The sequence below is a fragment of the Ictalurus furcatus genome, chromosome 10, assembly GCF_023375685.1.
Source record: "Ictalurus furcatus strain D&B chromosome 10, Billie_1.0, whole genome shotgun sequence".
NCBI classification, from domain to species: domain Eukaryota; kingdom Metazoa; phylum Chordata; class Actinopteri; order Siluriformes; family Ictaluridae; genus Ictalurus; species Ictalurus furcatus.
In genome coordinates, this window is record NC_071264.1 from 1,297,937 (window position 1) to 1,442,115 (window position 144,179).

A 144,179-nucleotide genomic window follows, 5' to 3' on the forward strand; every position below is an offset into this window, starting at 1 on the left:
CAGCTTTTGATACTATAGATCACACTATTCTCCTTGATAGATTAGAAAATGTTGTTGGTATTAAGGGAACAGTCCTCTCCTGGCTCAGGTCTTATCTGACCGATCGTTATCAGTTCGTAGATGTAAATGGTGATTTCTCCATGCGTACTGAAGTTACTTTTGGAGTTCCACAGGGTTCTGTTTTAGGCCCACTGCTCTTTACTTTATATATGCTACCCCTAGGTCAAATTATTCGTAAACATGGAATTAGCTTCCACTGTTATGCTGATGATACACAGTTGTATGTTTCAGCGAAGCCAGAGGACAGACAGAAGCTTAGTAAAGTTGAGGATTGTGTAAAGGACATTAGACATTGGATGTTAACTAATTTCCTTCTACTTAATTCTGATAAAACAGAAATACTTTTATTAGGCCCACGTGTAGCTAGAAGTAATCTTTCTGATCACATGGTTACTCTGGATGGTCTTTCTGTTTCATCATGTACAGCAGTTAAAGACCTTGGAGTGATTATTGACTCCAGCCTATCATTTGATGCTCATGTAGATAATATTATTAGGATAGCTTTCTTTCATCTCAGAAATATTTCTAAAATAAGAAACATATTGTCACTACATGATGCAGAAATACTAGTTCATGCATTCGTCACCTCTAGATTAGATTACTGTAATGCCTTACTGTCTGGATGTTCCAGTAGGAATATAAATAAGCTCCAGTTAGTCCAGAATGCAGCTGCTAGAGTCCTAACTAGAACTAGAAGATATGACCATATCACACCGATATTATCAATACTGCATTGGCTCCCAGTAAAATCTCGCATTAACTATAAAATACGTTTATTAACCTATAAAGCACTAAACGGTCTTGCGCCACAATATCTAAGCGACCTTTTGGTTTTATATGATCTGCCACGCCTACTTAGATCAAAAGATGCAGGCTATTTGACGGTACCTCGAATAGTGAAGGCTACAGCAGGGGGGAGAGCTTTCGCTTATAGAGCCCCACAGTTATGGAACAGTCTTCCTATTAGTGTTCGGGACTCAGACACACTCTCAGTGTTTAAGTCTAGGCTTAAAACGTATTTGTTTACTCAAGCCTACCCTGACTAGATTCTGTTCTACTACTTCGCAGTCATAATAATCTTTTTTCTCCCTCTCTCCTTTCGCCGAGCCCCACACGAATTTATGGAGATACTAGAGATCCAGATCCTTTCTGCCTCTGGATGGAGCTCAAATCTTCTCTAATTCCAGACTGCTGGGACTACGCCTGCTCCTAAGGCCATACAGACTTCATATAAATCCATAATGAACTTTTTCACATTTTCTGTTGTTACCCAGATGAGGATGGGTTCCCTTCTGAGTCGGGTTCCTCTCAAGGTTTCTTCCTCTTAAAACATCTTAGGGAGTTTTTCCTTGTCACCGTCGCCACTCAGTGGCTTGCTCAGTTGGGATAAATTCACACCTTTAATATCTGTATACCATGTTGATATTTCTGTAAAGCTGCTTTGAGACAATGTCTATTGTAAAAAGCGCTATACAAATAAAATTGAATTGAATTGAATTGAAATTCACAGCAGGTGGGGTGGGTTCAGACAGACAATCGTATCGATCGTTTAATCCTTCGAAGCCAAATTTTGGGTTATCTGAATCCGCTATTGAGTCTGTTGTAAGAGAGGGCGGGGATGTTGGTGGTTATACGGTGGTACCGAGACTCAGATTGAATGGTTTGGAGATACGGCGTAGTATTAATATGAGTGTGATAACCGCTCCAGACCTGACTGCGTACACTATATTTCTGCATGATATCATGTCTGAAATAGTGTCGTTTTCCAGATTATTGACCGGTGATGGGGATTTAATCAACATTACCTTGAGAGGCCCTAGTCTACCCTCTGATGTTAACGCTGTCTTGTCACCTGATAACGATTACGATTTGTACATATTCGCAAATCAGGTTGAGAACATTATGCAGAGCAATGCTGATGACTGTCTGGATCTGAATGTGTCTATAGCTCATGGAAAACATGGTGGTGCTTATCGAAAGATACGTGATTTAGCTCATAACGAAGTAATTGACAGAAACAGAATGAATCTGTTTTGCGTCAACAACATATCTAACAATCTGTGTTTTGCGATCTGTCTGGCCCATTTTCTACATCCACAAACATCGTTTACTGATCTAGAGCCGATTGCCGAGTCTCTACAGAAAAATGCTGGGTATTCGGTACAGCAAAAGATAGGGTTTAATGACATCACATGGTTTGAACGATTGTTACACATTAAAATAGTTGTGTTCCACAGAACATGCTCTGGTCTGTTGGAACACTTTACGACCAATGACGAGCCTCATAATAAGACTGTGTTCTTGTATCTACACAATGAGCATTATTTCTTGATTAAGAATAAAAGCATTCATTGGTACACCATACGTGTGCGACTACTGTCACCATGTTTTTACTAGACATAGAGACCATAGGTGTAAATACGTTTGCGATGTTTGTAATGCGCCTGATTGTCATAAATACGTTGTCAAAACGAGGCAATGTCACAATTGTTTGCAGTACTGCAGATCAGCCTATTGTTATAATGCGCATAAACAAATGCAAATAGGACAACAGTATGCTCAGTGTGATGTCACTAAATACTGTCAGAATGTAATAGGCGATATCACGTCAATGGATCCACTCCAAAACAGCACGCGTGCCCTGCAGAACGATCCATTGTAATGCTGAATTGGTTAATGACGGCGTACACCAATGTTTTATACAACCAATAAAAATGGAACCACCTAGCGACAAATACATTTATTATGATTTTGAGACACAACACACAGACGGTGAACATGTTGCAAATTTCGTATGCTCAATTACGTTTAAGGGGAAGAGTTCACAGCCGCTGGTACAGACTGTATAGATCGACTTGTTAAAAAGTTTAGACAACCTCATTATCAGAATTTCACATGGGTTGCACACAATGCTTCTGGGTTTGACAACTTTATACTTTTGGAATATTTTGCAAAAGCAGGGCTAACACTCCAAATTACTATGCAAGGCTGTCGGATCATTTTAATGTATGACAAGACATTCAAGCAATGTTTCACCGATAGCTACTCATTCATCCCTATGCGTCTGTCCATGACATCCGCTGCGTTAAATCTAACCTGTGCTGAGAAAGGTCATTTTTCACACCTGTTCAGTAGAATAGAAAACGAAGACTACGTAGGACCATACCCGGACAAGCATTTCTACGGTTATGAGACAATGTCTGATAAAGAGAGGGCTCTGTTTGATGAGTGGTATGTTACGGTATCGGGTAAGGTGTTTGATTTTAGAAAAGAGCTCACCATGTATGGCAAGAATGATGTCGTTTTGCTCCGTGAGGCATGCATGAAGTACCGTCAAGAATTCATACAGTGTACCAAACTCGACCCATTCAGATACACCACTTTAGCCACGTGCTGCATGGCCGTGTATAAAACCCACTACCTACCAAAAGACACCCTAGCTTTGACCTATAACAACGCATACACAAATCAGAACAAGACATACTCAACCATTTCCATTGAATGGCTTGAATATGTCAAAACACCACGCGGCATAAACATTCAGCACGCATTAAACCACGGTGAGATGGTGATTGGAAAATACCATCTCGATGGTTATTATGAAAAGGATGGTGTCAAATACGCTTTTGAATTCAACGGATGCATGTTTCACGGACATGAATGTCGTTATAACCCAAACCATTTACATCCGTTATCAAAAGTGCCCTATGGTTTGCTCAGAAGACAATTTGATGACAAAATCGAAATATTGGAAAAAGCGTATGGTCTCGATGTTGAGGTGATGTGGGAGTGTGATTGGAATAATGCTAAACAGACCGGTGTTGCTGTAATGGCATTTATGTCCACTTACACACATCCTGAAAGATTGAAACCACGCAACGCACTATTTGGTGGTCGTACAAATGCGTACAAATTGTATCACAAAGCCGACAATAGTGAAAAAATACGATATATCGACTTTACAAGTTTGTACCCCTTTTGCCAGGCCAAAAAATGTTACCCCATAGGACATCCACAAATAATTTTCAAGGATTTTGAACCTTTTGAAAATTATTATGGGTTTGTCAAGGCAACAGTACTGCCACCACGAAAAATGCTTCACCCCGTCCTTCCCTATAGGACTGGTGGCAAGCTTATGTTTCCATTCTGTCATACATGTGCCAAACAGTAGAATCAGACAGACCCGTGTGGTCATACTGATGAGAAAAGAGCTATTTCAGGTTGTTGGGTCAGAATTGAGCTGTTGAAAGGTGTGGAAAAGGGTTATGTTGTAACGAAATTGGACGAGGTGTGGCATTTTCCACAACGGTCAGAAACTTTGTTTTGTGGCTATGTTAAAACATTTTTACAATACAAACAAGAGGCCAGCGGGTTCCTCGCACACGTTCTGACAGACACAGACAAGGAATCCTACATCTCAGATTACTTTGAGAAAGAGGGGGTTAAGATGGACGTTGATAAAGATAAGTCACAACTCAGCACGGCGTTCTATTAACAAACTTCTGTTGAACTCACTTTGGGGTCGTGAAAACTTGCCGTGTACAGAACTAATTTCGGACCCGGAACAGTTTACACAATACATATTTGGCGACGGTTACGACTTAAACACTTTTCCTTCATGTCAGACAGCGTAGCGCTAATTCAGTGGTGTTATGCAGATGGGAAAGGGGGTCAGACTCACGACATCAACATCTTTCTTGGGGCTTTTACAACAGCTCATGCATGTCTAGAGCTGTATGAGCTGATGGACAAATTGGGTGACAGGTTATTGTACAGTGACACAGACAGTGTGATCTTTACCTCTAGAGAGGGTGACTGGGAACCTCTGTTGTGACCCTATCTCGGTAATTTAACTGATGAGGTTGGAGAAGGTGATCACATTATCGAATTTTCTTCAGGTGGGCCAAAAACATACGGTTATCGCACTGCAAAGGGTAAGGTTTGCATGAAAGCCAAAGGTATCACACTCAACGTTGTAAATTCAAAAGCCATTAGATTAGACACACTGATTGGACTTGTTGACCACTACGTCATGGTGGTGGATAATAGTCATCATATACTAGCACACACAGACACCACTGTACGTAATAAAAAACATTTCACACTACACAATAGGTCAGTCGTTAAAAAGTTTAAGGTGTTGTACAACAAACGCGTGCTGCTCCCTGATTTTACAACACTCCCATATGGCTTCTGACAGTCTTTTTGGACATAGGGGTGTGCGAGACACAGATGGTTTTGATTTCAGATTACAACACCCGTTTTCATGTTGCAAAATGCTGTACAGTTGATTTCTAAAAAAATTTAAAATATTGTGTATATTTATGATTGTTGGCAACCGTTGTATGATGAATTGTTGAAAATGTACAAAATAAAATTTGTTGAAGGATTACCAGACTCTGAATTATTATGCTCTGTTTCCGGCTATTACGATTCCTTGGCGGAGACAAACGCGGACTGGCAAACTGGAGAATGTGGGGCAGATGACAGACGGACCACAGAACGAAATCAAGGTCAGAATAATCAGGCAATCGAGTTATACGGGGCATAGGCAGAAGCGTAATCAAATGACAAGCGAATATGGAAACCAGGTAAACGGATACGAAATTAAGGCTTGGTGCATGAACAGAGATGAGGCTGCTGAGCGTTTACTTCGCAAGAAGCTGACGTCAACGAAGCCCTTTTATAACCTTTGATGTAGTGCAGGTGTTCGTAATCAGAACTCCGGCGAACTCGAGCGTGGGCATGGCTGGGAGGTGTAGTCCTCATCCGCCCTGTCCACAGGTGGCACTACACACTGAGAACTGCAGCCGCGAGTTCACCATGGCGTAAGACCGGCCAACACAACTAATTTGTTGATCCTTGATGATCTGATGAAAGAGGCCAGTGGGAGCAACGAGGTGGAAAAAGTGTTCACCCAGTATGTACATCATAGGAATCTTAGTGCTATTTAAATTGTGCAGAATTTATTGTGCCAAGGGAAAGCCAGTAGGACCATCAGCTTAAACACAAATTATCTGATGTTGAAAAACCCCCGAGATGCTAATCAAGTCAGTGTTCTAGGAAGACAAATGTATCCCGACAACACAAACTTTTTTATGGAATGTTATCAAGACGCAACCAGCAAACCTTTCAGGTATCTGCTGATTGATTATAAAACAAAAACACCCGAACACTATTGGCTCAGAACAGATTTACTTGCACCACATCCTGTGGTATATCTCCAGAAAAGAAGATAGCGAAATGTCTGCCAGACTTTGTAGAAACCTGCCGCCTTTAAAAATATTATTAAAAGCAACACCCAAACAAAGAGTGATTATTTTACAAACTGCCACAGACGAACTCATTGCGACATTGTGTGAAGTAGCCCTAAATGTTCTCTATGGTAATATACCGCTCACATCACAACAATACCAGAAACTGAGAAAAAGGAAAAGCGTAATCAAATTTGTAGTGGATAAGACAGTTTGAGTTAAAAGAAAGAGACGTGTAATAAACCAGCAAGGGGGCTTTCTTCTACCGCTCTTAAGCATGGCTATTCCTTTCATCTCCAGCCTGATTGCTTCCATCGCTAGACAAGGGGACCGTGAAAACAGTACATTAACATTAACACCCATGCAGACTGAGCGCCATGAAAAAGAAAAGCCGTCTGCGCTGCCCGACGTAAACCCCCAGAACGATTTAGATAATGTAGTGGCAGATATTTTGAAGAATGTTCCGCAGAGGAGTGTAAAAAATGCTCGCTACATTTTAGATAAAATGTCTAAAATGAAAGATGTCACATCTTGGGACGATTCGGGGGAGTCTGTGTTTAACGGTAGAACAATTCCTGGTTCACACATGCTCGATTTAGTTAAAGGCATCACAGCTCCGCAAAAGATTTCTGATGCCCGCAGACTTGTCAGACATGCAATTAACTCTTCAAAACCAAATCGACTTCGCCTATAATCAACTTATCTAAGAAGTGTAAAAAACAGAAAATACTGCCGTGCAGGCCATTAGCACAATCAAATTATTCAGATGGCCCTGTATTCAAATCACCCACTCTTGACGCGAGTCAATGGCTAAGTTTTTAATCCACGAGTTTTCTATTGTTTACGATCTTGTTATTATCTGTATTGCTGGATGCGGTGTATGTATAATAATAATAATAATAATAATAATAATAATAATAAAGAGTCAAAAGAAGAAGAAATCTCTGTTTTTTGTTTTTATTGAAAAAATCTAGTATCGGACATAAACATTTCACCTGTCTGAACACAATGAATAGATTTTTAAACATTTTCATTACAATGACGTTTTTTTAGTTTTAGTTTTTTCCATAAATGCTGACACCATCTTGTCATTTTTAATAAAATCGCCGGTATACGTCTTCAACACATGGTCATAATCATACCCCTTTACCATGTGATAGAGAAAAAACACACAATGCTGCCCGCAGGTCTCTGCTGTAAAATCTTGGAATTGTACTGCTGAATGCTGAGTCACTCTAGAATTGCGGTTTAGAAAGTTTTTGATATTCTGCGGAAAATGATTGTCACGCCAACCTCGTTTATGTAGATGGCTACCCAGTGTTCACCCGGGAGTCCTGAAGTTGATTATCACCACTGACGGTAATTTTCTTAAGGGAGCTTTTGGTAGGTGGTCACACGGGAGTATGCCGAGAAAATGGGTGTTACACAAGATCTTATCCATTATAGTCGTAAACTGGATGGTGTCATTTGGCTGCGATTTGACACTTCGATGATGCTGTCAAATATGGCATAAACAATTAAGTTGATCATTCGGGGTAGAGGCTGTCTAAAGCGTGCTTCTAGTCTAATATTTCCAGACTTGATAAGCGATACGTGTTGACTGCAGTCTTCGTCTGGCGTGAGATTAAACGCATAAAGGGTATAACCGTGCAGAAAATCCTCCCTATCAATAGCTAGAGGTTGATTTTTAAGATGCTTTCCAGAAGCCAGTGTTAACTGGTAAAATTCACACACTGCAGATCCACTTCCATAGTCAGGCTGCAGAGGTCTAGTGGGGTGCTGCTGGCCGTTCAGATAAACAGCCAAAAATTCTAGGTCACAGTTTTTAAATGCGAACAGATTTTTATTATACGAGCCTGTAAATGCGTCATTATCAACCATAGCCAGAGCCACAGATTTTGGTAGTGTTCCTAAGAACAAGTTTTTCACACATACTCTGTCCATGGGGTATTTGGCTGGCGTTGAGAGCAATGCTTGTGCATGTCCCAATCTCACATCTGGTGATACCGACACTTTTTTCAGAAACAGTGACGCTGACACGATGTTTAGTTTATAGACTACAGCGTCGCGCCGCATCAAACAGAATTCATCTTTTGCTCACGTCATGTGAATTTTAATGTCCACACCGTTAAGCATTAGTTTTTCTTGAAAGAAAATATCACTGTGAGTGGGGGCCAGTAGTTCAACAACATTGCTGGCGTTGGTAAATGCAGCTCGTTTGGTCAATCCTCTATTACCACCAGCAGGGTCCGTTACGTCCATGTGACCGGCAGTGTCTTTGTAAAAGAGCCCCGCTGAGATTAGTGTTTCAAGACCGTCTTTACCATAATTGGTTAGACACTCTATTATGCATCGATAAGGATATGTGTTGGAACTTTGTGATATGAGACGGTCTCCAAGTGACACGTCCACTTGTGAAAATATTGTAGACCTGGCATAGTTAATAAGCCCCACGGCGGCTCCATCTGCTATGTCTGTACTGTCTGCATTAGTGATTTTAAGACGTAAAAAAACAAGGGTGTTGTTTAGGTCCACATAATCCTCTCCAGTCCCCGCTATAAAAAAAACTCCAGAGGCGATGTTTCTGATATTGCTGACAACGGGGGTACTTCTATATATGTATTTTTTTCAATAACAATTCATGTCAATGGTACTGTGAATAGGTCCAGTTCGGTTTTTAAGCATTCTTCTGACATATTGTGTAGTAAAGACATGGTCGAAAATATTGTTTTAACGCAGGTCTTTGGTCTTTTTGCTGTACGGCTGGTTGGTGTCTTCTTGTGCTTGCGTTTTACAACTGACGATTTCTTGGTGTTATGTTTTCTTTTCTTTATCGTTTGGCCACTCCTCCGAACCCCTGGCGGTCTAGATGCTCTCCTGCGAGCCATCACCATTAGTCCGGATCCATCTTGAGTGTTATTATTGTTGTTATTATTAAGCGTATGCGATAATGTATTGCTAACAACATCGCTTAGTATGTTTTTTGCAGCTGATTTAAGATGCGGCTTGGCTATGCTAAAACCATATTTTAGCAACGGAATCGCCATTCTAAAGAGACCTTTAAATATACCCCCTAACCCGGCTCCATACATAACCCCGCCACCTGCATAGCCGGGGAGCCCGTTCGCCACTTGATTCTGGTAATACGCAACATAACGCAGAGGCTCTGTGTGGTGATTGTTGAAATATGACATTATTATTTTTTTTAAACAAATTGTTTCACAGGCCTAAAATGCAGCTTGGCACACACCTTCCCGTAACTGAAGCGCACGTCTCAATTTTGATCGTCTTTCACTTGTATGGTTATCTCACTGACGGATGATTTATTAACCGATACGTGGTGTGGGGTGTCGTATCTAACACTAACATTCTTGTGGTTCTCTCCCTCTATATGTACACATCTTAGCAGTGGTATGTAGAAATCACCCACGGTCTGGTATTCTATGATATCGGTATAAATATACATACTGTAAAACCCCACATTAATGTCAGCCTGAAAAGGCGCATAAGTCATACCAGACCTTTCAAGAGTATGGTCCGTAGTTTCAATAGCAACCCCCGGTTTTAATACTAAAATATTGGCCAGCTTTCCATAAAATGTCAGCGATGTCTTCGGAGGGCCTTTCAGAAACACCTTATTTTTAACATGATCATAGCCAAGACTTGTACGTTGTGTCAGGGACGTGTTGATCTCCCTGATCAAAAAAACGATGTCGTCATAATATCCAGTCTTTAACCTGTAAGATGCGTTTGATATACTGCCTTCAATATTATATTAGGTGACCCGAATCTCTGTCTTCGTTGTTTCACTATAGTTGAAAATGAACGTAGCATCTTCCTCATTAAATGTGTACCACGACAGTGGATATTCAAATTCGATTAACCCAACTTGCCATTCTCCTTTTAGATTGATAGTTTTCGATAATTGAGTTGTATGACACGAGATACGATTTTCCGGATAAACAGTCGTTGAGGCATTACAGGGAAGCGTTACATAAAATCCACCCTCAGTCATGGTTGGACTTTTACATGAATGTGTGTTATCTACGAGGTTTTGTTTGTTTCATGGGGTGTGTACATGACCAATTCTTTCTGGTCAATCCATGATGCGAATTTTGAGGGCCATCCGAGCCATCTAACCAAAACCATTGTTTTTCGGCCTTGTTTCTTCTTGTCTAAATTTTTTCCACTTTAAATGTTTTGTTTTTGTTCACAAATATTTTTTGTAATTCCTCTTCATAAAGAACACCATCGATTACATCGCCGTCATAATCACACAATCTATAGACGGTACGTTCGCGTGATATGCATTCTGTTATGGTGAAAAACTTGTGCGTATAGTTTTCTTTATAACCTTTTGTGAACGGACCTCTTACTTTAGAAATTCTAACAATGTCGTCAACTTTATATTTAAATTTAGGGATTACGGCGGGGCTATCTTTAGGACCATATAGGTTTTTATACACCGCAGATTCATTTTCTTTGTTCACATCAATAGGTCTCATCTTAATGCTCCTGTGATAGCTGGCATTGTATCCACCCGTGATGTCTTGTAGAATATCGATATAGCGTTTGGAGTTTGTAGCAGTTAAATATCTCCACATCCGCCCTTTTAGGCTTGTATTAAAACATTTGACGATGCATGCTTTTAAATCGGTGGCTGTTACAAAATGTTGTATGTTGTACTTTTTTGTGATGCTTTGAAAATGTTTATTGAAAAATTCTTTCCCATTATATGTCTGTAGTTTACGGGGCACCCTGTCCTCATCCAGTATAGATTGGAAAGCTTTAGACACCTCGATGCCGGATTTATTTTTTAAAACCCGAGTCCACGCATATTTACTAAACATGTCTATGCACGTCAACAGAAAATGAACGTTGTCATTTTCCTTGGCGTATGCAGACATATAGACAAGATCGGCTTGAACCTGCATATCAATACCATAAACAAAAACACGATTTCTTTTGTATTTTAACGGAGCAGTTCTGTGTAACGTGTAAGCATCCTTGCCGGCGAGCCAATCCGAAACTTGTTTATCTGTTAAACGAACCCCTGTTTCTTTTAAAACGCCGTCTTTTAAACATTTTTTTTACCACCAAAAGACCCCGCATTTGAAGGTGTGTAATCCACTTTTTTCATTTCTTCTGACATATCAACACTTTAGCATCCACAACAGAATAACTCAGATGGTCTTAAATGTCATGGTATTTATTTCAGTAAAAGAACACCGATGTTATCATACATCATCATCGAAGGAGTGTAGAAATTTTATACACATCACAGTGTTTTTCTCAACCATATATGCGATAAATGTGTCGATTATTTCACAGACAACAGTCTGCTCATTTCTCGACAGAAGGATTACACACAAATCATGCACATATGTACACATACATAAAATGTCTACAATTCTAACACGTCTGCCACATTCAGTCACAAGATCTAGTATTTTTGTGATAGAAGCCCAAATCGGATCACATGCATTAATACACATATGTAACAAAGCAGTCCAATCGCACACCATACCTTGCACAAGACACATCTGATTCACGAGATTTGTTAGATGTCTCGGGTCAACATCGCATCCCTTTACAGCACAGTCCATAAGGCATTTGTACAATAGACTGGACATCTCGCATCTAATAGGGCATTTAAGCAGACTCTTTGCTAATCCTGTACTGCTACAAGTATTTCCCATCTCAAACGGTCGGTGTGACCCCCTTCCAGCTGTCCATGTCATAGACGATCTGCTCGCTGCTGACATCCACAAGTTTCTCTGTGACCTCGTTAAGCCTTTGCACGATGTATACTTCGTCCCGCAGCTCGTGCAGAACGGCATCCACCGATCCTTGAATTCTCTGGGGGTTAACCCTCAAACCAAACCGACTCAAAGCTTGAGCGATGAAATGTTTAAGTCCGGTTTTGACTAGATCACGTGATAGTTCCTCAAAGTATTTGTCAAAGAAATACGCGTCAGGTTTGAACAGACACAAGAGTCTAAACTGACTCTGATGATCCACTTCGCACCCCAGAGTTCTTTCAGTTTTTTGTTGATTAGATGTTCCAGAAGGACCACGACTGTCGCTTTTATAATTTTGAATGCGTCAGAGCGAATACAGTCATCTGTGTCATCAATACTGGTGTAGGCAGAGGCACCAGTTAAAAAGCCACTGATTCCGTACGGAGTTGTGAGGAAACTTAGGTTGTGATATCCTAATTCCTTGCAGAAATTATCTAGCCAGCTGTTGTCATATGTTTGCGGCGGGGATTCTAGGGTTGCTGCGTTGTCGTCAGGCAGAGCCGGCGCTGTTTCTGGGTTGGTGCTGTAGCAGGCATATGCAGAATCTTGAGGCATCTTTGTAATACATGTTCACTGTAACACATGCCACCCCATTTTAATCATCGCAGCATGAGGGCGGTCTTGAGAGAGGTTCTCGGGAGTTGGTAACGCCCTGTCCAGGGTTAAACAGCAGCTCCTTTACAATGTCATCCCCACAAAGAATTTTTAACAAACTAACACATTGTTCTTTTTTTCTTGGAGCAAAAGTTAACTCCTCACGCTTTTCATCAGAGTCTCTTATAGGTGTGATGCAGGACAGTCTTCTAGAGATATTAGGAGTTCTCGGAGTAGCCATTATATCAGTTAGTTACAGACTATCTTCTGTGATTTAACCGTAATGTCTTAAGACGATATTTAAAAGCCATTAATACCCCCAGACACTAACTCATTATCATTAACAAGCTGATAGAATTACACCACACCCTTGGTCATAAAACTCTTGGTCAGGAAAAACACAAAGGGCCATAAATTAGACAACCTACAACTCTCCTTCAAGAAAAACACAAAGATCATAAATTAGCACAATACTTCGATTGACACTTTGGCAGAAAGCGCTGTCTACCGATGAAACACTTATATGGGCGTGGTTGAGAGAGAGAGAGAGAGAGAGTCTGAAACACGTATGTATGGGCGGGGTTTAGAGAAAGAGAGAGAGATGTGATTCGGTTTAACGTCATTAAACGCTTTAACCCAGCGAAGGGAGGACATCTAGGGAAAAACTTCTTAGCTTAAACAATACGGCGATTTTTTTAGCCAACACTAACATTTTTCCTCATAAGGATCTTTGTTTAGAAGTCATGTAAGACGTGCTATTCTTTTTAAACAGCTCTTTTAACCATTTTTACATCCTACAGGTTTTATGTGGGTGTTTTTTTTTTGGAAGACAAGTAATACGGATTTCTTTTTAAACAACTCTTAATCTTTTTTTTATCCCCTAAAGGTTTATGTTTAGAAGTTATGTAATACGTGCGATTCTTTAAACAGATTCTTTTTTTAAAAAACGCTTTACCTCCTAAACTTTTTACTCAAAAGCAAAACCATGCCCCCTAAAAATGTAATCAACATTGTAATCAACATGTCATTTATTTCACAAACAAATATTCTACTCATATGTACACATTCAAACATCATGCTTTTCTAACAATGTGTTTACACAAACGAAATAATCAAACACATGCCCAATATTAACCATTGGTATGCTTTTCAGACGTATTTCACCCCCCAAAAAACCAGACTCATTAACATAAACACCTTTGTTGGGAGGGGGACTATTCCCCCCCCACACACCCCTCACCACCACAGACACACAGGAGCCAGATTGACCCCCTGATGCACTCAATAGGGTTACCCCCACCCTTGGTCATAAATTAGCTTACCTGCAGGAATGTCGGCCAGGGAAGGACAGGGGCCATAAATCAGCACACACACACACACACACACACACACACTACTTTGACAGTTTGACTGAAACTGTATGATATAACTACGTATTTCTTGTGAATGTGTATAAAAACCACTAAAGGCAATTTTATGGACAAATGATATATGGTATTTACAATAAATGAAAAAATAAAAGACACAGTGACCATGGAAAATCTTTGGGGATAACCCAGACCAAGACAAAACAAAACAATCCTCTATTTCCTAATGTTCACAACTTCTCCTACACCAACAGAAAAGGAACAAAAAAGTCAACTTACTTCTCCAACTCCCCTACAAACCACAAAATCAACAGTTTCTAATAACCACACCAGACACTCCAAGTGATCCCTCCAAATATGTAACACATTCACAGAAATATACCAAAGCAAACCTTTCAAAAGGAGTAACGCTGAATTCAAGGTCACAAGTCATGCACTGGATTAAATACCAAAAATCACAAGACAACACAAGTTCCTGAGCGTAAAAGCTGGTGCACTCACTGTGCTCATCTCTTCTGGAGTCCAATCAACATGGCAGAAGCAGTGGAGTACAAAACACACTGACTTGAGTAAAACTACTGCAATTGTAGGAATTATTCACTTAATAAAAGAAAATGACTCTTTAAATAATTGCTTTGCAGAAAATCTACTTAGTTAAAAATCTGTTCTCACATACTTAAGTGAGCTATGCTGACACGAACACCAACTCCATTATCTACACTATATAAAGAAAGGCAGCACAAATCCTAAATATCAGCAAATACCACTTTGTCCTTGTCCAACACTGCAAAAAGGGTCTTAAGGGAATAAATTTTCCTTCTGTTATAAGCAGAGAAGACAATTTGAGAGAGATCTATCAAGTTTTACTAAAAAAAAAAAAAAAAAAAAAAAAAAAAAAAATTGTATTCTTGATCATACGTCACACTACTGCATCCTTCACCAAACCCTTGTGATATATGTGTAGTAAAACCTTATATTTTAAGTGCCTCAGCATGCATCAAGCAAAACATGAAGACTTTAAAAAATAAATAAATAAATAAATAAATAAATAAAAAGCACAACATGGACAGGATCCAGCAGTTTTTTTATTTGATTGGAATTACACCTTCAGCAATACATCACACAGATAAGTGACACTAAGGAGCAAACAGGATGCATGTTGAAGCAGGAAGAAGCTGAAAACTGAGCACTAATTGGACCACCATCTGGCAGGGGGGGAGAAAAAAGTAATAATTTTGGCAGGACAGTATCTAATTGAAGGTGGCTTGGAAGGGATTTAGCTGCTCTCACTGCCCAGTGTGTGTTTATCAAACAGATATTCAGCCATGCCGTTCTGAGGCGCTCCCATACGGCGCAGGTTAGTGACCCAGTCAGAAAGCTCCTTAATGGACTTCACCTGTTCGTCCAGGTAGTGTGCCTCAATGAAGTCACACATCTGAAAAGACACGAGAAGATTAAATGTACAAGGGAGAGAAAGTGCATGCTTAACCATGACTCACTGTTCGAGATAAGTCACGTGACTAGTAGGATGTCCAAAGTTCCAGAAACTTTTGAATGGTGGCTTTTTGCCCTTTGTTCAGAGCAGGTAAGAACGTGAAACAAATCCAACACGGTAGAGATGTCAGCATGGTAATGCTTTGTAAAGGAAGTTGGCAAGCATGGCAAAAACCCAGCAGACTTGATTTCCTCATTTCATAATTCAGTTCATCATTTTAAAAACGGACCTCATACTTTGTTTAGAGGGTTCAACTAGTGTTTAACACAACAGCATATCCATCTATCTTTAGTGCAAGGGTTTCCCCAAGCTAGGGGTCATGACCACATGTGCAGTTGCTTGATTTATTAAATGCAGTCTCAAAAGAAACTCTTGATATTGGAAACATCTAAGATTTCGCGTGCTAATATTTTGAAACGATGCTGGGAGTCACATTCAGTCAAGCCACATTTAAAGTCAATACGCGTTTTCAGTCTTTACTGTTTCTTGATTAGCAAAGACTTTAATGCAAAGGCAGAGTTTTATATTTTAAGACAGTTCACTCACGAGGACGGCAGCAAATTTGAGAGAAAAAAATGTTACAGTTGGAATGATTTGCCTGAAGAAGTGTGTGTACGCGCGCACTTACATGGGGGTCGTTGTGATCGGTGGCCACCTTGTGCAGGTCCAACAGGGACTGGTTAACATTCTTCTCCAGCTGTAGTGCACACTCCAGAGCCTCCATACCACTGCCCCACTCGTCACGCTCTGGTTTCTGTCACGCAGAAACGCAAAAATGTACATAAGGTTTTTATCCCCCCTCAACCCTTTTGTTTTTAAATCATGTTATCTTCCTTCACCCTGCTGGCTGTTTTAAACAGCTTGGAGCTTTGCTGACTCTGAATGATAAGAACTCCACCCAAGACAAACAGTCAGTATCTGCACTTCACGCCACTCCCCAACAGATCCCTCACTGTAATAGACCTGCTTCTGCACTGTTATATGATGTATGATCAAATTGACCTTCAACATAACCTTTTACAATAAATAAAAAAACCATCACAAAAACAAACAAGTTACCTTGTTTACACGTTCATTTTTAGTTTCCACAAATCCATCTTCCTTTTTAATTTTTTTATTATTATTATTCACATATACAATGTACCTTGATGTCCTGTAGGAAGATTCTTCCTCCCCTCTGGTTCTGGACTTTCATCAGTTTCTCTGCATGCTCGCGCTCCTCATGTGACTGCTTGCGGAAAAACTTGGCAAAGTTGTGCAGAGCCTGGTCGTCTCTGTCAAAGTAGTATGACTGGGGGGGGGGGTTAGATTTAAAAAAAATGTTAGGAGATTAAAATGGGGACAGGACAGAATCTTTGGAGTCAAAGCTCATTTACACACTGAACTCAGTGCTCCTTCCCATCATAGATCACTCCATGGGTTGGGTAATAAACACTCTCTTTAGTTATCTAAACCGTCTAAAGAAGGGGGTAAACATTTACTGTCCGACTCACCCCCCCAGTCCATGTGATGTTAAACATTAAATATGTTTCACACAATGATTTACCTTTACTTTAGTGTTTCATTATCTCCCTTTACAATATGACTCAGAGACTTACCATGGACAGGTAGACGTAGGAGGCGTACAACTCCAGGTTGATTTGCCGGTTGATGGCAGCCTCGCAGTCCTGGTGGAAATTCTGTCTCACCTGAGAGCTCATGTTGCTGCGCATACACGAGATCGATTACACAAGAGAACACACTACACTGTGAAACATTTCATCTCATCTTGGTGTAAACGTTCAGTCAGACTAACAAATAAACCGTGCTTCTGGAATAACGATTTGATATTGTGGAGGCTTCAAAATAATCATCGTTACATATTCTGTTCTAGGCACTTAACACAATCTTGTTAGGAACGTTTGGTTCCTTCCTGTAAACACTCATTCTGTACTCTGAGATGCGACATTACATGCAAAGTCATGCTCTGATAGCAGTTTTCAAAGCCATTAAAAACAGGTAGCGTGACCCAGTCATTACTGCTCACGTTACGTAGCATGATGGCTAGACACAGGTCTGCTGATTTCCAAAGAAGAAGAAAAAACAAAACAAAAAACAACCACCAGCTCTGCAAATGACGCTTTTTAACGAGAAGATAAAACGATGGGTTTGTTTTTGTGCTTAAAAGACAAGTCCTTCCTGAAGTCATTAAATAGGATTGTGTTGATGTCACAGAGCAACACAATTACAATGGCGTTTAACAGGAGGGGGAAAAAAATCTGATTTAACATTGAAGCTTCAGAGCCTTTGCGGTTGACTCAGAGTGTACAAATGAGGAGGTGCGTAAGCGGGACAGACTAAAGCACCGCTGCATCGACACAATATTATCAACAGAAATATTGTCCTGTTAAAGATGATGTACTGATTATAACACACTGATATTCAGAGTGGACTCCGTTTCTTATTTAGGACTCACACCTGACGCTATGCCTGGAAAACAATTAACAAGAGTCTCACGAGCTTGTTTTACGGCTCTACAGGGCGACACAGCTTTTCTGCCGCTCTTATCAGGAAGCAATCATGAGGCCAACACAGCCTCCTGGGTTCCTCAGATATCACTTTCTGCTACGCTGTAGTTTAGGTTTCTCTGGTCAGACAACCTGCAAAGTGTTTTTCATACGCTTGACTGTCACAGGACCATGAAAGCTGGGATCATGGCAGAACTCCAGTGGTTTATTAACAGATCCACACACACACACACACACACACACAATAATAGATGTTTGGTGTTAATTTAATGCATTATTAAAACACAGACTCTATAACTCGGTTCCGTGTTCTCAAGCTGTACGAGTGATTAAAAAAGAAAGAAAGAGTTAGAAGCAGTGTAGAATTTAGTTCAACACCGTGTCCCTACAAACAAACAAACAAACAAACAAACAAACAAACAACCTTATTGTTAAGCCACCGTTAGCGCGCGCCCACACACCCGCAATGCGGCCTTTGCTACAGCCCCATAACGTTATTTAACACTACAAATCTGCCTAAAACTACAGTTCAGTTTCGTATCTCCGTGTTAGAACCATCACACTTTCACTCACGCGTCAAAAACATGGATTTTCTTTTTTTTTTTTTTTTTTTTTAAGTTACGTAATTACTGTTCTTAGCGGCCTAACTCACAAGCACGTACACAAACAGTCGTTTTTTTTTTATTATTACCCTAACCGTATTCTGATAAACTCCACCCTCTGCGCAAGGACTGGCTGATTCTATTCTCGTTTCTGCGCTACGATTGGCGTGTTGTAGCCCGCCCCCGCTCGGCACCCAATCACAAAACCGCCTTTATGCAAACCGCCAATCCTTGCGCAGGAAGGAGGATTTCCCGGAATACGCGTGGACAAATTTTTTCGCGTGGCGTAGTATTGTCAATTCTTGTTATATGTCTAATAAGTATTTTGTCAACAACAATAATAGAAAAGACAACAAAGGGTGGAAAAAAAAACACACTTACCTTCGTCGGTTTAGCTTTGTAGTTTAGCTATGCTGGACGGCTTCAAGCGGAAGGTTTATGGCTTTGTTCAGCGATGTAAGCTAAATACTTTAACGATTAAGTAATTTCTCCGCGCTGAAACTGATCAGAATTAAAAGAAGTGATTGCGATGAAAGACAGAAGCTAAGGTTGCCGTTCAAGCACTGTTGAAGCGGAGAACCTTCTCTCTGTCCGTGAATGATAGTCGATTTGACTTTGAGCCGTTACGCAGCGGATTTTGTTAGCGATGCTCATGCATATTCATGACGCAGGAGGTGCTTTCTTTCTACAAGCCAATCAGATGCGAGTACAGAGTGCACATATGCATGACGCAAACGACGCAGGGAGGAGTCTTGTTTCTATCCAGTGGGTTTGTTTATTAGCGCCAGGCGGTGTAAACTAGCAAGACGGTTAGCTGGAGCAGTTGGAAATTGTTATTTTGACATTTTTTAAAATAGCAGAAAAGTTGGATTTGTTTTTGCCATAAAGTTAAAGAGTGGAACAAAACACGTTACAACATTTAATTCAGACATTAAAGGCCAAAATCATTGTTGTAAACAAAACAACAAACAAATAGGCCTAATCGTCAACCATTTAATAGATCCAAGAGATCAAAAGTCTATATCCACATTTTTAAATTTGTACTCTCAGGTCTGTTTTCTTATAAGAAGGTCTGCCTCTGAGACTCGAGTCATGGACAGGTATATGTAGGAGGTGTACAGTTCCAGGTTGATGGTGGCCTGGCAGTCCTGGTGGAAATTATGTCTCACCTCATGTTGCTGTCAATACATATACACACACACACACACACACACACACACACACACACACACAGAGAGACAGACAGAGAGAGAGAATGCACTACGCACTGAAACATTTCAACTCATCTTAGTGTAAATGTTCAGTAAGATGAAAGAACAAATTGTGCTTTTGGAATGATGACATTGCTATTGTGGACGCTTCAAAATGTCAGCATTTACAGTCTTCTTTGGAATACAATCCCAGGTTCCAAGAACTGACACCCAACTAAACAAACCAAGCAAAACATTCACAATTTACTCTAGAAATAGGAATAAAGTATACTGTAACATACAAACAACGATAAAAAAAAAAACACATTACATAATGTTAATAATGTGATGATCAGTAGATTATTGAGCAAAAAAAAAAAAAAAAAAAAGTGACTAGTGCAACCATAGTTACACGATCCTTTACAGCTGTTTGGATCATCTGGGAGTGAGTAATAAACCCAGAGTGACTGTGCAAAAATACATCAAATGTTTATATGCACTGATCGCTTTCATGGTTCATTTGAAACACTGTTATGGTACTAAAAAAATAATTTATGTAAGGCAATACAAGTAGAAATGACAATTTAGTCACCTCAGTGCATCTCTAAAAAGTCTTCTTTTAAACAATAGTGATGGCAATAAAAATAAATGATTATCAGATAAAAAAAAAAAAACAACAACATTGCTTTTGTCCGCTGTATTATCTTTGTGAACACTGGATATTAGCATATTGCTTTGTGTCACCATTTTATAAAAGCGGCAGCTCTTGACCCCCCCCCCCCCCCCCCCAAAAAAAAAACAAAAACAAAAAAAAAACAAAAACACACACACATCACTACAAAGCCTGGCTTATGGATTAATTGCATTGTAAGGAAATTATGTAACTATAAACATTTCTGTAAAAGTCTTTCTCTTGAGAGTATCTTTACAGTGAAATACATTTTTAATACTGCCAAAGATTGTGATATCTATTGCTTAAAAACAAGAAATACCCTAATCAACTGTAGTGTCGTACCATAACGCAGTAAAATGTTATTCCTTATGTGACAGAATGTGGGTTTTAGAAATTTAAAATGAATAAATAAATAAATAAATAAATAAATACTAGGGTTCGGGTTTTGTCTCACTAGACTGTCTAGACTGGATGACAGCAGTCCTTCCTATAATACCTTAGGATTAATAAGAGGTCTGGATCTAATAACTGGTTATGATGTGTATCCTTGTGCCATAATGACACATCGGGCCAACTCACAGTCATATCATGTATTTATGCATGTGGCATGATGTCCTGATACTGTAGGCATGTATGCATTTTAAATTGAATATTTTATTCAATTTATTCTGAGCATGGTTTGTAATTATAAGCATAATACCATTTTTTACGACTACTACATGAGCATCAATTGCAAACTCTAAGAACAGGATTATGGAACTGTCATCTCACACAGGTACACTCACACAGTGTTCTGTCACAAGAATGAGCTATTCTTCTAGCCTCCTCTAAAAGAAAGGAATATAGCGTGATGTATAGCCTTTACTGGCACACAGCTAAATTCTGATATACGTACAAGGTGAATTTGCCCAAGGTGTGTGTTTGTGTTACTTTTAATGGCGGTAAAGCCCATATGAAGCACGTTGTGTCCGTGTCGAGCAGCTGCTGCAGATATATCCGAGCACTTAGTGTCACTGCGTGTCATGCTTGAGCTCCACACATGATCGCTCAGAATTACACGCTGAATGGGTTCTACGTTCAGAATTTCATGGTCATAAACCACAATGTGTGCAATAGAAGTATGTGTCTACATCCATGTACGTTGGCTCCAACAGTGGAGTGTAATTAAGGAAGGAATTGTGGATGTGAAGAAACAGAAGGAATTCCAGCTTTGACTAGAAGAGGACTTATCCACTGTTGCGTAATGTTGTTCAGTGTGACTCAGACTGTGCGCAAGTCATGCTGTTCAGAAGAGTGCATGAGTGTGTTGTGGACATTTTGAGGGGAAATACAGCTGAAAAGTGAGAACAGGCAGGAGAACTGAGCAGACGTAATGTGTATGTGTGTATTCTCGGTTACATAAAGCATGTGATTTCTTTGGAAATTTCCTGCATACACTGAAATTGTTGTTCTTCATATTATTGTGATGTTGAGTGCTGCCTAAACTCTTTTGCCCCTTTCTCTTCCCACCGTCACAGTGACTCACCCGAAGGTCATCGCAGTAGCCTTTCACAAAACACATTTGCACACAGGCTTTTATTAACACACATTTGCGTAAGCGATTAAAAGATGTTTTGACATGCCTTTAACATGTCTAGAGATTATTTCTGTAAGGCTTTTCTTTGTTCTTGCATGTGAAATTTGAGGAATAACGCTACTTTTTAAAAAACAGAACTTGTACAGCGGGGAAAGGTGTTATCTTTGTGACTTTATAGTGGCTGTAAAAAAAAAAAGAAAAAAAAAAGAAAAGAAAAAGAATACACCTTTTTAAGGTGTAGTGAATGGTTTTATAATGGGGCATGTGACTGTCCTCAAAATGAACCAATCATGTTCAAACTTCATTTTCAAAAGTAATTATCATACCCCTGTCAAATAAAAACATAAAAATCTTCTGGGTTTCATGTGTTTGCTGAAGTCATAGTCCTCAAAAAGAGCTTTTTTAAAATTTTTATTAAAGCATATACGGGATCTTGTAGAAAGAATGGGGTATAAAAGAATTTCATTAGCTGTATCATGGAACACCGTGAAGGCCATCATCAAGTGGAGAAAATGGGGCACTGCACTGACACTACCAAGACCAGGACGTCCCCTCAAAATAGAAGAAAGGACAAGAAGAAAACGTATCAGGGAGGCTGTCAAGAGACCTACGACAACATTAAAGAAGGTAAAGGAATATATGGCAAAGAACCGGTAGAACTTTTTGGCCATAATTCTAAAAAAAAAAAAAGGATCTAAAAGCTTATCATTTAAAGAAATCCATACTCATGGTGAAGCAAAGTGGTGGCAGCGTCATGCTATGTGACTGCTTCTCTTCAGCTTGGAATGGGACTCTAGTCAAGATAGATTCATGGATCGCTCCAAATGCAGGCCTCTGTTATACAGCGGAAGATGATCACAAATCCGAGTCAACGAAGGAAACGCTATTCTATCGAAAGTCTGCAGAATGACTTGAAAAGGGCTGTGCACAGGAGATCCCCTCAAAACCAGGTTATTGGAAACTGAGCCAAAACACACATTTATGCCATTGTCTAATTAAGCCAGCAAATATCACTCAGGAAATGATATTTCAGGGCTTAATGATATTTACAAACCCAAGTGTCCAAGCTGAAAAAAACCCCATAAGATCCTGTTACTAGAACATATCTGAGCCATGAGCTAACATGGCACCTCTTCAGTCTTGCATTATTAATTTTTTTATCATTATGAATGTTAAAATGAAAGAGATTTTGATGGCAGTATATGACCATAAACCTCGTCATCTAACACACACTTTCATCTTGTTATGCCACGGCGAACTCGTGGCTGCAGCGCCGACGAGAACTACACTTCCCAGCCGCGCCTGCACTCGAGTTCACCGGAGTACTGATTGCCAACACCTGTGCTTTGCCCAAGGTTATATAAGACCTCGTTAACAACAGCTCGGCGCGAAGTAAACGCTCAGTGTCTTCAACGCTGTCGTTCTACCAAGCCTTTTGTTTACGTATCGGATTTCCCTGGTTCACGGATTCTTTTCTTGTACCTGACCACAATTCTCTGGATTAGCCCTTTTGGATTGTTTACGCTACGTTAACTGGACAGTGTCAGTCGTCACAGACTTCTCACGCCGGTGAATTCCGCGTCTCCCTGCTGCTGCTCTGCTCGCGCTTGTCTCCTCGCAAGGTAACGTTACAGATTACTTCGCCTACTATGGAGGCAGCGGGTACCCCGGACTGGCAAAGCGCCTATTACGAGCAAAACCGAGCGATAAATGCGCAGCAGGCTCAGATAGTATACTTGACCCAGAGATTGGAGCGCCTAAGCGCTTCCGGGGGTCAAACTGCGTCCCCCCCCGCTGCTAATGTCCCTCCTCCAGCGTTTTCTCATGCATATGTCCCACCAGTGCCAGTGGTGCCGGTCCCAGCCGCGCCGGTGGTACACTGTCCGCCATTACCCACACCGGAGCGCTACACTGGTGAGCCACGGCAATGCAAGGGCTACATACTGCAGAGCTACTCATCGGAAGCGCCCTGGAATGGGCTACGGCAGAGTGGGAGCGAGGAGGTGGGAAAAGACCATCATTATCGGACCTCTTCTCCCGATTCCAACGCGCCTTTGACCATTCCCCTGATGGCTGGGAGACCGGCCGGGAACTCCTGGCGATCACGCAGGGCTCATGTGACATGGTAGACTATGCATTGGAGTTCTGCACCATCGCTGCAAGAAGCGGATGGAATGAGCCGGTGTTGAAAACCGCGTTCCGTCAGGGGCCTCAACCCCGAGCTGGTTCGGGAGCTGGCGTGCCGGGGTGAACAGCTGACCCTCAATGACCTCATCAACCTGGCAGTACGGTTGGATTGTCTACGCCGTACGAACCGCCCCGCACGGTGGAGCACCCTTCCACCCGAGCCAGCTCTGCCAGAGGAACCCATGCAGCTCGGCCGCACCCGAATCTGGGAGGAGGAGAGAGAGAGATGACGTAGAGAGTCGTGGTGCTTCTACTGCGGCAAGATCACCCACGCCGTTCGCCAGTGTCCACATAGGAGGCCACGGTCAACTGAGGGGAGCACAGCCAGCCAACCTCATCATTCCTGGGTGAGTCCAATCCAGTTTTTTAACTCTCATGTCTTTGTCTTGCCTGTGGTGATCAGATATTCAGGTTAGTCTGTTGTCCTTGCAGCGCTCATCGACTCCGGAGTGGCCGAGAATTTCGTAGATGAGAGAACGGCGCAGACTCTCGGCCTCCCTATACGGCCCCTACTCCAACGTCGGGAGGTTCAATCGATCGACGGGTCCCCAATAGGGGGCGGTTCATATCACACTGCACAGCTCCGATCAGCCTACAAATTAGTGCCCTTCACCACGAGACCCTCGTCCTGTACGTCACTTTTCCACCAGGCACCCCATCATTCTCAGCCTGCCCTAGCTCGAACGCTACAACCCTCAGTTATCATGGGCGGACAAGCAGGTTACCAAGTGGTCCCCATACTGTCTATGACACTCCTTCACTGGCCCTATGGTTCCCGTGGCCACCATGATGGTGGAGAGTCCCCTGTCTCCTGTCCCTGTCACCGTCCCCCGCCAGAATATCGTGACCTCAGTGAGGTATTTAGCAAGGAAAGGGCGAGCGGCTTACCACCACACAGGCCCTCCGACTGTGCCATAGACCTCCTTACCCAGAGCTAGCCCACCGCGGGGCCGAATGTACCCACTCTCCCAAGCTGAACATCGGGCCATGGAGGAATACATTCAGGAGGCTCTCCAACAGGGGTATATTTGGCCGTCTACATCTCCCGCGTCCACTGGGTTCTTTTTTTGTAGAAAAGAAGGGAGGGGGCCTTCGACCATGCATCGATTATCGGGGTCTCAACCAGGTGACAGTGAAGTACCGTTATCCCCTGCCTCTAGTACCCGCAGCCCTGGAACAGCTAAGGTCCACGACCTTTTTCATGAAATTAGACTTACGCAGTGCTTACAACCTGATCCACATCAGGGAGGGAGACAAGTAGAAGACGGCCTTTATCACCACCTCAGGGCACTACGAGTACCTGGTCATGCCGTATGGGCTCGCTAACGCTCCCTCATTTTTCCAGAAACTGATCAATGACATCCTGAGGGACATGCTGGGGCGGTGCATCGTGGCCTACATCGATGACATCCTAGTGTATTCGACATCCTATGAAGAACATACCAGGCATGTCCGTCAGGTGTTGCACCACCTGCTGCAGTATCAGCTATACGTGAAGGCAGAGAAGTGCGAGTTCCACCAGCGCACCATCTCTTTCTTGGGGTATGTCATTAGTCCGGAAGGGGTCGCCATGGACAAACGCAAGGTTCAGGCGGTGGTGGAGTGGCCCACTCCCCGAACCATCAAGGAATTGCAATGTTTCCTTGGCTGTGCGAACTTTTATCAGCGATTCATCCAGGAGTTCAGTAAAATAGCACAACCCCTGACGTCCCTCCTGTGGGGTAAGCCTCGGCGACTCCGTTGGGACCCCGACACCCGGGGGTCTCTGGATAAGCTTAAGCGGGCATTCACTATGGCCCCCATCCTCCGACATCCGGATCCCTCACGACCGTTCGTCGTGGAGGTTGACGCGTCTGAGACGGGAATGGGGGCCATACTGTCCCAGCGGTTCGGGGACAGACCCAAGTTGCACCCCGTGACCTTCTTCTCACAAAAACTGTCGCCCGCTGAACGAAATTATGATGTGGGGAACCGTGAACTCCTGGCCGTCAAGTTGGCCCTAGAGGAGTGGAGACACTGGTTGGAGGGGGCCGACCATCCGTTCATGATTTACACTGACCATTAAAATTTAGAATACTTGAGAACCGCCAAGCGGCTCACGCCCCACCAAGCACGCTGGTTTCTGTTCTTTTCCCGGTTCCAGTTCACTCTGTCATACAGGCCGGGAACAAAGAACTCGAAGGCCGATGCTCTGTCCCGAATACACTCTCCTGAACGTCGAGCAAACCACGATGAGTATATCGTGCCCCCCTCCAGTATTGTTGGCAGCATAGAGTGGGTTCTAGATCAAGCCTTAGCTCGCTTCCCCAGATCACTAGTTCCAACAGCCTGTCCTCCCGGGAGACAATTCGTGCCCACGCGCTACTGTTTGGAACTTGTCACCTGGACCCACACTCGCGACGGGGCATCCAGGAGCTCGTCGCACTTACCAAATGCTGGCCGAGAAATATTGGTGGCCCCACATGTCCAGGGAGGTGCAGTGCGTCGTGTCCTCATGTTCCACCTGTGCTCAGTCGAAGGTGCCGCGTGCCCTACTAGCCGGGAAGTTGGTATATGTCCCATACCCGTACGCCTATGGTTGCATCTGGCTCTGGACTTCATCACAGATCTGCCGGAGTCTTGAGGTAACACGGTGATACTGGTGGTCGTGGATCGGTTTTCCAAATCGCTACGCCTGATTCCACTGCTGGCGCTTCCATCGGCCTTTGCCACAGCCGAATTACTGTTCCAACATGTTTTCCAATACTTCGGCATTCCAGAGGAGATCGTGAGCAACAGGGGGCCGCAATTCACGTCTCGAGTGCGGGCCAGTTTTTTGGAGAAGATGGGAGTCATCGTTAACCTTACGTCCAGTTATCACCCCCAGGCTAACGGACAGTCAGAACGGGTGAATCAAGAAGTCATACGATTCCTCCGAACATTTTGCGCCACCAAACCGGAGAACTGGAGTCACTTCCTCCCGTGGGCCGAATATGCACAAAACTCCCTACGACACTCCGCCACCCAGCTCACCCCTTTCCAGTGTGTCTTAGGTTATCAGCCGCCTTTGTGTCCCTGGAACGCCTCCCCTACTAATTCACCAGCAGTAGATGAGTGGTTCCACCAGAGTGAACAGGTCTGGGAACGCGCCCATCAACAGTTGGTGCAGGCCTCCCGCATCGCCAAACAAAAGGCGGACAGGCGCCGCAGGAGTCACCCCAACTATCAACCCGGGGACAGGGTGTGGCTTTCCACGAGAGACCTGAAGTCGCCACTCCTGAGTAGGAAACTGAGACCCAAGTATATCGGCGCCTTCCGGATCCTGAAGCAGATTAACGAGGTCATGTACCGCCTGGACCTACCCAAGCACAGCCGCATCGCCCCATCGTTCCATGTCTCTCTCCTCAAGCCGGTGACACCGGGTCCCTTGGCCACAGCGGTTCCGGAGGACTCTCCACCGGAACCACTAGAGATTGAGGGCCGCCCAGCCTACCGCGTCCGCGAGATCTTGGACTCCAGACATAGGAGAGGAGGACTCGAGTATCTGGTAGACTGGGAGGGTTACGGCCCAGAGGAGCAGTGCTGGATCCCATCCCGGGACATTCTGGACGCACACTTGCACGAGGACTTTCATGCTGCTCACACAGAGCGACCGGGACTCCGGAGGAGAGGAAGACCTCGGAGGAGTTCGGCTCCCGGAGTGAGCCCTTTGGGGGGGCTCTGTTACGCCACAGCGAACTCGCGGCTGCAGCGCCGACGAGAACTACATTTCCCAGCCGCGCCTGCGCTCAAGTTCGCCGGAGTACTGATTGCGAACACCTGTGCTTCGCCCAAGGTTATATAAGACCTCGTTAACAACAGCTCGGCGCGAAGTAAACGCTCAGTGTCTTCAACGCTGTCGTTCTACCAAGCCTTTTGTTTACGTATCGGATTTCCCTGGTTCACGGATTCTTTTCTTGTACCTGACCACAATTCTCTGGATTACCCCTTTTGGATTGTTTACGCTACGTTAACTGGACAGTGTCAGTCGTCACAGACTTCTCACGCCGGTGAATTCTGCGTCTCCCTGCTGTTGCTCTGCCTGCGCTTGTGTCCTCGCAAGGTAATGTTACACATCTCATGAACAGAAGAATGAGGAAACTGTAATGCGGTAAATTCCCCAAGACTCAAGATGAGATTAGACTGAGATACTAGCGGTGGAATAAAACTAATCTTCAATTATGAGTACACATGTACACGAACAAGGTTTATTTATTTATTTATTTATTTTAAACAGACAAGTGGATATTAAGTATTCAAATTGTTGTTGTTTTTTGTTTTTTTTTTTAACTGGGCATGGCATCCTGAAATCCTGCTTAGACTGAATTAAGGACATGGCTATAACTTCTTCTCAGAACTCTGCCAGTATAATTTCTCTCTTTGACCATCAACATAGTCATTCCAAATAGTCAGCAGATTATTGACACATCTTGAAACTTATATTGAGTCATATGATTTGGCCTTGAGACCAAATATACTCCTGACCATCCTTGGGTATTTATGTTTTTTTTTTGTTTTTTTTTTAAATGTCTTATGTAGAGAGGGCCTGTGTAGTTGTTGTTACAGGGAAGCTGATTGCTGTGGAAATGATTGATTGGCATTTTCATACAAAACCACTGAGAGTAAAGCTGAGCATGAGTGTCCTGGAGATTAGACACACAGAAAATAAAACCCTTCAACCATTAAAGTAAAAAATGAAAGCCCAAATGGCTGTCTGTGATAGTGAACACGGAGCAGAGGAAGGAGGAAGTAAACCTGTCAGATGTCACTGTGGTTGAATTCTGGCAAACGACCAAGAAACATATAACATATCTTGACGCTTCAACTTTAAGAAATCCTACATTTTATTTTAGTAAAACATCATGGGAATATTTGTATTTACTTTCCAGTACTACCTTGGGGTCTGCCTGAAAACATCGTGTTAGGAAAGGAGCCAGTTTAAAAAACAAGTCTGCTTAAAAATGTCTAAAACCTTTATCTCACACCGTGAATATCACGCTTCGACCACGTTTTCTGATAGCTACAGCGAAATGGACTTAATCCAAATCAATTCAGTTTGACATTATATACTGACTCTCAGAATGATTCAGTTAAATTAGGTTTTCACCCTTGTTCACTGTACCGTTTTTTTTTTTTTTTTTTTTTGTTTTAAACACACCTGCACTTTATGAAATCATAAAACCACCTCTATTTTGGGAGCAACATCTAAAAAAAAAAAACCCAAAACAATCCTCTCAGCTGTGCAAGCGCATGTTCTGATCAGAAATGCAGATTCACTTCCACTTTTCAGCTCTACTCTGATTTGGAAGAGTAAAGAAAAACAAAAAACAGATTTTCTATACAGATAAATAAAACGTACATATATTGTGTAAACGTCCATATATTGTATAAATAAAACGTCCATATATTGTGTTCACACTTGTTCCACAATGCATTCCACATTCATCTGTGGCTGTTTGTAGAAACAGATATAAATCATCTCTAGTGTTCTCCATCCATACATCCATCGTCTATACCGCTTACCCTTTTCAGGGTCATGGGGAACCTGGAGCCTATCCCCGGGGAGCATCGGGCACAAGGCAGGGTACACCCAGGACAGGGTGCCAATCTCTAGTGTTCTATTAACCATTAAAGTGATTTGTTATTATTCCAGTAAGCGTTGCTTCTCCCAGTCCAACAAGGGAGCACAACCCAGCTTGTGGTGGATCGACAGTTCCGGCTGATGGTGGTGGTGTAATGGTGTGAGGAATGTCTTCTTGAGTGTCTTTATACTATGTTGTTGCTGGTCTCAGATGGGATCTTGTGTATGCAGGCTGAAAAAGAAATAGTTTGATCTGCCATCTAGTGGTATTGTATAAATAAAACGGTATCAGTTTGTAACACTGCTGTAAATAATTGTTTAAAGGGTCATGAAACCTCCCTCTTTCAGCTCAAGTCTACCTCTCAGTGTTTTTGAAAAATGCAGATTAAATTAGCGTGGTTGGCTGTGCGAAGAATAGAGGGGGAGTGGGCGTGGCGGTTTAATTAGCTCAAAAGGCAAGTAAAACTGTCAGTTAAAATTAGACACACACCTCATTTGAAGGGATAGAAAAGTCCTCGGGACTGAGTACCGCATCATTGTGTAAAAGCAAACTGCTTTGATGAGCAAGTCTGAAGTCCACCTTTCTCCAATTCTCATAGCTCTCACGAGAAAACACACTCGAACTCTTACACCATTGAAACAAACACCTGCGACCCATTTGAATGCCCCTCTCAGCTACTAACGAAAAAGATTCTACGAAAGCATCACGTGCTGTTATGAATAATTAAGCGACAGCATCTTCTCATAGGATAAGAACACGCAGGCTCATGAATAATTATGAGTCATGCCAATTCATCGAAGTACTATAGTACATTGCCAAGTCACTTCCTGTGACCAAGATTTTAAACCAGGAAGACGAAAATAGTGGGAAAAATGCTCAAAATTAATGAGTTTTCTCCTACAATTAAAAAAGTAACGTATGCTAAGATTGTCTTTCATGATGTGAGATACGAACACCTCTGTTAAAATCTCTGAAAATGTAGTTTAGTGTTTCATTACGCTTTAAGAATACATCATCAGAATGCTATATTAGGCTGTGCTAAGTTGTTACCCAAAAAGACTTGAGCAAAAGCTTCCGTACACTTAGGACCATCTGGCTTTATAATACACAGCTGGAGAAGAATAATGATTTATAGCTTCTGCGTCCAGTGTCACACAGAACAATGTCCACTGTTAAAAACGCTATACATACTAATGCCTCATTCTACTAGCAACTATGAACAGGTTCCTACTTTAAATGTTCCTCAGAAGCAGACAATAAAGTCCACTACTGTGGACAAGAAAGTAGAACTGAACTTCAATCAATTGAATTGATTTTCCATTGTGTAAAGCAGGGGTGTCAAACTCATTTTAGTTCAGGGACCACATAGCCTAATTAGATGTCAAGTGGGCCGGGCCAGTAAAATCACAGCATAATTACCTATAAATAACAATAAGTCCATGTTTTCCCTTTGTTTTCATGCAAACAAGTACAAGTACATTAGGAAAATCTTCATATTTAATGAAATATCATCAAAACATATCATGAACCTCAGATTTCTTAAGACAAACATGCAATTTGCTTCTGATTATCATTTACATGTGTGCATTACAACTGGTCACAGTGTTTGTACAAATGCAAAAAACTTCACAGGTATTTGGAACTGACAAATATAGTACTGCACTTTAAAATTTATGGCATTACATGAACAATAGGATTCCACCAAACCAAACTCTTTTGTAGTGAAGCTGTTGGCTAACATTAAACTGCACATTTTTAAACTATTACCCATTCATCTCTGTGAATAAATAGGAAGTGGTCCATTTTTTTTTTTTTGAAAACTCTACACTCTGTATCCACTTTTCTCCTTTTTGACAAAGACATTTTGGCTAATGAGGGTGTGGGGACGAGTAGAAAACAGCAGAAGGCGCATTGCTGCCATCTGCTGTTCGGCCTGAGTCCCAGAGATGTGCCGCGTCTTCTACTCTGACTAAAACAGTGCGCCCCTAGCGGATAATTTAGATTTAACTTAGATTGAACCCCCTAGCGGGCCGTACGTCTGACACCCCTGGTGTAAAGGAACTTGATAAAGACCCACCCCGATTCCCAGAACTAACATAAAATTTATTTCATTTGTTTGGTGCAAATTTGTCACACTATTTAAGATAGATTTCCTACTTTTGTGTATCGACAGCATGGAAAAATCTTCTTTAAACCAGATCAATGAACAATATTCCCATTTTAAAATACCTAATAAAACTTTCATACTTTGCTGACCTGTATTTAACTTAATTTGGCTTTACATAGTCCAAGATGTTCCACTCATTATATCGTCAGGTAATAAAACCCAAGTCATATAAGTGAATAAATGTAAAATTAACAAATAACTCAAGGTTATTACTTGTCCTCTACATTTCACTCATACCAAATTTTATGACAAATGACAGATTCTTAAAAAAAAAAATTTTTTTAAACAAACACTTTTTATTTTGGTCCCGAATTACACGGTAATTTAGTCAAAAAGTCCGAATCCCATGTCGTCGTCAGATTCTTCGGACTCCTCTTTCTTCTCCTCCTTCTTCTCCTCAGCTGCAGCTGAAAAAGTACAGTAGGAGAACACTGAGCTACTGAACACTCAGACACCCCAGCTCTGCTGCAAGATTTTGTCTTGACAACGCAGTGTATAAAACGTCAGGTGTGCAGGAGAGCCACTAACCTGCAGGAGCTGCGGCTCCTCCAGCAGCGGGAGCACCGGACGCCGCCACCGCAACCGCGCCACCAGCTGGCACGCTGGCCAGTTTACTGTAACCTGACAGAGAAAATGAGAACGCAGATTAAAAAACCACAGTGCATTAACGCAAGGATGCGATTTAAACGTGTTCGGGGTTTCCCGACGTTAAGTCGCTGCTCCCTCGTAGGGACAAAAGAAATAATAGAGGGCCCTTAGCAAACATCCCTTTATGTAAAAGACATTTATTGATGGCAGCTTAAAGCATTTGGACAGAGACTCACCTTGAGCAATCACATCCTCGACTGATTTGCCACTGAGTTCTGACACGACCTGTGAAAATAGGGTTAAAAATTTTATTTTTATGACAACACGAAGCACAAAAGGACACATTTGGGCTCTGGCTCGTGAATGCATCTCTGATGTTTTAAGGAACCGGAACGAGAGAGAAGGCGCAGACACTGGACACGCCTTCCGTAAATGTTCAATATATTCCCTTTTTAAATCCATTTATGCAGCATGTCTGCCGCACAGATCCTGTGATCAGCTGTTACTATAGAAACGATAACGTATTCAAACGAGCACATTGATATAAACCTACTGTATGAGTCGTGCCATTATACAGAAATAACACACACCTTCTGACCAGATTCAAGAACCCGAGAGCCACACTGTGGTATAAGTTTAAGTGTAATACGATAGGAATCTCCAGCAACAGAATCACTTTTAAAGACCCAGAAGGGTCATTTTTATTCTCCCCTCAGCTCACCTTCTGCATGCGGGTCTCGTCAGCCTCGATGCCGACGCTCTCCAGGATCTTCTTGATGTCGCTGCCAGTAGGGTTCTCTTTGCCCCCGAGGGCAGACAGCAGGTAAGCAGCTACGTAACGCATCCTTCATTTAATAAAATAAGACACGCAAAGATCTTTTAATCCAAGACATACAGCCGGTCATAAATCACAGCACATTCATGCAAACCATGTATACACTGCATGTCTCTTCTTCTACATTCTGGCTCCAACGTACGTGTTTCCATTCTTAATTAAGAAATAAAATACTAATTTAAACAAATGTTTAATTTATATAGCTCCTCTCACACACCCAGGATCTGTCTACACTCCATACGTTTACATGGACAACAATAATCCGCTGTTAACCCGATTAAGACGAAACTAGCATGTAAACAGTGATTATTGATGACCTTAATCCGACTAAAGTCATACTCGAAGTAAACACAAATCGAATGAAAACATGTGGATTATTGAAGGAAATTGCAGACACGTACACACCTTAATCAGAATATTGTCTTATTCAGAATAAGGTCAATGATTAGATTACTGCTGTCTGTGTAAACGTAATCTATGACGAGACAAGCTGGAAGATAAAACTGTAGGACCATAACTTATCTTTGTATGCAAGTGTGTATGCTTGATTATTATTTTATGTGTTTTATTTATATATATATATATATATATATATATATATATACACACAGCTGTGTTTTAGATTTGAAGACTAACATCTGAGCATTAAGTGTGTATGTGTATATATATAGATCTTTACAACAAAATTAATCCCTAAAATTGAATAACATTTCGAGTAAGAGGGTTTCAGAAGTTTTTGTTTTTTAATTAATGCTTCTGAAAGTTAAAAAAAAAAACAACTTCTGAAACCTTCTTACTCGAAATGTAATTCAATTTTAGGGATTAATTTTGTTGTAAAGGTCCATAGAGATATATATATATATATATATATATATAGAGATATAGATATATATATATATACATACACACACACACATATATATTCCGCAAACATTAGCCGGTTTTTTAAAAAAAATTTTTTTACATAAACCCTGTACTGATCTACAACACAGCAGCAGGAGCTAGCCTGAAGCTTACAGCTAACGCGAAAAATATAACTGCCGTTTTTTTTGTGTAAATTCAGCTCGACTTCACAGTCTCACAGAGTAATTCTACACACACACACACAAAACAAACAAACTGACTTTATTTCATATTTTCAAACAAAATACAACTTTATCTGAACACTCACTTCACGGAGAGCAGTGGGGTAACGTGTTCACCACAGAGCGCGTGCAGGCGGAAAGGAAGTAGACCGGGCCCGGAAACCGGACGTAGTGGCGGGAACCACGGTCACGTGATCAGGCTGAAGCGCTTATTGGTAGAAAGCCACGTCTCTCTCTCTCTCTCTCACACACACAATTTCAAAGTGCTTCAATATACACAAGAAAGGATGATGATGATAATAATAATAATAATAACAATAATAATAATAATATAAAGTGTAATCAATCAGTGTGTAACTAAATATGTGTAACTAACATTTGGATATGTTAAAGTACAATTAATATGTATAACCAACATTTAGAATTATTACTATTACAGTGTTCTATGGTTCTAGATTATGCTTCTAAATATTGATTGCACATATAGTGTAAGAAAACTTCTATGTTTTACAGGTGTTTTTCTGTGCTCCTGGGTCTGTGTGAAACTTGAGAGAGAGAGAGAGAGAGAGAGGGAGAGAGGACGGGGGATTAAGGATTGAATGCGTCTGAGATAAAAGTGAAAAGCATTCATGGGAAGTTGGGAAAGTGTTGTTTTTTTTTTCTTTCTGTGAGTAATACTAGAACAAGAAATGTTCCAAGATATTGGTTTTGTAGAATTGTTTGGTTGTTCTTCTGGTTGTTGTCGATGTGATCCAGAAAGGAAACTGGAGGTATGGTGATTTATTAAGGAGGAAAAGATCCTCCAGTTACTTAGAAACTCGACAGACTTGGAAAAAATTTCACTGTCATTAGGAATTGTGAAAACTCACGCTTGCCAAGCACAGATTTGGCTTATTTTTCTTGGTTAATACATGATGAGTCATCCCTAATTTAATATCATTTAATGTACATGAAATGTGCATAATGTTTTTTAATTGTGGAGATTGATTTTTCTGTTTTCAACCCCATCTTTTAGCTTTTCTTGTGCTCCAGGTCAGAAATCTGTTAATCAGAAATCTGGTTCAGCTGCAGCCATGTTTGTAGGCCACAGTGCACTATGGGAAATAGAGTTCCTGGCATGAGTAAAACCCAACGCCAACTTAATGTGATCTGATGCAGTTTAAATGAAGTGGATATATTTATAAAGTGAATTTTTTTTATGCTTTTCACAAATGGCACTCAGCAAAGGAAACTGATTTGTGTTAAATTGAAATAACACTCAGATGATAAAATTTTATGTTAGACTAGTTAAATATATATACTTATTACTCCTAGATATATTAGATATATTTAAAGAAAGTGAACAAAATTTAAATGTGTCATATATTTGAAGGGTCTGAGTAATATTTTGAGTGTGGTGCAGAGTAACACATTATAAGTTAATAAGGGAAAAAAGCGTGCATGCAAATTTAAGGTACTACCCTTTTAAAATAAACACTATTATTGTACACAGTAAAAAACATCAATTCAATAGATTGTTTTGCATAAAAATGAGCAGGATAAAAGAGACTAGGGAAATGTAAATACATATCTAAACCTCATATACTCTTTTTTTTTTTTTTTTTTTAGTTCTGTAGTATTGGGATTATCACTCGTTAGCATAGATGTTATGTTAACTTATTACATCACAAATAGTCTTAGAGTAAAGGATTTTTTCCCCCCATTCACCAGAAGGATATTAAGAAAAGCAATTCAGGAAGTGAGAATAATTATTTTTGCCGCTTGGGGTTGTATTTTTGCAGACAACAGGCTGGAACTCTTTGAGATCTAAACTTTGAGTTGAGATCTCATGATAGATTAACTAAACATGAGAGTAGAAGACTCCTTTATGAGAGGTGTTATTCCTTTGAATAGAGAAGTACATTACACTAAGATTTAAAAAAAAAAAGTGAATAGATGAAAGATTAAGTAGGGTATTGCAAGAAACACAGGGAATTACGATCACCTGTGGAAAGAGCTATTTTATTTATTTATTTATTTATTTATTTAACCTTTACTTAACCCGGATAGCCTCTCTGAGATTACTTAAATAATTTTAAGTGGTGATTTGTTTATATCAAGCAATTTGCATGCTCTGTAAACATCAGAACTCTTAATCTGTTCAAAACTGAACAGTATTGTACTGTACAGTAAAGCACCTGATAATTATTCACCTTTTAATTTACTAAGCCTTGAGCTGATGCACAAATTGAACATGTCACTCACATTTAATGATGGGCTTTGCAGTTGTGTGTTCCCAGTTTCCAAATCGGACAGTGATGGTGGCATCCCTCATCCTGAACTCACTAACATACCTGGCACATTATGGGCTACATAAGGTCGAAGCAAGACAGGTAACATGTACACAGTTATCAAGCTAAAGTGAAACATAGTCATCCTGTGATTTGTAAACAATACCCTCTGTCCTCAGAAAAGGAGGAAGGGACACACCCAGTTATTCTAGCATTATTACAGCAGGGTGTGACTGACAACAATTCTGCTATAATAACACACCCAGTAACCAGTGTCTAAGGCTGGAGGAAGTGGATGACATTTTACACAAAATTAGTCAAATCAATGAACCCAGTAACTCCATTAGTGTACTGTAGTGTTACTGTAACCTCTTCTATTCCACATGATTATTATTATTTTTTCTGTTGTTGACCTGTGTTCAGCCCTATTTTCCAGTGAGCCTGCATGTAAGAGCACAAGGCCATTACTCGCCTTAACATTCCAAAATCAATAATACACCTGGGTGCGTCTCCCTCAGGGGCTGTGGACTACCCTGCGGTCTTCTCCTCTGTGGTCAGAGACTCCCTCGAATTCTCACGCTCCCAAGGCAGACAGGACATGATTGGGGACATCCTCTGCCCCATACCACACAACAAATTTTAAGCTTCCTGGACGTTATCAACTATTGCCGTCAGTGGATCACTGATTGTTCTGTTCATGACAAAATCCTGAGAGCTGGGTGTTATAACAAAAAGCCTGAGATTGAATGGACTTATGCACTGCACCTGTATTATGGCTGGCAAACTACAACAAAGACTTTCTCTTATATGAGACTGAGGGAGGGGTAGACGCTGCAGGGGTCCCGGCTCAGGAGTATGGTGGCGCTTACATGTCTTTAGTTTATTTATCGAAAACATTGGATTTGGTGGCAAAAGGTCTGCTCTCTTAGTGCAGACTACTGGGTAAATTGCTCTCTCACACATTGATCTTACACTCATCACATCAGGTCACAACCATTTTGTATTATATCCACATACAACACATGACAGCTCAACAAAGACCAGGATATGAAGTTATTCTTTGTGCCACTCAAAATGTAACTATTAAACCTATTAGTGTACCTAACACACCAACTGCAGTGTTGTATTGCCTAGTAAATTCTGTTGAGTCAGTCACTGAGAACACTCACGATTGCCTAGCCGAAATTCATATTTCCTCAAGCCTACATTTGAACTTTTCAGACTTTCCATCTGAAAGATTTTGTGTCTAAAATTTCACACACATTATGAGCACCCCTGCTCTGCCCAATTGGCTGAATTAAAAGTTATCACTACAGAGTGCAAACTGGTTAAGAGGTTTTAGACAAAGTAATTGAATGCCACTTTAACATACTGAACGAATAGTTGAACTGATTTCTGCCATGATGATTGTACCTACTGCACTTCTCACTGTACAGATTTCAGATGCGCATGGTTTTACCAGTGCTCGAGGAGGAAATTATGGGAAAGATAAAACAGCAAGGGTACTGATCTCTGTACTTACAAGTAATGGTGGATTTTTTTTTTTTTTTTTTAAACTGAATGTGAGTTTTGTGCTCAAAATAATGTCAGACAGGGAACATCAGCACCAATAAGGCACATACCAATACCAGAAGGGCCGTTCAAGCACTTGGTGATAGACTACACAGACATGGTGATAGATGGGTTCAGAAAATGGGGAGAGGCAACACCATCAGCAGACCAAGCTACAGGAAGAGTAATAAAACTTTTGACCAGAGAGGTAGTTCCTAGATATGGCATACCATCTCAGATTAGCTCTGACAACGGCTCAGCATTGTCAGAGCTGTAACAGTGTTACAGTAACTGTGAATAAAGTAGAGATGTGTTTATCACCCTCAGTCCCAGGGAATGGTGGAAAAGGTAAGTAGTACCTTTAAGGCTAAGCTTAACAAAATTTGTGCTGACACTAAACTCAATTGGGTATCTACACTTTACCTCTTGCACTAACAAGCTATCGCAGAAATATGCATCTAACACCGCATGAAATGCTTACAGGTCGACCCATGTCTGTGTCATATCTGAGAGGTCCTTATGAAGGACCACTGCTGGAGTAACTGCAGAGGAAACTAAGAGCATATATGCGATAATTAACTGCTATGTATGAAGCTATCTATTCACAGGAACAGTGCAGGAGACTGAGAGAGGAGACAGATGTTCCAGTGGCTCCTGGAGAACAGGTGTACCTAGAGGTATTTGAGCCCAGAAGAGATTGGCCATACAAGGTTGGCCCCTAAGCCAGATTGGATTTCAGAACAACTGCAGCAGGATGAAACAGATTCCAGTTCCTCAAGTGAGGACAAAGAAGTTGTTTGATGAGCCATGGCCTGGTGTAACTGTTAGCCTAACCTCTCCCCAAGGGTTATACACAAAGTATCTGGGTTGAAGGCAAACTGAGCATCCCCCACTGAGCAAATTATTCAACCCCATGAAGGGGTCAATACTGTTACTTGTTGAGTATGGAGTATTTTGTGATTATTAGCTAGAAATAATTGTTAAACTAATTATGCATGTTTTGTTTTTTTTTTTTTTTTTTACAAATTTACATGTTATAGAAAAGTAGAATGCCATTAAGTGCAGCAGAGAAGCAAAGGCGATATCGGGCTGATCAAGACGCGGATCCCCAGAGAAGGGCAAAGTATCTGGAGACAGAAAGGAAGAAATGGAAGAGAGACAGGGAGCTTGGGAAGATAAAAACTATAAATATGGTCAGTGAGGGAGAGCAGAGGTCAAAGAGATAGAACTGGAGAATAGCACAGACAAAGTGCAGGGCTATGAAAAAGGCAGCATCAGTTGCACTGAACTGTCTGACAACACCACCAGAGACCCCAGAGCCAGATCCACAACAAACAGGTTCCTCGATGTTAGGTTTTGGGAATTACATTGCGCTTTATCAGTTTACAGTGCATTTGACACAATCGACACTGCTTTATTTGTGTAAAATAAGTATTCTACCAATAATTGGAGTGATAGAGTACACAAGGAGTATAAAACAGTAGATAAAAGCCTGAAATAGATTTATTTTATGGACAGATCTAAACATTGTCAGTAATTTGATACTTTTGGTTTAAATTTTAGGCACCGTGAAGCAGGGCGAAAAAGTCCAAAAAGCATACAAATGATGCACTATGGAATCTGGAAAGAAAACTACAAAAAAAGATAACAGCTATTAAAAAAGTTTGTCCCCTAGCTCAGAGGTCAAACACCTACTGCGAAACTTCCCAAACCATTCATCAGTGAGAAAATGCATGAATTTCCATTTGCTTTTGTCAAGGATCTGCATGACAAGTACAAAAGTGCCACAACAGAAAGAAAAAGACACCTGATAGCAAAAACAGTCACAGACAAGCTTGTCCAGAAGTATAGACTCAAAACGTATTCAGAGACTTCCACTGGATTCTCAAAAAAGATGGAAAATTATTGGTCAAGATGTCTCCAAATTCACAATGCTCTGTTGATATGCATGGGCATTGTTCATTCAGTATCACATGCCAATAAAAGTTAGTTAGTTTGTTTTTTAATGCCATGCCAGCTTCTATGGCTATTTTCATGGCGAGAAATGTCTAAGGAACTCTATATAAGGTTTTTAAAATTTATGTTTCCTAAAAAACAGAGAAACATTTCTTGTGCCAACAATAGGGCTGATTTCATGGATTTTGTTCATGGTGCACTGGTCCCACTCAGTTTGCAATTTGTTGTTAATATAGGAGTTTATTATGGGTTTTAGGTCAATGGGAGGTATTGGACACTTTTAGAAATCCGCTGATAATGCTTCTTTTGCAGCAATGTCAGCATCTTGATTTCCTGGGATTCCAGTGTCCAGGTACCCAGCAGAAGTAAATATTAAAATTTTGGGCCTCCAGATCTAGCAATTTGCAAAGAATCAAAGTCATGGATGATAATTTTTTAGGGATGGCATTGCTTGAAGAAATGATTTTGAATCTGTAATTATCTGCTATAAAAATCGAACTGTGGTTGGGGATGGATATTCTTTTTTTTGGTGGTGCAGATGATACATGGTCTTCAGATTTTGTCCATCTCTCTCTCTCTCATACACACACACACACACACACACACACACATATTTCTCTAATGTAGAGTTGTTGTTGTTGAAAGTCATTTGGGTGGGTTTCAGATTTTTTTGTTTGGTCTAAAAATGTTTATTTTTTTTTTTAAAGTTCCAGGGGGATTATACATAAGTGTATCTGTTCCAGTATGCTCAGATCTACCTTGAGAATTTATAACTGTTGACATAACTGTTATTATAAATTCTTTATTCTAATATTATGAGATACTGGATTTTTTATTTCTGTGAGCTGTAAGCCGTAATCATCAAGATTAAAACAAAAAAGGCTTGAAATATTTCATTTTATGTGTAATGAATCTATAATATATGAAAGTTCCACTTTTTAAATTAAATTATGGGGGGAAAAAAATTTACTTTTCCACAATATTGTAATTTTTTGAGATGCACCTGTATGTGTGAATGTCTACTTTACATTATACAGCATGCATAATGAAAACAACATTAACTCAAATCTAATACTTTAACGATACAACAGTAATACTTCAAAAATACAAAATCATTCTTTAATACCACAACAACACAAAAACATTGTCCTCTCAACCCTGTTACTCTAGTCAGTCCTGTTATCATGATGTCAACCCTGTTGCATACATTAATTTGATCAAAATGTGAGAAATAATATCTAATGCCCATTATACTCAGTAAAGAGTATAATATTATCAGATGGACATGGGAAAGCTGAGAAGTTTACTCCTTCAAATGTTGATTTGCCCTTATTAAATATTCATTTGGCAAAAAAATTGTCCTATTGTATTTCATCTAAAACTACACTATTTAAAACAAAATCCTTATGATCTGAAAATGAAGTCGGTGAAGACAGGGACTAAAGTACTTTTCATATAGGTACAATTAACTAGATTTTTGTATATGCTCATATTTCACAGATTGTTGCAATAAATATTTAAATTATAAAGCCTGAGATGATGTGGTATAAATTTCTGACACTCCAAGTTGTCTTTTTTGAAAACTGTAACTATTATGCACAACGCAACATTTTATAAAGCAAATTCTAGCTCACATTTACAAATCATTTAAAATGAAAAGTCTTATGTGAGAGGGAGATGTCAGAGTCATGTGTCGCACTCAGAGGTCTGGATTGGTCGATTAAAGTGGGCATTCCCACCGGTTAAATATATGGATTGCATGCTTGCTATTGTAGCATTTGGGGAAAAAACGGAAAACTAAATAAAATCATGAATTCTGCTAAAACCCAGAGAGTAAGCAATAAAGTCCCATGCAACAGAATACTAGAGTCCATAAGTAATATAATTTTATAGTTTTATGCCTGAATGTCTCTTTACCACCCTTTAATAAAGAAAAATAAAACATGTATTTTAATTTGACAAATTCACATGTCAAGATTGGATGGCTTTATGTTAGTGCACTCGTGTGTCCGTAATGAACTTGAGTGAGCATAGCTCCGTCCACATTGTCTGCAGAGGCACTGTTTCTGTCTTGTAGGACTCTGCTGGTGGCTGTGGAGGGTTCTCCAGTCACGAAAACGTTTCCTAGACTGTGAGCTTCTCCCCTGTGTGAATGCGCTTATGCTTTTGGAGATTACTCTGGCAAGTAAAACTCTTCTCACACTGCGAGCAGTGATACGGCTTCTCTCCTGTGTGGATGCGTGTGTGTTGTTGGAGAGTACACAGCTGGGTAAAACTTTTCCCACACTGTCCACAGTAATATGGCTTCTCTCCTGTATGAATGCGCTCATGCTGTTGGAGAATACGCTGACGAGTAAAACTCTTCCCACACTGTCCACAGTGATACGGCTTCTCTCCTGTGTGGATACGCTGGTGTTGTCGGAGATTACTCCGACAAGTAAAACTCTTCCCGCACTGTCCACAGTGATACGGCTTCTCCCCTGTGTGGATACGTTCGTGTTGTTGGAAAGGACTCTGATGAGTAAAACTCTTCCCACACTGTCCACACTGATACGGCTTTTCTCCCGTATGGATACGTTGGTGTCGTTGGAGAGTACAAAGTTGGGTAAAACTCTTCCCACACTGTGAGCAGCGATACGGCTTCTCTCCTGTGTGGATCCGCTCGTGATCTTTGAGATGATGACTTTTAGTAAAACTCTTCCCACAGTCTGAGCAGTGGTACATCTGGAAAATACAAAATTATCCAAGATGCTTAAATAATTTTAGATTTGTGGATAGTGGTGGCTTGGCAGTTAAGACTCTGGGTTACTGATTGGAAGGTCGGGGGTTCAAGCCCCAGCACTGCCAAGCTGCTACTGTTGGGCTCCTGAGTAAGGCCCTTAACCCTTTCTTCTCTGGGGGCACTGTATCATGGCTGACCCTGCACTCTGACCTCAGCTTCCTGACATGCTGGGGTATGCGAAGAAAAGAATTTCACTGTGCATATGTATATATACACACACAAGTGATCAATTAGATTTTGTCCCCATGTGTTTATGGAATTGTTGTTGGAAACATCTCCTACAGTACGGTAATACAGCTCGACCACCCAATCACCCACCTTTAATAGCTGTAACAGCTTTGCAATTTTAGATTTGTAATGTAATTCCATTGACTGCAGCCAAAACCACTGCGACTGATCATTTTCATGAGCAAATATGAACATGGCAGTTGAACTTAGAAATCATTTCTTATCATTGATCACACAGAAAGAGTTCATGTAGATCTTTCTATGTTTATAAAATTCAGAGACTAGCCATACAAAGATGCCCTTGCTCTGGGCGTCAATGTTTTTTCAAGCTGAAGCACTAAATGTGTTTAGACTATGGAAAATCTACATGGAACTTTCAGTGTTTCCAAATACAATGGATTACAGCATTATTGTAATCAACACACATTCTCTCTTAAAAAAATAATCTAACTATCATTCGGGTGTGAAGTTATAGCTCATGCCACATGTATGCTTCTTAAAATTCCAGTAACGCCGCACCCCTGGGGACTTGTATGGTGGTCGCTAATCTTGTATACAGTCACTAGGCTTGCGTGACAAATCAGTCTGTACAAGATTTCAGGGAGTTTCTTGTAACTGTTGCAGCCAAAAATGCTAAAACTTTTTTCAAAATTTGCAATGCAACCTTCATTTTTTTCTGCTTCTTTTGTAGATAACTGGATAATTTATGAAAGAGTTATTTCGCAGGGATGTTTGTTGGTAAATGAGACCTTTTAGCTGTAGTCATGTTCGACGCACATGAATCGTAGACGGCTTTGACTGCAGAAAATCTGCTGTAATTTAAAAAAATTGCACGCTCCTCCGAATATTGCAGTGTTTGCTTGCCTTTGCATTAATTTGTATTACTTGGAGGAACTGTTTAATGATGTATAATGATCATGATATTGTAGTTTGGGTGGGGGTTATGGCTGTGGGTGTGTGTGTGTGTGTGTGTGTGTGTGTGTGTGTGTGTTGGTCGGGCTGGTGTTGGGTAGACAGAGAATTGTTTTTTTTATTCTGCTTGCTCACATATTCTTTTGTTTTTGTCTGTGAAAGTAAAATGGACTAAAATAAATGGCACCCAGCAATTAGCACTCTTTTCTGGCTCATCATGATGAGAAAAGACCTGAAAATGTGGATTTTACCAAAAAAAGGGGCAGAAAGTTTACAGCACTCTGGCTCTGGAGCTTTCAAAGAACAGACTACAAACTTATGACAACGTTCTCACTGTGTTGAGCAGATCACCCCACACTGTCGTGGATTATTATTCAGAAACCTAAATTCTATAACACTAGAATCGTATTACACTCGTTATATAGATGTATCTGAAATAACACTGATGGAAAACTTTAGAACGCTAATGTATATTTTTGTGAATTGCTATGCAACTATAAACATTAGTTTTGAACATGAGCAATAAAATTTTTTCAACCCAATTGCAAATCAGGTTTATTGTCAGAATTTACAGACTTTCAGCTGCAATGAACAAATCAAATAAAAGCAATTGAAATAGTTCAACACAATGAATGCTTCAAGTGGTTTCCCCAAATTCAACTGAAAACGCAACTTATAATGACTTCTCCAGATTCAAAATTATTCAGCCCCTTAATGGCAAGCATCTTTAGTACTTAGTAGAGCTCCTTTTTGCAGCAGAGCTTCTGGCAGTGTTCCTGAGGAATTTTAGCCCATACCTCATGAGCAATGGCATCCAGTTCAGTAATATTTTTGGGTTATTCATGGATCATCCAGGTAAGGATATGTAAACTTTTGAAAGGGGTAATTTTTTAAAATAAATTCACCTATTATTTTGTCTTGTGGACGATATGTAAACATCTGTTATGTGAAACAGCTTATTCAGGACAGAACTAAATAAAAAAAAACATGGGATTTTTATGATCCGTCTTATTTTGATAAAAGTATTAAGATTTAGCAGATTCTGCAAGGGGTGTGCAAACTTTTGGGCACAACCATAAGTTCTCAGAGTTTAAAAATGAAAAGAGAAATCAGACACATGAGTAAACTTTACCTTTGAGCCAGTAGCAGCAGGAGTCTGTGGAGATTTTCCTGAAGAGCGGTGTCTGGACTCATTCATTATAAGAGGTGTAAAGAATCAGGACACTGGAAGAAAAACACAGATTCATGACTCCAGAACCATCACTAACCTGTTAACCAAGCAGCTCAGGTGGGACGTTTCAGATGAACTCACCTTTAGTGATGTTACGCAGAGTATCAGCGCGTCGAAGCCCGTGTGGAGAAGGAAGCTCCAGAATCCTCTTGACTAAAACTGAGGGAATATCCAAGCTTGTATATTTATCTCAAGCTTTGTACAGTATATGTCCCCAAAAGTAATTAACTCTGAATTAAATTTTATTTAAATTTATATGGAAAAATTAAACGCACTATTTACATAAATTCCATATAGTTAAAGAGTAAGAACGTGGAGGCTTGAAAGCCATTGATTTTGAATCTCTTCCTGGTTCATTCAGAATAAAATCACTTAGAGAATATTTAATAAAAGACAAATTCAGTATGGAATCATATTCCAACTCATATTTTCAAAAATAACAGCGGTCTTGATTTGGTGTTAAGATGCGATTCAGATTCCTCTGGAGGTGTAAAATTTTCATAAATAAGTAATGTTACTTTGGAAAACGATATTTATCCATAGTTTTCCGCTCATAACGCCACTCTTTGGAACAACAGGGCGGTAGTGATTAATAGAAATCTCTGTTTAAAAGCGATTGGTATGGCAAAGGTATTATTTTTTATTCATGATTTGTTAGAGGCTAATGGGTATTTCTTGTCTAATAAATATTTCACTAATAATCATGGAGTTAAATTCCAACAAAGGGCTATGATAAGATATGTAATTCTGTGCTCACTGGACTGTTAAGAATAATACAAAGCAGTTTATGTGATCGTTTATCCAGGCCTGTAGTTTCTCTTCCTTCTTTAAAAACATGTAATGTTGATCTTTTTGACATTTAGCATAATAATAAACTTTTCTACAAACAATGTAAGCATGGTATCACTGGTGACTACCAGTGTTACTTTCTGGTAGATGTTGGAACTCCAGTAAGGGATAAAGCATTTACCTTTTATTTTAAATACCCAGTTGCTCCAAGGGTTAAGGAGACCTATTACAAATTCATGTTTAGGATTTACCCTGTTAGTGGATTTATACAAAACCAATTTAATTTTGAGGTGGATCCTTGTAGTTTTTTTCCCCTTCTTTTCGTGAAACACTTGATCAGCAAATCTTTTACTGTGAGGTTACTTCTAAATTCTGGTTTGATTTACATAGCTGGTTGTGTATTAAAACGCAGACAACTCCCCTTATTGTTTTACAAGATATTTTCTTTCCTTTAAAGGTGACTTAAATGTTGTTGGGTAAATATCATATTCATACTTGTAAATGGAAAAATTGTCAGTCCTGCTTTCATAGTTTTCTCTGTGAGGTGCTGAAACTGTTTCAGAGTTTTAAATGTCTCAGAAAACAAAGTAGAAAGACGGAACATACAAATATGTTGTATACATGTTTGTTTTTCGTCGCTTGCTTTTTCCTCCTTATGGACTTGGTTATTGTTTCTTGTTTTCTTTTTCTTTTGTTCTGGTGGTTGTGTCTTACGGTGTAATTGTGTTCCTGTCTTGTGGCTATATTCAATTCCATCAACATTCACACTTTGATTACTCTTCACTAACCCAAACTAAAGGTTAGAACATGATACATCATTTATATAGATTTATAAACCACGTGTTATCACTAAGCGCTATCAGCTATGAGCTAAATAAACCAGCACAGGTGAGTTGATCTGGATTATTATTGTTATTATTTTATTTACTTACCTACCGGTTTCCACAGAGTCCCTCGCTTCCGGTCTGGTGATTTCAGGATGTTTAAAGGGTCCGTGAAGTGATCTGGGTTTTACCGGAACCTGATTTAAAGAGTCAGAGTGTGTGTTTTGGTTCTTTATCTTCCACCTCGACCCATTCGCACACGCACGCGCGCGCACAGAGCAGTGTAGAGAAGGACGCGCATGCGCAGTGAGCTTTAAACTAATGCCACCACGTTCGAATCGCCTCTTACAGATGACGTCATCTCTTCGCGCCGCCTCCGGAATATGAGAGTTATAGATTTGACTAACTCAGTAGTTTGAATCCTTTAAATGTACGTAATATCTAATATTTCCGAGGGTCTGATATGACCGTTGCTGCTGACAGAGTGATATGAGTAACAGCTTTACCTGCGCTCTCCAGAGATTGTTTTATATGTGGTGCATTTATGCAAACTACACCACGTCCCATAACATTCCACAATTATATGCAACTGTGCATCTGTGTGAGCACTACTGAATAGATGTTCATGGAGAAATATTGTTAATGGATGTCACTGACTGTCTGCAAAGTGAAAATAAATAGAGGTTCAAAGAAGATAAACTTCCTCCAGTGCCTGCTTCTTTAACCGGAATCACTGTTCATATTTGTCCGCTTTGAAATCAGTTAACTCATGCAAATGTGGGAAGGTGCACATCCCACGTTGAATGGTCCTTCGAGCTGGATACAGCAACAGTTAACAATATGAACACGCAGCTAGCGATGCATCAGAGACCATGGATCGGCCCAGAAGACAGAACAAATTGCCTTCCCACCTGGGTGACTTTGAGGTTGGCTACCTACCTGTTGTGGACCTTCCTCCAGTTGCTTCTTCCCGCTGTCACAGCCAGCACAAGAGTCAGTCGAGGAAAACGCGCCATAGTGAAGCCAGCTCTCATTCTAAATCCACTCATCCTTCCATTATCTCTTGTGTTCATGGTGCATCTGTATTCACAAGTGGACAGGCAGCCATACTGGAGAAAATAAAATCGTGGCAGTTCAACGACCTCCTCCAACAAATGGAGGAGGACATGCTGGCAGAAATAGAATATCAGAGACTACAAACTCAAGCTAAAGAGGCTCCAACTGCTTAGGAAGAAGCTCTCATGGCAAAGAAGGCCTTATCTAACCAGTTATACAGACAGCACAAGCTGAAAAGAGCAGAATCTGGTCTTAAACTGGCCAAACTGGTCAGTTCGCTGCTTAGCAACGATACAAATGTGACTACTCCAGTGACTCAAGCATCACCAGACACAACTCGGCCACCATCGCAGTCTCTCCATGCCAGCTCAGCCCACTTCCCTATATCTCAACAGTTACCCTGCCCGTCATCCTCAATAATGCTAGCCATACAGACTGCTCCAGAAGCACAGAGCACATTAAGAGACGCACAGTTCAGTCAACAATCAAACCTCTCAGTTGGCGTTACAAGCTACTATACCTACACTAGTACCAGTTCCCACAGCGTCATTGTCCCTGTGTGCAGTCACTCAAATCCAAGGGATGTCTCAAGTCGCATATTCTGTGGAGAACATCGCACCTGTCCCACAGTAGGCTGGCTCAGTCTCAAGGACACTACCTCAATTTAACTCCATGCAACCAGCAACAACCCAATTTGAGACACCACACACAGATGTCACAAACTGTACCTCCTGTTACAACCATTACATCAATCTCAAATGTGAATACCTTGTTACCAGGGCAGGTAGCTCAACCTATCAGTCAGACTCAGTCCTTTCCAGCAACTCATCAGAGGGTGATAGCGTCTTCTAACACAACCGGCTGTCTTCACCCCTATCCACTACCACCTATTCCCCAAGCTGGTTACTTGCCTCAACCCAAAACAGAACTTTTAATGGCAGCAGCGTACGGCATCCCTCGCCCCACGCTACCAGTGTTTGAGAGTGGCACTAATCCAGGGGTTCCCAAACTTTTCCAGGGCAAGGCCCCCCAAATGGCATTAACATTTGACCGAGGCCCCCCTTTTGCAAGATGTCTTTAAAACACATTAAAAATACAGACTTCTGAATATATCCCTTTTTTTTAAATTAATAATTACATCTTACATCTTTACATTACATTAGGAATTGATTGTGTGTGAGTGTGTGTCAGAGTGAGAAAGAGAAAATCATGTATTTATTTTTCACACCAAATTGATGAGGCCCCCCAGGCGCCCCCTGGCGGCCCCCACTTTGAAAACCACTGCACTAATCTATTAAGCCACCATACTCATATTACTGAACAATGCAAATTTCAATTGTTATTGAGCTATCTGAATTCGCTAGCACTCAACAGATAGCTAAGGCACATTTTATATACATACACACACTAATATATATATATCAGAAAATGTAGCTATTTATTTATAATTAGTATATATAATTAGTCAATCCAAGAAAATAATTGCAGATAAAAATTATTTATTTAGTGTTTGGGGTTGCTTTCAGTATATTTAATATTTAATATTGAATATTTAATTATGACGTCCTTCCCTTCAGCAACAAAAAGTCTAGGATGCAGATTTCTCTTTTTAGCAGCATGTCTAATGAGCCTGCCAAACATCACCTGGTCCGGGTGACACTCGCACCGTTCGTGTGCATCGATGCATGCATGTCCGTGGCTGTCAGTGTAGAAGAACATGTATCTACTCTCTCCCTCCGACATGGAGGCATGTATCCTCAACCCCACCTGCCTGCTGACCAGCTGACCGTGGTAATCACAGACCACCTCTCCATTCACAAAGGGCCTGGTGGTGACGACACGTCTTCCCTTGCCTTCAATCTCCATCACCAGCAGCCCCTTCCAGTTCTGTCTCCGGACCATCTTCCGGATCACAGGGCTGTCCAGAGAGGTGTCCACGCCTTCAGGAGGCATCCAGCTTGCTAATACTCTCGAAGCATCTGGTCTGTTCTTCCTCCAGCCCTGCTTTTTGATCCAAGATACAATCCTGGCTACTGAGGGCTGGCGTCGACCAAAATGTTTTGTAAAAAAAAGTAAAAAAAAAAAAACCAGACCGTTAGCCACCATGTCCAAATGATGGTCTACAGCAGTTTCTTTTAGGAAGTAATCTTTTTTTGTACTCACAAATAACATGCTGCTTGCGGAGCTCCAGCTGTTCCCCACACCACCGTTCATAACAGTACCTCTCGCAGGTTCCTGTCAGTGATACCCGCTGGGCCCTGCTAGGCGGCGCCCCGTGCAGGGTCACTGGGTGCGTCTGCAACAAGAGGTCATAAGCAGACTGCTTGTCCATCTTCGTGCCAATGCCACTTTTACTAGTTCTAGTTCTGTGAAGAAAAAGGAACACAGCTGAAGTAAACACAAAAGCACGAGCATACGATCATCATATAGGACAAAGCTCATCGTTATCTCAATTTGGGAGACAACATACTGTCTTTTGTTGGACAACTCCTCCAGCAGCTTGACAGCCGCCAGTGTATTACAGCATTCCTTCATCCTGCTGTGTTTCTCAGAGGCCACTGCCCAGTGTTTAAGGTAATCCGTAACCATGTTGCTCTGCTCCAGCGCACACATGGCCATCATACTGGTGACCGTGGGAAGGTTGTACCTGCAGCCACACAGGATGACGTACACAATTAGTATGTTTATATTCACCAATACTGAAAACACAATCACAAAACGTCAATATAGGGCACTCACAGTCGATGGAGGCGTAGAAGATCAGAGGAGGGCAAGTAGACGGGTTTTCCAGCGGAGGAGATGAAAAATCTCTCCTCATAGTCTCTCTCCCCAGCCCTTCTGCCTGCCCAGCATCACCGGACGCACCTCTGTGTAATACGTGTCGAACCACTGTTAAAAGGGAAAAAAGACCAAAAAAATTGGTCTCTGTTATCTATAATCATGACACTTTCAGTTTGTTGTTTTAATCCCTTCTTATTCCTCACTAGCATACCATTTCCTCCTCCAGTGTAAGAATGACCACAGTCACATGCATCACAGCGACGTTGTCTTTTACCATCACCGTGACGTACCCGTCCTCGCGCTGTGTCCGACACACCCATTCGGACACCTATGACAAAGAGTGACCAAAACCCGTTAGTTTATCAGTGAATACGTCATGTGTGTTTCAGCAATCTGAGCACTTTGGAAACGATTGTACAGTCATGTTCCTCACCACCGCAGGCCGTTGCAGTTGTTTTAGGATCAGGATGGCCTCCAGGTAATAGAGCACCATAACTTGTTCGTGTTTGGTCAGGAACTCGGCCGAAATACGGTCGGGGCCGATCAGCTTCCCGATGACCCCCAGGAAGTCGTTCTTAGCCACGTCTATGATCACAAAGAACCTATGTGAACTAAAGATCAGGTTTGTAAATAACAGTCATCAATGACAACCTTATTGTTACATTATTATTACATGCATATTAAAATGCAAATTCCAACCTATTGCTAGTGATATCCGTGCTGACTTTCTTTGTGTGGGATGACTGCAGATATCTCAGGAAGTGGATGCAAGCCACACTGTCATCATAGAGATCTTTATCCCGAAAAGAGAGGTCTGTGTTCTCCGCGTGATACTTCAGGAACCTTTGGGGAGGGTTAAATATGCCTATGTATGAATTTGAGCCACTTTCCAAGTATGACCCGTGACTCTGAAACACGAGGATGCTTTTTGTGATATTGTGCAGAATGTGAACCACCACTGACCTTTTGATGCTGTTTAAGTAGTTCCGCACAGTGTTCCTGCTGACCTTGATTACTGTCAGCTTTCTGACGTACTCTTGTATTCGCTCACACTGACGCACAAACTCCAGAGAGGGAGCAGTGGGATCCATGAAGTGCAAAAACCTTGCCACATGTTCCACCTGTTATATTGAAGCACGGGTTAAAATCAAAAGCTTGGTGCAATAATTGGGATTACAGTGTGTTTCGTAGAGATTACCTTCTGTCTGAAACTTTCTTTGTACAAGTTGGTCTCCAGGTGACAGATGAAGTCACTCAGCAGAGGACGGCAGAGGGAATGCTTTTGCTTTAAGCCCATTTTCTCCATCAGAACCCGCACGTGAGTCTCTGCCCGCATCCTCTTCCTGCTGAAAAGCATGAAATGAAGTGTTACACTCCATTCACTGCGTTCAAATTCGATTGATGAGAATTGAATATGGGCTCTACCACGTGTGCTGGGGAGACTGCTTGGGTTCTGTGGCCACCGGCTGGCTTGGGGACTGTGCAGGATCCTCTGCACCCACATCTTCTAGCTGACTGGGCAAGTCCATGACCACATTCCCTCTCTTCTACAGCTCTTTAATCATCCTGATCACATTAACTATGTTTTTCTATTTTTTTTCCAGGCTCATTTCATTTTATGTTGAATGTCTTGTTCAACTCCCAGCCAGCCCCATTCACACCTGAAGGGGTGGGGTGTGAAGTACAGGGTAGAAAGTGAGAGTGTTTGCAATAAAATGCTAAAGAGTTTGTCTCCTCTCTCACACAAAGGGTATGCTTACACGACAACGTTGTCAAAACATTCCCCGTTCACACAGATCCGTGAAAACGACCAAAAACGCTGTATTATGCATGCCAGGCCAGTAGTTGGCGACACTTTGTAAAGAAACACTACGCGCCTGTTCATATAAGCATCTATCCGCCATATCGATCCGGACAAGACCGCCCTATAAACATATACAAGAAAAGTTTTAGCTTTTCTTGTGCTCAATGTCAGAATTCTGTTAACAAAGCTTGTTCATTTTTCAACACTGAAAAAAAATCTAAATAGTGCATCTTTAAGTAATAATAATTGACCATCATTGTACCAAAATGGAACAAAATCAGCCAATACAAATCAAATAGTGAGACACTGGCAGTCAGTCTGCTTTCTATATTTTATTAGCAATAAAAGGATGCTCCAAAACAGACAATTACGAAGATAAATATAAGATTTTGAAGACTCTTCGTTGGCGTAGATGTGGGTTAATAATGTGTGGTATGTAACAAATCTGCTGGTCGTAGTAGTGTTGCAGTAAATCTACACTTTGCTGGAGAAGCACAAACACAGTCCTGTAGTCCACCACTGTAGTTCTGAAGTACTCACACGCATGACATCATCGTTTTCACAGATTCTCGTTTGTGTACGTTCACACGGAGACTATAACGGCAAACAGTTTTTCAGGCCCCAAAAAGCCATCGTCATGTAAACGGCCCCAAGAAGAAAGGATTGAACTGTAGGAGAATTAGAACGTGAAATATAACAGCAGTAAGTCACAGTGAATGTCCTTCATTATGTCCAACAGGATCCCAAACAGGGTGGACAGGTGTGAAAAATAAAACATCTACTGTTTAGACTAGACTGTTATAGCCAGACAAACTCAGAGACTGTACATCCAAACACAGCTCATGTACAACATTAACTATGTTTTTCGCTGGTATAACGGGGGTGACGAAGGCAAACGTTAATGAAGCGTTAGTTTGAGAGACATACCTGCTACAGGGATTGGGAGATAGAGACAATCTCAGAGTACTTCCAGAACCTGCCCTTTCGCAGGAACTCATTGACATCCTTCTTGTCCTTGTCCACAGCGACCTCAATCTCTTCCTCAGTACTGTGCTGCATGCACTTCTTCCTCAGATGTCCAGGCAGACTGGACCTGGCCTTCAGGCAGACATGGCACAGCAGGAAGTTCCTGTTGCAGGTTGAGAAAGAAACACAGACAGAGAGAGATCAGTTAGAGTTTGGAAATGGTTATGTGTAATAACAAGAAGCTTTAAATGAAAACTAAAACATTAAGAAAAGTCACATTCTGAAGGAGAAATGCAGGAAGCTGCTGATGCTGGTTATACAACAGACTAGGGCTGCACGATTATGGCCAAAATGATAATCCCAATTATTTTGATCAATATTGGGATCTCGATTATTCATTGATTTTAGGGACAATATATTTTTATTGCACGTTCACATTTAAATAAACAGACCACTGCTTTCACCTCCATGTTGTGCTACATGCCTGCTAATGTACAAATCTTTACATCAAATTAGACTGATCCTCAAAGTGCATCATCTCGTAGAGGTAAAATATAAATAAAATAGTACCCAAAATATAGGATGAATAAAAATAAAAATGAAATCAACCAAATGAACGATACGATCCAAATACCAATCTTTTTTTATTTAAACTTTAATCAGGAGGTCTGTCATAAACAGTTAAATGTAAGCTCTCTACTCATGGTCACTGTTAATTGAATTAAAATAACAGCAATGAGAAATACTGTTGTTTAACTGATAAATAAACAGGCATAAAATATTTATTTTTAAATAAATTAAACAATAGCCTAATTAAATATAGACTAACACAAACATGATCCATATTAGGAAAAAGGCTAATAGCTTTCTAAGGAAATCGTGAACTAAGCTTAATGTCAAATTGATATTAAATGCAACCCATAGTAATTAAACATTATTTCATTTATCATTTTATTTATATTTTATGACGTTATTATAATATCCATTTTTTATATTAAATTATTTATTTATAACTAAGCACATTTTCTGTCTTTACATTTTATTAGTTTTCTGTTTGTTTGTTTATCAGTTGCTCCTTTTATATCGGTTCCCCAGTACAGTGTTGCCATGTCTGCTGATAATATTGTATTTCGGGGGATTAAATCAAAACATGGAAACTGGAGTTGACTTTTCTGATGATATCTGGCAACCTTAAGTTTAAATGACGTGACTACGCTATGTATTTGAGTTAGTGAAGAGCGTGAAGGAGAGCAGCAGCGTATCTTTCTGAACAGTTGCTGATCTTGATTATTAAATAATTCCTCACCAATCATAAAGAAGTTTGAATTAAACCCACCTTGTAGCATTAGCATTATTATTAATTTACTCCGCCCGACGCTGCTGTGTCTACATGAGCAGGTGAAAGTTCAGAAACTGGCAGATCGAGCGGTAAAATGCTAACACTGTTTCCGTATTTTGGCACTACAAAAGGACGTCATCCCTGCGCCGCTCTATGGTGACTGGCCGTAAGTTTAGGAAGCGCTTGATTTGATCTGTAGTGGAGTTTTCTATGAACGGAGGACGAACTTTAAACGACAATATCGCAGTCGATCATGTTCATTTAATCGTGGGCAATCAAAATCTTAATCGCGATCGATATTCAATTAATTGTGCAGCCCTACAACAGACATATTGTATTCTTCTTTTATAAATTTCCTGCACTTCTCTTTCAGAATGTGACTTTTCTCAAACAAAGAAATGCCAAAAGAGGGCTCTTCAGTCCCCCACATATTTTAGTTTCAAGGTCAACAGAGCGCAAATTGTACTTACGCATCAGAAGCCATTTGGACTGTAGAAAGTGAGATCTTAAAAATCCAAAAAAAGCAAAAGGAATGAAGTCCTCAGCGTAGCACTGTCAGAGGTGTAATTCTGCCTTCTGTGGACAGGTATATATCATTAGAGCAGCTGAATTGGCAGCCAATCCTGTGGTAGCATACTGATGGCTCAATTACCATATAAAAACCAACAATGGCTCTGCTTAGAACACGGCAGTGCTCAACCGTTTTACGGCAAACAAGAGAGCATGGCTACATTCGAAACCATGTACTTACCTACTATATAGTAGGTAAAATACATACATCTTGGCTAATATATAGACGGTAAGTACACGGTTTGGGACGCAGCCCACGGGTTCAAGCAGCCGTCTATTTGCACGTACGGCATGACAAATAATTAAGTGCACTTGAAGCGTTCGTAAAAATTAAAAATAAATACACCCAAAACTGTATACGGTACCATAACGAAGAAAAACTGTACGTCGATACGTGAAATTCTGGAGGGACGTCGGACGGCGTGGCGTGGTGATGTAATGACGTATGCTGTTAATCACTCTATGTTCTATAACATGTAACACGGGAACATAAAAGGAGTATTCTAAACGCGACTCACGTAAACACCTTAATAACAATACTGTCTTACTCAGAATAAGGTCAATAATCAGATTACTGCTGTCCATGTAAACAGTCACTGGCTCAGTTTAGCGCGTAGTTATTTAATAGCCCTCCTCTTGTCCATCTTTTCAACCTTTTGACTAAACCAGTTCGTTAATTGTGTCTATATATATATATATATATATATATATATATATATATATATATATATATATATATATACACACACACACACACGTGTGTATATATATATATATATGTGTGTGTGTGTGTGTGTGTGTGTATATATACGTGTGTGTGTGTGTATATATATATATATATATATATATATATATATATATATATATATATATATTTATTTATTTCACAGACGTGAACATCCTGGTCAACTTAAGGTCAATTTCGGTGACTGCAGTAACCGGTGAAATACGGCACAATACATTGGCTCTTTAAAAACATTAACTGGAGATATAATTATACATATCTGGTAGAGCTGCAAAGCACTACATGTGGTCTATACAGTGAGGGTGCCATCTTTTTGATGGCATGCTCACAACAGAGAAATGGTGTCCTTTATGTACAAGTGAAGGTATTCCTGGTCAAACTGGGGTCAATTTCATATGACCCCACTAACCTGTGAAACATGGCACATTTTACTAAATTTTAAAATGGTTAAATGTGATCATTTAATGATACCTAACATTCATCAATATAATGTTTTTTTAAAAAAAAACGGTCTGACAGCAATGTCTGAAAATTAAAGTAAATATCCTAATTCAAATAAGGTGCACAAACAATACATTTAAAGAAATGTTCATTAAAGGTTCTGCAAAGAAACACTGTTATTTGACAGATTTCTCCTGAATTATTAGACAGAGAGGGACAGGTAGGGGGTCAGCTTTACATCCCGCCCCTCTACCTTTCCCATTGGCCTGACAAGATGGTAAGAACCAATGAACGTGGACTATCTCGTGCCCTATGAAGTTAGGTTGTGCGCAAACCACGCCAGTCTTCTGTGTAAACAAACTATCTGAATTTCAATTAACTTTATCAACACAACGCCAAATATTTGTTTCCCCGCCTATTTAATCCACTATGAACATATTTATTTGTCTAAAATTAAAAGAGAAATGAAGGACATGAACACAAAACATAACGTTAGGTTAAGATTGTTACAGAAAAGAACAGGGAAAATGTTTTCTTACCTGATATCGCTAATATTTTTTGCAGGATATAAATTCACTTAGGTGACCAGACAGATCCTCTGTGTTCATATTCCAGTGTTTTTGGTTCTCCGTAAACATCCTATAACTCAAATGTGCTCAAAAATATGACTTTAGCAGGCAGATGGTAAGTAAACCATGTACAACTGTCATTACACGTGTACCGACCGACTGTTTTCGATATTTGTCACATATTCAGCGATTAATGGCAATAACTCCGAAACGACTTGCCCAAAAATTCTACACACTATTACCACTAAAAGGACAAAGCTAATAATGTTTCACAAGCTTCCTTTCCATTATTTTCGCTAGATATAATGAGCACTGGTCCGCAAAAGCCATCGCAGTGTGAGTTACACCGGGAAGGCGGAACCGAAAGTAAGGGACCGTGGGGAAAGTGCAAGGTTTCTTCGTTTTTGCTGTAATTCGTGGGTGGTGTTTTGGTAATAGCTTTTATGTTTCGTTAAAGGGCGTATAGGCATGGAACCAGTGTGATTCAGTAGAGGACAGTGGACATCTTTCACAACCTCTCTTTTACTTTTACAACTAATGGCACATGTTTTGCTAATATCAGTTAATTTATAGTAATAACAGTTTAAATGATTAAATTAAAAGTTGACACCCGTACGGTTGTGCATTGTCTGTATTATAGTCTGAATAATGTTGTAATGTGTATAAAATCTAGATAAAGGACTGTATATCAGCACGGCTAGGGTTGTATATCACATTTTGGTTTGATACGTGGTACTGACCTTACCAAATGACAGTCACATGTTACTTTGAAGAAAACCAAAATAGAGTTAAATATTTCTTAAGAATTATTATTTTTAAGACTTAGTAAGACCAAACAAGAAAAACCCAGGGTCCTTATTAAATGTTAAATTAAGAATTTCACCCATCTTCCATGCCACGCCATCCCAGAACTTTGTAATGATTGGATAATGCCAAAAACAATGCATGAAAGTGCCAATTTCACTATGGCATTTATTGCATAATGGAAAGTGATTCATATTCATCTTATTCAGAATACGTGGGGTAACTGGGTAGATGCAGTTAAATCGATCTGCCATTGCAAACCCAGTAGACTTCTTTTTACACTTCCATTTGCTGTGAGAATTTCTAGCACATCAATGTATGAAATTATTTGCACATATACACAGACTTTAGAGTCTGTCTTCTTTGCATTAGTATGTGTGTACGTAGAGTATATGTATGCGTGAGTGTTTTATAAGTGTATATGCACGTATGGAGTTTGTGTGAGTGTTTTATAAGTCTATATGCACATATGGAGTTTGTGTGAGTGTTTTATAAGTGTATATGCACGTATGGAGTTTGTGTGAGTGTTTTATAAGTGTATATGCACCTATGGAGTTTTTGTAAGTGTTTTATTAGTCCATATGCACATGTGGAGTTTGTGTGAGTGTTTTATAAGTGTATATGCACATATGGCGTTTGTGTCAGTGTTTTATAAGTGTATACACACGTGTCTAATTTGTATGTGTGCATGGGTGTAATCTTGGTGTCGGTCTGCGTTTCACATTGGTGTGTGCAAGCATTTCATATGTATTTGTTTGAGGATTCCACAGTACACATGTTTGTGTGAGTAATTTATATATGTGTATGCAAGTGTTTCATATATGTATCCATAAGGAAAGTTTGATTTAATCCCTAATTGGTACCTCATAATAAAATGCTTAAAAACAGAATACTGATTCTGGGAAATTGTAGTTCCTGAGTTTGGCCACACGAGCTCCAAACTCCATCGAGCACAACACACAACGAGTGAATATATTAAGACTAAGACACATTGTAAGTGAGATGAGGTAATGATCTGATATAAGAACGGGGTAATGTGACTATATTTTCTCTATTTAATCCGAATATTAGTATCAAGTCACACTCCCACTGCCTGACTACATCTTACCTTCTTGTGTCTCTCACAACCTGCAGAACTGGCGTACTCCAGCTGAATTTCTAATGGGAGCTGTTTCTCCACCCAATTCACACTTTGAAAGGTCCCAGTATGCCTTTCTGTCATCAGCACAAGTCCTCAGTGCTCCAATGATGAAGCACGAGGTCATGCTGTGGCAGATGTTTGCTGCTGTTTCTGCTGCTGTGTGTTTGAGTGTTTTTCAGGAATCACAGAATGCACCTCAGTCCTGTGACTGTGATGGAGAAACAGATGTTTGCTGCTAGTGTCATTGGCGTCACCCCAGCTGGTCTGATGGAAGACCGCTGGACCGTTTCTTTATTTTTGCCAGCAGCAGAATTGTTTGATTTGGTGTCAGAGCCACTGCTGGTCCTGTTTGACTTTACAGCATACAGCTGTGTAAGAGAAACAATTTATAATCGCACTATCTGGTGTCACCCAGATGAGGATGGGTTCCCTTTTGAGTCTGGTTCCTCTTGAGGTTTCTTCTTCCTGTAGTCTCAGGGAGTTTTTCCACACCACCGTCACCTCTGGTTTACTCATTAGGGATCTAAATCTACAAACTGCTGCTGCCAGAATGAAAGAAATGGGCTTTACAGGATTCTGACTTCGGATGTCACTACAGTCTTAAACGCAACTCAGACAAAGGTATATGTGTGTATATAAATTTAAAATTTTGCTGGTATAGTCACATGGTATAGTCACATACAATCCTTTATTTTTTCCTTCATTTTTCAGAAAATGAGCAATAACAATGAATTTAATACTACTGAGATATATAAATAAAAAAAATATCAGATTATGGGTCAATGCCAGACAGGGAAGAGGCTTCACAAAGTAAATTCACTAAATGGAAATATGTTGGTTGAAGTGTTGAAAGTGGGTGGGGCATGAACTCACACAGGTGCAGTAATCAGGCTTTAGATTAGTTTGTTTATTGTCTTAATGTCTGATAAAAGAGAAAATACACGAAAAACCAGAAATGTGGCAATAAGCTGACAACACAACAGAAATAGTTTAAAATGGAAATATTTCAGAGACACATGTGGAAAAAAAGAAGAGCTAACAAGTTGAGTAAGAGTTATTCATCTGAGCAATGTGATCATATCAGCCTCCATCATCACTTATATTTTAAATTATTTATTCACATACAAACTACGTACACACTAATCCTCACTAAGATCAGGATTCTTTTTCAGATTTAGATAAAACCAGAAAAAAATGTTATTTGACTGTAAAAATTCTCTGTATTGGCAGGTGTTTTCAGATTTTTGTACAGACAATTGTACTTTATTGACCTGATCAAAGACTGCCAATAAATCTGCAAAATAAATCCTGTTTATAAAACTAGTAAAAGGTAAGGAGCTCGCGTTGTATTTTACTTAAGTGGTTTCTTTTCGACCAGCTTCATCTTGGCTTTTGCTCCATGGATCAGAGTGCTGTCTGATAACAATACATGTGTGTGTGTGTGTGTGTGTGTGTGTGTGTGTGTTTATTACCTGTCCACAGTTACTGCCCTTTGCCCTCTGCACAATAAAAAGGTAGAAGGTGCTCGTGCAGGTGAAACTCAGCAGAGAAAATACACCATTTCAGGAGTAAAAACACAGTGAGTATCTACAGCTAAAGCTATAATATATAAACACACTGAATGTACACTAGATACAGAAGAGTTTTGTGGGTTTGTACTGAAGTTTGAATGTACATAGGTTGTTTTATGACTTATTTCCTGTAAGTGAACTCTGTGCTGATACAGGGTTTGATTTAACACACCGATGTTGGAGTGAAGTAAACGTGTGTCCTGCTGTAATCTGGAGAAGGAGACATGACCTCCAACATGAGTGTGTCTGGAAAACAGGACTTAAAGAAAGACAAGAGGTGAGTTATAATAATAATATTTTATTTTTAAAAAAGCAGCTTCTCAAGGCACTTTACACAATAAGAAAATATCAAGAAAAAAAAAACAGTGTGACTTGAAAACAAAATGGTTAAAGCCATTAAAAAAAAAGCTAACCTAAAAAAATGGGGTTTTAGATTAGATTAAAAAATGCTTAAATTCTGTGCATCTCTAATATGAGCAGGGAGTACATTCCAGAGTCTAGGAGCATAGGATGAGAAAGCCCTGTCCTCTACAGATCACAGCCGTGTCTGTAAACCAGCTCGAGAGAAGCGCAAATGATGCTTGGGAGTATATAAAGTTAAAAGCGCAGACAGATACTGAGGGGCCAGACCATGCAGTGCCTTAAGGCGAAACCTGAACGGGAGCCAGTGCAAGGACTTCAGTATTGGAGTGATGTGTTCATTTCTTCGGACACCAGTCAGGATCCTAGCAGCAGAATTTTGCACACATTGCAACTTATTTAGTGTGGTTTTAGGAACCCCAGCAAGAAGTGCATTGCAGTAATCAATACAAGAAAAACAAAAGTGTTGATAAGCCTTTCAGTCACTGGAGAAGATAGCATAGGGCGAAGTGTAGCGATATTTCTGAGATGAAAAAAGTAATTCTTGACAGTAGATTGTACATGTGGGTCAAAAGACAAATGCAAATCAAATATGGCTCATAGATTTTTTAATTTAGATTGGAACTCCAAAACAGAGCTGTTTACCTTCAACATTAGTGAACCAGCTTTACGAAGCAGATGAGAAGAGCCAATAAGCAAAACCTCAGTCTTATGACTAGTAAGACACAAAAGGTTTTGTGTCATCCATGTTTTAATCTCAGAAATACAATGTGAGAGAAAAGAAACATCCAAATTTTGACCAAGCTTAAAGTGAATATAAATCTGAGTATCGTGTGCATAGACGTGATAATTAAGATTGAGTGATCTTAAGAGCAATCCAAGAGAATATATGTAAATACTAAAAAGTAAGGGACATAAAATTGATCCCTGAGGGACACCAGTAGGAACAGAGCCTGTTAACCAGTCATAAAAACAAACTGGCGGCGATCAGAGAGATAAGATCTAAACCAGGTCTTAACAGTCTCAGAAACACCAATGACAGTTCTATGTCGGTTGAGTAACAGGTTGTGATTGAGTGTCAAAAGCAGCATTAAGATCAAGAAGGATACGGATGGAAAGAGAACTAGAATCTGAGGCTATTAACAGATTATTCGTGACCTTGACCAAAGCTGTCTCTGTACTGTGAAGTTTATGAAAACCAGACTGAAGGGGCTCAAAAAGATTATCAACAGTAAGGTGATTGTGAAGTTACAACGCCACAACACATTCTAAAATTTTTGCCAAAAAGGGAAGGTTTGATATGGGATGATAATTATTTAAATTGTCCAAATCAACAGGTGTAGCGTGAATTAGGTTATAAACATTGTCAGTTTTAAGATAAGATAAGATAAGATAACATTTATTGATCCCACACTGGGGAAATTCCCTTGTTACAGCAGCTCAATTACACAAAAAAACAGATAGGAAAGAATACACATTAAATAGGAATAGAATTGAAATAAAGTATCTAAAAATATATATATATATATATATATATATATATATATATATATATATATATATATATATATATACACAATAGGAATAGAAAAATAAGAATTAGAGAAGTAAAAAAAAAAATAATAATGGTAATATGTACACCTCAATGTATGTACAGATGAATACAAATTTGAATATATACAGATGTGTAACACCTTGGTTATATACATGAGTGAATAAATTGATTATTGCACAGTTAACAATAGAGGGGTGAGCAACAATAAACAATAATGTGTGGGTTGATGATGCAAAAAAAAAATGAACTGAAAAAATTAAGAAACTTATTACATACCTGATTTGAAACAGGCAAAGTGGTGCCAAGATCAACTTTGAGGAGTTTGTTTATAGTACAGAAGAGATGCCTGGGATTGCTTTGATTATTCTCAATAATCTGAGAAAACTAGGCAAATCTTGTAGACTCTATTGCAGCTCTATATTCCCCCAATCTGCCTTTCCAAGCTTGAGAAAATACACTCAAGCCAGAATCACACCACTTGCGCTTCATTTTATGACAAGCTACCTTCATAGAGCGCAGGTTGTCATTATACTAAGGAGCAGAACAAGCAACAGTCAAATTGCATGACTTCAAGGGAGCAAAGGAGTCCAGATTAGAGGCGAGAACATTATTCAACTGTAAAATCTTATCTTCAAGAGGAGCTGATGAGAATCTAAGAAGAGAGGGAAGGACAGAGTGTGCAAAATATGTTGGATTATTTGATTTCCATTTACGAAAATTAACAATGCATGAAGATGGTGTACAATGAAGAGGAAGTTCCAGATTTAAAAAAAGATTGCCAAATGGTCAGAAAGTCAATCACAAAGGTCTAGAGTATGACCTTTGCTGTGTATTGGGCCACTAATTAACTGTGTAAGATTAAAACAATCCAGTAAAAATAAAAAGTCCTTTATCATCACACAGTCATTTTGGTCAACGTGTATGTTAAAATCTCCCAAAATAAGGATACTCTTGAATTTAAAACACAACACTGACAACACGTCAGCAAACTCAGACAAAAAAGCTTTATTTGGCTTTGGTGTCGATAGATGGTAGCGATGACAGTTGCTTTGGAGGCAGAGAGACTCAACACAAGGCTTTCAAATGATGTAAACTGTGGTGCACACACAGTGCTGATGTCAAGTTGCAGTTTGTGTACTACAATGATTCGCCCACCTCTGCCAGTGAGTCACGGGAGATCAAACAGCCCATAGCCCTCTGGAGTAATCTGACCATGTTGACCTCGGACTGGGACCCCGAGGTCACGTCGCTGACCTCAGGCTGCAGATCTGGAGCCGAGACCTCCTGCAGTGGGGGCGGGGGAAATTGTGCAGAGGGTGCCATGGCGCATGGCCCAGCTTGTGGGAACAGCACTCTTTGCTCCAGTAAGCAATCGATCTGATCTAGGCATTTGTCTATCGCGTTACTCTGTTCATAGAAAGATCGACGCCACTCCGCAAACGAGGCAGCCCCGGTGGCTTCCATATTATCCGCTGCTTCCGCATTATGGGTGCAGTATTCTGTTACGAAACGGACGTGGAAGCGGAAAGCAAGTGCAGATGACAGTCTTTTTTCATACAAAGTCAATGAACATAAAACGCGGAACATAAAACACATGAAGCGTGACTCGAGGACAAAACAGGAAACTTGAGTCAAGGCATGAAATAAACTGGACAGGAACACATGACCACTTAGCATCAAGGTAGTTAGCACAAACATAACCGTAGACTTGTTTAGTGAAACGCATATACAATACTCAGACTTTGTTGGCTGGTTAATGTAAATAACACTGCATGATGTGCGCAGCAACACAAGGGGTTTAAATAACAAATGCAATCAAACATGAACTCAGGCATCTGGAGACAATCGAAACACACCCTTGCACCTCCGCCAATAACTAAACGGGGGGAACAGGACCCAAAACAAGTGCACATGTCCATTGTAAACAAAATTTACAACTCTTGCAGCGCGTGCATTTGCGCACCCTCCAGCTCTCCGTGCATGTCGCCGCTGCAGCGCCATCTGCAGGCGAGATCGTGACAGAGTAGAATGAGTCAAAATCTATTGTATGACCGAAAAGCGCAATTTAATTATAATTTTAATCGAAATCAGCAGGAGCCTCCAACTTCACGTCTTACTCCATTGGTAGCTCAGTAGAGGCCCCTTTTTTTCTTTCTTTTTTTTTTTTCTTTACATTTTTTAAATACCAGAAAGAAATACTTGAAGATAAGAGGATATCCAATAGCTGAAAATGGGTTTTAAGGGGAGTCCAAATGTGAAAAATTGATTCTAAAGGGATTTAAAAATGAGTAAAGTAGAGTTTTTTTTTCCAGTTTCATTTTTATTGAACGTTTCTGCTGAACATTTCTGCTGAACTAAACATTTCTGCTGAACTAAACATTTCTGCTGGACATTTCTGCTGAACATTTTTTCTGAACATTTCTGCTGGATATTTCTGCTGGACATTTCTGCTGAACTAAACATTTCTACTGAACTAAACATTTCTGCTGAACTTTTCTGCTGAACACGTCTACCAAACATTTATGCTGAACATCACCTTTTTTCTTCTCTCCTCCCCTCCCTTTCCCAAATATTCCATTGAGAAGAAAAAAAACAAAACAAATTGAGCAACACACAGCAGTAAACATTCACAGGTTTTTTTTCTTTTTATACTAACAAAGGAAAAGAAAATTAAAAGTAACCCCCCCCCCCCCCGGTTCATCATGGGCTATCCAATAACTATCGCTGGTTATATAGATATTGTAAGACCCAACAACAGGCACAAAAATTTAAGTGGGAAGTGTCTGTAACTCCATAAAGTATACTATAAAGGGATGCCATTTATAAAAAAAAAACTTATCCGTACAACCCTTCGTCGTATACCTTATTTTCTTGAGTTTTAGAAAAAACATCACGTCCTTTAGCCACTGAGAGATAGATGGGTATTTAGCAGACTTCCAGTGGAACAGTAGGGAACATCTTGCTATAAGGGATGTAAAAGCAATAACATCCTTTTGTATCGAGCTCAATGGAACTGAGTCATCAGGAATCCCAAATACAGCAATCAATGGGCAAGGCTTTAAATCTACCCTAAGAATAGTGGACATGATGGTAAAAAAAAAACAGACCAAAAACCATGGAGATCAGGGCAGAAGAAAAACATATGGCCAAGATGGCAGGGAGACCCATGGCATTTATCACACTTGTCCTCTACGTCCGGATACATCACAGAAAGTCTCGACTTGGACAGATGGACTCTGTTTAAAACTTTGAACTGTATAAGTTCAAGACGAGCACAAGAAGTGGTAGACTGTACCCTCCCTATAGCACGTTCCCAACACTCCTCACTTATCTGTACTCCTAATTCCGATTCCCACGTATTCCTAATTTTGTTACTCGACTCACTACCTAGCGCCAGAATAAAATAATAAATCCTAGAAATCATTCCTCTCTGATGTGGATTGTTTGAAAACAAGCTTTATCAAGCCTGTTCAGGAGGCGCAGAGGGGAAATCAGGAAAACATCTAGAAACGAAATTCCGAATTTGAAAATACCAAAGAAATGCGTCACAGGGAGGTCATAAGTGGATGCCAGATTGGCAAAGCTATCAAACACACCATCAGCATACAAATCTCTAACTTGTTTAATACCCTTGTCATACCATACTGAAAATGTGGAGTCCAAACACGATGGAGGAAATAGATGGTTGTTGACTAAAGGACCCAAAGAGGATGCACCTACAAATTTTAAGCGCCGTCTAAATTGATACCAAGTCATAAGTGTGTTGAGGACAACTAGATTATCAGTATATAGGGGGAGTTTTGTAGGTAAAGAGGAGTAAAGCAAAGCAGGTAAAGAGGATTCCCTACAAGAAGATAGTTCCAATTTAGACCAAGAAGATCCAGGAGATTTAACCCAGTAGCAAAGTTTATGAATGTGCACAGCCCAGTAATAGAATTGAAAATTGGGTAATGCAAGTCCTCCACTAAGTCTACATTTCTGCAGTAAAGATTTACTAACCCTTGGTGGCTTTCCTCCCCAAATAAATGTACTAATTATCTTATCCAATGAATTGAAGAATGATTTTGGCAGAGAAAGAGGCACTTGCTGGAACAAGAAAAGAAACTTTGGTAATATATTCATTTTGATGACATTGATCCTGCCAGTTAGAGAAAGGGGTAAGTTACCCCAAATCTGAATGTTACATTTAACCTTTGAGATAAGGGGAGTGACATTAGCTTATAAAAGATTAGATTATGAACGTGTCACGTTGATAACTAGGTATTTAAAACCTGACTGACTAAATCGAAATGGTAAATCTGACTGTTGGAGAGAAAATGCTGCAGTATTGACAGGAAAACAGTCACTTTTATCTAAATTTAATTTATAACCAGAGACAACACGAAGGACTCCAGAACACCCAAGACAGCTGGCATAGAGGCAGTAGGATCGGTTACATACAATAACAAATCAACAGCATATATTGACAATTTGTATTCTACACTGTATTGAACTATTCCTTTAAACAAGGGAGAAGATTTTAGTGCAATAGACAGCGGCTCGATAGCGACAGCAAAAAGCAGAGGGGATAAAGGACAACCTTGACGACACCCTTGTCCGAGAGCAAAATAATCCGAATAAATATCGTTTGTCTGAACCCTGGCATTAGGGGATGAGTAAAGGAGGCTAATCCAAGAAATAAACTTATTCCCAAATCCGAACTTCCTCAAGACTGCAAATAAATACTCCCACTCAACCCTATCAAATGCTTTTTCAGCATCTAATGAAATCACAATCTCAGGGAGCACAGACGAATGCTTTGAATAAATTATATTAAAGAGTGTACGGGTATTAAAAAACAATTGACGTCCCTTTATAAAACCGTTCTGCTCTTCAGATATAATATAAGGGAGTGTATTCTCTAAACGAGATGCCATTACTTTCGCCAACACCTTTACATCTGCATTAAGCAGAGACAGCGGTCTATAAGAACCGCAGGAGGATGGATCCTTACTCTCCTTAAGAAGCAGAACATGGCCAAAAGCAATGGAGCTAGTTTTCCAATAAATGTTTAAAAAAATTAAATTGGAAACCCATCCGGGCCAGGAGCTTTGTTAGATTGCATAGTTTTAACTGAAATTTAAATTTCTTCAAGAGAGAGTGGGGAGTCCAGTTGCATAGCAGTATTCGAATGAATAACAGGGTTACAAAGGTTTTGAAGAAATGCATTCACTTTAGTATTGTCTGTTGGAAATTCGGACTTATAAAGCGAAGAGTAAAACGATTTAAAAGTAGCATTAATTTCCATGGGATCTGTAGTGACAATATTATAAGTGTTTTTTATACTAGGTATGAGACGGGAAGTAGCCTGTCGCCGTAGCTGATGTGCCAGTAAACGACTCGGCTTGTCGCCATGTTCATAATATGAACCACGAGTACGTAACAACAAGCGTTCCGCCTCTTTAGTCGAAATAAGATTAAATTCTGCCTGCAAGTCAAGACGCTGTTTAAGAAGTTCTGGAGAGGGATTCAATGCACATCTTTGATCGAGGTTACTGATTGCAGATGTAAGTTCATTAACCCTAGCAGTGCGTTTTTTATTACAGCGAGCAGAATAAGAGTTGTCTGCCTCTGATATAGGATTTAAGTGTCTCCCATAACAATGAATAAGAGGTGGAGTCATTCTGATTGAAGAAAAGAAAGTCATCAATAGAAGTAGAAATGAACTCACAGAATTCACTGTCTGCTAAAAGAAGAGAATTAAATCTCCAAGGCGGTGGGCTACGTTTATGTTTACGTCTACGTAAAGTAGAGTTTAAGGGAAAATCAAACAAGACATCATTAAAACATATTGGGATTTCAAGAGAATAAGATAATTGGGGGTAGACTGTATAAATAAGGCATTGAGTCTGTGTATAGATTCAGATCCCTTTGGGACGTCTCACTGATTGGATCTCATGTTGTTTTTTGAACAATAAACTGGATTTTTGCTTCTCTCATCCAACATGTTCTAGATTTTTACTTTTAAGCCATCTACACTCTACTACAAACCCATGCCCCATTCATTCTTTGCCCCTCTAGTTATCCATTTAGCCATTTCTATTTCCACAATTCGTTCCACATTATCCTCTTGTGGTTGCCGGACCTCTTCCTCTTCCAGGCTTATCAAGGCCATCATTGGTCATGATATGCTGGGGTATGCGAAGAAAAGAATTTCATTGTTCAGATGTATATGTGACCAGTAAAGACTCAATAAAAACACACGTTGTGTGTTTGGCAATGACTGATTCTCTAAGTTGGCATATGCTTTAAGGAACTTCTCTGATTCAGACACGCATTAATGGGGCAACCTGTCTTGTGGAGTAACCATTTTGTCAGCGGGGTTGACTGTGTTACACCTTTCTATGGTTAACTATGGTGTTACGACCCCGGTCTAGGGTCGAGGTGTAACATAAAAAGTATAAACAAAAATCATAATCAAAAATAATGAGGTTGACACACGTGTCTTTCAAGTCATGACGTAAAACGGGGCCAACAGAATAACATCATACCCCGTGCATCGTGAGATGGTAATGACAAAACACTGTCCAGTAACACGTTGGTATTCCCTTCTCAACATTATCCAATGTGTTACTATAGTATGCTATAAGTTGTTTGCCTATACCTTGTTGTTGTGTCAATACAGCAGATGCAAAGCCCTGTTACTCTGAAACTGAAAGTGAAAGGGTTTACAATAATCAGTGTTTGCCAATGCAGGGGCCAACGTCAATGTAGCTTTGAGTGATTCAAATGCAGCTAACGCCCCAGGGATTCAGGAAAGAGGAGCATTTGGCTGCGTTTGGTCTGTGCTCTTGATTAAATCACAGAGAGGTTAAACTACTAGCACAAAAAGTCACAGACCCATGGTCTGCTAAAACCTGCCATTCCTAAGAACACCAACATTTGTCATACGGTTTGCGGTTGGATGGCTTCCATGTGGTTTGGCAAAATTTTGACTTTCTCTTTCTAGGAGACATCCCAAGCACTCTACTTTGGGTTTACAAAACTGAAGTTTTTCTCTACTCACTTTGTGGCCGTTTTCGGCTAGCATAGTTAACACCTTTACAGAGTCTTCCTGACACTGTTCTTTAGTAGGGCTACAAAGCAGACGGTCATCCATGTACTGCAACAGGGTGCTATGACAATTCAGAGTATCAAGGTCACGAGCTAGAACCTGGTTGGCTGCTATGGCTATGGGCGGCTGTGAATCAGGTGGTAGAGCGGGTTGTCCACTAATCGTAGGGTTGGTGGTTCAATTCCCGCCCACATGACTCCAAATACCGCAATGTCCTTGGGCAAGTCACTGAACCCCGAGTTGCTCTCGATGACAAGTTAGCGCCTTGCATGGCAGCTCTGCTACCGTTGGTGTGTGAGTGTGTGTGTGAATGGCTGAATGAGACACAGTTTAAAGCGCTTTGGATAAAAGCGCTATATAAGTGCAGACCATATAAGTGCAGGCCATTGCTTAAATATAGAGAGGCTTTTCACAATATCCCTGAGGAAATTGCATGTATGTGTATTTTTCTAGTAAGTTAACTGGTGCCCCTGGAGATTATAGCAGGAGTGTCCATATAGTAACGCCATCAAGCGTAAGTTCCTGAGGTCCTGTAAGCCTAAAGTCTGTAAAGGCTGCCATTGTTGCTCCATCAATTGTTTTTCTTGTCCCTGTCCCATGGCCTGTGGCCCTAGGGCTTGACCTCTCCTCTCAACCCTATCCACATGATCTCCCCATGTGTACCTGGCCATTGCCTGTGGACAATTTCTCCTGAGGTGACTTGGGTCTCCACATGTCCAACATCCTTCAGCAGACATGCTCTGTCTAGTGGATCCTTGCATTGGGCCTCCACGTAAGAACCCTTTGCCACGGCCCCTGTTCTGAGGCACCTGTCCTTGAAATCTATAATTCTGGGGAGTTTGCCATGTACATGTATTCAACAGGTGCCAGCTGTGTAGCAGGTATCTGTACAGGAGTGTATGTTACTTGTGCTTGTGTCGGTGCGGTGCCGCCTCTGGGACGGGGGCCACAATTGGCTGTTCCTGAGCTGCAGTGGCAGTGGCATCAGTGCAGCTTGTTTAGCACTCTCTTTCTTCTTTTCCTTCTCTTCCTGCTTTGCTCTTACTATGACTCCCCACAGTTGGGTTATCAATGCCTCGGCTGCTTCTTTAGTCTCCTTTTTCTTTTTCCTGTACTGATCTACGTGATGTGTTAATTGTGCCATGAATGTGTCCCATTCCATTGTGTTCAGTCCCACTATGCCTTCCAATTTTTTTTTCACTTCCTCAGGTATTGCCTTCTTTAGCATCACCCTGAAGAGTCATGCACTGGCATAGGACTCATCCCATTTGCCCACTGTCTCGTCTCTCCATTTGTCCTGAAACTCTTGGATAAAGTTCGTTATATTTTCTTCCTCTTTCAGCTGCCCTGGATCTAACTTTGTGGGGTACATTTTTCATATTGCTCCCCATACAACATTCCATCTCAGGCCAAACGGCATCGGATCATACCTGGGGTCATCCATCTCTTTCTCCAAGTTGGCCATCTCCATTATTTCTTTGGTTAGACCTTTTGCCCACAGTCTGGCACAATATGGCTTTTATGTCCGCAATGGCCAACAGTTGTCCTGTTGTTTTCTCCTCACACTTGGTTATCCACCTTTGACCTCCATCGCACAGATTTGGAAGTTTCTGGTTCAAGCCCATTAGGTCCATATAGGTCCACGGTATGTATTACATTGCCTTGCCCTTCATCATCAATGGGCACATGGAGGCGGGGTTCCTGGTTTTATTCTCATCCTCTTTCCGCACGGTTCCTGTAGTGGGTCTCTTGCCAGTGCCCTAATTTGTAAATTGATTTGGAACTTGGAGAGATATTCGGTCACATAATTCCAACTTCTCATATTGGCCAGAGCCACCTTGCCCACCTTGTTGGGCATTTATGTTAGTAAAGTCAATTTCACCTTCCCCTTCTTCCTCCTCTTCCTTCTCTTAATCTTCCTCCACCACTGAGGTCTCCCTCTTTTCTAGTTCTTGCAACCTTTGTCTAGTTAGCTCCAATAATTCCTTCTGATCCTGTATGGAGTGGTTCATAATCTCATACTTTCTATTTCTGCTTTAACTGCATTGCTGATTTCCTCTGCGGCCTTGCACGCCCTTTCAGCCAATTCCCTCACCTGGTGGAATTCTCTTCCTTTTTCCTGTACAAAACCCTCTAGATTCCCTAGTCTCTCCTTCAACCGCTCCCCTTCCTTGTTTTTCAGTGCAGTTATTGTCACATCTCCTTTCATGTGAATGATCTGGCCTTTGTTGGCTTGTAAGTCCAGTGGTCCTGTTTGCGTGTCTCTGTCATCAGTTCTTACAAATACAATCTGTCCTTGTAGTCCTTGTTGTCCATTTGCCACATCTTTCAACTCTTCACTTACTTTGGGAGGGGGATCTGCGGTCGCTTCTCCTTTAGGTGCCTTTTTCCATTTTCCATTTTCTTCCTGTCTTCGTGCTGTGGGAGAGCCACCGTGCTGGTTGTTTCCCATATGGGGGTGCTAGTATGTTGGAACAGAGTCATTCTTTCCCAGTATGGTTGCACCCCTTCATCAGCAGACAGCATGCTTTTGTGTCTCTGTGTGATGTACACACTGTCTCCCCTAGCTTCCTCTTCATCCAGTGGTCTGCACATCCTGTCAAAAGTTCCTTGCAATTTCATCCTAGCAGGTTCCCATACTTTGATGTTCGGTAAGCTGCCTTATGTCACTGATGGGTATATTCCCACCGTGCGTGGAGGTGGTTGGGGGGTTGTACTGGATGTTTAATGGTGGTGGGATGCTGGGTCCCTGCTGCATCCCACATGGTGGCGCCGTCCCTTTCTCCCTATCCTTTTCTGAATTTTCAGTCTCACCCTCACTTTCCTTGTTTCTCTTTGTGCTCCTTAACTTCCTTCTCTTTATCATCCTCCTGTTTCCTTTCCTGCTCTTTCCTTGCCTGTTCTTTCCTTTTCCTATCCATCTTTCCATCTAGTTCAAACCACCCCAATATTTCCTCCTTCTTCTCTAGCCTGGCCTGGGCTTTTTCTCTCTTTTTCTTCTCATTAAAGCAAGCTAACCTCTGCTTCATCTTTTGGCACATCTGTCCATCAAATGTTCCCTCTGTTGGCCATTGCAACTCTCCAGCTGTCCTGTCATGCCATTTTTTGCAACAATGCCTTATATACATTTCATCTTTTTTATGTTTCCTTATTATTATCTTTATTGGAGACTCCATACTCTGTGAATCTCATCTACTCCCTGGTTACTCCTATGTTACTTATTATGTGCTTTATCACAAAAATATATCAATTGTGTACTTTCCTAAGGGTGTACCTCATGACCCGTACCCCGTTTGCCAATAGCCTGATTGTTAGCCGATCAACTCCTGGCAATACCGATAATAATTATGCTACGGAGTTGTCTGAATGGACTACATGGCGAATTGTTCCCTCACCATGCAGTGATGCCTCAAGCTTCCTGTTTCCCAGCAACCCTGTTGAGGGGGTTCCAAACCCTCGCCTCAACAGCAGTTTTACAGGAATTTCTTATTCATTTGTTAATTACAACTGAAGCCTTTCAGAATTCACACACATATACCACAGAAGCACACATTAAAACATTCACATAATTTGCTGATTCTTTTTTTTACCAGAGGCCCAAAGTTAATTTCTTTTACTTCTCCCATCCACTGTTCTCCCAGAGGTTTCAATTATTTTCCCCAATTATTTATCTTTGAGTTACCTCTAGACTCGTGCAAAGGGATCTGGCTCCTCTCTCCCCACCCCGGGACCTCCCCCTCCCAGACGGCGGGTTTACTACAGCAGAATGTCGAATAAAACAGGTGTCTGCTTACCTCTTTCCTATGCGGTCAGTATCTGCTGTCCACAGAATGGTGAAGTCCCACAGGATGGGATCAATTCCCGGCAATCCCTCCTGGCTGGCTCACCAAAATGTTGCATCAAAAACAACTACTGGTGCTAATTACCTTTTTCCATAAGTGATCATACTCAAAAGCACAATTGAAAGTAAAAATCCAATTTATTGTTAAAAAAACTTGAGAGCCAATCAGTGAGAAGTCCCAAAGTGATCTGAATCTATACACAGACACAATACCCTATTTATACAGTCTTATTTTTAGGTTACACCCAATTATCTCATTCTTTTGAAATCCCAATATATTTTAATGGTGTCTTTTTTTTTATTTCCCCTTAAACTCTACTTCTCTCATTTTAAAATTCCATTACAATAAACTTTTCTCATTTAGAATAACCTTAAAACCCATTTTCAGCCATTGGATATCCCCTTATCTTCATGTTTTTCATTCTGGTATATAATTTTTTTTTGAAGTCCCTCACTGGCATTCCTACTTCCGGTAGCCCAGCTGTGCACATCTCACCATACCTAGTCTTCATTATGGGTGAGATATATTTTTATTATTGCTTATTGTTACACACATTTTCTCTCTAATTTCTCGTTATACATTTTTGGTGCCCTTAAACATCTTGTGTGAGTGTGTGTGTGTGTGTGTGTGTGTGTGTGTGTGTGTGTGTGTTTTAAAAATTTTGTGAGTGTGTGTCTTTTTTTCAACTTTATGCTCACTCCATGATACCTGTTTCTTACATTCTTTGCATGTGCTTGTACATGTATATATGTGGATATATTTAAGTGTTACCACTACTGTTTTATCTAATTTCTTTCTCTCTGTCCTCAGTCCAGCTGACCAGTGCCCTCATTCACCTGGACCTTCTCTCTCTCAGCTGCTCAATCTCCCAGGCCTGGGTGAATAGCTACGGCATCAGCTGGCACATTTGGCAGTGGATGTTACAGCTCTGTTCTTCACCTATACCCCCAGGGTTTCCTCTTCCTCCCGCTTATTGTAATATTCCATCGGTGACCTATGCTCATGTTCTAATCAAACTGAAGCTCAACTGTCTCCCATAACCTCTATAGAGGTCCTGTTTATTCTTTCCTCTGCTGATGACAGTAACTTTGCTACAAACACACCACCATATTACCCATCACCTACTGATTATTCTCCGACAAGTCCTGTTCCCTCCCCAGTGTATGATGTGTATGATAGTGATTCTCAATAAACTACATACTCTGTTACCCTTGTGTTTTCCTGTGTCTTAAATGTATTCCCACAGATATAAGAACAATTTAGAGAAAACATTCACTGAGAGAAGAGTGAAAAGGACTGTGTTATGTGTAGCATATGAGCAGCATAGCTTTGAGTCAGTGAACTCTACAGGCTTTAAGACCCAGCTGAGTCAGTTATCTGTGATTGGGACTCTTGACATCAGTGTAATTCCTGAGGTATGAGGCGTGTCTCCTGTTTGAATAAGTGTGCAGACTGTAGCTGAATTAAAGAGATGGAATTATTGGTGTTTAATGATGAACACATTGTGTAACAGTGCTGAGATAGCAGAGTATTAATTATTGCTGATATTTCTGTTGTAATTCTAGAATGATGGAGGGAAAGAAATCAGACCCCCCAGAACCCAGCTGTGTGTCCATGAAGAGTGATGCATCACTGGATATTCCATTTCACTTCAGAGACAGAGACAGTTCTCCTGATGCAAGGTTAGAATAGTGAGGTGTTTTACGGAAGTGTTCCACCTGATAAAACTCACTGGTCTCATTATGAAGCCCTTCATGAGCTTTATCAGGTGTTGAAGCAGTAAAACACTAAACTGTTCAGTGCTGCAGCTCTCGGACTGGCAGTGAGGAAAACTGCTTTAAGAGTTCAGTTCAGCCTGCAGTCCCTGAGCTGGAGGGTCTGTGGGGCTACAAAACAACATTTACACCTGGTACATTAATGACAATATAAATATTAATTCAAACATCTAAACATGTTAGTGTCAAATCCTGAAATCAGTGTATTGTATTAAAAGGATAGTGTTAAATGTCTGTCTCTGTATTTATAAGTGCATGTTGTGCAGCTATGAATACAAATAGTCCTTATTACATGATGTTTTTTGGCCACAGACCACAAAATAAGAAATCAAGCATCAGCAGAAATCAGTTGGACTCCATATTCAAGGTGTGTGTCTTTTTAAATGTGTGGAACGTGTGTGAGTAGGTTGCTGTTTTTTTTATATTATATATATATATATATATATATATATATATATATATATATATATATATATATATATATATATATATATATATATATATAGTTATGATAATTATTATAATTATAAACTGTTATTAACACTGTGCAGCAGCATTATGGGTAATCAGGCAGAAAATTTATTTTCATAAAATAAAAGCATTTCTCAGTGTGTAACATTATAATATTTAGATGTGTTCCTGTGTGTTTCTAACCAGGAGCTGGAACACAAAGTCATCACTCTGATATAGAAGGAGCTGAGGAGGTTTAGGAAGCTCCTTAGTCCAGATTACCCAGCATGCACTGAGAGGGAGGTGGAGGATGAGGAGGATCTGCACAGTGTCAGAGAGGGAGCGCTGAAGATCACTGCACATCCTGAAGAATATGAACTACACAGATCTCGCTAACACACTGCAGAACAGTAAGAGTTCTGAGTCATGGCTTTATTCCATCAGGATGACTTTAGAGAGAGGAAATAGTTTTAGATATGAACACTTTTAGTTTGAAGTTTGAGTTTAGTATCATGTACAGTATCTCACAAAAGTGAGTACATCCCTCACATTTTTGTAAATATTTGATTATATCTTTTCATGTGACAACACTGAAGAAATGACACTTTGCTATAATGTAAAGTAGTGAGTGTACAGCTTGTGTAACAGTGTAAATTTGCTGTCCCCTCAAAATAACTCAACACGCAGCCATTAATGTCTAAACCGCTGGCAACAAAAGTGAGTACACCCCTAAGTGAAAATGTCCAAATTGGGCCCAATTAACCATTTTCCCTCCCCGGTGTCATGTGACTTAGTGTTACAAGGTCTCAGGTGTGAATGGGGAGCAGGTGTGTTAAATTTGGTGTCATCGCTCTCACACTCCCTCATACTGGTCACTGGAAGTTGAACATGGCACCTCATGGCAAAGAACTCTCTGAGGATCTGAAAAAAAGAATTGTTGCTCTACATAAAGATGGCCTAGGCTATAAGAAGATTGCCAAGACCCTGAAACTGAGCTGCAGCACAGGGGCCAAGACCATACAGTGGTTTAACAGGACAGGTTCTATTCAGAACAGGCCTTGCCATGGTCGACCAAAGAAGTTGAGTGCACATGCTCACGTCATATGCAGAGGTTGTCTTTGGGAAATAGATGAATGAGTGCTGCCAGCATTGCTGCAGAGATTGAAGGCACTGGGGAGCTACAGTTCATTGAGGGAACCATGAATGCCAACATGTACTGTGACATACTGAAGCAGAGCATGATCCCCTCCCTTCAGAGACTGGGCCGCAGGGCAGTATTCCAGCATGATAATCTTGCTAAAGAAGCTGAGGGTGAAGGTGATGGACTGGCCAAGCATGTCTCCAGACCTAAACCCTATTGAGCATCTGTGGGGCATCCTCAAACGGCAGGTGGAGGAGCACAAGGTCTCTAACGTCCACCAGCTCCGTGATGTCATCATGGAGGAGTGGAAGAGGACTCCACTGGCAACCTGTGAAGCTCTGGTGAACTCCATGCCTAAGAGTGTTAAGGCAGTGCTGGAAAATAATGGTGGCCAAAAAAAATATTGACACTTTGGGCCCAATTTGGACATTTTCATTTAGGGGTGTACTCACTTTTGTTGCCAGCGGTTTAGACATTAATGGCTGTGTGTTGAGTTATTTTGAGGGGACAGCAAATTTACACTGTTACACAAGCTGTACACTCACTTTTACTTTACATTGTAGCAAAGTGTCATTTCTTCAGTGCTGTCACATGAAAAGATATAATCAAATATTTACAAAAAATGTGAGGGGTGTACTCACTTTTGTGAGATACTGTACATCTGGTGCTTTTCTGTTCTATTAGTGGTCCAGCTTGTGGTTACTCTGTACAACGGTCCCGTTCCTTCAGTAATATTTACTACATGAATCAGGAATGAACAGCATTCAAAATAATTTTACATTTTAAATGGTGCTCAATGATTTTGCATTAACACATGTTATTACTTTGTTTATTAGAGTCTTTGATGTCTGTGTATCAGCCAAAGCTGAAATCCAACCTGAGAGAGAGGTTTAAAATTATTAATGAAGGAATCTCACAGCATGGAAGCTCAGCACTTCTGAATGAGATCTACACAGATCTCTACATCACAGAGGGTTGGAGTGGAGATGTCAATAATGAACATGAGGTGAGACAGATTGCGACAGTGTCCAGGAGACAGGCAACACAGGAGAAACCCGTCAAATGTAATGACCTCTTTAAAGGCAAGTCAATCAGAAGTGTGCTGACTAAAGGAGTTGCTGGAATTGGAAAAACAGTCTCTGTGCAGAAGTTCATTCTGGACTGGGCTGAAGGAAAAGCAAATCAGGACGTCTTTCTCATGTTTCCACTTCCCTTTAGAGAGCTGAATTTGATGAAGCAGGAAAATCTCAGTCTGATGAATCTTCTCAATCATTTTTTCCCAGAAATGGGAAAACTAGAATTATTAGACTGTGACTCTAACAAAGTGGTGTTGATCTTTGATGGTCTGGATGAGTGTCGACTTCCTCTAAATTTCAAGAAGAATGAGAGATTATGTGATGTGACAGAGTCATCCTCAGTGGATGTGCTGCTGACAAACCTCATCAAGGGGAATCTGCTTCCCTCTGCTCTTCTCTGGATAACCTCTCGACCAGGAGCAGCCAATCAGATCCCTCCTGACTGTGTAGACCAGGTAACAGAGGTACGAGGGTTCAGTGATCCTCAGAAAGAGGAGTACTTCAGGAAGAGGATCAGTGATCAGAGCCTGGCTGATAAAATAATCACACACATGAAGTCTTCCAGAAGCCTCTACATCATGTGCCACATCCCAATCTTCTGCTGGATCTCAGCCACTGTTCTAGAGAGAATGTTGGGTGAAGCAGAGAGTGGAGAGATCCCCAAGACTCTGACTCAAATGTTCACACACTTCCTGATCATTCAGACCAAACACAAGGACCAAAAGTACCACCAGAAATGTGACCCTGATCCTCAGCAGACCAGAGAGAGTATCATGGCACTGGGAAAACTGGCTTTCCACCAGCTGGAGAAAGGAAACCTGATCTTTTATGAGGAAGACTTGAGAGAGTGTGGCATTGATGTCAGAGAAGTGTCAGTGTACTCAGGAGTGTGTACCCAAATCTTCAGAGAGGAGTTTGTGCTTCACCTAGGGAAGGTGTTCAGCTTTGTACATTTGAGTGTTCAGGAGTTTCTTGCTGCTTTATTTGTCTTTTTGTCTTATATCTTTAAAACAAGAAATGTGTTAATGGAGCAGAATCCTAGAACTTTAAAGTTCTTCAGAAATCCAACCATGCCTGATTTCCTCAGGAGTGCAGTGGACAAGGCCTTACAGAGTGAGAATGGACACCTTGACCTGTTCCTCCGCTTCCTTCTGGGTCTCTCACTGGGGTCCAGTCAGACTCTCTTACGAGACTTAATGCCACAGACAGGAAGCAGCTCTCACAGCAAACAGGAAACAGTCAAGTACATCAAGGAGAAGATCAGGGAGAATCCATCTCCAGAGAAATCCATCAATCTGTTCCACTGTCTGAATGAACTGAATGATCATTCTCTTGTGCAGGAAGTACAAACTTATCTGAACAGAGGAGGTTACAGTCGTCTCAGTGGAACCAGACTCTCTCCTGCTCAGTGGTCAGCTCTGGTGTTTGTGTTACTGAACTCAGAACAGGAGCTGGATGTGTTTAATTTGAGGAAATATGACCCATCAGAGGAATGTCTTCTGAAGCTGCTGCCAGTGGTCAAAGCCTCCCAAAAAGCTGAGTGAGTGTTTTTTTATTTATGAATGTATTACTGCATGGTTTGTTATTTTAATACAACACTGAACTGCACTGATTGGATTAATGCTCGTTAATAGTTACTCTAATCATCTTTAAACAAACCTCTGGTACTTTTACAGAAGATTGTTTCACTTTTTACATTAACACGTTATGTCTGCACTGAAGGACACATGTGGGAAAGAATAAGGACACTTTCACACCTACCTTGTTTGATTTGGACTTTCAAACTTTCAAACTTTCTCTTTGGATCTGTTTGGACGTATGTAAACACTCCACCTGCACTCGGATCCACACCAAATAACTGATCCAGTGTCTATTTAAAATTGGATGTCTTGAGGTGACAGATTTGTAATTGTACAAGCACAGAGAACAACACACACTGACTGCTTTACTTGCTCTATAAAATTCATACAACATATAACCAGAGTTGGGTGTAAAGCCTTACTTTAATCTAATGACTTTTTCTGATAATACAGTAATGTAATGCATTACATTTTACAATTATTACAAATAATTCTCCACTTGGAACGGTTTGTCACTACGTAACTGAACATCAGTAAAAGAAGACCACCTGTAATTTTATATCTTCAGTGTCACGAAATGGAGGCTGAGACCGAAGTAAGTGTAGGTATGGCAGTTTAATTAAACAAAGTCTAAGGATTAGGCAGAAGTCAACAGTCAAAGACATGCAGAGGTCAGGTGATCAGGCAAACAGGCAAAACTAGGCAGGGTTTATCTCCAAACCGCTGCGTGAGGAGAGCTCCTACACCTGTCTCTGATGCATCAACCTCTACACCGAAGGGCTTGGAAGGGTCCAGGTGCTTAATGATGGGAGCTGTGGAGAAGGCCTCCTTGAGCTGATTTAATGCTGTTTGGGTGGCTGTATTCCAGGACAATCATTTTGGCTTGCCTCTCAGCAGGGATGTTAAAGGATGTGCAATGGAGCTGAAACCCCTGATAGAATGTCGGTAGACATTGGCAAAGCCTAGAAATTGTTGTAACTCCCTGACTGTTTGCGGAGTGGGCCACTCCACCACCGCCTGTACCTTCCCTTGGTCCATGGGGACCCCCTCAGGGCTAATGATATAGCCCAGGAACGAGATAGTGTGCTGAGGGAATTCGTACTTCTCTGCTTTTACATACAGCTGGTGCTTAAGGAGCCTTTGCAGCACTTGATGGACATGGCAGACATGTTCTCCAGGAGAACTTGAATATATGAAAATGACGTTGATGTAGGTGATTACGTTGCGACCCAGCATGTCCCTTAGGATGTCATTGATCAAACACTGGAACATTGAGGGGGAGCTAGAGAACCGATACGGCATGACCAAGTATTCATAGTGACCTGATGTGATACTGAAGGCCGTCTTCCACTCATACTCATACTCTTCACACTCACACTCATACTCTTGGATACGAACCAGGTTGTATGCACTGCAAAGGTCCAGTTTTGTGAAGATACTAGCTGATCGGTGTTGTTCTAGTGCTACTGGTACCCGGGGCAGAGGGTAGCGATACTTAATAGAACATTGGTTGAGGCCCCGGTAATCTGGAGCGGCCTGAGACCACCTTCTTTTTTCTCCACAAAGAAGAAACCTGCTGATGCAGTGGATGTAGAGGGTCTGATGTAGCCTTGCTGGAGTGCCTCTTGAATGTATTCCTCCATAGCTTGTTGTTCTATCTGTGATAAGGGATACACCAGCCCTCGAGGTGGATTGGCTCCGGGGAGCAACTGGATAGCACAGTCATATGGTCAATGTGGAGGTAGTCCACTGGCCTTCTCTTTGCTGAAAACCTCCAAGAGGTCCTGATATTCAGGTGTAACTTGAACTGGAGCGGGTTGGTCAGAGCTTTCGATGGATGTGGCCTCCAGCGGAACTACTGGAGTAGGTAGACAGTGTGCAAGGCAATGATTACACCAGTGTGTGATTTGTTTTTTAGTACATGAAATGCATGGGTTATGCTGTTCCAACCAGGGGAGACCTAGGATGATGGGATGTCTGGCAGATACTGTGACATAGAAAACGATGGTTTCTCTGTGTAGTGCGCTGGCCTGAAGAATGAGAGGTTCTGTGCAATGTGATATGTATCCCTTCCCAATTGGGACTCCATCAATGGCTTGGATCTTTTGTGGCTGTTGTAACAGACGAACAGGGATGTTGAACTGGTGAACAGTCTCTTGATCTATGAAATTCCCCGCCGCTCTGGAATAAATCAATGCTTCTAGCACACAAGACACCCTTGAGTATTCAACAATGACTGGTAGAACGAATGCAGGCTGAGAGACTATCTGGGATAACTGAGATGAACTCACCCTTGGATGGTGGGGTTTAGTGTCCCCGATATCCACGGTGTCCCGACGAGACCTGAGAGGGCACTGTCGGATGAGATGGTTCTCTTTCCACAGTAAAAGCAACGAAACTCTCAACTGCACTCCTCTCTCTTCTCCTCGCTGAGCCACGCAGGCCCCAGCTGCAATTGTCCCACGTCCCAACTGTTCCAAAGAAGAGATGGACTCGCCACCTTGCTCCCATACGGCCGTAGCCCAGAAGAGAGCCTTACCGGTTAAGAGCTCCATAAAATGGGTGACCTTACGAGTCTCCGGCAAGACTGGATAGCTAGCAAAGAAAAAGGAGCATTGCAAAAGGAAACCTTTACATTGTGCTGGATCCCCGGCATACTTCTCCGGTGCCGGTATCGGAGGAAACTGAGCATGAGTTGGCATGACGACCGGCATGGGCTGGGAAAGACGAGTGACCTGCTCAGTCAAATAGGCTAGCTATTGGTGGTGTTCACTCATCAGCCGTCCGTGGGCATCGACACCTTGTCGCCACTCCAGCTTACCTGCTGCTTCCATGTGGAGGTGAAGTGGTCTGTCACGAAATGGAGACCGAAGCAAGTGCAGGTATGGCAGTTTAATCAAACAAAGTCCAAGGATTAGGCAGAAATCAATAGTCAAAGACATGCAGAGGTCAGGCGATCAGGCAAACAGGCAAAACTAGGCAGGGCAGAGGATCTAGGTCAAGAGAGTAAACAAAGGTCAAAGATCAGATAAGTAAACATGAAATAAGGCTTAGACATATGACAGAGACTAGGCAGCTGAACATAATACTTCACAAAGTCCTGGTGTTTGAACAGTCTCTTATATAGCGTGGAGTGAGTGAGTATGAGATTGGCAACAGGTGTGTGTGATTAGAATTCTGGAGAAGGTGAACGTGTGTGTGGGAAGTGTAGTCGTCTGCGTCCATGTTTGTAGTTGGTGGTGCATCCTGGGAAATGGAGTTGCTGGTTTTCTGTGATATGACATTCATTGAAAGGAGGCGAGATCAATCAGACAGCGTTTTACAGGAAAATATGTGGAAATACTCGTTTCTTATTGGCTGACAGCTCTCAGTTCTGCCAAACACTAGGTCACAGTCAGTGTGAGGACATACGGCGATTATTATTATTTTTTAAAACCAGTAAATCAGTTGAAACTGGAACACTAACATCCTCGGATGCTGAGCAGGAAAACAAGGGGTGTAAATGTCTATATGAGTTCCAGTTTACGTGAACATGATATGAGCAGAGCAGAAGGAAATATAATGTACTCTGCATGGCACTGTAGCAGCTAAGCCCATACAATGATAGCTTAGCTGTGCCTCCCCTTGGCTAGTGACACCAAATTAGCCTAGTTATGAAAGTTTTATATTTTATCAGTCTGGTAGTCCTACAAACAGTGACAACACCCGAGGCAAGTTTTATGATAAATCCAACTTTTTCTGATCATGTCATACATTGACATGTGCTAAAATTAGTGAAAGAACTATGAGTTTCACTTTGTAGTGTATTTTTGTGAGTTTGACAGGTTTTGAAAGTAACGTGAATGTAAAGTAATTAGTAATCTGATGACTTTTTACATGCAGTAATCAGTAATGTAATCAGATTACAATTTTAAAGTAGTAATTAGTAATCTGTAGTGGATTACTTTTTTGAGTAACTTACCCAGCACTGCATATAACTCACCGTTGTCACGTATCGTGGCGGAGATAGGACGGATGCAAGTGCAGTATGAACAGTTGTTTATTTTAAAAAAGAGACAGGCAGACAAATCCAAAACGTGATCCATAAACGTAATCCAAAACAGGCGAAGGTCAGGTGATCGGCAAACGGGCATACACAGGGTTAAACATGAATCAAGGTCGTGGTCACGGAAAACAGGGTCGATAAACAAAACGAGAAACATGAACTATGACGAGGAACTGGGAGCGGATAACCCAGCGTGAACTAACTCTAAACATGGAACGTGACTATGACTACTATACGAACTAATCTAACTCTATGATAATCTTCCGCGTTGTGTGCTGGGAGGCGCGCGGTATATATGTGGACATGATCAGCGTCTAAACTGCTAGCAGCTAAGGGCAATACAGACACATGTGAAATCCCAGCCAATGACAGAACAGGGAGGAGACATGACAGAAACATAAACAAAACACACGTGTCCAGATGTCACTACTGTCAACAATGGAAAAGCAGGTGCTCGCGCATTCGCGCTTAGAGCACGCTGCTTCAAGGGTCATGATATCATGATAGAACCCCCCCCAAAGACACTCCCCTCGGAGTGCCATGAGTCATCCCATTTCATTGGCGGCCCCGGCCCCCTGGGCTGAATGTCCCAAGCAGAGCCAGGAAACTGCACAGTGTTCTTGGCGGCGCAGGGAAGCGGAGTGACGTCCCTGGCTGAACAGGGAGGCAGAGTAACGGCCACAGCCAGGCAGACAGGCTGAGCGATGTCCTCGGCGGAGCACAGCCGACCACAGCCAACCACGACCACAGCCGAGCAGGCAGGCTGAGTGAAGTCCTTGGCGGAGCATGAAGGCAGAGCAACGACCACAGCCGGGCAGACAGGCTGAGCAACGACCACAGCCGGGCAGACAGGCTGGGCGAAGTCCTCAGCGGAGCATGAAGGCAGAGCGACGACCACAGCAGGGCAGGCAGGCTGAGCGAAGTCCTCGGCGGAGCATGAAAGCGGAGCGACATTCACAACAGGGCAGGTGGGCTGAGTGAAGTCCTCGGCGGAGCATGAAGGCAGAGCGACGTCCTTGGCGGAGCAGGAAAGCAGAGCGACGTCCTTGGCCGAACAGGGAAACAGAGCGCTGTACTCAGCAAAGCAGGGAAGCAGGGCGACGTCCTCGTCAAAGCATGAAAGCGGAGCGACGTCCCTGGCTGAACTGGAAGGCAGAGCGACATCCTCGGCTGAACAGGAAGGCAGAGCGACGTCCTCGGCTGAGCAGGAAGGCAGAGCGACGTCCTTGGCTGAGCAGGAAGGCAGAGCGACGTACTCAGCGGAGCCTGCAAGCTGAACTTGGCTGGTCATGTCAGCAGACTGGGATGTGAGCAGAGCTTGGTTGTCCGTGTCAACAGACACTTGGTTGTGCATGTCAGCAGACGTGGACATGAGCAGAGTTTGGTTGTCCCCGTCAGCTGACTTGGGCGTGAACATAACTTGGTTGGTTGGGTCATCAGATGGGAACATGAGCAGAGCTTGGTTATTTGTTTCAACAGACACTTGGTTGTGCATGTCAGCAGACATGGATGTGAGCAGAACTTGGCTGTGCGTGTCAGCAGATTCGGGCATGAGCAGAACTTGGCTGTGCGTGTCAGCAGATTCGGGCATGAGCAGACCTTGGCTGTGTGTGTCAGCAGACTCGGGCTTTGGCAGAACTAGGGTGGTCGTGTCGGTAGTCTTGGGCATGGGCTGAACTTGGGTGACCGGGACGGTAGACTTGGGCGTGGGCTGAACTTGGGCGACCGGGTCGGTAGACTCGGGCTTGAGCAGAACGTGGTCAGCCGTGTCGTTAGACTTGGGCATGAGCAGAACTTGGTCGGCCGTATCAGTAGACTCAGGCGTGAGCAGAACTTGGTCGGCCATATCAGTAGACTCAGGTGTGAGCAGAACTTGGTCGGCCATATCAGTAGACCTGGGCTTGAGCAGAACGTGGTTGGCCGTATCAGTAAACTTGGGTGTGAGCAGAATGTGGTCAGCCATGTCAGTACACTTGGGCGTGAGCAGAACTTGGTTGTTAGGCTTAGATATTAGCGGAACTTGGTCAACTGGATCAGCAGGCTTGAATGTGACATCAGGAACTTGAGACTTGACTTGGACTTCAGAGACTGGAGACTTGACTTGGACCTCAGGGACTTGAGACTTGACTTGGACTTGGACCTCAGGGACTTGAGACTTGACTTGGATTTCAGAGACTTGAGACTTGACTTGGACTTCAGAGACTGGAGACTTGACTTGGACTTCAGAGACTAGAGACTTGACTTGGACTTGGACCTCAGGGACTTGAGACTTGACTTGGATTTCAGAGACTTGAGACGTGACTTGGACTTGGACCTCAGGGTTGAGCTCTTGTGCTGGAGCCTCCCTGTTGACCTCTAGCTGGAGCTTGGCAGGTGAGCCCACCTCGGGGGTCTCAGGTTCGAGCTCTGAGGTTGCCAGGTTAACCTCCGGCTGGGGCTCTGATGCTGGGGCCGCCCTGTTGACCACTAGCTGGAGCTCGGCAGGTGAGCCCACCTCGTGGGTCTCAGGTTCGAGCTCTGAGGTCGCCAGGTTCACCTCAGGCTGGACCCCTGAGCTGAGACCTCCCCATAGGTCTCATGCTAGAGCTCTGAGGCTGCCATGTGGACCTCTGGCTGGAGCTCGGCGGGTGAGACCTCCTCGTGGGTCTCAGGTTCGAGCTCTGAGGTCGCCAGGTTCACCTCCGGCTGGGGCTCAGGTGCTGAGACCTCCGACGGGCGCTCCGAGGTCACCCTGTTGACCCCGGGCTGGATCTCTGCACGGGCTCGCCAGTGGAGTTTCTTATGCTCCCGCCAGCTGTTCTTGAAGCATTCATGAGAGCAGTAGAATGCTTCCTGGAGACCCAGTTTTTTGCAGGTAGGGCATTGTAGCTTGGTCTCCCTCCTGCAGCCCTCAGACATGCATGTTGGTGCCACCTCCTCCACGTTGGCTGGAACCTGAAGTGGATCGGTGGAGGCTGACCTGTCAATCCCCTTATAATAGAGGTTAAAGGGCAGGTCAGGCTGGGGCTGTCCATTGACTCTCCACCCCAGTAAATCCAGACCATGAAGCTGCCCTGGTTGCGTGAACTCCTCCATAAAAAGTTCTGCAAATTGAGTGACATCCTGGAGAGCAGAGGACCCAGTGCTCACCAGCTGCTCCGCCCAGTCACGGGCCGGATAGCAAAACCTGGACACCAAGAACCCGATCCACTGTCTCTTAGTAGGCTTGGGATACGCCAGGCTGCAGAAATATTCCTGGCAGTTGAAGAGGAACTCCAGCGGGTAGCTCCCCAATCCCACTGTCTCTGGCGGCAGTTCAACGGCGTACCGCTGAGGGAACTGCACGGACAAGAAATGCGGCCAGTAATCCGAACGTTTCCCGATAAGGTATTGTCCTGCTACTCCCATCGTAGCGTGATGTCTCCCTTGTCCTCCTGCTGCATCCATGTTAGGGCGGAAGATTCTGTCACGTATCGTGACGGAGCAGAGATAGGACGGATGCAAGTGCAGTATGAACAGTTGTTTATTTTAAAAGAGAGACAGGCAGACAAATGCAAAACGTGATCCATAAACGTAATCCAAAACAGGCGAAGGTCAGGCGATCGGCAAACAGGCATACACAGGGTTAAACATGAATCAAGGTCGTGGTCACGGAAAACAGGGTCGATAAACAAAACGAGAAACATGAACTATGACGAGGAACTGGGAGCGGATAACCCAGCGTGAACTAACTCTAAACATGGAACGTGACTATGACTACTATACGAACTAATCTAACTCTATGATAATCTTCCGCGTTGTGTGCTGGGAGGCGCGCGGTATATATGTGGACATGATCAGCATCTAAACTGCTAGCAGCTGAGGGCAATACAGACACATGTGAAATCCCAGCCAATGACAGAACAGGGAGGAGACATGACAGAAACATAAACAAAACACACGTGTCCAAATGTCACTACTGTCAACAATGGAAAAGCAGCTGCTCGCGCATTCACGCTTAGAGCACGCTGCTTCAAGGGAAAATCATGGCAACTGTAAAGTATGTCTAGTGTTGGTATGTTATTAACTGGTAGTGTAGAGTTCAGTAATTCTTTATTTTCAGTAATAAAGTGCACTATATCTGCATTGTTGGTTGTAGAACTTTGAACACAGTTCAGAGTGTGTTGTTTGTAGGCTGCTCACTCTCACATGTGTGTTATGTACATGACCTAATGGTCTTATAATAAATTGTAGCTGAGAGATTATGGTGTGTAGAAAGACATCCCTGCTCCTGTAAATGTGCTGATGTGGTGTCCTGTTCTCTGATTTCTGTGTGTGAGAGAAACACACATGTTTAGGTTACATGTTCACTTTAGCTGTATTATGGCTTTTATGTATTATGTGTTTGAGATCAGTGTTCTGATATTTAATTTCTCTTCCAGGCTGTGGAAGTGTGATCTGACAGAGGAAAGCTGTAGAGGTCTGTCCTCAGTTCTCAGCTCAAACTCCTCCAGACTGAGAGAACTGAACCTGAGTAACAATAAACTGCAGGATTCAGGAGTGAAGCTGCTTTCTGCTGGACTGCAGAATCCAAACTGTACACTGGAGATACTGAGGTACACACACACGCATACATGCACGCACACAGGACAGATTATTACTTTACCACCAAATATTAAATACAGAATTGATTATGTGTGTTTTTATGTAGCTGTAAATTTTAGAATATTTTAGAGCTTCATTAAACCCAAAAAATTCAGGGTTATTTTTTCTACCTAAACACTGGGTTGAGCCTTTTGGGTCATTTAACTGGGTTATTTTCTCAGTCTTGGATATTTTTAGGTAGTTTTTTCACACGGACAAACTGTTTATTTTAAGAAACAAGGTTCGTATCAATATATTTATCCATAAAACCATTACTGTACACTAGAAAAAGCAACAATATGCGATAACAGTCCAGCTTACATAATATTAAATGCACCACTATCTTCGTTAGCTTTGGCTTACTTGTTTGTAATGCCCACTGGATCGTAAGTTGGTTACTCGGTTTTGAACGTTTCCTTTGATCAAAATCTGACGTTTTCATCTTAAATATATAAGTTCAGTCATTTACTTCAAAGTCCATATATAAAAACCATTTTAGCAGCTCTAGCAAAACATTTCTGAACACCTTGTGTATAAATATAGGAGATACCATGTTGACATATTTGTTTATAGTGTGGTGTATTTGACATTTTCAAAGGGTCAAAATAACTATGAAAATATTATTTCAATTGAATGTAATGTAATGTAATGTAATTGAATTGAATTTATGCAATAAAATTTACCCAGCATTTTTGTAAACATGAAACCATCCCTAGCATTGAAAAACAACCCATTTCCTCGGTTAAAATTAACAACCCAACCTGATGGGTTAGTTTAGCCCAAAATGTGTTCTGTCCTATATTTGCCCAGCTGTTGGGCTCAAAATAACCCAATTTGAGTTGTTTTTAACTCAGTGTTTTTAGAGTGTAGTGGTTTATAATGTTTAGTGGTTTAAGTCTGTTGTCACAGATTCAGCCAGCATACTATCAATACCAGGTCCTTCAGCTCCACCTACCCATTCACAATGATGAATAAACTAAATGGATGAAAGAGCCTGAGATCCATTGACTGAACTGGCACCACTGCCGCTTCCGCCTCCCAACTCTTCTTTGCCAATCATGTCAGCCAGTCCAATGGCCCAACCAGGGACCTTCTCTGGCACGGTGGAAAATTGCTGCAGATTCCTGTTACAATGTACCCCGATTTAAAACATACAGGGCCAAGACTGCCTGTATCAGGGGTGTCAAACTCATTTTCACCCTCCATGGGCCACATTAACAGTATGAATGTAACAAAATGCAATGTCATTTAAAATAAATTAAACTACACCTTATTATATTGTTAAATAACTGTTACTGTATTTATTATGTATTCAACTTACAAATATTACATATGCATTTGCACAGATGTAAAGATAAATGTTCAGTTTGAAACCCACATTACTTGAATCAGTGTTCAAACTATATAAGCAAATAAAGAAAAATATTATAAACAAGTTATGATATTAACCCTTAACTTCATTCAGAACTTTTTTCAACACAGTTAAGTTGGGGGGAGAACTATGGCACAACCTACATGTATTACAGAAGTAGCATTTTACAAAATGAACAACAACAATGAGGTGATACTGCCTGTCCTTGAACACATCAAGTAGATCCGTCCTCACCCTGAGACACCATCTCACACACATCCTCATTCATAGATCATGTTCTGGAAATAACCCAAATAACACAAAACAAAAAATAACCCAAATAACACAAAACAAAATGCAAGCACAATCATTAAATTATACACATATTCTACTGTTCTTAGTCTTGGTTTAAATGCATTCTATTTTAATTCAGGTTTTTAAAAATGCTTACCTATGTTTTCTGGCCGGATGTCTGACACTGTTTTCCCCTGGCCAGAGTGTCGATGTCTGGTTTTAGGTCTTGTGCTGAGGCAATCTGCAAAACAGCGTGGAGGTTGTCATCGGTAATGCGTGATCTGTGCTTGGTCTTGTTTAAATTCATTATTGAAAACATCTGTTTGCACAGATAGGTGCTCCCAAACATGGACAGAATACGAGCAGCATGAAGTCGGAGCTGTGGCATCAAACCAGGGGGCAGTAGATGGTAAAAGTCCTCGATTGTAGCATCCTGGAACTTGGCTCTTAGGCCACTATCAGTTTGAAGCTCAATTAACTCCATCTGAAGGTTATGGGGCGCACTGCAGACGTCGGATTGGCAAAGATGTCAAAACCCGAGTACTGCGCTTTAAAGTCACAGAAGCGCCGATCAAACTCATTTATTAACCGGTTCAGTTTGGTAGTCAACCGAGCACATGAAAAAGCACCAGGAACTGAGATGATCTGACAAATAGGAAAGTGGGCAAGATTGTCCTGCTCCACCTGACACTTCCAGAGGTCGAGTTTACGCTGGAAAGCTGTGATCATGTCGGACATCTGTGTGATGACTTGTTTATGTCCCTGCAGTTTCTGATTCAGCTGAGCCAGATACTCGGTTAAGTCACATAACATAGCAAAGTCACACAGCCAGTTTGGATCTGATAGTTCAGACAAGGGTTTTCCTTTGCTCTGCATGAAAAGAGCAATTTCTTCTCTCAGCTCAAAAAATCGTTTGAGTACTTTGCTCCTACTCAGCCACCTTACTTCTGTATGGTATGGCATATCTCCATGCTCTGAGCCCCCCTCCTGCAATTACAGCTGGAACTGGCGGTGATTCAGACCACGCGCCCGAATAAAGTTCACTGTTTTCATGACCGTGGTCATAATATCATCCAGCTCCAGAACCTTTCCACACAGAGCTTCTTGATGGATAATGCAGTGATACGTAATCAGGGGCGTGTGACAGTTACTTTTTTGCAATTTCTCCTTCATTAGTCCAACCAAGCCTGTTTTTCCTCCACACATCGCAGATGCACCATCTGTAGTTAGTTCCACCAACTTTTCCCACGGCAATTTATTTTTACTTACAGACTTCTCCACTGCATCAAAAATGTCCCGGCCCGTTGTGGTCCCATGCATGGCAGCTACATCCAAGAGCTCCTCAGTGACAGAGAGGTCCGGCTTCACGCCTCTAATAAAAATGGATAGATACGCTGTATCCATGTTGTCTGTGCTTTCATCCACAGCTAATGAAAAAGCTAGACAGCTGCGTGTCCCTTTGGCCAGCTGTGTTGCTAAATTTCCCACTAATTCCTTAACTCGGTCCGTGATGGTGTTTCTTGACAAACTGATATTTTGAAAAGTTTGTATCTGGTTGGGACACACCTGCTCACACACCTTTAGCATGCACTGCTTCAAAAATGCACCCTCTGAAAAAGACTTTGAAGCTCGGACGATTTCCTTCGCCACAATAAAATTAGCTTTCACTGTTATATCGTTTTTGGCTGTAGCTTTTGTGAGCACATTCTGCTGCGACTGCAGTTTGCCTTTTAATTCTGCTGCAATTCTTTGTTTTTCTTGGAGGCTAAATAGACCATACTTAGCTCCATGTTTGATGACAAAATGCCGACATAGATTGTACTCTTTCACGACTGACACACTCATAACACACAAGACTTACTGGTTTTTCACCTTGAAGTACAAACATGTATTCATTCTCCCATCGTTCATGAAACTGCCTTCCTTGTGCATCAATTTTTCTCTTCTTGGACATGTTGAGGTTAATTAGTGGAGATTTCCCAGTTTCAAATCGTCTTGACGTGACTTTGTTGCAGATGTAGTTTATGTGGCCCTCAGTATGATTTTTTTTGGAAAGGCGGAAAGGCCTACACTACCCATAATCCTCGACCACTGATCATTTTTGTCACGCCCCTAGGCATCTGATACTGACACAAAAGGGACCCTTCCACGTCTGTATGAAATAGCTCTGGGTTCTCAATTGACTCCAATGTAAACCTGTCAGCGGCGGTAAGAGATGCTTAGAGCAGAGGCTACAGCCGTCCATTCACTCCAATAATAACCCGATCACGGCGATATATGATGCTATCAGACGCCTAGGGGCTGGACAAATCGTCGGTATTTTACGAGTTGGGAATGAGAACAGCAAAAACGTATGTTAAGACAATCATGCACCTATCACGTTCTCGTGGGCCAGATAAAATGCCGTGGCGGGCCACATTTGGACCGCGGGCCTTGAGTTTGACACATGTGGCCTATATCATGTCTCTGCTCACAGGACGAGCCTCCAATGGGCTCAAACTATCTGGTATTAAGATAATCCACTCAACAGCTCCCTCAAAGACTTCGTCACACATTTCCAGGAGGTTTTTGGTCAGACCAGCCACAATGTTTCAGTTCATGATCAATTCTATCATCTCTGTCAGGGAAGATCCACTGTTGTAGATTGCACCATCCAATTCCGCACCCTAGCGGCTGCTAGTGGTTGGAATAAGGTGGCCCTGATAACAGGGATAACAGGGATAACAGGTCCTAATAATAAGGGATTTTTTCCTAATCTGAGGTTACAACTGGCAGTTTATGATGATACCCTGGGTTTCTTCCAACGATCCATCCGGGTCTCTCCCAACGATCCATCCGGGTCTCTCAACGCATCTCAGCCTGCCAACTAGAGAATATACGGCAGCCCTTCTCACCAGATGTTCCACTCGCCACTCCAACAACCCCTGCCATCGAACCTATGCTGGTGGACTCTTTCCATCTATGCTCTATTTCAATTCCAGCCCTCATTGACTCAGATTCAGCAGGGGACTTTATATCCAAGGAACTCCTCGGGCACCTCAAGATCAAGAAACTCCCCTGTTCACAAACCCTGAACATCTACTCTATCTTGGGTAAGCCGCTGGGTTGAGGAGTAATTACCCATTGTACACCCATACTCATGCTCAACCGCAGACATCATTCTGGGATGACCATGGCTACAAACACACTCACCTACTACTAAATGGAGTGAGTACTGCTTCAGCTATTGCCTACCATCACCTCCAAAGAGACCTTCATCTCAACCAGAAATAACAATCAAGATTAACTCTACTACGATCGAAAGCCCCGAAATGCAGTCTACCAGAGACATTCCAGCTGAATATCTTACATTCCAAGAGGTGTTTAGCAAACAGTTAGCTACAAGACTTCCACCTCATCAGCCATGGGACTGCGCTATTGAGCTGGTACCTGGAGCCACGTTACCCAAAGGTAAAATCTAACCACTTTCAATCCCAGAAATGAAGGCCATGGAGGAGTACATTGAGGAAGCACTTAAACAAGGATTCATTCAACCATCTACATCCCCTGCCGCTTCAAGCTTCTTCTTCATGTCCAAAAAAGATCAAGGGCTCCGACCATCAATCCGACAGGATTCTCAATGAGCAAACCATTAAATATTGTTATCCTCTTCCCCTGGTCCCAGCAGCCCTAGAGCAACTATGGGAAGCTCACATCTTCTCCAACTTGGACCTATGTAGTGCATATAATCTCATCTGAATACGGAAGGGTGACGAGTGGAAAACCACCTTCATTACACCATCCGGACACTATGAGTACCGAGTCATGCTGTATGGGCTAGCTAACTCACGTTCCAAATTCTAAAGATTCATGAATGATAATGAGTCTTTATTGGTCACATATACAGCAGAGCACAGTGAAATTATTTTCTTCGCATACCCCAGCCTGTGTGGAAGCTGGGGTCAGAGCACAGGGTCAGCCATGAGCGGCGCCCCTGGAGCAGAGAGGGTTAAGTGCTTTGCTCAAGGGCCCAACAGTGGCAGCTTGGCAGTGCTGGGGCTTGAACCCCCGACCTTCCGATCAGTAACCCCTTAGCCTTAACCGCTAAGCCACCACTGCCCCAACAAGGTATTCCAAGACATGCTTCACAGGTTCTTTATCGTTTACATAGATGATATTCTTATCTACTCCCGAAATCTGACCAAACATCGCTCACACGTCACTCAGGTCCTTCAACGTCTGAGAGATCACCAACTTTATCTGAAAATGAAGAAGTGTGAGTCACATTGCCCGTCCATCCACTTCCTGGGTTATGTCATCGATGGACTAGGGATCCAGATGGACCAGGAGAAGGTACACATTGTCAAGAATTGGGTACGACCTTCTTCAATCAAGCGACTGCAGCGATTTCTAAGATTCGCCAATTTCCAAGTTCATCGCTAACTTCAGTCAGATTGCCTCTCCCATAACATCTTTACATCGCAATCAGTCCAAGTCTCTGTCATAGATGCCCACTGCCATAGAATCCTTCCAACTCCTGAAGGAGAACTTTTCCATCACTCCCATCCTTACACACCCCAATCCAGATCTGCCCTTTGTCGTGGAAGTGGATGCATCCAACATGGGAGTGGGAGCGGTCTTATCTCAGCGGCAGGGGGGATCTTTTCCGCTACACCCATGTGCCTTCTTCTCCCGTAAACTGTCCCCGGCAGAGCAGAACTACGACATCGGCAACCAGGAACTCCTTGCCATCAAACTGATAACAACACCTTCTAGAGAGGAACCCTCTGCCGGGAGGTCCAGAGGGTCACACATATGTTCCTTCTGCCCTTTGCATTACCCTCATGGACTCAGTTCACTTGTCTCTGGGAACTGGGCACCCAGGTAACCAGCAAACCCTCTCACTCTTCCATGAACGCTATTAGTGGCCAGGTATGACCCAGGACATCTGGCGTTTTGTTCAAGGATGCCCGATATGTTCCATCTCCAAGACCCTGAGACATCTCCTGGAAGGCAAGCTCCGACCATTACCAATCCCCCACAGACCATGGTCTCTTCTGACAATAGCACGTGCATCTTGGTAGCAGTACCATCAACACAGCTGTTTCCTGCCATGGGCCGAGTATGCACAAAACTCCCTCTGACAAACTACCACAGGACTCATGCCTTTTCAGTGCATCCTTGGCTATCAACCACCATTTTTTTCCTGCTCAGGTGAACCATCGGTAGTTCCAGCTGTTAACCACTGGTTTCAGTAAAGTGAGAGGGTATGGGGTTTGGCTCACATCCATTTACATCGAGCAGTCCGGAGGTACAAGATCCAGGCTGATGTCAGAAGAGCTGCCACATCCACTTACCATCCAGGTCAAAATATCTGGCTCTCTATCCGAGACATCCACCCCGACTACCCCTTCATAAGCTGAGTCCCCGATCCATAGGCCCATTCCCCATCCAATGGCAAATAAACAATGTGACCTTATAGGCTTAATTTACCTTCACAATACAAGATTTTACCTACCTTCCATGTGTCTCTACTCAAATCTCACCATGACTCTCCTCCCTTCCTCCACAGGACCTGGTGTTACAGATGTACCTTCTCCTCCAGTAGAAGCAGAGTACAATCAAGTCTACATGGTCCATGCCATCTTGGACTCCTGGCGGTGAGGCAGTTGCCTAGCATATCACGTGGACTGGGAAGGATATGGGCCTGAAGAAAGATCACGGGTTCCCCGCTATGACATTCTGGATCCCACATTGTTAACCGAATTCCATAACACCCATCCTGAACATCCAGCACCTAGAGGCAGAGGTCGTTCTCGTCACCGTGTTCGGTCATCCAGAGCTGCCTGTGGAGAGGAGGGTATTCAGATTCAGCCCGCATACCATCAACACCAGGTCCTTCAGCTCCACCTACCTGTTTACATTCACCTGAGTACTAACCTGCCACACCTGTATCACCCTAATCAGGAACTATTCATAAGCACACAGCTATCACATACCTGTTGTCTGGTCTCATCAGTCTCTATGTGAGTAGCTACCATTCGGACTCCCTTCATGCTTACCTCGTGTATTAAGCGTTATCTCTGTCATCCGCTGTTCTCAGATTTCTCCACACTTTACTCCACAACAGAGGAAAGGACTTGTCAGTTAAGTTTGTTCTTCCCTTTTGAACTGTTGGTGCCATCCCTGCTCGGGCGGATGGCTACAAGGGACATTCTATGCTATATACTTGCCTGCTTGCTTATTGCATATAACTCTGCCATTCTGTGAAATAAACATTGGTGTTCAGTTGATCTTCGTGTCTCCTCTCCGGTTTGTGACATCTGTAATGCTTGACTGCATTTATGCTGCATTTCCTCAGAATAGCAAACACAGTAAACAGAAAAGCTGTAACTCTTTTGTTTAAACTAAAAAAAAACTAAACTTACATTTCTGTCATCTGTCCTTTTGTGTAATTTGTACTTTGATTAGACAATGTGTGTTCAATCTATCAACTTTTAGTTTCTCCTCCAAACACATTTTAGGGAAAAATGATGATGAGTAAATAATCCACCTCACTCACATTCATTACACTTGCGACTGTGTCAGTAACACAACTGCTAATGTAGTATACCGGACACATCACCGAAATGGGATAAAAGATTTACACTGGACGATAGCTAACAGTTTCATGCAGAGTTTTTCTGAATGTTCTGGACTGCCCTCCTAGCTGTCTGAGCTGGGTTAGCTTGGGCTGTCTAGGCTAATTGCTAGCGCCAGCCTGCTAGAATACGGATGCTAACTGCGCGATGCTACAAATGTCCCCTGATACTACATAGGTCGAGCTGGCTCTTGCTTGCTGGGGCGACTGTCCTTGGACTGGGCCTGCTAAGGCTAGCTGGAGTAACTATACAGTGGAGAACGGATTCCTCCTTTAAAAAAACAACACTGCAGGTTATAACTTATTGGTTAGTTTAAACTGTTGGGCTGGAACCGTTCTGACTGCTCCATATTCATACACCGTCACTGTCCATTTTAGACTTCTTAGTAAGTTAACGTTTTTGTATAAATTTTTTTAAATTTGTTTTTTGGGTTGTTTTCATGTTATCTGTGTGTATGTGTTGTCTAGTCAGTGGCTGGGACTTGTTCTATCTACTGATTTTTCACAAAGTTGGTGAAGAATTCCTGAGATTGGGAGAAACATTGGAAACAGGCACTGACGTAGCATACGGTGGCTGTGGTTGCACATGTTGTTTATTTCTCCAGATATTGTCTATAATCATGTTGCATTAGATAATGAGTCAGTTTAATATTTTGTTTTGAACTGTGGTGGATTGAATGCACCCCGCAAACGAATCAGTACTTTAAATCTATTTAATCAGGAAAAGATAGCTATTGCACAATTACAGGAGAAATGTCCTGTGAGTGGCACACTCCATCAACTTTATTCAACAATAGGGGAATACTAATTGGAGGGAAACCCATTACTACAGCTCACTGGGGTAATACAGGTGTTCATTATCTGAAGGACATCTATGATGACAAAGGTTTACACCCCTTTAACGAAATTGAGAATCTTTCCTGCTCCTCCTTTTTCTTTTATTTGCCATTTAGTTCAGCTCTCGGAGCATGCGGTGTACCACTACAACACCCCGATACCTGTGTATGAGAGAAACATACTGACATTTCTGTTACATGGTTGAATCATTTGCCGGGAGCTTCTTCCTTGTCTCAGCATTTAAATTATATTGTTCCTTTCTTTTTCATTAATAATTTTACATTTACATTTATTCATTTTGCAGAAGCTTTTATCCAAAGCGACTTACAAATGAGAACATACAAGCAAAGCGATATATCAAGCAGACAACAATACAAGTAGTGCTATCATACAAGATCAATTAATTGAGTTCCAGAAGAAGCAAATTCGCAGAGTAGAGGTGTAAGTGCAATTTAATATTTTTTTTAATAGGTTGGTTAGGTGTTCACGGAAGAGGTGGGTCTTTAGCTGTTTTTTGAAGATGGTGAGAGATTCTGCGGTCCGGATTGAGGTTGGAAGTTCATTACACCACTGAGGAACAGTTAGTTTGAAGGTTCTTGAAAGGGACCTTGAGCCACGCTGAGTAGGTACTACTAAGCGTCAGTCGCTAATTGATCGCAGATTGCATGAGGGAACGTAAGCCTTCAGGAGAGTGTTGAGGTAGGAGGGTGCTGTTCCAGACAAGGTCTTGTAGGTGAGCATCAAGGCCTTGAATTTGATGCGGGCGGCTACAGGAAGCCAGTGGAGGGAGATGAAGAGGGGTGTGACATGGGTTCTCTTGGGCTGGTTGAAGACGAGGTGTGCTGCAGCATTCTGAATCATCTGAAGGGGTTTGATGGAGCTGGCTGGGAATTTTACGCTATTATTCTCATTCATTGTAGTCTCACTTTACTTTCTGCTGTACTTTAAATTTTTGAAGAACGCTTTTGTTTTTTGCAGTGGCAGCTGGTGCAAAATTTTTTTTGGGGGGTGCAAACAAACTGAAAACACACCATTAGTAATGCAGGACTGAATTACTCGTGGATGCACGGGTGAACTTGAGACAACAGGGAAGGAACTGGCTGAATGCCGCCATATGTTGAGCTCACTCAGCAGGTCTGCTTGGTAGGCCTGCAACACTGTCATTGATGCAGTGACCCACAAGCAAGACTACTACTGCATAGGCCTTGCCAACCCATGCCACGGTGGATTGGATGGCAAAGCCAGCCCCCCTAATTACCTGCCGTCGATGGAGAGAGGTAGCTCGCAAGCGCCTCCTCCACCTTCAGCATAGCTAAATAGCCATGCCATTCATTCCCCACAATGGCCGAATAATCCAACATCATGGGGTTATAAATGCGGCTTATGCATGGTTTTCCCTCAGAAGCCTGATATTTTGTCATGTACTTCTGGAAGAAAGTGGAGTTTCTGCAGTGTGAGGGATTTACTTTCACTGGGGAGAAAAAGGCTCATCCAGCCTTAGTAATCACTTCAAGTAGCTCGTTATATGCTGATCTCAGTTTTTAGCACATCCTTCTGGCTCCTCGGAGTCAGAGAGAAATTATTACTATTATTTGTATGTGTGTTTTTTTCCCCCCTTTGGCTTTCCATAGCGGAAGGAGGAGTTGCGACACAAGCTCCAAAATCCAGCAGAGAGCTGAACCCAGAAGACAGAGCGAGAGAAAGAGCAGCTCTCGTCTCCGGCTCCTCTTCCGGATCCAAAAGAGATCCCCCGAACCTGAGACGGCTAGCTGAGTAGCCAGCCCAAATCCTCGAGGCTCCGAAACCCAACTCGCTTCCGCTTCCAAGAAGAGTGCGAGTCACGACCCGAGCTGCTTAATGTAGGCATTACCATGCGCAGCCTCTTGAGGCTGCCATCGCATGCTACATCCCTAGACACTTCACGCAGAAAGTGTGCACTATTCCCACGTGATGAACCAGGAGCAAGCTGTAACACACTTCTGAATTCTCTCACTCATATTTTTTTCTCTCTCTCTCATTTCTTTTTTTTTCTTCTCTTTTTTTAAAGGGATAGAAAAGTTCTGAGATTTTGAGAAAAGATAGCGAGGAAATAAACCATCTTTTTATTTCTTTACACAAACAACCGACATGTTTTTCAGTCTTTCACTGAAGATAATAAAGGCTGATGGCACGGTTCACAGGTGCCAAATTTATATCACACGACGCTCTTAATTGCCATGTCACCTGATCATGGCAGGCCTATAAATAGGCATGATTTTAGAAAAGCTTCAGATGCCGGTCACGCATGAGAGGCGCTCCCATAGTGTTATGCTAAACGCAACATTGAAGTTCCCTTTGAAAGGGAACAACAGCAATCACTTAGTTTCTGCCATTTCTACCAATAAGTTGCCACAAATTGTTTCATTCATTTAGCATGTATTAGTATAGTAGTACTAGTATGATTATTGTATTTACTATTAGTAGAGTACTTAACAAGAGTTAGTATATGTCTTGTGTGGTATGTGTGTATTCGTTGAGGATACGAGTAAGGAAATTCAGATATCATTATATAGATGTCATTATATGTACATGTTAGTATTTCGGACAAAGTTTAATCCACACATCATAAAAAAGTGTAGAACCTCCCATCTGCAGAGACAATGGACTGATTAACATCATATGATTAACTGATTAACATCGCCCTAAGACAATTTCTGGTTGGTTGGTAGGGCAGGACTAGCAAGAGAGAGTTAAAATCCAACTCTTTGCTCTCTAGTCTTGCCTACATATTTGGTGGAGAATATGGGTAGCACAATGTAAACAACTAATTTTTGTTACATATAATGGTGGAGAATGCAAAAACTTAACCCAAACAGCTAATTTTCCTTACAATGCTACCTCTGGGTCAAATTATTTGTAAATATGGTATTAGCTTCCACTGTTATGCTGATGATACACAGCTGTATGTTTCAGCAAAGCCAGATGACAGACAGCAGCTTAATAAAGTTGAGGAATGTATAAAGGACATTAAACAACAGATGCTCATTAACTTCCTTTTACTTAATTCTGATAAGACAGAAGTACTTCCACTAGGACCACATGCAGCTAGAAGAAATTACATAGTAACTCTTTCTGATTACATAGTAACTCTGGATGGCCTTTCTGTTTCATTATGTGGAGTAATAAAAGGTGTGTTTATTGACTCCAGTCTTTCACTTGATCCTCATGTAGATAATATTACTAGTCTTCTTTCATCTCAGAAATATTGCTAAGATAAGAAATATGTCATTACACGATTCAGAAAAATTTGTTCATGCTTTCGTCAACCCCTAGGTTGGATTATTGTAAAGGCTTAACAAGCTCCAGTTAGTCCAGAATGCAGCTGCAAGAGTCCTTAATAGAACCAGATGACCACATCACCCTGATCTTATCCACACTGCATTGACTCCCAATAAAATTTTGCATTGAATATAAAATACTACTATTGACCTATAAAGCACTGAATGGTCTCGCACCACAATACCTAAGCGAACTTTTCTTCTTTTATGATCTGTTGGTACCTCGAATAGTGAAGGCTAAAGTAGGGGGAAGAGGTTTCTCTTACAAAGCCCAACAGGTATGGAACAGGCTTCCAATTAGTGTTCGGGACTCAGACACAGGCTCAGTGTTTAAGTCCAGGCTGAAAACGTATTTGTTTAATCAAGCTTTTTGTGAATAGTTTTTTCTTAGGCAAAGGAGCAGATCTAGAGGCTCACAGTTATAGGGTGTTCTTGTCATGTATCAGGGAAGGAACTCTGGACTTCAGTTCCCAGCAGCCACCGAACCGTACTCATCAGTCACATGACCACCTGCACCTGAATCACTTTCTGGTTAACGAGCACTCATATATAGCCACTGTTTGCACTGGTTCCTTGTCATACATCGTCTAACTATACCTTTGTCTCAGCTGCCATGGTTTGTCTTAGCCACAGTGTTTTGTATCCTAGTTGTAGAGTCTTTTGTATTTTGTTTGTTTGTTATTAAATGTTTAAAAATCTGCACTTTGAATTGTGACAGTTGTGGTGAATTGGGATGTTGGATGTTGTTGCCCCCCACCCCCACTTTCATGCCTTCACCCAGATTTGTTGTAGGTGGGGTGTCTGGCCGCCTTATGTCCCAGGGAGCCCTCATGTCTGTTTTTACTTCTGGCTATTCCTTTTAGTTATGCTGTCATAGTTAGTCTTGCTGGAGTCCCTGCTTTTACTCACACAAAGTACATTGTCCCTAACCATTATGGGACAATAAGCATACCTAATAATCTCTCCATCTCTTTCCCTCCCTCTCTCTTTCTGTTGAGCTCCACATGATATTCCTGAAATACCAGTTATCCTGACCCCTTCTGCTCTCCGGACCTGCCTGATCCATCCGGATGCCCTACTTCTGGTTCAAGTTCTCATCAATTGGAAGTCACATGCTACTGCTGAGGATGGCCCCACATGGTGCAGCTTAAAGATCATTAAGATTATTGAGGATGGTACCACTTAAAAACCATAAAGGTGGCTTTGAACCTCGATTCATATGAACAGTTATGCTATAATGGCTAGGACTTCAGTTGCTATGATAGCTTTAGGACTGCAATTGCACTCAAGTCTCAATCAGTTTTGCACTCAAGTTTTGCACTCAAGTCTCAATAAGTGTACATTGGATCAACAAAACAGACTCCATGTAAAAAACTGTAATGAATTTTCCTGGTTACACAATTACACTATTTGAGCATGTAGTATTAGCACATTTGTAGAAGGGATTTATTTATAATTGCACTATCCGGTGTCACCCAGATGAGGATGGGTTCCCTTTTGAGTCTGGTTCCTCTCAAGGTTTCTTCCTCATATCGTCTCAAGGAGCTTTTCCTTGGCACCGTTTCCTCTGGCTTGCTCATTAGGGATAAATTCATACATTTAAATTCTATATCCTGAATTTAGGTGTGTCTAAAACTGTCTGTAGTGTATGAATGGGTGTGTGAGTGTGTATGTGATTGTTGCCCTGCGATGGACTGGCACCCTGTCCAGGGTGTACCCCGCCTTGTATCCGATGCTTCCTGGGATAGGCTCCAGGTTCCCCGTGACCCTGAAGAAGGAGTAAGCGGTAGAAGATGGATGGATGGATCCTGAATTTATATATTTCTGTAAAGCTGCTTTGGGACAATTTGTTAAAAGCGCTATACAAATGAAACTGAACTAAACTGAATGTTAAACTTTAGCTGTATTATGCTGTGTTTGAGATCAGTGTTCTGAGATTTCATCATTTCTCTTCCAGGCTGTGGGGGTGTAATCTGACAGAGGAAAGCTGTAGAGTTCTGTACTCAGTTCTCAGCTCAAACTCCTCCAGTCTGAGAGAACTGAACCTGAGTAACAATAAACTTCAGGATTCTGGAGTGAAGCTGCTCTCTGCTGGACTGGAGTATCCCCACTGTACACTGGAGATACTGAGGTACACACACACACACACACACACACACACACACTCTCTCTCTCTCTCTCACTCCATCACATTATCACCAAATATTACAGAAATGATTGTGTGTGTGTTTTTTTATTTAGCTGTAAATTTTAGAATATGATTTTTAAAAAAAATGAAATGTATTTGTGAAAATCAGGTTTACTTTCTAGATTTATTTATACGTGATATAGAATTAAATCTGTATTTACGACTTGTAATTATCACTGTTTAGATCTTGTGTCTCTGCTAGAGGTGTAACACAATGCTATTATTTGTATCTGTATCTGTTTAGTGCTCAAAATATTCAGAACTGTTTTCATATTTGGATTTAAACAGGGTTAAGGTTTTTCATGTGAACCCTATCACCATGCCCTGAAAACAGTGAAAAAATTAGGGCTGTTGCAAAAAAAAAAAAATAAATAAAATATATATATATATATATATATATATATATATATATATATATATATATATATATATATATATAAAACAAATTATAACACACATTTATTTATTTACTTATTTTTTTCATTTATTTGGGGTTTTTGAACCAGACATCCCGTGGAACTTTCTGGAAAGCTTTCTATCTTCTACATAATGTTACTGAGTAATAAAAGCTAATTATGTTTCAAAACAACAGTGTCTTTCCCAGATCAAGAAACTGTTATTTAGTGTTGACAACAACAGATACTTAATAATATTTGATCAGATTTACTTCAGCTTTTGTGTTGTTACATTCCAGAAAGATCAGAAGAATTGACTGGACACACTATCAAAATCTGTTATAAAGCTGGACATGGTACTGGCTCCATGAGGACAGATAACATCAGAGAAATTTGCTTATTGAGCTCACTGTAAAGTACCACTACTATTGGCATGTTATCAATGGCAGCTGGGATATTAGATGGGAGGCTGAAATCTATCAATATCTTGACAGTTAAACTATTATGGCCAAACAATACATTATATCCCGAGGTCTCATTGATAATAACAATTAATTCATTCATTTCTTATTTATGTGATTAATTTATTGATTAATTCATTAAAATTTATCATCAAAATTTGTAATTTCTCTGGAGAAGGGTGTTTGTTAAATGCTGTAAATGTGAATAATATTTGAACAAATTATTTTACACACCCACACACACACACATACACTTAAGATACTAACCCAATTTCCATAAAAGTTGGGATTTTTTTCTAAAACGCAATAAAAATCAAAATCTGTGATTTGTCAAGTCTCTTGAAACTTTATTTAACTGACAAAAGTACAATGAAAAGATATTCAGTGTTTTCACTGACCAACTTAATTGCATTTTGCAAAAAGAATTTGATTCCTTGAACACACTCAACAAAAGTTGGGACAGAGGTAAAATAAGATTGAAAAGTTATAGAATATTCAAGTAACACCATTTTGGAGGATCAAGTAACAGGGGACGGTATCAGGATTGGGCATAAAAGGATCATCTACCAAAAGTCTCAGTCTTTGCAAGCGAGGATGGTTCGTGGCTCACCACTTTGTGCCAAACTTTGTGAGAGAATTGTCAGTCAGTTCAAAAAGAACATTGCTCAATGCAAGATTGCAAAGAATTGAGGTCTTTCACCATCTACAGTGCATAATAATGTGAAAAGATTCAGGGAATCCAGAGAAATCTCATTGCATAAGGGCAAGGCTGGAAAGCACTGTTGAATGTGCATGACCTTCGAGCCATCGGGCGGCTTTGCATGAGAAATTATCATGCTACTGGGATAAATATAACCACATGGGCTCGGGAGTACTTCAGAAACCCATCGTAGCTTAACAGTTGGCCGCTGCATCCAGAAATGCAACCCGAAACTCTATTAGATCAAGCATATGCAGAAACGCCACCGAGTTCTCTGGGCCTGAACACATCTCACATGGACTGAAAGGCAGTGGAAATGTGTGCTGTGGTCAGAGGAGTCCACGTTTCAGCTTGTTTTTGGGGAAAACGGACGTCAAGTTCTCCATGCCAAAGATGAAAAAGACCAACCAGACTTTTATAAGTGAAAGGTGCAAAAGCCAGCATTTGTGATGGTATGGGGGTGCATCAGTGCCCACAGCATGGTTGACTTGCATATGTGTGAAGGTACCATTGACATGGAGGCATATACAGTATTGGGATTTTAGAGAGACATATGCTGCCATCAAGGAAATGTCTTTTCCCTGGAAGTCCATGGTTATTTCAGCAGGACAATGTCAGGCCTCATTCTGCACATGCTACAAGAACATGGCTTCATAGACACAGAGTGTGTCTGCTGCCTACAGTCCAGATCTGTCTCCTATGGCGCATCATGAAGAGGAGAATCAGACAATGGTGACCAAGGACAGTTGAGCAGCTGAAGTTTTGTGTCATGCAAGAATGGGTAAAAATTCCACTTGCAAAACTGCAACCATTAGTATTCTCAGTTCCCAAACAATTAAAAAGTGTAATTAAAAGGAAGGGTGATGTAACACAGTGGTAAACATGTCTCTGTCCCAACTTTTTTTGAGTGAGTTGAAGGCATCAAATACTAAATTAGCTTATGTTTACAAAATACAATTAAGTTTGTCAGTGAAAACGTCTGGGTTACTCATGTAAACATGTTCCCTGAGAGAGAATGAGACGTTGTGTGAGCTTCATGCTGTGGGAAGCACCCTCTTGCGTGACTGGTATCTGAAGCTTGTGTGAAATCATGCCTATTTATACCTTACCTATTAAAACCTGCTGTACGCTTTAAAAATAAAAAAAGCTTTAAACCAGCTAAGACCCTAAGCTAAGCTAAGCTAATTGGCTATTGCCACAATGGCGCTGGCGAGCAATGCGCTAATGAGCATGGGTGGCTACGGGTTATGTGTGCTCTACTGTCTTCACTCCCATAGGTAGTCGCTGAACCAAGTCGCTTCAAATTTGCATAAAGTTAAACTTTTATCAACTTTGTTGCTTCGTTGGACGTGCCCACATCTAGTCACCAATGGTCGCTGTTGCTCATGTTACGAGAAGTTGTCAGCTCTCATTAAAAGGTTTTTGGAGGAGAAACTAAAAGTTGATAGATTGAGCACACACTTTCTAATCAAAGTACAAATTACACTAAAGGACAGATAACAGAACTATAAGTTTAGTGTTTATTAGTTTCACAAAAGATTTACAGCTGTTCTGTTTACCATGTTTGCTATTCAGAGGAAATGCGGCATTAAACCACTTAAACCACTAATGAAACTCCCCATCTACTAACCCCATTTCCATAAAAGTTGGGATTTTTTTCTAAAATGCAATTTAAAAAATCTGTGATTTGTCAAGTCTCTTGAAACTTTAATTAACTTACAAAATTACAAAGAAAAGATATTCAATGTTCCCTTTTAAAGGGAAGTTAATGTTGTGTGCACTTCACGATGCATGCCCTGGCGCATGACCAGTTTCTGAAGCTTGTGTGAAATCATGCCTATTTATAGGCCTGCCATGGACAGGTGACGTGGCAATTAAGCGCGTCCCACGTGATTATAAAAACGGCACCTGTGAACCATGCTGTCAGCCTTATCTTCAGGGAGACTGCATGTTGGTTGTTTGCATGAACGCTCGCAAAAGACTCTTCATTTCCTCTCTATTTTTTCACAAAAAGGAAAAATCACTTTTCTTTTCTGTCCCTTTAAAAAGAAAAAAAATGAAAAGTATGAGTGCGAGAGAATTCAGGGAGTGTTTCAATCAATGCTCCCGTTTCTTCATGGGGGGTGGGGGGGCTGGGGGTTGTTCACACTTTCTGTGGGAAGTGTCTGAGAGTGGACCATGCCACTGTGTGCATTGTGAGCACTTTACAATCAGGCATCTCCGCTCATGGCTTGCTGTCTTCTTGGCCGAAGGGAGTTGGGTTTTCAGAGCCTCACATCTCAGGTCCTGGGGATCTCATATGGATCTGAAAGTGGAGCCAGAGATGAACACTGCTCTATCTCTTGCTCTGTCTTTTGGATCCAGCTCTCCGTCAGATTTTGGAATTCATATGACAACTCCTACTTCCATTATGGAAAGCCAAAACACCCTCTCTGACTCCGAGGATCCAAAGGGGGTACCATTGCACCAAAAACGGGGATCAGCTCTCAAGCATATAAAGAGTCACTTGAAGTGATTACTAGGGCAGTAGAAAACTTAATCTAGACTGGCCTGGGGAAGAGAAAGTGGTTTGTAGCATGCTGGATGAGCGATATCTCCTCAGTGAAAATAAATCGCCCTCACACCACAGAAAACTCCCCTTTTTTCCAGAAGTGTATGATGAAATGTCATGCTTCTGGGAAAAATCATACACTAGCCATGTTTATAACCCTGCGACATCGGATTATTTGGCCATCATGGGGAATGAACAGCACGGGTATTTAGCTATGCCAAAGGTAGGGGAGGCACATATGAGCTACCTCTCTCCATCGACAGCAGGAAATTTAGGGGGGCTTCATTGCCATCCAAGTCTTGTAAGGACACCTCGGAATTGGTTGGCAAAGCCTACAAGGCAGCGGGTCTCACTTGTGGGTCACTGCATACGATGGCAGTGTTGCAGGATTACCAAGCAGACCTGCTGAGTGAGCCCGACAATTGGGTGGGAATTGGGCCCGAGGCTGTGGCAGATCTTTGCTGTGCCACAGATTTGTCTCTCTGGGTGACCAAGCAAACAACCTATCATATCGGCCATTCAATGGGTAGCTTGGTTGCGGTGGAGAAGCACCTATGCCTCAACTTCTCCGGGATGGGGGATAAAGATAAGGTCCCCCTGCTGGACACCCCTGTTGAACCTTCTGGCCTGTTTGGCAGCAGGCTTAATACCACCACTGACTGGGTTTCTGAGGCAAAACAGCATACAACAGCGTTCAGCCAGTTCCTTCCCCGTCGTGTCTAGTGCCAGCACTAGTGCAAGGGAGGCACAGAAAGCGGAAGGTGATAGTGGCAGCCAGGCAACTGGCAAGTCAACATCTAGATGTTGTTCTCACCCACACGAGCTTGGCGTGAGCTCCAACCCTCAACCTGAAGTTGAACCGCAACAAAATTATGCTTTCTCCAGTGCAGAGGACAACTTTTCTAGGAGTTATATGGGATTCTACTATGGCATTTCTATCCCCAACACGCCTAGGGTCAATCCCATCAACATTCAGCAAGATAAAGCTGGGTCTGGGCAACCCCTCCAGCCTCTGCAAGACTTTGTTGGGGCTTATGGCAGCTGTAGCCAACGTCATACCATTGGGCCTATTGCACATGAGACTGTTTCAGTGGTGGTTAAAAAGTCAGTGGTTTCATCTGAGGACGGAACCTCCGCTGTGGTTCACCCTCACTCCTCTCGTACCACTGGGGCTTGACACCATGGTTCACATGTGGCCAGAGGTCATGTCTGTATGCTTTTCCCCCGATCAGAGGGTTGCTGCTTTGGTGCCCGGGAAAGAGCAGCCCCAAGCTGGACACTTCACCCAGAAAACACAGAGGCTGCAGCTGAAGAGCTGTGGTCCGGCTCATGGTCACCATCGAACATATAGTGAATGACACCCTGATGGTGGCGCTCACTTGTTGAGTTGTGAGCTTCCCCAGGATTTTGCTCATTTGGAACTAGTGAGTGTGTTTCATTATTATTATTTTGCTTTAAAGCACTAACGCCATTAGCTAAACTAACTTTTGTCACAGATAGAGGGCCACTAAGGCAAACAACACTGTGACAAACACCAAAAACCAGAGAACAAGGAAGGAGGAAAAAACAGAATATCCAGACACACAGTACAATGATTGGTAAATTCAGGTAAAGGCACACTGAGCGTGTCTTGTGAGAGTTCATATTTGTAGGGGGTGTGTGTGGATGGGATCAGATGTACATAATTAGAACTCGGGTGACTGTGAACATGAGGGTGGAGTGTTGTGCTGGGGATTGTAGGCTGTGGTGTGTTATGGGAAGTGGAATTACTCCCTGATTCTGGCAATAACATACCAGCTCGTTAGACTTGTGTTTTTATTATGACCGCTGATCACGCTGTTCCACATCCAGAAAAATTCTCTTTAAAGCAACTAAGATGATCTGGATTTTTTTTAATCTTTGAAAGACAGGGGGCTAAGTCCTGCTAGTGCACTGACATGAGCCATCCTGCATGTTATTAACTGGTAGTCTAAAGTTCTATTACTATTTTCTGTAATAAAATGCACTATATCTGCAGTGTCAATTGTAGAACTTTGAACACAGATCAGAGTGTACTGTTTGCAGGCTGCTCGTTCTCACATGTGTTTGTTATGTACATGACCTAATGGTCTTATAATAAATTGTAGCTGAGAGATTGTGGAGTGCAGAAAGAAATCCCTGCTCCTGTAAATGTGCTGATGTAGTCTCCTGTTCTCTGATTTCTGTATCTCTGTGTTTGTGTGTTTGAGATCAGTCTTCTGATATTTTATCATTTCTCTTACAGGATGTGTGAGTGTAATCTGACAGAGGAAAGCTGTAGAGTTCTGTCCTCAGTTCTCAGCTCAAACTCCTCCGGTCTGAGAGAACTGGACTTGAGTAGCAATAAACTGCAGGATTCAGGAGTGAAGCTGCTCTCTGCTGGACTGGAGAATCCACACTGTACACTGGAGACACTGAGGTACACACACACACACACACACGTAATGAATGGCAAGTGCAAAAGTGTGCACACCACAGCTCATTTGCACTTAGTGACACCCACAAAACTCACAGAGAGCTGAAATCACAAATTGACTCCAAAGGGATAGATAAGGAATTTTTCATAGGCAGAAGTGTAAGTTATTTTGAATTACATATTATTAATCAGTGTAACAGCACCTGGAAAGAACAATTTATAGGAAATGTGAATTAGGTGTGAAGGTGGTGACGTGAAAAGAAAACAGTTTGAGATGAAAGGCGAGAAAGAGATCTACACTGTACCCAGGTGATCATGGACACCGAGCATCACACAAAGAAAGTGCTGTGCTTTAATGTGTGTGTGCGCGCGCAACAATCAGTCACTCTGTTTGAAATGTGACAATAACAAGAAATCCAAGTGGCCATGGCCATTTAACGCTGATCCAACACCTCAGAAACCTTTTCTTGTAGATGTTCCACAACATTACATTTTTAATTTACACATTAAGGATTTCCTGTGTTAATGCTCCTGCACAAGGTTTATGAATAAATTAATTTGTATCCAGTGTAACAAATGAGGCCCAATGTTTTATATGAGTAAAAAATTTAAGTGTGTATTTTTATGTGGCATGGATTAGCATTGTTTCTGATGTTGAGCTTTCTTCCCTTTCAAAGGGAACTCAGTGTTATGTGAGCTCCATGCTGTGGGAAGCGCCCTCGCACGTGACCAGCATCTGAAGCTTGTGTAACGTCATGCTTATTTATAGGCCTGCCGTGATCAGGTGACATGGCCATTAAATGCGTCGCATGATGTAAACATGGCACCTGTGAACTGCGCTGTCGGGTGAATTGTGCCATCAGCCTTATTATCTTCAGCAAGACTGCATGTCAATTGTTTGTGTAACGCTCGCAAAAAGTGCAAGAGAAAATATCACTGTTCTGGGGAAAACCATACATAACCATATGTATTTATAGCCCCGCAATATCGGATTATTCGGTCATCATGGAGAATGAACGGCACAGCTATTTAACTATGCCGAAGGTGGAGGATGCGCTTGCGAGCTACCTCTCTCCATCAACGGCAGCTAATTTAGGGGAGCCTACTTTGCCATTCAAGCCATGTAAGGCCTCCTCGGCGTTGGTGGGCAAGGCCTATGTGGTAGTTGGTCTTGCTTGTGGGTCACTGCAGACAATAGCAGTGTTGCAGGCCTACCAAGCAGACCTGCTGAGTGAGCTCGACATATGGTGGTGTTCAGCCAGTTCCTTCCCCGTTGTGTTGAGTTCACCTGGGCATCCACGAATGGGGCCTGGGCCAGCGCTAGTGTGAAGGAGGCACAGAGGTTTTTACAGCCATTATTTCCTGGTCCGCAAAAAAGATGGGAGTAAGCGGCCAATTTTAGATCTGCGTCATCTGAACTGTACTCTTCGGACATACAGGTTCAAGATGCTGATAGCCAAACTTATTGTTCCGCAAATTCAGTTTGAGGACTGGTTTGTGATGATAGACCTAAAAGATGCATATTTCCACATAGAAATATTGCCAAGTCACAGGAAGTTCCTGAGGTTTGTGTTTGGAGGCAACGCATGCCAATATCAGGTTCTTCTCTTCGGGCTAGCTTTATCCCCTTGCACCTTCACAATGTGCTTGGATGACGTTCTGGCTCCATTGTGACTCCAGGGCATCTGTGTACTAAACTATCTGGATGACTAGTTAATTGTAGTATGATCCAGGGAACTGCTGAGTCAACATCGCAATGTTGTTCTTGCCCACATGAAGAGCTTGGAGCTCAGGTTGAACCTCAAGAAAAGCATGCTTTCTCCAATGCAGAGGACTACTTTTCTAGAGGTTATAAGGATTCTACTACGATGAGGGTGTTTCTATCCCCAACATGCACAGGGTCAATCCTATCAAAATTGAGCAAGATAAAGCTGGACCTGGGCATCCCCTCCAGTCTCTATGAGAGACTGTTGGGGCTTATGGCAGCAGCAGCCACCATCATACTGTTGGGCCTATTGCACAGGAGGCCGTTTCAGTGGTGGATGAAAAGTCGGGGTATTTGTCTGAGGACGAACCTCTGAGAGTAATAAGTGTCACGCGGCAATGCCTATGTGCTTTGAGAATTTGGAGGTGTCCCCGGTTTCTAGCCTCAGGACTCATTCTACGGGCATATCCTTATTGCAAGACGGTAATGACAGACACCTCCCTCATGAGCTGGGGTGTGGTCTTAGATGACTGTCCAGCTCACGGTCTCTGGAGTGGCATATAAATCGCCTAGAAATGCGGGCCGTATTTCTAGCACTGAAATTCTTTCTTCCTCAACTGAGAGGTCACCATGTGTTAATTGTGACCGGCAACACAGTGGTGGTCGCATACATCAACCACCAGGGAGGATTATGTTCATGCCCCCTGTTTCGGCAGGCATAACTAATTCTTCTCTGGGCAGAGGGAAAGTTTTGTCAGTGAGTGCAATGTACATTCTGGGCAACTGAAATGTGTGAGCAGACATCCTGTTGAGGAAGGGGCTGAGGCCCGGGCATTGGAGGCTCCACCCTTAAGTGGCGGAGTCCATATGGCAGAGGTTCGGCCAAGCGGAAGTGGATGTGTTCATCTCCGAGGAGACAATACACTGCCTGCTATGGTTCACCCTCACTCCTCCTACACCATCTGGGATGGACGCCATGGTGCACATGTAGCCGAGGTCACGTCTTTTCCCCGATCGCTCTGCTCCCACAAGTTCTAGCAAGAGTTCACCAAGACTGTCTATGTCTGCTCCTAGTATCACCTTATTGGCCAGTTCGAATATGGTTCTCAGAGATAATGTCCCTGATGGACGGCACTACTTGGGAGATTCCCATCCACAGGGATCTACTGTCTCAAGCCAGAGGGCTGATTTATCATCCTTGGATGGAACTATGGAAACTGTGCATCTGGCCCCTGACGGGCAACAGCTCATAGATTCTGGTCTTACAACAGAGGTTGAACGCTAGAACACCATCCACGAGGAAATTGTATGCACTCAAGTTTCAACTTTTTGTCTTGTGGTGTGAGGAAAATCAGCTAGACCTAGTGAACTGCGCAATAGCTAAGTCCTGGAGTTCTTATGAAGACGTTTCTCAGCAGGGTTGGCTCCTTTTACAATCAGGCTCTAGGTGGCCGCCATTTTGGTCAGCCATGCTCTATTGATGGAGCCTCTGTGGGGCAGCATCCTCTAACTTTGAGGTTTATGCGTGGTGTCAGGTGGCTGAGGCCCATCTGCAGACCATGCATACCTTCCTGAGACCTTTCTGTGGTCCTATAAGGTCTGTCAGGTGCCCCATTTGAGCCCTTAGAGTCAGCCTCTGAGAAGCTTCTGACTCTAAAGGTAGCTCTTCTGCTGGCCCTGACATCTCTCAAGCGAATAGGAGATCTACAAGCTCTCTCTGTTGCCCCTTCCTGCCTTGACTTTGCCCCTGGATTAGCCAAGGCCTTCTTATATCCTAGGCCAGATTATATTCTTAAAGTGCCTACGTCTGCTGCCAAGCCAGTTGTGTTGCAGGCTTTCTGCCCTCCTCCGTTCTTCACACCGGAACAAGAGAAATTGCACCTACTGTGTCCAGTAAGGGCTCTCTGTACTTATATGCACCGCTCTGGCCAGTGGCAACGTGCTTATTTGTCACGTCACCTGATCACGACAGGCCTATAAATAGGCATGATGTTACACAAGCTTCAGATGCCGGTCACACGTGAGGGCGCTTCCCACAGTGTGGCACTCACGTCTCATTCCCTTTTCAGAGAACAGGGTTAACCCAGACATTTCTCTCTCTCTCTCTTTCTGTGTGTGTGCGTGGGTGTGTTATGTAATCTGTGTGTGAAAGTTAGAAGATTAAGGTCCAAAGAACAATGAACACCAACTGTTTTACTGTCTCTGTGAAATTCAACTGTCAGTTAATGCTGAAATATCTACATCACTTCTCACATCAGAACAAAGTACATTTATTTCTGTAGTGTGTAGATCAGTGTACATTACACACACATTTACTTTAAGAACATGCCAATACTAGTCATACTTTACAATGAAGGTCAATAAGTCAATTTCTCATTTTATAAACATGCTTCTTTTGTTCTATGGGAGCAAAAATATTCCAGAAAATGTTTGTAATGGAAATTAAATGTGTGCACAATGTACATTGATCTACACACTGAACACACTGTAATGAAGCAGTAAAGGACAATGTGTAAATGTTCTCCAGCAGAACCCCAGAGCTGCTGAACACACTGTATGAAAAAAGGCATGTTTTTTCAGAGTGGCTTCTCTGTTATTATCTTGTTTCAGAAAGTTAAATGCATCATCTCATATGAGCTGAGACACATGGATCTGTCCAAGAGCAGCCCCAGTTTATACACAGGATGTTCATTTGATATTTTTATCCTGACATTAGAACCTTGTGTTCAGGTAGACAGTTTATTTCCCAACTGACAGAAACACCTCATTTTACAATCAGATAAATAAATGGAACATTTCATGATTTCTTTTCCAGGCTACGTGTGTGTAATCTCACAGAGGAAAGCTGTAGAGTTCTGTCCTCAGTTCTCAGCTCAAGCTCCTCCAGTCTGAGAGAACTGGACCTGAGTGACAATAACCTGCAGGATTCAGGAGTGAAGCTGCTCTCTGCTGGACTGGAGAATCCACAGAGTACACTGGAGATACTGAGGTACACACACACACACACACACACACACACACACAGAGGTCAGATTGTCACTTTATCAGAAAATATTAGACACAGAAATAATTTTTTTATGTAGCTGTAGATTTTAGAATATGATTTAAATGTTTGTAAGACACTGAAATGTGTTCGTGAGAATCCGATTTACTTTCTAGATTAATTCTATATCATGAATAAATAAAAACTGTACTTATGAATTGTTATTACAGCTGTTTAGATCTTGTGTCTCTGCTAGAGGTGTAAAACAATGCTATTATCTGTATCTGTTTGGTGTTGAAAATATTCGCAACTGTTTTCATATTCGGATTTAAACAGGAAGTGGGCGTGGTTTGTACCAAAGGACTTTTCATGTGAACCCATTCACTATGCCCTGAAAAACAGTGAAAAATTCAGGGCTGTTGAAAAAAGAATAAAAAAAATAATAATTTACAAATTATAACAACTTTAGTTATTTGTTTGTTTGTTTGTTTATTAGGGTTTTTTTCACATTATATAACTTTACTTAACTCCTGAACCAGACGTCCTGTGGAACTTTCTAATCTTCTATATAATGTGACTGAGTAAAAAAGCTAACTATGTTTCAAAACAACAGTGTCTTTCCCAGATCAAGAAACTGTTATTTAGCGTTGACAACAACAGACACTTACTAATATTTGATCAGATTTACTTTAGCTTTTGTGTTTGTTACATTCCAGAAAGATCAGAAAAATTGACTGGACACGCTATCAAAATCTGTTATAAAGCTGGACATGCTTTAAGCATGGCTAAGCATGACAAAGCAAGGCTCCATGAGGACAGATAACATCAGAGAAATTTGCTTATTGAGCTCACTGTAAAGTACCACTACTATTGGTATATTATCAATGGCATCTAGTGGTGAGTTTGGCCTCCAATCTATGAACAATACATTATATCCTGAGCTCTCATTGATAATAACAATTAATGAACACCTTAAATTAGATGAGTAGCTTCAATAGTGGTTTATAATGTTTAGTGGTTTAAATCTGTAATGCTGGACTGGGTTCATGCTGAGTTTCCTCTGAATAGCAAACACAGTAAACAGAAAAGCTGTAACTCTTTTGTTTCAATTAAAAAACACTAAACTTACAGTTCTGTCATCTGTGCTTTGGTGTAATTTTTACTTTGATTAGAAAGTGTGTGCTCAATCTATCAACTTTTAGTTTCTCCTCCAAACACATTGTAGGGAAAAATGATGATAGAGTAAATAATCCACCTCAGTCACATTCATTACACTCGAGACTGCATCAGTAACACGACTGCTGATGGCATATACTGAACGCATCACTGAAGCGGGATAAAAGATTATAGCCCAAATTAGGCTCAAATGTATGGGCAGGAGTGGATTTAATGATTTGGGGGCCCTTAGCAAAATATAGGAATGGGGTCCTCATTTCAGTATTTTAACATCAATATTTATATTTTCAGCATAAGTTATTTAGCATGAATAATTATATATATATATACATATATATATATATATATATATATATATATATATATATATATATATAAAGTATCATTTGCATTTTAAGGGGGCTCTTAGCTTCTGGGGGCCCAAGGTGGTTGCTTACCTTTGCCTAGTGCTAAGTCAACCCCTGTGTAGGTGTTGTGTCACTCTGTGTAATCACCTTGCATCACCTTGAATCTATAGCTATGGGCTCGTGTCATGTGGTGGAGTCGTTGACAGATGCAATTGCAGTTTAGAGTTTATTTTGAAGACACAGGCAGACAGTTCCAAAACATGAAGCAAAAACCATAAAAATAAACAGGCAATATGTCACACAATCAGCAAACAACACTATGAGGGCAAATCCAAAAATCCTAAAACCAGAGAACAAGGCAAAATAAAAAAAACAGAATATCCAGACACAGTGAACAATGCTTGGTAACTTCAGGTAACGGCACACTGAGTTACAAAGCAAGAGTTTGTATTTATACGGTGTGTGTGTGTGTGTGTGTGTGTGTGTGTGTGTGTGAATGGGATAAATTGTACATGATACGAACTCTTATCAGGTGACTGTGAACATGAGGGTGGAGTATTGTGCTGGGGATTGTAGTCCGTAGTGGCCATATTTGTAGGCTGCGGTGTGTTCTGGGAAATGGACTTTCTCCCTGATTCCAGCAATCACATGACAGTTTGTTAGAATTCATGCTTCATACTATCATAGTTTGGAGGCAGAGATGGAGGCAAATGCAGATAAAGAGTTTAATAACAATGAAAACAAACATAAAAGAAGCTATGAACACATGGCAAAACACTAAGGCAAAGAAAAAACATGAGACAAAGACCATGAACCCCATGACAGAAATGATGGCAGACAAAGACAAACGCAAGACAACCAGTGTAGTGCAAACTCTGGGTATTAATACCTGTAAGTACTCATTATCAAGAATGAAGTTCAGATGGAGGTGGTCTGGTAACATGATGGTGTGGTGCAGTGACTGCTGGGAACTGTCGTCCAGATTTTCCTCCGGTATATCCATGACAGAGCCCCCATCCCCCCTTAATGTGCGGCTCCTAACGAGCATACTAAGTCCGGGGGGGGTCCTGGATACCCAGAGCAGAGGTCCCCAAGTGTTCTAAAGTTCTCTTGAATGTCATCTCTCGCAGGAGCATAACAAGGCCGCTTGGCATGTTCTCTCCGGCACGGATGAAGGGCGGTCTCTTCCGTACCACAGAAAGATGACACAATATCCCCAGCCTGGTTTGGGTGTGGAGCGATAGCCATCACGCAGCCAGCAGTGGGAACGAAGCTCAAGGCAGAGCCGAGGGGGAAGTGACACTCTCCGTGAGGCCAGAGGGGGCAGTGAAGCTCTCCATGAGGCCAGAGGGGGGAGTGAAGCGCTCTGCGAGGCCAGAGGGGGGAGTGATGTCCTCCGTGGGGCAGGAAGGGGGAGCGACATGCGGTATGAAGCAGAGAAAAGGAGCGCCGTCTTCAGCGGAGCATGGAGGCAGAATGACATCCTCGGCCTAGGAGGATGGCGGAGCAATGTCCTCAGCCGAGCAGGATGGCGGAGCGATGTCCGGAGACAAGCCTGGTCTAGTGACGTCTGAGGCAGAGCAGGAAACCAAAGCAGAGCTCTCAGCCAAAACGGGAGACGGCGCATTGTCCTCAGCTGAACAGGGATACTGAGCGGCGTCCTCAGCTGGAAGGGAGACTGAGCAGCATCCGCAGCAGGACAGGGAGACTGAGTAGCATCCTCAGCTGGACAGGAATGCTGATCGGTGTATTCAGTCAAGCAGGAAGGCTGAGCGACGTTCTCCATTGACTTGACCGGCTGAATGAGATCCGCAGTAGGGGAGGGAGGGCGGGAAAATATCTTACGCATGGCTTCTAGCCATGCTTCGGTTCTGGCCTTTATGATTCTCTCTTGTGTAGAAAAAAAATCTGCTACTTCCATTTTTTGGTCTTACATTCTGTCATGTATTGGAGGCAGAGACGGATGCAAGTTCAGATAAAGAGTTTAATAACAATGAAAACAAACACAAAATAAGCTTTGAACATGTGGCAAAACACTAAGGCAAAAAAAAAACATGAGACAAAGACCATGAACCTTATGACAGAAACAATGGCAGAGAACGACAAATGCAAGACAACAAAAAAGGCAAGATAACCTGCAGTGCACAACGTGGAATCAACGCCTCAGAGCTCTTATTGCCTAGCCAAAGACTCTTACAGAGACTGTCGAGACACTGGATTGCTATGTCCTAAACGATATATCCATCGGGGGTTGAGGAGCAGTTTTGCTGTCTCATCCTCTCCTGACATCTTTGTCCCTACCTGTCGACGTAAGACCAACAAACTTCTCCATACTGGTGTTGATCATAGTAATTTAATATCGGTTCCCAGTGTGGAGATTAAACCACTGTCGTCTCCGCTGCACAGCCAGGCTTATGCCGCATTATTCAATGCACGGTCCGTGAATAACAAGGCGCGAATTTTTCTTACAGATAAAAAGCTGGACTTGCTGTTTTAAACCGAAACCAGGCATAAAGAAAATGATGGACTCCTGTTTAACCAGATCACTCCAGCGGACTTTGGAGTATTTGACCTCCCGAGGCTATCTGGCAGAGGCGGAGGCATTATTGTGGTTTACAAACTGAATTTCAACATAAGTTCTGTGTCTGTTCCCCAGTTTTCATCATTTGAATGCCTGGTCTTGAGTATTTCCACTACTATGTCTACCATCATCACTAAAGTCTATAAAACATCCAAGGCTAAGACACATGCAGCTTTTATGTCAGAGTTTGCTGACTTCCTGTCACTGTTGAGAATGAAGTTTGACAGAATTCTAATTGTGGGAGATTTTAACATTCATGTAGACTCTGTGGCGGCTAAGGTATTTCTGTCACTAATTAATTGTTTTAGCTTCACACAGTTTGTAACTGACCCGACTCATAACAAGGGCCATACCCTGGATCTCGTGATTGCAAACGGCTCGTTTGTATCGCAGTTTTCATCTGTTGACATTGGACCGTCAGCTCATTCAGCTGTCTTCTTTAACCTGGAACTGTATCATCCAAGTGAGCCTACTATCTGAACAGTAACCTTACGGAAGTGGAAGTCTATTGATCAGACAGTTTTATTCAATTCTGTTGTTTCCCTCTTAAGCGATCTGCATCCCTCATCACTGGAGGAGAAAGTTCTGCAATTAAATTCTGCTCTTGCTGCTAATCTTGACTCTTTTGCTCCTCTAAGGTCACGTAAGGTCACATTCGCCCACTCTGCCCCCTGGTATAATGACAATCTGTGCTCTAGAAAGGCCGCTTGTCAGAAAATGGAGCGAAAATGGTGCCTTACTGGACTGAATGTCTACTATCATGTGTGGAAGGATCTTCTGGGTGATTATCGAGCACTAATGGAGACTCTTTCTTCTCTCAGGCTATTGTAAGCAATCAAAATAATCCCAGACACTTCCAAACCATATACAGATTGCTTCAAGTTAATGCTGTTACCACTTTGCCTGTTACTCAGCAGCTATGTAATTCTTTTCTTCAGTTTTTTTAATTCTATGATTGATAATGTTCGCAAAGAAATTCCTGTCACACCGGACTCTGCCAATTCACTCCTTCCTCCATCTGGGTTCACTGGTGTTTCTTTCACTCATTTCTCACTGCTTGATTCTGAGGCTCTCACAAGGGAGGTATCCAGCATGAAATCAACCACTTGCTTGCTGGATCCAATTCCCACAAACCTATTTAAATCGTGCTTCGATGTTTGATGCCCTACTATCCTCAGTATTATAAATGAATCACTGGAGACTGGGGTCATTCCAGCAGTACTAAGGACTGCTGCTGTTACACCTGTACCAAAGAAAGAAAATGTTTCCGTGGATGATTTTAACAATTTTTGTCCCATTTGAAATCTTCTGTTTTTGGCAAAAATACTTGAACGTGTTGTTGCCGCTCAACTATGTAAGCATCTTACAATTAATAACCTCTTTGAACCCCTTCAGTCAGGTTTTCGTAAACTTCACAATACTGAAACAGCATTGGTCAAAGTTACCAATGACTTATTGATGGCCTCTAATTCTGGCACTACATCCATTCTCATCCTTCTTGATCTTAGAGCTGCTTTCAATACTGTGGATCATGGTCTTTTACTTACCTGCCTTGAAAGTGTTTTTGGTGTGTCTGGGACAGTTTTAAACTGGTTTAAATCCTATTTTACTGACCATTCCCAGTCTATTTCTATGGGTGGCTACAGGTCTGACACTAGCTCTGTGCTCATTGGTGTTCATCAGGGTTCAGTTTTAGGCCCTCTACTCTTCAATATTTATGTATCTCCACTTGGGCATCTGCTGCAATCGCTCGGCCTCCATTATCACTTTTATGCTGATGATACCCAAATCTACATTCACTCAAAATCTGATGAAAACCTTGATGTTTATTTTCTTTCTGATTGTATTTCTGAGATAAAAACATGGATGAATGATAACTTTCTGTGCCTGAACAGCGGGAAAACCGAAGTTATGCTTATAGGCTTCCGTCATCAAATTCGCACAGCTGGTCCACTGTCTCTGTTTGTTGATGGCTTTGTTCTAGAGACTCAAAGTAAAATGAGGAACCTTGGAATAATTTTCGATACCAGCCTCACATTTTATTTTTTTGTTCAGAGCACTCTGAAGGCATCCTTTTTTCACCTCAGAAATATAGCTAGACTGCGCCCAATGCTAAACTTCTCTGTGGCTGAAAATCTGATTAACTCATTTGTCTCTCGGGTGGATTACTGTAACGCCGTTTTAGCCGGAGTTTCTAAATCCACAATTAACAAATTGCAATATGTTCAAAACTCTGCCGCCAGGATCCTGACAGGAACCAGGAAATGTGAACATATGACTCCTGTTTTGGAGTCCTTACACTGGCTCCCGGTCAGGTTCCTTGTTGATTTTAAGATCATGATGTTGACATACAAGGCACTACATGGCTTGGCTCCGCATTACTTATCTGGTTTATTAATCCCTTACACCCCAAATGGCAGACTATGCTCCTCACAGTGCAATTTGTTAACTGTTCCACAAACCCGCCTAAAATCTATGGGTGACAGGGCTTTTTCTGTCTATGCTCCTTCACTTTGGAACTCTCTTCCTCCTGAACTCAGGGAAGCTCAGGCTTTTGGCATTTTTAAAGCTCAACTTAAGACACATTTTTTAAAACTTGCATTTGACTGCTGATGTCTTTTATTATTATTATTATTATTATTTTATTATTATTATTAACGTTGTTGTTGTTCTTATTAACTTTTATATGTTTTATTTTTCTGTGTACTGCTTATTTTGTGTACAGCGCTTTGAGAAGCTGCTTTTAAAGGCGCTTTATAAAATAAAGTTTATTATTATTAGCAAGTGCAGTGCAAACTGTGGCTATAAATACCCGTAAGTGCTCGTTAACAAAATGAAGTTCAGGTGCAGTTGTTCATGTGACATGATGGTGTGGTGCAGTGGCTGCTGGGAAATGTAGTCAGGATTTCCCTCCGGGATATCCATCACACATACCATTCTGTGTGTTTTTCTTACAACCAGAAAAATTCTCTTTAAAACAAATAAAATGATCTGGATTTTTATTAATCTTTGAAAGACAGGGGGCTAACTCCTGCTAGTACACTGACACAAGCCACCCTGCATGTTATTAACTGGTAGTGTAGAGTTCAATCATTCTTTATTTTCTGTAATAAAATGCACTGTGTCTGTAGTGTTGGCTGTAGAAACTTGAACACAGATCAGAGTGTATTGTTTGTAGACTGCTCGTTCTCACATGAGTGTTATGTACATGTTACGTGGTCAACTTTAGCTGTATTATGGCTGTGTTTGTGTGTTTGAGATCAGTGTTCTGATATTTCATCATTTTTCATCCAGGCTGTGTAGGTGTAAACTGACAGAGGAAAGCTGTAGAGTTCTGTACACAGTTCTCAGCTCAAACTCCTCCAGACTGAGAGAACTGGACCTGAGTTATAATGAACTGCAGCATTTAGGAGTGAAACTGCTCTCTGCTGGACTGGAGAATCCACACTGTACATTGGAGAAAGTGAGGTACACACACACACACACACACACACACACAGAAAGAAGCGAGAGGGAGGGAAAACACTGGAACACAGAGAAAATCTGCCTGGACTATGACAGACTGTTGGTCAGAAATGTCTCACACTGATGCAAACTTCAGCCTCTCATACTACAATCAGTCACTTCTCTCTGTTTGAAACGTGACAATAACAAGAAATCCAAGTAATGATAAACTTGGACATGCACAGGAATGGCACAAGGTTGTTTGTTAAGTAGCTCTTCTGCTGGTGCTAGTGTTTAAGATTTGATTGATACCATTCTCAGAGTTAAATTATTGGACCCACACTGCTGTTACCCTCTCAATACCGAGCTCCGGAAGAAGTCACACAGCAACAGAGTTCAGTGAAAGTTTCTTAGTTTAATGCCAACAAAGGTAGATTATAGATACAGAAAAAGAGAAAGGAGTTAGGACAAAAAGTTTATCATGTCAGAACAAGTACAACAGGGACAGAAACTTCTGGGTAATCAGATAAGAAGATGTAGCACTTGGAGAAGGCAGGGGTGATAAAAAACACTCGTTCTATCATGGAAGATAAAGAGAGAAGAGAAAGAGAGCATGCCTAAGTTATGTCGAACTTATCATTGCCCTTTTAGGTCCCAAGAGGACCTGCACATGTGGCACATGCCACACATCATCCGTTTCATAAATGACAGTCACCTCTACAGCCGCGCATTTACAAAGGGTCAGGATAACATAAAGACCTTAGCAGAGTGTTAGGCAGGCGTCTCGTGTTCACCTACCAAGACATAATTATGTGTCAAGGAATGGACAGTGCATCAGACGAGGGACACAAGGCTCTCTATAAAACAAGACAAACATTTGAACGAGTAGTATGGTCAAACAAACAGGAAGGATGGAATGTAGGAGCCAATAGCCCCAACCACCCCAGAGAGAAGAGAACCAGGAAAACCATGAGTCATTAGCAGGCGGTGGCACCATTATGGCTTCCCTTATGTGTTTGATAATATCAGTAACGTTTCATGGGTTGTCAGGGATAAATATTCTGCATGACAACTTCACAAAGGGCTTTTAGTTCATCATTAATTAGTGTGAGTGCTTCCTCTGTGTCATTGGGCAAGGATAGTAAGTAAGCCCATTAATTTTATTCAATGCTGCAGTGGTACCTCCTACAAAAAACAGAGAACATCCTACGGTGGCACCTGGGGTCGTCCACGGGTCAGCAAGGATGGATACCTGGAAACACTGAGGTGTGTTTTGTCTAAGTATAATCAGTGATGAACTGGCCCCAAGATGGAAGGGATCAGATTGTTCCCAAGAGGAAACATGAAGTGAAAGAGAGGGCACCACACAGGCTCGCAAAATCTTGTCCAGTTCCAATGTCCAGGTATCATGTTGTGAGCATGTTTACCATGGACCCAAAGAATGGTGATGGTGGAAGCTAGGGAGTTAAAGGGACATCTACCTTTGTCTGTGGTAGAGTGATACATATCACTAGGAAAAACTTGCTGTTTATGCTACAAAAGGCAGCATTCTATTCTGTAGACAAGGTGACATTAACATAGACTTTACACGAGGAATAGCCTAACAACAGACTCGACTCCTTACTATGTGCACAAAAGCGTGTGTCTCCAACCTTCTCTGGGACATTAAAAACCTGGATGGTTTTCAGAATAACATTAGGGCTAGGAGAACACTTTCCACCAGGCAAACTCCTGCATTAATTAAAGCCATTATTCTCAGTTGTGCTGGCATTACTGCATCTATGTATTGCATTCATGATATCCACAGTGCCAGAGCCCATGGTTCCATTGTAGCCCTTTAGGATACTGTGATAATATGCAGACATTCGCAAGAGCCAGACAGTATCTACGGGAATCATGCAAGATGAGGGGCTCTTGTTGGCTTCAGCAGCAGTACCATTGTCTAAGGGAAAAGAGGACCAATGGTGTGTGCCAAGGTGATGACACACCCAACACGAATTGTAGTGTACATCAGAGAGATTTTGCGCTATTTCTAAAGAGAGCGAACATGCCAAATTACAACTGCACTGCTGTGTCAGTGTGAATGCATTGGTACAGACTGTGATTGCAGTAATTACTGAGATGAGAATTGGGAGCTCTTCTAGATTGCTAGAGGTCAACCTCTTTGTCTTTCCAATAGGGTCACAATGGCTACAATTAGGACTGTACCCAAACAGTTGACAGAACCAGTGTTTAGGGAGGTTTTGTGATTTGGGCATAGAGAATGCTAATTCAATGAGTTAAGCGATGTATATATAGCCAGAGCCTTTTTCCCATGCAATGTTGCAGTTAATATAGCACTTGTATTTGTTAACAATTGCTTGTGTTCTGATGTGTTTTCAGGTGCAAAGGTCAATTGATGACAAGTGTGGGTGCTAAACAGTTGTAGCAAATTAGTAAAGCTTTGGCAGAAATATCGAAGATATAGTTCATGTGTGTGTTTCTAATACAAAATAATGCTTTATGTGTATGTGTTAAGGTGAGATGAGAAGAGGCCCCCTAAGGGGTACTTGATAGCAGTATTGTCTCTTGTCATGGATGGGCAGCAGTTGATACAGCTGGTGTGAATCCACTGGGGTTGTGAAACTGTGGGGACAGCCTTCAGCCCACCATGCGCATAGGAGAGCTGAAGGCTGCTTCCCCAATCTTTCATGGATTTCAACTTTTGACAAGAACTGTGTCACCTGGAAGGAAAGGGTAAGTAGGCTGTTTTGTGGCTAAAGGGAGAGAAGCAGAAACATCACCATGCATGCTAGTTAATTTTTCAATGTGAGCCTGAGTATACTTGCCGACAATCACGTCCAGAACCCCTGTAAAACAAACACCTGGGTTACCCTTAGTCCATGGAGTGGGAAATGATCTGCCCATAAAGACCTCAAAAGGAGACCATTTTTTTAATTAGAACAAAACATGGGAATACAAAAACATAAATACAGGACAAACAAAACAATAAACCAAAAACAAACAAAACAGGTTTTGCATGTGATTATGTGAAGTGTAGATGTAAGGTTGTGTTGTGCATGTGTACATCTCTATTCAGTATGTATGTAAATTTATATGTAAGGCAAGCTGTGGAATAAAGAGTAGAGAGTGGAGAAAAAGAAAAATTATGTATATTGTAGGGAGTTAGCTCGGGGGAAGGGCAGAGCACAGACCCACAAGAGACAGATTGCAGTCACAATGGGTGGTTTTTATTTATCTTAGTGTGAGCTGTCCGTCGTGAGGGGGCGAGGGTGTGTGAGTGCGTGGGGTTTCGTGGGGGTGTGGCTGTCGTGTGACCTTCTCGGGGGCGTGTCGGGGTTCCTGAGACGAGGGTGTGGGTCTCCCGTGCCGTCATCCACTGGTGCGTGCGTTCTCACCAGCTGGTGGTCTCGTCCGCGCTCGCACCTTCGAGAAGAGAAGGGGAGAGAGAGAGAGAGAGAGAGAGAGAGAGAGAGAGATTAGCGGTCGGAGTGAATCAATCTTGCCGTCGTGCTCAATGTTAGCGCGCCTGTGTGCCGCTGAAGAGCTCGCATGAAGTCTGTCTCTTCGCCGTCGTTTCCTCCTCTCTCGTACGGCCAGAAGCGCGTCCTTTTATCCTCCTCCTTCGTCGCCTGAGTGGTGGAATCTTCCCAATAAATTCCCCAATCGCCGGCCGGTGTAGCGTCAACGGTCCCGCCCCACCGTGACGGTCCTTCCGGCTGATGGCGTGTTTGGCCCGAGGCTGTCCGCTTCGTGCCGGTGCGGCAGTTGGGGAAGGAGCGACTTTCTTCTCCTGCGCGCCGGCTGTCGGTCCGTCGCGACAGTACCCCCCCCTCAGCTCCGAGCCTACTGCCGCTCGGTGGTGGGCCCAGAGTGCGTCTCGTCGAGAGAGCCCATCTGGGTTGCCATGCTGGGCCCCCGCCCGGTGCTTAACCTGGAACGAGAAATCTTGCAAGGCAAGAAACCAGCGTGTTACCCGGGCGTTTGTGTCCTTGGCTTTGGCCATCCACTGCAGGGGGACGTGGTCAGTTACGAGGACGAAGTGCCGGCCAGCCAGGTAGTACCGCAGCTCCTCGATGGCCCACTTTATTGCCAGGGCCTCTCGCTCGACGGCTGCTTATTTCTTCTCTGCGGGGGATAACTTCCGGCTGATGTAGAGGACCGGATGTTCTTCCCCGTCGAAGATTTGCAAGAGGACAGCGCCAAGCCCGGTCTCGGACGCATCAGTGTGCACGGTGAATGGGAGGTCGAAGTCCGGATTACGCAGTACCGGCGCGCTGGTGAGGGCCCCTTTCAGGGCCTGGATGGCCCTCTCTGCGTCGGCTGACCACCTGACCCGGTCTGGCTGGCCCTTCTTGGTGAGATCTGAGAGGGGGGAAGCTACAGCAGAGAAGTTAGGTACAAACCTCCGGTAGTACCCCGCCAACCCCAAGAAGGCCCGTACCTGTTTCTTTGAAGTGGGACGAGGGTAGTCCTTTACGGCCTCGATTTTCTTCGCCTGTGGTTTCAGCATTCCCCGGCCGATGCGGTACCCCAGGTACTGGGCCTCAGTCAGCCCTAGGTGGCACTTCTTGGGGTTGGCCGTCAGGCCGGCCTCCCGGAGCGCCTTCAGGACCTTCCTAAGATGGAACAGGTGGTCGGCCCATGTGGAGGAGTGGATGACTACGTCGTCCAGGTAGGCAGCGGCAAACGTGCAGTGGGGCCGCAGGAGGATGTCCATCAACCGCTGGAACGTGGCGGGTGCCCCGTGTAGCCCAAAGGGGAGAACCCGGTACTGTCAGTGGCCGGTGGCCGTGCTGAAGGCCGTCTTGGGTCTGACCTCTGGCGCCAGCGCAACTTGCCAGTAGCCCTTGGTCAGGTCCAAGGTGGAAATGAACCGGGCCCTCCCCAGCCTTTCGACGAGGTCGTCCACTCTGGGGAGGGGGTAGCTGTCGAACTCGGACACCTGGTTCAGTCTCCGGAAGTCCTTGCACAGCCGCATGCTCCCGTCCGGCTTTGGCACGACGACGATGGGGCTGGACCAGGGGCTGCTGGACTTCTCTATGACGTGGTCCCGTAGCATCCGACTGATTTCCTCCTCAATGGCTTTGCGTCAGGCCTCTGGGACACGGTAGGGCCGTTGTCTCACCACTACGCCGGGGGGAGTTTTGATCTCGTGCTGGACCAGCTGGGTCATCCCCGGGGAGGCCGAGAACACATCCGAGAACTGGTCGATCAGCTCAGTGAGCTCCTGTCTCTGGGCGGGGGTGAGGTCCTCCCCTAACCCGACCAAGGTACGTTTGCTGTGGTCCGAGTCCCGGGTTGCGTACGCCGATACTACCGGGGCCGGTTCTATCCACTTCTTCAGGAGGTTCACGTGGTAGAGCTTCTCCTCTGCACGCTTACCGGGCTGTTGCAGGCGGTAGTTGACCGGGCCCCGGCGCTCGAGGACTGTATAGGGGCCTTGCCACTGGGCCAGGAACTTACAGGCGCTGCTGGGCACTAACAGGAGGACCCGGTCCCCCGGCTGGAATTCTCGGGGCTGTGCTGGGCGGTTGTACACTTTTCTTTGCTCCTCCTGTGCAGCGTGCATGTGCTCCCGGACTATGGGAGCTACCCGGTCGATCCTCGCTTGCATCTCCTGCACATATTTGACGACCGAGCGGAAGGGGGACGGTTGCTCCTCCCAAGCTTCGCGTGCCACGTCCAACAGTCCCCACGGGTGCCGGCCGAACAGGAGCTCAAAGGGGGTGAAGCCCGTGGACGCCTGGGGGCACTCTCGGATGGCGAAAAGCACGTAGGGGAGGAGGAGGTCCCAGTTCCTCCCCTCCTCGTCCACCACCCGGCACAGCATCCGTTTGAGAGTCTGGTTAAACCTTTCGACTAGCCCGTCGGTTTGGGGGTGGTAGACTGACGTCTTGAGGTGCTTCACCTGCAACAATTGACACAAGTCGGCCATTAATTTAGATACAAAAGGCGTACCTTGGTCGGTCAACACGTCCTTTGGAATCCCCACCCGACTGAACAGGAGTACCAGCTCCCTGGCGATGTTCTGGGAGGTGGCCTTGCGCAGTGGCACCGCCTCGGGGTACCGAGTGGCGTAGTCCACAATGACCAGGATGTACTGGTGGCCCCGGGCAGACTTGGGTAGGGGGCCCACGAGGTCCATGCCCACACGCTCGATGGGGACGCTGATGATGGGTAGAGGGATAAGGGGAGCCGGGGGGGGGGCGGCCGTGGGGCCGTGTGCTGGCACAGCGGGCATTGCTGGCAGAAGGCCCGGACATCCGCGTCCATCCCGGGCCACACAAAGCGATCCCTCAGCTTCTCCAGGGTGTTTCGTGGCCCCAGGTGGCCGCCGAGTGGATGTGTATGGGCCAGATGCATGACGGTGGGTGTCCTGGGTTTGGGGACCACCAGTAGGTCCACCTGCTCCCCGCGGCAGCAGGTCCGTTGGTAGAGGAGCCCGTTCCGGACGAGGAAGTACAAAGTGGGGAGTCTCAGGTCGGGGCTTTGGTCGACCTCCTCTATCAGTCGCACCTGGGTCCAGCAGTGCTTCAGACGGTCGTCCTCCTTCTGCTCCCGTCCGAACTTCCCCTCCCGGTTCACCTGGGAAAAGACAGACCACAGAGGGTTAGTGGGTTGGGGGGTCTTACCTTCCGTGGAGGTCTCTCCGCCGTCCTGGGCCAGGTAGGCCTGCCGGGCCCGGCTCCTCTTCGTGCGTTGCTGCGGCCTCTGGGGCTTGGCTGTTGGTCCCATCGGGAATCCTGGCCAGTCCCGTCCAAGGAGCAGGGGCACCGGGAGCTCGGGGATCAGGCCCACCTGGAGGGGCCAGACCCCGGCTTCGCCCTGGATCTGGACCTCGGCTGCGGGAACTTCCCGGGTGTCCCCATGGACGCAGGTTACAGTGAGAACCCCCCCCGGGCGACGCCCCTTGGGTAGAATGGAGGGCCGGGCAAGGGTCACCGTGCTCCCGGTGTCCAGCAGGGCAGTTACCGGGTTCCCCTCGACCCACACCGTCAGGGAGGGGGCCTCCGGCGGCTGTTGTAGATGGAGGGCGCAGCCCGCTAACCATGGCTTCGAAGGCAGCCGGGCAGGTTCCCTCTCCGGCTCCGTAGGCATGGGCTCGTCCAGGGGGTTCCACCAACGGGCGACCTCTGGCGAGTCCTCCAGGTGCGGGGGCGGGACTGGCGGTCGGCCCGGGGGCCAGGGGCCCCAAGGGGCCGGTCGCGGGGCTGCTGCTCATCTCGGCTGAGCTCCAGGGTGGCCATGGTTCGCTCCAGGGCTGTTAGGAGCTCCTGGGGCGTAGTCGGTGTGTGCGCCCCCACGGCCTGACGTTCTGTCCGGGGTAATGCCCTCAGAAAATGGTCGACAGCCACTTTTTCCGCCACCTCCGCGGCGGTATGCTGATCCGGCCGGAGCCACCTTTTGGTTATCCGGATGAGGGTGTTTAGCTGGCCGCGTGGTCGGGCCCACGGTCAATAAGCCCAGCGATGGAACTCTGTCGCCGCCTGGTAGGGGGTTCGCCCACACCATGCCAGGACTCCCTCCTTCATTGCCGTGTAGTCGGCAGCTTCCTCTGGCTCAAGGGCATGGTAGGCCGTCCGTGCCTCTCCCGTGAGCAGTGGGCCGAGGGCGCGAGGCCAGTCGTCACGATCCCATCCCTCCCGGCGGGCAATACCCTCGAAGGCCTCGAAGTACGCCTCAAGATCTTCTTCGGGGCCGAGGGGGGGCAACAGGCGGCAGATCTCACGGGCCGGGTCGGGGAGGGGCACGGAGGCTGCGGGGGTCTCAGTCCTCAGGCCAATCAGCGCCTGGGTTGCGACCTGAAGGCTCTCAGCGAGCTGTTGCATCACGGCTTGCTGCTGGATGCTGGTCTCCAGCAGGTGTTGCAGTGTGGGATCCATGGGTTGCTTTTCTCCTTTTTTTTTTTTTTTTTTTTCCGGGATTTTTTTTTTTCTCTCTCTCAGGGTTTTTTTTTTTTACTTCTTCTTTTTTTTTTGTGCTTATTTGTAGGCAAGTCTGTACTCTAGTGCCTGCATCCTCCACCAGTGTAGGGAGTTAGCTCGGGGGAAGGGCAGAGCACAGACCCACAAGAGACAGATTGCAGTCACAATGGGTGGTTTTTATTTATCTTAGTGTGAGCTGTCCGTCGTGAGGGGGCGAGGGTGTGTGAGTGTGTGGGGTTTCGTGGGGGTGTGGCTGTCGTGTGACCTTCTCGGGGGCGTGTCGGGGTTCCTGAGACGAGGGTGTGGGTCTCCCGTGCCGTCATCCACCGGTGCGTGCGTTCTCACCAGCCGGCGGTCTTGTCTGCGCTCGCACCTTCGGAGAGAGAAGGGGAGAGAGAGAGAGAGAGAGAGAGAGAGAGAGAGAGATTAGCGGTCGGAGTGAATCAATCTTGCCGTCGTGTTCAATGTTAGCGCGCCTGTATGCCGCTGAAGAGCTCGCATGGAGTCTGTCTCTTCGCCGTTGTTTCCTCCTCTCTCGTACGGCCGGAAGCGCGTCCTTTTATCCTCCTCCTTCGTCGCCTGAGTGGTGGAATCTTCCCGACGAATTCCCCAATCGCCGGCCGGTGTAGCGTCAATGGTCCCGCCCCACCGTGACGGTCCTTCCGGCTGATGGCGTGTTTGGCCCGAGGCTGTCCGCTTCGTGCCGGTGCGGCAGTTGGGGAAGGAGCGACTTTCTTCTCCTGCGTGCCGGCTGTCGGTCCGTCGCGACAATATATAATATAATAACTGCAAACAAAAAAGAAATAAAGGGAGGAGGCATGCTGAGGAGATACGGGGACAGGCCACCATTCAGAGTAGGATAGTAGGGCAGGACAGTAGGCCACCCCCAGCCAGGACCCAGCACTGTGATGCATCTTCACAATTGAGACCAGCATGCATGTGGCCTGCAGGTCACCCTCAAACCCCACCGGGGAGGGTCAACTCACTGGACAATCGCCTAAACCTCTCCCAAACCTCGCAGGGGTAGCCAGCCCTGTTGGGAGTCAGTGAAGTCAATATCCTGCTGTCCAAATCAGGAGAACTGACCCACAATTCAGACCCCTCCAAGACCCCTCCCAAACCCCACAGGGGGAGCCAGCCCACCGGGGACTTGAGACAGTGTAATCACTGTCTTGCTGTGTGCATCAAAGATTCAATGTAGTCACTGTCTTGCCATGTCCATCAAAGATTCAGTGTAGTCACTGTCTCAGGATGACCTCTGGCTCAGTCTGCCCAAACTGACCATTTGTGAAAATCACATGGTGCAGTCCTGATCCGTATCTCACAATTATTCAGTTATTTAAATAACATATTCTGGGGGAAAAATAAAGAAAGAGGGGGAAAAAAAGGACGGGTGTCATGGATACCCCGGAAGCTACTCCAGACTACAGTTCCCAGCAGCCACTGCACCACACGCATCAGTGTCACATGACCACCTGCACCTGAATCCGATTCATTTTAATGAGCACTGAGTACATATAGCCACAGTTTTGCACTGCACAGGTTGTCTTGCATTGTCACACTTTGCCATTGTCTCTGTTCGATCTTTGTGTAATGTTTATGTTTATTCTTTGCCTTAGTGTTTTGTCATGTATTCCTAGCTTCTTTTTGTGTTCGTTTTTGATCTTCATTAAAATCATCTGCGCTTGCCTACGTGTCCGCCTCCAAACCTTGACAACGGACATAAAACTGTACTTTTATAGATATGTGTTTCCATAATATGATATTAATAAATACACATGTAATAAGTGTAGTAATAGGAAATAACCATTATCTATTATATATTGTCACGATCTTGCCGGCAGATGGCGCTGCAGCATCGATGTGCACGGACAGCTGGAGAGCGCACACGTGCACGAGATTACGGAAGGAGGACTGTTTCCTATGGACACGTGCCTTTGTTTTGGTATTGTTCTCTTCCTGTTCAGGTATTGGTTGATGTTCGAGGGTGTGTCATTATTGGTCCCAGCTTTCTGTGGTCAAGCGTGATTATGTTTGTTATTTAAAGCCCTCGTGTTGCTGTGCACTTCGCAGTATTGAATGAATAACTGAATGTATAGGTGAATACGTTTAAGTGTGCTAAGCGGTTGTGTTTTCGTGTCCTGTTCTTGTTTCTTGCTTCGAATCTAGTTTCATGTTTAAACCTCGATATCTCCTCCAGTCTAGACCGTGCTTCATATTTATTGACTTCAGTTTGAAAATAAAGACTTTGATCTGTGCTTGCTTCCGTTCATAGTTTCATTCCGTAACAGACTACTGCGCCACCCACGCGGAAGCAACAGACCAATATGAACGCTGCCGGAGCTGCCAAGTTTGAGGAGTGGCATCGATCATGAAAAGAGTAAACTGATAAACGAATGCCTAGATCAGATCGACCGCCTTCTGGAGTAAAGAGCACTGCTGCCGCAAGCCGGGCCATGCGCCATGTTGCCCCCCACGCAATTTCCCCTGCCCCCGCTGCCAGAGGACTATGCTGCGCTATGCAGGCAGCAGAGCTACCCGAATTACTGGGGTTTCCCGCTGCCGGGGGAATACACTACGCCATGCAGGCAGCAGAGCCACATGAATTACTGGGCCTTCCCGCTGCCGGGGGACTACACTATGCTATGCAGGCAGCAGAGCCACCTGGTTTACTGGGCCTTCCTGCTGCTGGGGGACTACACTTCACAATGCAAGCAGCAGGAGGTCTTAGTCCCGGAGTCCCAGCCCGAGGTCAACGCGGTGACCTCGGAGCCCCGCCTGAGGTCAACATGGCAACCTCAGAGCTCCAGCTGGAGACCTGCGGGGAGGTCTCGACTGCCGAGGAAGCTGTCTTGCTGTAATGTCCCGCCGAGGATGCTGTCCTGCTGTCCTGTCCCACTGAGGAGGCTGTCCTGTCCAGTGGAGAAAACTGCCCTACTGTCCTGTCCTGCTGAGGAGGCTGCCCTGCTGTCCTAGTCCGTCGAGGAAGCTGTCCTGCTGTCCTGCCCTGCTGAGGAAGCTGTCCCGTTGTCCAGCCCCACAGAGGATGTCTCTCCGAGCTCCAGCCCGGCAGAGGATGTCTCTCTGATCTCCAGTCCCACTGAGGACGTTGCCCAGCGTTCCAATCCCGCTGAGGACATCGCCCAGCATTCCAGTCCCACTAAGGATGTCGCCCTGAGCCCCACCCATACTGGGGCGGTGCTCCGCCTGTCTGCTGCCTGACGGAGGCGGCCCTGTTTCCTGATGCATCAAAAGACAGATTACACAGGGGCCCAGGACCGTTGGAGAGGGGTGCTCTTTGGCGCTCGGGGAGGAATGCCTTTGAGGGGGGGGTCCTGTCACGATCTCGCCGGCAGATGGTGCTGCGGCGTCGACATGCATGGTCAGCTGGAGAGCACATGCGTGCATGAGATTACGGAAGGAGGACTGTTTCCTATGGACACGTGCCTTTGTTTTGGTTTTGTATTCTTCCTGTTCAGGTATTGGTTGATGTTCGAGGGTGTGTCATTATTGGTCCCAGCTGTCAGTATTCAAGCATGATTATGTTTGTTATTTAAAGCCCTCGTGTTGCTGTGCACTTTGTGCAGTATTGAATGAATAACTGAATGTATAGGTGAATATGTTTAAGTATGCTAAGCGGTTGTGCTTTCGTGTCTATATACATAAATATATATGTATATATGTGTGTGTGTGTGTGTGTGTATATATATATATATATATATATATATATATATATATATATATATATATATAAAGACATATTTATGTATATATACACACACATATATTTATGTATATATACACGAAAACACGACCGCTTAGCATACTTAAACATACATAGGTAAGAATACTTAAACATTTATAAGTAAGCATACATAAGCATACTTAAACATACATATTCACCTATACATTCAGTTATTCATTCATACATATATACATACAATAATAATGACAGTGATTGTCATGTCACAGCAAACAGTGACTACCTTTCCCAGCCTACAAACATGGCTGCCATGGACTGCAATTCACTGAACACTCATTCATTCTAATCATGCACACCTGCATCCAATCTCACACATAATCACACCACAGTTTAAAAGGACTTTCAAGGCTTTCACTCTTTGCAAAGTATTGAGTGTTATCACCATACCAAATGTTTGTACCCTGTACCTCATTTTGATTCATGTTCTTTGATCTTGCTTCTGATTTCTTGTTCTCAATTCTTGCCTTGCCTTGTTTATGACTGTTTGCTGATTGCCTGACCCATTGCTTGTTTTTGACCACGTTATTGTCTCATGATTATGGATTTGTCTGCCTGCCTCTCTTTATTAAAAGCTCTTATCTGCACTTGTATCTGTCCTAACCTTCATTACATTAATAACGTGACAGAATACTTCGCCAGACCATGGATGCAGCAGGATGACGGAGGAGACGTCATGCTAAGGAAACCAAGCAAACTGTCCCAGATTTGGATTCGATCCAGTTTCCTCAGTGGACTGTCATAGATCTCCCATATCCGTATGATGGGTTTTTTGGCTACACTGAGTATTTTCTTGTTGACTGCCAGCTCTATTTTGCAAGCCTAGCAGACCCCAAGCCCAGAGAGAAGCAATGGCTAAGATTCCTATTGTCCCGCTTTATTGGCCCAGCCCACCAGTGGACAAAGCATCTAGTGGTCATGGGATCCAGGGGACTTGAGAATGTAACTCAGTTTGTGGGACTATTCTTGATGGTGTTCGCAGTCCAGAATCCAGGGCCGTCCTGGAGGATCTTTTGGGGGAGGTCAGCCGCACAGATAAACCTGCCTTGCTGTTCAGCACCTACAGTGAGGGAAAAAAGTATTTAATCCCCTGCTGATTTTGTATGTTTGCCCACTGACAAAGAAATGATCAGTCTATAATTTTAATGGTAGATTTATTTGAACAGTGAGAGACAGAATAACAACAAGAAAATCCAGAAAAACACATGTCAAAAATGTTATAAATTGATTTGCATTTTAATGAGGGAAATAAGTATTTGACCCCCTCTCAATCAGAAAGATTTCTGGCTCCCAGGTGTCTTTTATACAGGTAACGAGCTGAGATTAGGAGCACACTCTTAAAGGGAGTGCTCCTAATCTCAGCTTGTTACCTGTATAAAAGACACCTGTCCACATAAGCAATCGATCAATCAGATTCCAAAATCTCCACCATGGCCAAGACCAAAGAGCTCTCCAAGGATGTCAGGGACAAGATTGTAGACCTACACAAGTCTGGAATGGGCTACAAGACCATTGCCAAGCAGCTTGGTGAGAAGGTGACAACAGTTGGTGCGATTATTCGCAAATGGAAGAAACACAAAAGAACTGTCAATCTCCCTCGGCCTGGGGCTCCATGCAAGATCTCACCTTGTGGAGTTGCAGTGATCATGAGAACAGTGAGGAATCAGCCCAGAACTACACGGGAGGATCTTGTCAATGATCTCAAGGCAGCTAGGACCATAGTCACCAAGAAAACAACTGGTAACACACTATGCCGTGAAGGACTGAAATCCTGCAGCGCCCGCAAGGTCCCCTGCTCAAGAAAGCACATATACATGCCCGTCTGAAGTTTGCCAATGAACATCTGAATGATTCAGAGGACAACTGGGTGAAAGTGTTGTGGTCAGATGAGACCAAAATGGAGCTCTTTGGCATCAACTCAACTCGCCGTGTTTGGAGGAGGAGGAATGCTGCCTATGACCCCAAGAACACCATCCCCACCGTCAAACATGGAGGTGGAAACATTATGCTTTGGAGACAGGACAACTTCACCGCATCAAAGGGACAATGGACGGGGCCATGTACCGTCAAATCTTGGGTGAGAACCTCCTTCCCTCAGCCAGGGCATTGAAAATGGGTCGTGGATGGGTATTCCAGCATGACAATGACCCAAAACACACAGCCAAGGCAACAAAGGAGTAGCTCAAGAAGAAGCACATTAAGGTCCTGGAGTGGCCTAGCCAGTCTCCAGACCTTAATCCCATAGAAAATCTGTGGAGGGAGCTGAAGGTTCGAGTTGCCAAACGTCAGCCTCGAAACCTTAATGACTTGGAGAAGATCTGCAAAGAGGAGTGGGACAAAATCCCTCCTGTGATGTGTGCAAACCTGGTGGCCAACTACAAGAAACGTCTGACCGCTGTGATTGCCAACAAGGGTTTTGCCACTAAGTACTAAGTCATGTTTTGCAGAGGGGTCAAATACTTATTTCCCTCATTAAAATGCAAATCAATTTATAACATTTCTGACATGCGTTTTTCTGGATTTTCTTGTTGTTATTCTGTCTCTCACTTTTCAAATAAATCTACCATTAAAATTATAGACTGATCATTTCTTTGTCAGTGGGCAAACATACAAAATCAGCAGGGGATCAAATACTTTTTTTCCTCACTGTACATCAGTATTTGATATTAGTTTATAGAGTTTTGATATAAATTTTTTTGAAGTTAGTGATTTTCATTATCTCTTCGATTAACTGAGAAGGGTGAAATGGGTTATTGGTTATATTAATCTTTGATTTAATTATGGATTTTATTTGTTGATACTGGAGTAACTGCCCCCCCCCCCCCAGATTGTATTTCTGGACTAGAGTATTAAATTATATGAACTGTTTTTTTTGGAATAAATGATGGAGGTGAGTGATTCCTTTGTGTTGCCATGATGGAAAGTGGACAGGAATATTGAAAATTTTTGGTGGCCAGATTGGGGTGTATCTGCATGGAGTTAGTGGTGATTTATTAATTCTGCTTACTTTCCAACAGGCTGTCAGAGTTGAAGTGAAATTTTTACACTGATTTTCTTCTAATTCTATCCATGAGTTATTATAATTGTTTTTCTGAATCAATTTCACAAAATATTGGAGGCAATTTTTATTCTGATTAGGTGTAATACGAATTTCACATCGGACAGCAGGCAAAAAGTCAAACCAGTTGATGGATGGAATCTCTGGTAGTGCCTTAGTGAGGTGGTTCTTGATGGTACAATTCTTTCTTTCCACAAGCTCTGAACTTTGGGGATAATATGAGATATGGAAATGCCAATCAATGTTCAGATATTTTCAAAGTTTCTGTGTTACCTTAGAAACAAAGGGTATTCCATTATTGCTACCAATAACCTGAGGGATACCAAAGCGCAGGATTATTTCTTTGACTAGAATTTTAAAAATGGTGTTGGCATTTTCTTTTGATGAAAAGTCCCTGTGCCGGGGCTGAGCTTAGTGACTGTTTCAGGTAGCAAAAGGAATGCATCATTTCCTTGGTCCACTCAATATTTTGAGGAGAGTCTTTGAGACAGCATTGTCTGAGGACTTGGTGTGAGCAGTCAGGGATAAATTGATGATAATAGTTTATGAGTCTCAAGAAGCTCAGCATACCGTGTTGTATGGCAGGTGGTGTGAGGTCCACTATGGCATACTTGCAATCAGAGGTGAGTCACCATTGTCTCCGAGAAATGCAGAAACCCAGATATTGGACAAGTGTTTGGCAGAGCTGAAACTTTGTGAAAGAAGCCTTAAACCTACATACCCAGGCACCTTATCCTGCATAGGCTACCATGGAAGATAAAGAGAGAAGAGAACGTGAGCATGCCTAAGTTATGTGGAACTCCTCCAGAAAAATCATACTGGTCTCTAAATAACTAAATCTAAATATAATTGAAATAGTATTGAAATATAAAATTGACAGCATAATCCATGTATAAAATCGCAGTAATTCACTGATATTTATATGATTTGAAGCTAAATTAAATTTAATTCAATTAGGTGTCACCTTATTTAGTTTAGTTTTATCTGTAAATTGACACAATCTGAGGAGCTCTTGTCCGCAGTGAGACCCCTATCACACATGAACAGGAGTCCAGTGTTGATGCTATTTCCCCAAGCTCCAGCTCAGTCCAGAACTACTCCATAAGTGCCTGATAAATGTGAAAGTAGAGGACAGTGAGTGGTGAGTCCAACAGTGAGTTGGTGGAGAAGCACTGGGTTGAGGGTCAAAATAAAGAGCAGATAATGTAGCTATGCACATACATAAAGAGCTAGCTCTTGTGCTGAGTGGCCACGCCAATTTAACTCTGATCCAACACCTCATCAACCTTTTCTCTTGTAGATGTTCCATTTTTAATTTACGCATTAAAGATTTCCTGTGTTAATGCTCCTATACACACTTTATGAATAAATTAATTCGTATCCAATGTGATAAATGAGGCCCAGTGTTTTATTAAATCTAAAGTGTGTATTTTTATATGGTGTGGATTAACATTGTTTCTGATGTAGAGTTTGATTTTCTCTGTGTGTGTGTGTATTGTGGGTGTTACGTGATTTGTATCTGTGTGTGAAAGTTATAAGATTAAGGTCCAAAGAACAAGGAACACCAACTGTTGTACATTATCTGTGAAATTCAGCTTTGTGTTACTGCTGAAATATCTACATCACTTTTCATAACGGAACAAAGAACATTTATTTCTACAGCATGTAGATCAGTGCACATTAAACACATTTACTTCACTAACATGCCAATACTGTCCTCATGGAGCTGTTACCATTTTTTGAACCTGTTTCTATTGTTCTATGGGAGCAAAAATATTCCAGAAAATGTTTGTATTGGAAAGTAAATATGTGCATAATGTACATTGATCTACGCACTGAACACGCTGTAATGAAGCAGTAAAGGACCTTCCCCAGAGCTGCTGAACACACACTGTATGTAAAATTCTCTGCTAGAAATAAAGAGACATGTTTGATCAGAGTGGCCTCTCTGTTATTATCTTGTTTCAGAAAGTTAAATACATCATCTCATATGAACTGAGACACATTGATCTGTCCAAAAGCAGTCCAAGTTTATACACAGGCTGTTAATTTCATATTTTTATCCTGACATTAGAACTTTGTGTTCAAGTTGACAGTTTATTTCCCAACTAATGGAAACACCTAAATTCACAGATAAGTGCATCAAATATTTCATAATTTCTCTTCCAGGCTCTGTTTGTGTGATCTGACAGAGGAAAGCTGTAGAGTTCTGTCCTCAGTTCTCAGCTCAAACTCCTCCAGACTGAGAGAACTGGACCTGAGTAAGAATAAACTGCAGGATACAGGAGTGAAGCTGCTCTCTGCTGGACTGGAGAATCCACACTGTACACTGGAGACACTGAGGTACACACACACATACACACACACTGCAGAATTTTAATAAATGCAGCAACATCCAGTTTTTATCTGTGGTAATTATAATTGCAGTGATGTGATACATTTTTACTGTTGTGTGTGTGACATGGAGAGTAAATGTTTTCAGAGCTAAAACTGAGTGTGTTAAGTGTGAGAAGGTTTTCTTTCTTGCAGGATGAATTACTGCAGTATTACAGATGAAGGTTGTGCTGCTCTGGCTTCAGCTCTGAGGTCAAACTCCTCATCACACCTGAGAGAACTGGATCTGAACAGTAATAATCCAGGAGAATCAGGAGTGAAGCTGCTCTCTGATCTACTGAAGGATCCACACTGTAAACTGGAGACACTACAGTGAGTTACTGACTTACTGTCTCTTTACTGTATCAAACTGAATAATATTGTCAGTTTTAGTGTTTGTGTTAGAGTTTATGCTGATGATGTTTGTTTACACTGATGCTGTTCTCTTTCTTACAGCATTTAGTCGTATTTCCTCACCAGGACTGGCGTATGACGGGAGTCTCACCTCAAACCTATTTTCCAGCATAAAGCAGTTTTGGTGAAGTGTTAGAACCCGTCCCACATTTCCAGCAGTTTGGGAGCTGAATCATTTATTCAGATGTAGAAGTTCCATAACAATAACCCTGACTGATCACATCCTTTAATCCATTCAGCTACAAGTTACTTCAGGCTTTAATAACATATTTTACAATCCAAAGTCAAATCCTTCAACGTCTACAAACAACACAGAGATATCACCACATCATCACACTGATTACACAAACACACATCCATGTGTTGTAGCTATTTATAGCTTATTTTTTTACCTCCTTATAAATCCTTTTAAAATCTATTTATTCAGGGCGTTTCTCTTCAATATTCAGTTTTTTGTAACATGAAATATTCATTTCTACACAGATGATTGATTCACAGTTGTAATATTGATTTAATCCTCTTTTTAAAAACATGTTCCTTGTTTGTTCATTTGTTTTAATAGTAACAATGGTGGATGGACTTTAAGATATCTAAAAAAAAAAAAAAAAACAAACAAAAAAAACTGTAACTGAAAACCTGTAAATACATGCATTGTATGCATTCCTGTCATTTAATACAGTTTTGTACATGAGAGAGAGAGAGAGATAGTTTGTATATATTGTAACTTTATTTTTGACAGGTCTAGGTCATAGGTCAAAAAGATACACATTATTACTCTCAGGTCAAGTTCAAGATCATTATCAATCAATCATTTATTTTGACAGGTCTAGGTCATCACCAACGTCATTGGACAGATGTAGTTAAAGATTTCTATTGTTCCATATTCTTAGCTATAGATTAATCATTGATTTTGACAAGTCTAGGTCAAAAAAGGTCATCACTAACGTCATTGGACATATGTAGTTAAAGATATCTATTGTTCCATATTCTTAGCTATAGATTAATCATTGATTTTGACAAGTCTAGATCAAAAAGGTCATCAACATCACTGGACAGACGTAGTTAAAGACTACCAGTTTATCAGTAGTAAACTTTAAATCTGGTTTCTGGTGCACACACACACACACACACACACACACACACACACACACACAGAGAGAGATAGAAGATACCCCTGACTAATCAGAACAAAAGACACCTGTTTAAATATTTAGGCCATAGCTAAATGAATATTATCAGTAGTAAACTTTAAATCCGGTTCCGGTGCATTCCCACACACACAAACAGACAAGTTCTTTCACATAGAATGTATTCATACATAGTATGGTCATGTGCATTCCACACACACACACACCCCTGGCCAATCAGAACAAAAGAAATTAAAATTGCTCCATCCAATAGGTGTCGGTATATACACCATAAGTTTATAGAAGAAGAAGGACATACCCCACCCTCTAGGTTTAAAATACTCTGTACTTCAAGCATCGTGTGCGATCTTACAACATGGCTGACTCGTGTCCTAATGCTCCGAAAAAAGCTCACTCTTTTTTGGGAAGATTAGAAAAAAATTTAGAGCATGAAAAGATTCAATAGCGGGAGCTGTGCTATTGACACACACAAGTTCCCTTTCAAAGGGAACTTTGGCGTTGTATTTAGCATAACAGTATGGGGAGCACCTTGCGCGCGTGACCGGTATCTGAAGCTTGTGTAAAATCATGCCTCTACTTATAGGCCTGCCATGATCAGGTGACGTGGCAATTAAGCGCGTCGCATGATATATATATGGCACCTGTGAACCATGCCGCCAGACTTACTATCTTCAGCGAGACTGCATGTCTGTTGTTTGTGTGACAAGAACGCTTAATTTCTACTCAATATTTTCTCAAAATCTCTTAACTTTTCTATCCCTTTTTTGTTTTTTGGAGAAAAGAAAAGAGAGGGAAGTAATGAGCGAGAATGAATTCAGGCTTGCTCCCGTTTCATCACGGGGAAAAGTGTACACTTTCTGGGTGAAGTGTTTAGTAGTGTAGCATGCGATGGCGGCCTCTAGAGGCTGCGCATGGTAACGCCTACATTAAGCAGCTTGGCTCGCGACTCGCGCTCTTCTCAGAAGTCGAAGAGGCAGCTATCCGTCTCAGGTTCGGGGGATCTCTTATGGATCCGGAAGAGGAGCCGGAGACGAGCGCTGCTCTACCTCTTGCTCTGTCGTCCGGTTTCGGCTCTCCGCTGGATTTTGGAGCTCACGTCGCGACGACTCCTTCTGCTATGGAAAGCCAAAAGGGGAAGAAAAAAAAACACACAAAAATAATAGTAATAATTTCTCTCTGACTCCGAGGAGCCAGAAGGATGTACTAAAAACTGAGAGCAGCATATAAAGAGCTGCTTGAAGTGATTACTAAGGCTGGATGAGCCTTTTTCTCCCCAATGAAAGTAAATCCCTCACACTGCAGAAACTCCCCTGTCTTCCAGAAGTGCATGACAAAAAATCAGGCTTCTGGGGGAAAACCATGCATAAGCCATATTTATAACCACACAATGTTGGATTATTCAGCCACTGTGGGAAATGAACAGCATGGCTATTTAGCTATGCTGAAGGTGGAGGAGGCATTTGCGAGCTACCTCTCTCCATCGACGGCAGGTAATTGGGGGGCCGGCTTTGCATCCAAACCACCGTATAAGGCCGCTGTGGCATTGGTGGGCAAGCCTATGCAGTAGTAGTCTTGCTTGTGGGTCACTGCAGACAATGACAGTGTTGCAGGCCTACCAAGCAGACCTGCTGAGTGAGCTCGACATATGGCGGCATTCAAAAAAGCCAGTTCCTTCCCTGTTGTCTTGAGCTCACCCGGGCATCCACGAGTGGAGCCTGGGCCAGCACTAGTGCGAGGGAGACCCAGAAGGCGAGTATGGCAGCCCGCCAACCCCCGCAGACAGCCAGGGGAACCAGGCGGCCACAGTCGCGGTCTGCTACTAGGTCTGATCTGAGAACGGTCATAAAGGCCAAGCAGGCAAAGAAGAGCAGTCCTGAGGGGCCGTGGAGGGACGTATCAGGGGATATGAGGTTGTTAGGGCAGGTAGCCCCCAGTGCTACTGTAGGGCCTCCCCTAGCCAAGGCGGTCCCCAAGATTTCAGTGTTCTCTGGTCAGCGAGCTGTCACAGGGCAATGAAAATTTGATGCTTTCCCTTCAATAGAATGTGGAATAGTTAACGTCACTAAAAGACCATCGGGCAGCATGGAAACTACTGCCAAATGTGTCTCCATGGGTTCTGTCTACCGTAGAAAAGGCTTACCAGGTCCAGTTTATAGCTCTAACCCCAGAGGTTCAGAGGTGTACTCACGACAGTAGTCAGCACAGACCAGAGCCCAACGTTAGCACAGGAAGTAAGTTCCCTTTTGGATAATGGGGCCATAGAACATGTACCCCATTCCCTAAGGGAGGGAGGTTTTTACAGCCATTATTTCCTGGTCCACAAAAAAGATGGGAGTATGCGGCCAATTTTAGATCTGCCTCATCTGAACCGTACTCCCGTACTCTTCAGGGTTCAAGATGCTAACGCTCAAACTTATTGTGGCACAGATTCAGTTCGAGGACTGGTTTGTGGCGATAGATCTAAAAGGTGCATATTTCCACATAGAAATATTGCTAGCTTTATCCCCTCGCACCTTCACAAAGTGCATGGATGTCACTCTGGCTCCACTGTGACTCCAGGGCATCTGTGTACCAATCTACCTGGATGACTGGTTAATTCTAGCACGATCCAGGGAACTGGCGGTTCCCTTTGAAAGGGAACATCAGGGTTACAACCCTGTTCTCTGAGAAGGGAACAAGACGTTGCATAGCACTGTCATACTAGAGCAGGCCTGTGAATTGCGTCTTCGCTTCAGATAATAGAGTCTGGATGAAGCGTTTTTTGTCACACAAACAACAGACATGCAGTCTCGCTGAAGATAATAAGGCTGCTGGTGTGGTTCACAGGTGACATATATATATATCATGCAACGTGCTTAATTGCCATGTCACCTGATCATGGCAGGCCTATAAGTAGAGGCATGATTTTACACAAGCTTCAGATACCGGTTACGCGCGCAAGGCGCTCCCCATACTGTTATGCTAAATGCAACGTCTCATTCCCTTCTCAGGGAACAGGGTTACATGCGTAACCCTGACGTTTTTTCATATTATTAAAAAGGAATTAGAATTCCTGCAAAATATCCCCAGTTTAGGCTAAAACTCATGAGTCAGGCCTAGGTCAAAAAGGTCATCACCCATCTGGACAGACGAAGTTAAAGATAATTATTGTTGCACGTTCTTAGCTATAGATTAATCATCGATTTTGACAAGCCTAGGTCAAAAAGGTCATCAACAACGCCATTGGACAGACAAAGTTAAAGATGCATATCAGTAGTAAACTTTAAATCCAGTTCCTGTGCATACACATATACATACACACACACATACGACCCTGTATATAAAAGCGAGCACTCCGTTCAATCAGCAAAGAGTTGAAAGAATTTCCAGACTCTGGAAAGAAGATATATTTTAAACAATTAAAATAGTTAATTATAAATTGAAATAGAATGTTTATGTAATTATCTATTTCATATTCATATTGATATAACCCACTGGCACCCTGTCCAGGGTGTACCCCGCGTTGTGCCCGATGCTCCCTGGGATAGGCTCCAGGTTCCCCGTGACCCTGAAAAGGAGTAAGCGGTTGAAGATGGATGGATGGATGGATGGATTGATATAACCCTAAAACTAATCTTTCTGAGTACAACAATCATCATCCTTATCTGATCATTATGTAATCTGTTACGATACTATATCTAAATTT

The 144,179-nt window shown here is 42.6% G+C and overlaps 5 protein-coding genes across 10 annotated transcripts; 1 reads left to right on the top strand and 4 right to left on the bottom strand.

Moving 5' to 3' along the window:
* Nucleotides 1-15,143: 15,143 nt before the first annotated feature.
* On the bottom strand, nucleotides 15,144-19,294 carry LOC128613658 (ferritin, heavy subunit). Of its 2 annotated transcripts, XM_053634664.1 has the most exons (5): nucleotides 19,062-19,294; nucleotides 17,170-17,275; nucleotides 16,716-16,862; nucleotides 16,200-16,325; nucleotides 15,144-15,511 (listed from the first exon to the last, which is right to left on the bottom strand). In XM_053634664.1, exons 2-5 carry the CDS (start codon nucleotides 17,269-17,271, stop codon nucleotides 15,353-15,355), a joined length of 534 nt encoding a protein of 177 aa, XP_053490639.1. In that variant the 5' UTR covers nucleotides 17,272-17,275; nucleotides 19,062-19,294; the 3' UTR covers nucleotides 15,144-15,352. The 2 variants fall into 2 exon arrangements, with proteins under 2 accessions (XP_053490639.1, XP_053490638.1); XM_053634663.1 differs by lacking the exon at nucleotides 19,062-19,294 and having other exon boundaries at nucleotides 17,170-17,283.
* A 12,091-nt stretch (nucleotides 19,295-31,385) lies between these two features.
* rplp2l (ribosomal protein, large P2, like) lies at nucleotides 31,386-34,802 on the bottom strand. The gene is made up of 5 exons (XM_053634646.1): nucleotides 34,668-34,802; nucleotides 33,383-33,506; nucleotides 32,898-32,946; nucleotides 32,602-32,694; nucleotides 31,386-32,480 (listed from the first exon to the last, which is right to left on the bottom strand). The coding sequence occupies exons 2-5, from the start codon at nucleotides 33,503-33,505 to the stop codon at nucleotides 32,398-32,400; spliced, it is 348 nt and encodes a 115-aa protein (XP_053490621.1). The 5' UTR covers nucleotide 33,506; nucleotides 34,668-34,802; the 3' UTR covers nucleotides 31,386-32,397.
* Nucleotides 34,803-38,035: 3,233 nt separating this feature from the next.
* On the bottom strand, nucleotides 38,036-47,614 carry LOC128613648 (zinc finger protein 383-like). 3 transcript variants are annotated; one of them, XM_053634644.1, is made up of 4 exons: nucleotides 47,237-47,614; nucleotides 45,593-45,670; nucleotides 45,413-45,504; nucleotides 38,036-43,082 (listed from the first exon to the last, which is right to left on the bottom strand). In XM_053634644.1, the coding sequence occupies exons 3-4, from the start codon at nucleotides 45,476-45,478 to the stop codon at nucleotides 42,483-42,485; spliced, it is 666 nt and encodes a 221-aa protein (XP_053490619.1). In that variant the 5' UTR covers nucleotides 45,479-45,504; nucleotides 45,593-45,670; nucleotides 47,237-47,614; the 3' UTR covers nucleotides 38,036-42,482. The 3 variants fall into 3 exon arrangements, with proteins under 3 accessions (XP_053490619.1, XP_053490618.1, XP_053490620.1); XM_053634643.1 differs by having other exon boundaries at nucleotides 47,233-47,614; XM_053634645.1 differs by lacking the exons at nucleotides 45,593-45,670; nucleotides 47,237-47,614 and having other exon boundaries at nucleotides 45,413-45,584.
* A 249-nt stretch (nucleotides 47,615-47,863) lies between these two features.
* Nucleotides 47,864-58,068, bottom strand: LOC128613647 (uncharacterized). Of its 3 annotated transcripts, XM_053634642.1 has the most exons (12): nucleotides 57,366-58,068; nucleotides 55,541-55,646; nucleotides 53,693-53,894; nucleotides 52,160-52,307; nucleotides 51,925-52,082; nucleotides 51,661-51,804; nucleotides 51,395-51,572; nucleotides 51,173-51,289; nucleotides 50,920-51,069; nucleotides 50,651-50,827; nucleotides 50,344-50,546; nucleotides 47,864-50,220 (listed from the first exon to the last, which is right to left on the bottom strand). In XM_053634642.1, the coding sequence occupies exons 3-9, from the start codon at nucleotides 53,767-53,769 to the stop codon at nucleotides 50,995-50,997; spliced, it is 897 nt and encodes a 298-aa protein (XP_053490617.1). In that variant the 5' UTR covers nucleotides 53,770-53,894; nucleotides 55,541-55,646; nucleotides 57,366-58,068; the 3' UTR covers nucleotides 47,864-50,220; nucleotides 50,344-50,546; nucleotides 50,651-50,827; nucleotides 50,920-50,994. The 3 variants fall into 3 exon arrangements, with proteins under 3 accessions (XP_053490617.1, XP_053490615.1, XP_053490614.1); XM_053634640.1 differs by lacking the exons at nucleotides 55,541-55,646; nucleotides 57,366-58,068 and adding an exon at nucleotides 52,387-53,433 and having other exon boundaries at nucleotides 53,693-53,800; XM_053634639.1 differs by lacking the exons at nucleotides 53,693-53,894; nucleotides 55,541-55,646; nucleotides 57,366-58,068 and having other exon boundaries at nucleotides 52,160-52,490.
* An 18,220-nt stretch (nucleotides 58,069-76,288) lies between these two features.
* On the top strand, nucleotides 76,289-109,890 carry LOC128613851 (NLR family CARD domain-containing protein 3-like). The gene is made up of 6 exons (XM_053634986.1): nucleotides 76,289-76,396; nucleotides 77,964-79,743; nucleotides 88,229-88,402; nucleotides 102,806-102,979; nucleotides 109,407-109,577; nucleotides 109,839-109,890. Exons 1-6 carry the CDS (start codon nucleotides 76,360-76,362, stop codon nucleotides 109,888-109,890), a joined length of 2,388 nt encoding a protein of 795 aa, XP_053490961.1. The 5' UTR covers nucleotides 76,289-76,359.
* Nucleotides 109,891-144,179: the final 34,289 nt, after the last annotated feature.

Coding starts and splice junctions, on each gene's coding strand:
- LOC128613648 (XM_053634644.1), bottom strand. CDS start 45,478: ATGAATGAGTCCAGACACCGCTCTTCAGGAAAATCTCCACAGACTCCT. Junction 43,083..45,412: donor CTGCTGCTACTGGCTCAAAG/GTAAAGTTTACT, acceptor TGTATTTTCCAG/ATGTACCACTGCTCAGACTG.
- LOC128613647 (XM_053634639.1), bottom strand. CDS start 52,465: ATGTGGGTGCAGAGGATCCTGCACAGTCCCCAAGCCAGCCGGTGGCCA. Junction 51,805..51,924: donor TACTTAAACAGCATCAAAAG/GTCAGTGGTGGT, acceptor CCCTCCCCAAAG/GTTCCTGAAGTATCACGCGG. Junction 51,573..51,660: donor ACGGATATCACTAGCAATAG/GTTGGAATTTGC, acceptor CCTGATCTTTAG/TTCACATAGGTTCTTTGTGA.
- LOC128613851 (XM_053634986.1), top strand. CDS start 76,360: ATGAACTACACAGATCTCGCTAACACACTGCAGAACA. Junction 76,397..77,963: donor CGCTAACACACTGCAGAACA/GTAAGAGTTCTG, acceptor TTTGTTTATTAG/AGTCTTTGATGTCTGTGTAT. Junction 102,980..109,406: donor TGTACACTGGAGATACTGAG/GTACACACACAC, acceptor TTTCTCTTACAG/GATGTGTGAGTGTAATCTGA.
- rplp2l (XM_053634646.1), bottom strand. CDS start 33,505: ATGCGTTACGTAGCTGCTTACCTGCTGTCTGCCCTCGGGGGCAAAGAG. Junction 32,947..33,382: donor ACGAGACCCGCATGCAGAAG/GTGAGCTGAGGG, acceptor CTATTTTCACAG/GTCGTGTCAGAACTCAGTGG. Junction 32,481..32,601: donor AGGAGCCGCAGCTCCTGCAG/GTTAGTGGCTCT, acceptor GTACTTTTTCAG/CTGCAGCTGAGGAGAAGAAG.
- LOC128613658 (XM_053634663.1), bottom strand. CDS start 17,283: ATGCGCAGCAACATGAGCTCTCAGGTGAGACAGAATTTCCACCAGGAC. Junction 16,863..17,169: donor CCTACGTCTACCTGTCCATG/GTAAGTCTCTGA, acceptor CCCCCCCCCCAG/TCATACTACTTTGACAGAGA. Junction 15,512..16,199: donor CCGATCACAACGACCCCCAT/GTAAGTGCGCGC, acceptor GTGTCTTTTCAG/ATGTGTGACTTCATTGAGGC.